At 45.9% G+C, this 144,179-nt stretch overlaps 2 protein-coding genes across 10 annotated transcripts; both read right to left on the bottom strand.

Moving 5' to 3' along the window:
• Window positions 1–67,031: 67,031 nt before the first annotated feature.
• LOC144726671 (cysteine protease ATG4D-like) lies at window positions 67,032–85,758 on the bottom strand. 9 transcript variants are annotated; one of them, XM_078605436.1, is made up of 14 exons: window positions 85,463–85,753; window positions 85,083–85,153; window positions 84,008–84,253; window positions 80,410–80,601; window positions 79,878–79,961; window positions 77,348–77,638; window positions 76,612–76,778; window positions 75,318–75,478; window positions 74,481–74,551; window positions 73,579–73,814; window positions 72,837–72,915; window positions 72,075–72,151; window positions 70,971–71,090; window positions 67,032–70,487 (listed from the first exon to the last, which is right to left on the bottom strand). In XM_078605436.1, exons 3-14 carry the CDS (start codon window positions 84,045–84,047, stop codon window positions 70,251–70,253), a joined length of 1,755 nt encoding a protein of 584 aa, XP_078461562.1. In that variant the 5' UTR covers window positions 84,048–84,253; window positions 85,083–85,153; window positions 85,463–85,753; the 3' UTR covers window positions 67,032–70,250. The 9 variants fall into 9 exon arrangements, with proteins under 9 accessions (XP_078461562.1, XP_078461565.1, XP_078461568.1 ...); XM_078605439.1 differs by having other exon boundaries at window positions 84,134–84,253; XM_078605442.1 differs by having other exon boundaries at window positions 80,410–80,565; window positions 84,134–84,253.
• Window positions 85,759–88,774: 3,016 nt separating this feature from the next.
• LOC144726669 (uncharacterized) lies at window positions 88,775–120,199 on the bottom strand. Its single transcript, XM_078605431.1, has 11 exons — window positions 119,872–120,199; window positions 112,490–112,858; window positions 110,745–111,107; window positions 109,439–109,651; window positions 108,063–108,134; window positions 107,100–107,201; window positions 102,025–102,111; window positions 99,437–99,577; window positions 94,194–94,274; window positions 92,600–92,643; window positions 88,775–90,750 (listed from the first exon to the last, which is right to left on the bottom strand). The coding sequence occupies exons 1-11, from the start codon at window positions 119,939–119,941 to the stop codon at window positions 90,610–90,612; spliced, it is 1,683 nt and encodes a 560-aa protein (XP_078461557.1). The 5' UTR covers window positions 119,942–120,199; the 3' UTR covers window positions 88,775–90,609.
• Between the last annotated feature and the right edge of the window lie 23,980 nt (window positions 120,200–144,179).

Genomic DNA, 144,179 nt, shown 5'->3' with positions numbered 1-144,179 from the left:
ATAAAATACAGAATTTAATATCTCGTCCAAAAGATGTATTACCGAAGCTATCAACAGAAGGTGTGTACTGGTTTAACTGCACGTGTGGTAAATGTTATTTTGGGCAAACAGGACGAATGACCAGCATGAGACTAAAAGAACATCAGAGAAATATTAAATTCTCTCAAATGCAACTGTCAGCAGTAGAACACGCGTGCCAACAAGGACACTCAATTGATTTTGATAATGTTGAAGTTTTGTGCAAAACTAGCTACTACTGGTCAAAACTAATTAGAGAATCTATCAAAATGTAAAGAAATCAAAATAACTTTAACCGTTCGGATAGCTACCGCCTTAGTGCTGCGTGGAAGCGAATCATCAAATAATACATTATTTAAATGCATGCCTACAAAGGGCAGCGTTCTTCAATAGGGATTACCGTTGGTAGGGCTATTTTAATACACACAATAGACAGGAAGGACAAGCTCAAAGGGCTCGCATAATGCACATGCATCATGTACGTTGCCTCAGTAATCCCCCCCCTCCCCCACATTGTTCAAGAGCGCATAAGTGTGGTCACCACATCTACGCCTCTATATAAGGAACGAAACGGGTGGACTTCTCCACAAATCTGGCTGTCGCCTGATGAAGCTGGTTGTAATTACTGGCGAAACGTCGTACTCAGATTGTAAATGTTGTGGCTTGGCTCTCTAAGACACCGGTGTGCTGTACTAGTATATTACACTATACACTACACTATACACTACACTATACACTACACTATACACTACTATACAATCCACTATACACTACACTACTATGCAATACACTATACAATACACTATACACCAGAGGTGTGGACTCGAGTCATGTGACTTGGACTCGAGTCAGACTCGAGTCATGAATTTGATGACTTGCGACTCGACTTGGACTTGCATAACAATGACTTTGTCCCACCTCTGCTATACACTACTATACAATACACTACACTACTATACACTACACTATACACTACACTATACACTACACTATACACTACTATACAATACACTACACTACTATACACTACAATATACACTACACTACACTATACACTACACCATACACTAGTGCTGTACTAGTGACGAATTGGCCACGTTCTGTTTACGTGACAACCCTTACTAATTGGCTGTGTCTGGTGGTGGCGGGTTTTAACGATACACTGATATATTTACACGATCTAAGCCAAAAACCTCTATTATTTATGCCAGCATTGTATTAATCCCAGCAAACGGTGGTGTGGGTTCAACATTCTGCGTCTCCTTAGCAGGCTCAGTGTTGCTTCAGCCAATGCTGGTGAACTGCGAGCTACTTGTAGGCAAGGACAGGTGGCTGATGGGATGTGTTAAACAAATATATGGGAAGGATATGTCCACTTATTTGGGGCCGTCCATAAATGACGTCACGCACCTAGGGGGGGGGGGGAGTCAGACATTTGTGACGATGTATGACTAGGGGGGATGGGTGAGAAATGTGACGTCACATCACAATGCGAAACTTTAAATAAATATAGACAGTACGTTCTACTTAATTAAATAGACGTTTTAATAAATGTTTTCTCCTACGACATCAGAGTGCAGCGCCACATTAAATGCGCACTACAATGACAATAGTTTAAAGCGATTTGAAGCATGTTTGATTTGGGGGGTGGGGGTGGCAGAGCTTTGTGGGGGGGATCTGATTTTTTGTGGCGCCGTGTGACGAAGGGGGGGGGTTAATAATTGTCCAAAATCGCGTAACGTCATTTATGGACGGCCCCTTTAATTGTGTTGCTTATATTCTCCACAATAACCCTAAAGATTATCTAGTATTTTGTTCTAATGAGCTCAATCTGGTGCAACAGAAATGCCTTTTAAAAGTAACCATGGCATATAAAACGCTTGACAATATTACATACGGCACAGCATACATTTCAGTAAGTGGTGGAGTGGTGGCACAGTGATTAAGCACCAATGAACGCGGCAACCCGAGTCCAATTCCCAGCCACGACTGAAAGTTGTGTTAGAAACCAGTTCCGCACCATACCGCCTTCACCATCGTGGTAAACTGTGGCCAAAGAACCCCCGTGAAGGGCTCAACATGGGGAGGCCTTCGTCGAGAAATTGATTGATAATCGGAGGTAAACTATGAAATTAATAATGGCCTAAATTATATAAAATAGTAAACATGGACAATATAGCTATAATGATTTTTAAAAATATATATTCTACAAATATTTACACTTTTCCATTGTTTGCGACTGCTAATACCGAGTGGAATTTTGCTTTGTGCAAAAACATCCACTATAACACATCACCTTCTGCATTTCAAGTTTTTGTGATAAAAATATCTTCATGAACAACCTTCTATTTCGTCCAATCCAAATATTTCCAAATCCTATTTATTGCGCGACCTTTTATTCACTAACCTTTTGGTGAAACGCATTACAATGTCACTTTTGGTAGCATGCGAATTATATTTAAGGGAGTTATTTTACTGTGCAGTGCATTGCATAGCTGTACGTATACTCTATTCTTGCTTGTGATGCCAGCAATAAGTTCAGGTGCTTAATGCCAAAGTCGAGGTTTGCTGCTGGCTACGACGAGAGGGTTCAGGAGAGAGAGATTTCATGTCGTGTCACTGTTCACCCTCCCCCGTTGCAGGAGCGCAGACCAACAGTGGGTTACTGTGTGGGCCATAGTTTGGGTTGAATTGTTACAATCGCACTGCTGTGGCTTGTGTCTTCAATTGTCCATTCATGACGGAGATGTGCACAGGGGCCTGTTGATGTTCTGATTCGGTTGATGGTGACACCAGTGTATTTGTGAAGGAAGAGGAATAACAAATCCAGGAGATGCGATGATGTTTGGGTCTCGAACGATGTGTTTATTCTGGACGTCCACGTTGTTCCACTCCATTCGCCAGCGTTCTTATAGATCTGGGTGAGGTTCTAGGATGGTGGCAGCAGCAGCACGATCGCAGAAAGTGGAGGAAAGATTAGGTTGATGGCTAGGTTGTTGTTGAGTAGGGTTTGGTTGATTGCTAGGTTGTTGTTGAGTAGGGTTTGGTTGATGGCTAGGTTGTTGTTGAGTAGGGTTTGGTTGATGGCTAGGTTGTTGTTGGGTGGGGTTTGGTTGATGGCTAGGTTGTTGTTGAGTAGGGTTTGGTTGATGGCTAGGTTATTGTTGAGTGGGGTTTGGTTGATGGCTAGGTTGTTGTTGGGTAGGGTTTGGTTGATGGCTAGGTTGTTGTTGAGTTGGGTTTGGTTGATGGCTAGGTTATTGTTGGGTAGGGTTTCGTTGATGGCTAGGTTGTTGTTGAGTGGGGTTTGGTTGATGGCTAGGTTATTGTTGGGTAGGGTTTGGTTGATGGCTAGGTTGTTGTTGAGTAGGGTTTGGTTGATGGCTAGGTTATTGTTGGGTAGGGTTTGGTTGATGGCTAGGTTATTGTTGAGTGGGGTTTGGTTGATGGCTAGGTTATTGTTGGGTAGGGTTTGGTTGATGGCTAGGTTATTGTTGAGTAGGGTTTGGTTGATGGCTAGGTTATTGTTGAGTAGGGTTTGGTTGATGGCTAGGTTGTTGTTGAGTAGGGTTTGGTTGATGGCTAGGTTATTGTTGGGTAGGGTTTCGTTGATGGCTAGGTTGTTGTTGAGTGGGGTTTGGTTGATGGCTAGGTTATTGTTGGGTAGGGTTTGGTTGATGGCTAGGTTATTGTTGAGTAGGGTTTGGTTGATGGCTAGGTTGTTGTTGAGTGGGGTTTGGTTGATGGCTAGGTTATTGTTGGGTAGGGTTTGGTTGATGGCTAGCTTGTTGTTGAGTGGGGTTTGGTTGATGGCTAGGTTATACTGGTAGGAACGAAGTGGACCAGACCACCAATAGATTAATGTGTCCGTCCGTCCGTCCGTCCGCGTTTGTCCGTCCGTCCGTCCGTCCGCGTTTGTCCGTCCGTCCGTCCGTCCGCGTTTGTCCGTCCGTCCGTCCGTCCGCGTTTGTCCGTCCGTCCGTCCGTGTATCAACATCGCCCCCTACTGCCAACAGTTGGCATGACCCTGTCCGACAAGATGGCCGCCCACTCCCCCTGCGATATGTGAATTAAACAAGATGGCCGTCGCTTCCGGCGCATCACGGCAAAACTTTAAACTTCGCTTCAAAATTACTTTGCTGAAACGCAGCACGTTTATTTAAAAAATTACGTTACTGAAACACTGCACGCTTTTTTAACACAGAGACAAGAAACATTTATTAACACAGAGACGAGATACATTTAATCGCCTTATTTGTGCACGAAAAGCACGGCACGAGGCCTAGTGCGGCAGGCTTCGTGAGGCCTAGTGCGGCAGGCTTATTAACACAGAGATGAAACGCAGCACGTTTATTTAAAAAAAATTACTTTACTGAAACGCAGCACGTTTTTTAACACAGAGACAAGAAACATTTATTAACACAGAGACGAGATACATTTAATCGCCTTATTTGTGCACGAAAAGCACGGCACGAGGCCTAGTGCGGCAGGCTTCGTGAGGCCTAGTGTGGGCAGGCTTATTAACACAGAGATGAAACGCAGCACGTTTATTTAAAAACAATTATTTTACTGAAACGCAGCACGTTTTTATAACACAGAGACAAGAAACATTTATTAACACAGAGACGAGATACATTTAATCGCCTTATTTGTGCACAAAAAGCACGGCACGAGGCCTAGTGCGGCAGGCTTCGCGAGGCCTAGTGCGGCAGGCTTATTAACACAGAGATGAAACGCAGCACGTTTATTTAAAAACAATTATTTTACTGAAACGCAGCACGTTTTTTTAACACAGAGACAAGAAACAATTATTAACACAGAGACGAGATACATTTAATCGCCTTATTTGTGCACGAAAAGCACGGCACGAGGCCTAGTGCGGCAGGCTTCGTGAGGCCTAGTGCGGCAGGCTTATTAACACAGAGATGAAACGCAGCACGTTTATTTAAAAACAATTATTTTACTGAAACGCAGCACGTTTTTATAACACAGAGACAAGAAACATTTATTAACACAGAGACGAGATACATTTAATCGCCTTATTTGTGCACGAAAAGCACGGCACGAGGCCTAGTGCGGCAGGCTTCGTGAGGCCTAGTGCGGCAGGCTTATTAACACAGAGATGAAACGCAGCACGTTTATTTAAAAACAATTATTTTACTGAAACGCAGCACGTTTTTATAACACAGAGACAAGAAACATTTATTAACACAGAGACGAGATACATTTAATCGCCTTATTTGTGCACGAAAAGCACGGCACGAGGCCTAGTGCGGCAGGCTTCGTGAGGCCTAGTGCAGCAGGCTTATTAACACAGAGATGAAACGCAGCACGTTTATTGTTGTTGTTGTGCATATTGGCAGTGGAACCTGACTCGGCTGAATCTGCAGCCCGGCAGCGGCAGAGCAGAGGCAGCGAGAGGCCTCGTCGCTACTGCTATTCACTCGCTTATAGTTCTACCGTGTTCACTACATCTGTCGTGTTCACTACATTTGCTGTGTTCACTACATCTCTGCCGTGTTCACTATCATCTCTACATCTCTGTCGTGTTCACTATCATCTCTACATCTCTGTCGTGTTCACTACATCTCTGTCGTGTTCAATATCATCTCTACATCTCTGTCGTGTTCACTATATCTCTGTCGTGTTCACTATCATCTCTACATCTCTGTCGTGTTCACTATATCTCTGTCGTGTTCACTATCATCTCTACATCTCTGTCGTGTTCACTACATCTCTGCCGTGTTCACCACATCTCTGCCGTGTTCACCACATCTCTGTCGTGTTCACCACATCTCTGCCGTGTTCACCACATCTCTGCCGTGTTCACCACATCTCTGCCGTGTTCACTACATCTGCTGTGTTCACTACATCTCTGCCGTGTTCACTATCATCTCTACATCTCTGTCGTGTTCACTATATCTCTGTCGTGTTCACTATTATCTCTACATTTCTGTCGTGTTCACTACATCTCTGCCGTGTTCACCACATCTCTGCCGTGTTCACCACATCTCTGCCGTGTTCACCACATCTCTGTCGTGTTCACTACATCGTATTCACACGCAAGTATTTCTACTTGTGCTGCAATCTTTGATTATTTAGCTGCTGGCTGCATGTTTGGTGGCGATGCTACCGTTATAGCAGCACCAACTGCGGTTGGTTCTGGGTCCATGGAAATGACGCTTTTCACTGCGAGTTTGTAAAGGGTTCCAGCAGCAAATGCGGTCTCTGTTTCAGCAAGCATCTTTTCAACGTGGGCGTCCAGACAACCATTGGGGTCTTCAAAGTCGTGGTTGTTTTCGGTATCCATGTCGTGCGCGCGAATAAAAACTCAAAGTGCCAAACAAACACTGCTCAATGTAGTACTGTTATATGAATATGCCAAACGCCCGTTTATTCAACTCTATGTAGACGACATAAAATGCACCAAGGTGCCGTTTATTCCCTCTATTTTATTTCACCTTTATACTAGTAAATGCATTCGAGTTTCCCCATCTAATGTCAATTAATCTCAGATGTGATCGTTTGGAAATGAAAGACTACGAGTCTTTAAATCTCACAGCGTTTCTTGTCAAAACAAACACTTTTAATTAACGTTACACTAGAATACAGTAATTTTTTCTTTAACTCCTCTATACCCGGTCGATATCCCTGTACCGGTACTAAGTATTATTCCTACCAGCCCACCCCGCAGGGTCCTGTTTGTTGAGTAGGGTTTGGTTGATGGCTAGGTTGTTGTTGAGTGGGGTTTGGTTGATGGCTAGGTTATTGTTGAGTAGGGTTTGGTTGATGGCTAGGTTGTTGTTGAGTGGGGTTTGGTTGATGGCTAGGTTATTGTTGGGTAGGGTTTGGTTGATGGCTAGGTTGTTGTTGAGTAGGGTTTGATTGATGGCTAGGTTGTTGTTGAGTGGGGTTTGGTTGATGGCTAGGTTATTGTTGGGTAGGGTTTGGTTGATGGCTAGGTTATTGTTGGGTAGGGTTTGGTTGATGGCTAGGTTGTTGTTGAGTAGGGTTTGGTTGATGGCTAGGTTGTTGTTGAGTAGGGTTTGGTTGATGGCTAGGTTGTTGTTGAGTAGGGTTTGGTTGATGGCTAGGTTGTTGTTGAGTAGGGTTTGGTTGATGGCTAGGTGATTGTTGGGTAGGGTTTGGTTGATGGCTAGGTTGTTGTTGAGAAGGGTTTGGTTGATAGCTAGGTTGTTGTTGAGTGGGGTTTGGTTGATGGCTAGGTGATTGTTGGGTAGGGTTTGGTTGATGGCTAGGTTGTTGTTGAGAAGGGTTTGGTTGATAGCTAGGTTGTTGTTGAGTGGGGTTTGGTTGATGGCTAGGTTATTGTTGGGTAGGGTTTGGTTGATGGCTAGGTTGTTGTTGAGTAGGGTTTGGTCGATGGCTAGGTTATTGTTGGGTAGGGTTTGGTTGATGGCTAGGTTGTTGTTGAGTAGGGTTTGGTTGATGGCTAGGTTATTGTTGGGTAGGGTTTGGTTGATGGCTAGGTTGTTGTTGAGTAGGGTTTGGTTGATGGCTAGGTTGTTGTTGAGTAGGGTTTGATTTATGGCTAGGTTGTTGTTGAGTAGGGTTTGGTTGATGGCTAGGTTATTGTTGGGTAGGGTTTGGTTGATGGCTAGGTTGTTGTTGAGTAGGGTTTGGTTGATGGCTAGGTTGTTGTTGATTAGGGTTTGGTTGATGGCTAGGTTGTTGTTGAGTAGGGTTTGGTTGATGGCTAGGTTGTTGTTGAGTAGGGTTTGGTTGATGGCTAGGTTGTTGTTGGGTAGGGTCTGGTTGATGGCTAGGTTATTGTTGAGTAGGGTTTGGTTGATGGCTAGGTTGTTGTTGAGTGGGGTTGGGTTGATGGCTAGGTTATTGTTGGGTAGGGTTCTGTTGATGGAAAGCTTGTCATTGGGGAGGGTTTGTTTGATAGATCGGTTGGGTATGCTGTATGTGTATCGTAAAAAACCTGATTGTAGACTATTCTGCCACAAAATATCCCTTTTTTGAAAATATTTACCGATTTTATCTTAGCTGTTATTTGTATTTTTTGCAGAAATCAGAGTACACACGCCTTTCACGAAAGCTACTGCATTTAACAAAAATGCGTATTTTTAAAATTCATTTTTATCAAGCTATTCATCCTGAAATAAAATAAAAATAGAGTTTTTGGTGTCTGACATAAAGGTGCAGTCCCGCATAGTCATTGCTCACTCCACTGCTGGCAGAAGGGCTACCACTGAAGGCACCTCTAGGGGAGATTCTCTGGATGATATTTGGCCTACTCTTCCACGCCGGCCAGATGTCTTTGGAGGATATGGGAATGCCCACAATTTACCATACTGCACGTGACCTGCCATACTGCACGTGACCTGCCAATCTCGACTAACCGTGGTGAACACATACTCCTGGGTAAACAGAGGCGGCGGGGAGGTCAAATCGATCCGGGCAAACCTCCGGATCTCAAGTCCAGCGCGATAACCATTGCACCGCAGTGGCAGCATCCGGTGTCTTTATAGAACCAAGCACGCAACTTAAGGGAAAACATATTTCGCTAAAAGTCGCGTGTATTTATCCGATGAACCATCTCTTATTTTACACGTCTCACGGGACAATGCGAGAAATGGAATAATTACATGCCAGAAAGTTGAGAATTCCCGTTGTTGTCGTAATGAACGCCTTCGCTGCAGATCGACGCGGTCGTCACTCTCATCTAAAATCTCACGGGTTAATCGCGGCGATCATCACGAGTTCAGCGAGCCGCCCGTCCGTCTCGCTGCGAACAACTACGAAGGCACTGCTCGTCTCACGGCGCTCCGACCCAGAGGCCTGCAAAGGTCCCGAAAATATTTTCCATCGAAACGCAACAGGTTATATAAAAATTATTTTTACGTCTGCACGGCGTACCATCGTAAATTTATTTCCTTGCGGCGGGGGGGGGGGGTGGGTGGGGGCAAGCCCCCCAGTACTTGGGTGGGAAACACTACCCCTGAGCCGTGCGCTCTGATTCGCGCTCGATACGTTGCGAAGTTCGCATTACGTGGATTTATTTTAGAGCGTCTTGCCTCCTGTGTCTCGTAATTAATCACCTTTTAATGTAACCATAGAGGGCCCCCGCGTGACGGGCCAGCTGAAGGGCAACGGACGGTTTTGGATGTTGTATTTGCGGAATTATTTCGAAGAGCCTCCCGGCTCGCGCCGGGCTCCGGTTCCCATAACTGGCGACACCGGCGATGAACAGCGTGTCACATCCACACGGCGATGAACAGCGTGTCACATCCACACATCGATGAACAGCGTGTCACATCCACACGGCGATGAACAGCGTGTCACTTACACACGGGGATGAACAGCGTGTCACTTACACACGGCGATGAACAGCGTGTCACTTACACACGGGGATGAACAGCGTGTCACTTACACACAGCAATGAACAGCGTGTCACATCCACACGGGGATGAACAGTGTGTCACTTACACACATTGATGAACAGCGTGTCACATCCACAGGGCGATGAACACCGTGTCACTTACACACATCGATGAACAGCGTGTCACATCCACACGGCGATGAACAGCGTGTCACTTACACACGGGGATGAACAGCGTGTCACATCCACACGGGGATGAACAGCGTGTCACTTACACACATCAATGAACAGCATGTCACATCCACAGGGCGATGAACACCGTGTCACTTACACACATCGATGAACAGCGTGTCACTTACACACATCGATGAACAGCGTGTCACATCCACACGGGGATGAACAGCGTGTCACTTCCACACGGCGATGAACACCGTGTCACTTACACACATCGATGAACAGCGTGTCACTTACACACATCGATGAACAACGTGTCACATCCACAGGGCGATGAACAGCGTGTCACATCCACACGGGGATGAACAGCGTGTCACTTACACACGGCGATGAACACCGTGTCAACATCCACACATCGATGAACAGCGTGTCACATCCACACGGCGATGAACAGCGTGTCACTTACACACGGCGATGAACAGCGTGTCACTTACACACGTGGATGAACAGCGTGTCACTTACACACAGCAATGAACAGCGTGTCACATCCACACGGGGATGAACAGCGTGTCACTTACACACATCGATGAACAGCGTGTCACATCCACACGGCGATGAACACCGTGTCACTTACACACATCGATGAACAGCGTGTCAACATCCACAGGGCGATGAACACCGTGTCAACATCCACACATCGATGAACAGCATGTCACTTACACACATCGATGAACAGCGTGTCAACATCCACACAGCGATGAACAGCGTGTCACTTACACACAGCGATGAACACCGTGTCACTTACACACAGCGATGAACACCATGTCACTTACACACATCGATGAACACCGTGTCACTTACACACATCGATGAACACCGTGTCACTTACACACGGCGATGAACACCGTGTCACTTACACACATCGATGAACACCGTGTCACTTACACACAGCGATGAACACCGTGTCACTTACACACATCAATGAACACCGTGTCACTTACACACATCGATGAACACCGAGTCACTTACACACGGCGATGAACACCGTGTCACTTACACACAGCGATGAACACCATGTCACTTACACACGGCGATGAACACCGTGTCACTTACACACAGCGATGAACACCATGTCACTTACACACATCGATGAACACCGTGTCACTTACACACATCGATGAACACCGTGTCACTTACACACAGCGATGAACACCGTGTCACTTACACACATCAATGAACACCGTGTCACTTACACACGGCGATGAACACCGTGTCACTTACACACAGCGATGAACACCATGTCACTTACACACGGCGATGAACACCGTGTCACTTACACACAGCGATGAACACCATGTCACTTACACACAGCGATGAACACCGTGTCACTTACACACGGCGATGAACACCGTGTCACTTACACACAGCGATGAACACCATGTCACTTACACACAGCGATGAACACCGTGTCACTTACACACGGCGATGAACACCGTGTCACTTACACACGGCGATGAACAGCGTGTCACTTACACACAGCGATGAACACTGTGTCACTTACACACGGCGATGAACACCGTGTCACTTACACACAGCGATGAACACTGTGTTACTTACACACAGCAATGAACACCGTGTCACTTACACACAGCGATGAACACCGTGTCACTTACACACAGCGATGAACACCGTGTCACTTACACACAGCGATGAACACCATGTCACTTACACACAGCGATGAACACCGTGTCACTTACACACAGCGATGAACACCGTGTCACTTACACACGGCGATGAACAGCGTGTCACTTACACACAGCGATGAACACTGTGTCACTTACACACGGCGATGAACACCGTGTCACTTACACACAGCGATGAACACCGTGTCACTTGCACACGGCGATGAACACCGTGTCACTTACACACAGCGATGAACAGCATGTCACTTACACACAGCGATGAACAGCGTGTCACTTACACACAGCGATGAACAGCATGTCACTTACACACAGCGATGAACACTGTGTCACTTACACACAGCGATGAACACCGTGTCAATTACACACAGCGATGAACACTGTGTCACTTACACACGGCGATGAACACCGTGTCACTTACACACGGCGATGAACACCGTGTCACTTACACACAGCGATGAACAGCGTGTCACTTACACACAGCGATGAACACTGTGTCACTTACACACAGCGATGAACACCGTGTCACTTACACACAGCGATGAACACTGTGTCACTTACACACAGCGATGAACACCGTGTCACTTACACACGGCGATGAACACCGTGTCACTTACACACAGCGATGAACAGCGTGTCACTTACACATGGGGATGAACAGCGTGTCACTTACACACGGGGATGAACAGCGTGTCACTTACACACAGCGATGAACAGCATGTCACTTACACACAGCGATGAACAGCATGTCACTTACACACGGGGATGAACAGCGTGTCACTTACACACGGTGATGAACAGCGTGTCACTTACATACGGGGATGAACAGCGTGTCACTTACACACAGCGATGAACACTGTGTCACTTACACACGGCGATGAACACCGTGTCACTTACACACAGCGATGAACACCATGTCACTTACACACAGCGATGAACACCGTGTCACTTACACACGGCGATGAACACCGTGTCACTTACACACGGCGATGAACAGCGTGTCACTTACACACAGCGATGAACACTGTGTCACTTACACACGGCGATGAACACCGTGTCACTTACACACGGCGATGAACACCGTGTCACTTACACACAGCGATGAACACTGTGTCACTTACACACGGCGATGAACACCGTGTCACTTACACACGGCGATGAACAGCGTGTCACTTACACACAGCGATGAACACTGTGTCACTTACACACAGCGATGAACACCGTGTCACTTACACACGGCGATGAACACCGTGTCACTTACACACGGCGATGAACAGCGTGTCACTTACACACAGCGATGAACACCGTGTCACTTACACACGGCGATAAACACCGTGTCACTTACACACAGCGATGAACACTGTGTCACTTACACACGGCGATGAACACCGTGTCACTTACACACGGCGATGAACACCGTGTCACTTACACACAGCGATGAACACCGTGTCACTTACACACGGCGATGAACACCGTGTCACTTACACACAGCGATGAACACCGTGTCACTTACACACAGCGATGAACACTGTGTCACTTACACACAGCAATGAACACCGTGTCACTTACACACAGCGATGAACACCGTGTCACTTACACACAGCGATGAACACCGTGTCACTTACACACAGCGATGAACACTGTGTCACTTACACACAGCGATGAACACTGTGTCACTTACACACGGCGATGAACACCGTGTCACTTACACACGGCGATGAACACCGTGTCACTTACACACAGCGATGAACACCGTGTCACTTACACACGGCGATGAACACCGTGTCACTTACACACAGCGATGAACACCGTGTCACTTACACACAGCGATGAACACTGTGTCACTTACACACAGCGATGAACACTGTGTCACTTACACACAGCGATGAACACTGTGTCACTTACACACGGCGATGAACACTGTGTCACTTACACACAGCGATAAACACCGTGTCACTTACACACGGCGATGAACACCGTGTCACTTACACACGGCGATGAACACCGTGTCACTTACACACGGCGATGAACACCGTGTCACTTACACACAGCGATGAACACCGTGTCACTTACACACGGCGATGAACACCGTGTCACTTACACACAGCGATGAACACCATGTCACTTACACACAGCGATGAACACTGTGTCACTTACACACAGCAATGAACACCGTGTCACTTACACACAGCGATGAACACCGTGTCACTTACACACAGCGATGAACACCATGTCACTTACACACAGCGATGAACACTGTGTCACTTACACACAGCAATGAACACCGTGTCACTTACACACAGCGATGAACACCGTGTCACTTACACACAGCGATGAACACTGTGTCACTTACACACGGCGATGAACACCGTGTCACTTACACACAGCGATGAACACCGTGTCACTTACACACGGCGATGAACACCGTGTCACTTACACACAGCGATGAACACTGTGTCACTTACACACGGCGATGAACACCGTGTCACTTACACACGGCGATGAACACCGTGTCACTTACACACAGCGATGAACACCGTGTCACTTACACACGGCGATGAACACCGTGTCACTTACACACAGCGATGAACACCGTGTCACTTACACACAGCGATGAACACTGTGTCACTTACACACAGCGATGAACACTGTGTCACTTACACACAGCGATGAACACTGTGTCACTTACACACGGCGATGAACACTGTGTCACTTACACACAGCGATAAACACCGTGTCACTTACACACGGCGATGAACACCGTGTCACTTACACACGGCGATGAACACCGTGTCACTTACACACGGCGATGAACACCGTGTCACTTACACACAGCGATGAACACCGTGTCACTTACACACGGCGATGAACACCGTGTCACTTACACACAGCGATGAACACCATGTCACTTACACACAGCGATGAACACTGTGTCACTTACACACAGCAATGAACACCGTGTCACTTACACACAGCGATGAACACCGTGTCACTTACACACAGCGATGAACACCATGTCACTTACACACAGCGATGAACACTGTGTCACTTACACACAGCAATGAACACCGTGTCACTTACACACAGCGATGAACACCGTGTCACTTACACACAGCGATGAACACTGTGTCACTTACACACGGCGATGAACACCGTGTCACTTACACACAGCGATGAACACCGTGTCACTTACACATGGCGATGAACACCGTGTCACTTACACACAGCGATGAACACCGTGTCACTTACACACAGCGATGAACACCATGTCACTTACACACAGCGATGAACACCGTGTCACTTACACACAGCGATGAACACCGTGTCACTTACACACAGCGATGAACACCGTGTCACTTACACACAGCGATGAACACCGTGTCACTTACACACAGCGATGAACACCATGTCACTTACACACAGCGATGAACACCGTGTCACTTACACACGGCGATGAACACCGTGTCACTTACACACGGCGATGAACACCGTGTCACTTACACACAGCGATGAACAGCGTGTCACTTACACACAGCGATGAACAGCGTGTCACTTACACACAGCGATGAACACTGTGTCACTTACACACGGCGATGAACACCGTGTCACTTACACACAGCGATGAACACCGTGTCACTTGCACACGGCGATGAACACCGTGTCACTTACACACAGCGATGAACACCATGTCACTTACACACAGCGATGAACAGCGTGTCACTTACACACAGCGATGAACACCGTGTCACTTGCACACGGCGATGAACACCGTGTCACTTACACACAGCGATGAACAGCGTGTCACTTACACACAGCGATGAACAGCATGTCACTTACAACACAGCGATGAACACTGTGTCACTTACACACAGCGATGAACACCGTGTCACTTACACACAGCGATGAACACCGTGTCACTTACACACAGCGATGAACAGCGTGTCACTTACACACGGCGATGAACACCGTGTCACTTACACACAGCGATGAACACTGTGTCACTTACACACGGCGATGAACACCGTGTCACTTACACACGGCGATGAACACCGTGTCACTTACACACAGCGATGAACAGCGTGTCACTTACACACAGCGATGAACACTGTGTCACTTACACACAGCGATGAACACCGTGTCACTTACACACAGCGATGAACACTGTGTCACTTACACACAGCGATGAACACCGTGTCACTTACACACGGCGATGAACACCGTGTCACTTACACACAGCGATGAACAGCGTGTCACTTACACACGGGGATGAACAGCGTGTCACTTACACACAGCGATGAACACCGTGTCACTTACACACAGCGATGAACAGCGTGTCACTTACACACAGCGATGAACAGCGTGTCACTTACACACGGGGATGAACAGCGTGTCACTTACACACAGCGATGAACAGCGTGTCACTTACACACAGCGATGAACAGCATGTCACTTACACACAGCGATGAACAGCATGTCACTTACACACGGGGATGAACAGCGTGTCACTTACACACGGTGATGAACAGCGTGTCACTTACACACGGGGATGAACAGCGTGTCACTTACACACAGCGATGAACAGCATGTCACTTACACACAGCGATGAACAGCATGTCACTTACACACGGGGATGAACAGCATGTCACTTACACACGGTGATGAACAGCGTGTCACTTACACACGGGGATGAACAGCGTGTCACTTACACACGGGGATGAACAGCGTGTCACTTACACACGGGGATGAACAGCGTGTCACATCCACACGGCGATGAACAGCGTGTCACTTCCACAGGGCGATGAACAGCGTGTCACTTACACACGGCGATGAACAGCGTGTCACATCCACACGGGGATGAACAGCGTGTCACTTACACACGGGGATGAACAGCGTGTCACTTACACACGGGGATGAACAGCGTGTCACTTACACACGGCGATGAACAGCGTGTCACATCCATACGGGGATGAACAGCGTGTCACTTACACACGGGGATGAACAGCGTGTCACATCCACACGGGGATGAACACCGTGTCACTTACACACGGCGATGAACAGCGTGTCACATCCACACGGGGATGAACAGCGTGTCACTTACACACGGGAATGAACAGCGTGTCACTTACACACGGCGATGAACAGCGTGTCACATACACACGGCGATGAACAGCGTGTCACATCCATACGGGGATGAACAGCGTGTCACTTACACACGGGGATGAACAGCGTGTCACTTACACACAGCAATGAACAGCGTGTCACATCCACACGGGGATGAACAGCGTGTCACTTACACACGGGGATGAACAGCGTGTCACATCCACACGGGGATGAACAGCGTGTCACTTACACACGGGGATGAACAGCGTGTCACATCCACACGGGGATGAACAGCGTGTCACTTACACACGGGGATGAACAGCGTGTCACATCCACACGGGGATGAACAGCGTGTCACTTACACACGGGGATGAACAGCGTGTCACATCCACACGGGGATGAACACCGTGTCACTTACACACGGCGATGAACAGCGTGTCACATCCACACGGGGATGAACAGCGTGTCACTTACACACGGGGATGAACAGCGTGTCACTTACACACGGCGATGAACAGCGTGTCACATACACACGGCGATGAACAGCGTGTCACATCCATACGGGGATGAACAGCGTGTCACTTACACACGGGGATGAACAGCGTGTCACTTACACACAGCAATGAACAGCGTGTCACATCCACACGGGGATGAACAGCGTGTCACTTACACACGGGGATGAACAGCGTGTCACATCCACACGGGGATGAACAGCGTGTCACTTACACACGGGGATGAACAGCGTGTCACATCCACACGGGGATGAACACCGTGTCACTTACACACGGGGATGAACAGCGTGTCACATCCACACGGGGATGAACAGCGTGTCACATACACACGGCGATGAACAGCGTGTCACATCCACACGGGGATGAACACCGTGTCACTTACACACGGGGATGAACAGCGTGTCACATCCACACGGGGATGAACAGCGTGTCACATACACACGGCGATGAACAGCGTGTCACATCCATACGGGGATGAACACCGTGTCACTTACACACGGCGATGAACAGCGTGTCACATACACACGGCGATGAACAGCGTGTCACATCCATACGGGGATGAACAGCGTGTCACTTACACACGGGGATGAACAGCGTGTCACTTACACACAGCAATGAACAGCGTGTCACATCCACACGGGGATGAACAGCGTGTCACTTACACACGGGGATGAACAGCGTGTCACATCCACACGGGGATGAACAGCGTGTCACTTACACACGGGGATGAACAGCGTGTCACATCCACACGGGGATGAACACCGTGTCACTTACACACGGGGATGAACAGCGTGTCACATCCACACGGGGATGAACAGCGTGTCACATACACACGGCGATGAACAGCGTGTCACATCCACACGGGGATGAACACCGTGTCACTTACACACGGGGATGAACAGCGTGTCACATCCACACGGGGATGAACAGCGTGTCACATACACACGGCGATGAACAGCGTGTCACATCCATACGGGGATGAACACCGTGTCACTTACACATGGCAGCACCAAGGTGGGCGGTAGTGGGGGTGGGGAGCGAGCTCTTGAACACGAATACCCGAGTTGAAAACAAAGACGCAAAATGATCAGAAACGAATAGCCCGCGACCGCCAGCGGGCAATTGTGCACGCCGATGTTTGACAACGTGACGGTGAATGTAGCGGCCACGTTGGTCACGCCACGGGTGGCAAGATGTTAACTGCCTCTCCTGGTATACAGGAGGTTGTGGGTTCGATCTCAACCTTGACGCCTGTTGTATATTTGGAGTTTGCATGTTCTCCCTGTTCTCGCGTGGATTTTTCTCCGGGTGCTCCAATTTTTTTCATTCCACATTTTTGAATCAACATACGTTTCGTGTATTTGGTTGCTATAAATTTCCACAGTGTCCGCCACTTTCATTGGGCTATCATTTGTGACCAGGTCGCTTCTGAAAACGATCTATGTAGTCACAGTGGGCCTTACCTGAAAAAATAAATGTTTAACAGTTTTCACCGCTGCTGCTGGGTGAGGGCCTCCTCTCCGTGTCGGTCACGGGGGGCTGTCGGACGACCCAGACCGCCACGAGCGCCTTTTTTTAGATATCGCTCGCCACCGATATTTAGCCTTGCCCAGGAATCGAACTCGACCAGCGCTGCCACTCAACACCCTTTTTAGTACATTCGCTGCATGCACACGGGCGTGTAAATAATTGCAAGATGTTTGTTTTTTTCGTTTCCTTGACGTGCGCACGCTGCCACCGCTAACGCAGGCGGCTTCAAAGTGTTAAGCTAATCCTATCGCATGGGTCACGGTGCGTTTGCGTGTCTTCGTGTCAGTTCGAATGTCACGATTATCATGGAATGAATATAGAGCGACACCTCGGAGAAACCCCCAAACCATGGTCATATCAAACGCAATTCTTTATTATGAAAATAAGACACGTGACATCAACACAAAACACCACGACAATCGCCGTTCATCACTAAGTGGCGGTGACGTCACCACGGTGCTTGTGCCAGGCTAGGTGCACTTTGAGGTCCTGTGAAGTGTCGAAGGCCCGCTGGCAGGAGGTCACGGAACAGACCCAGGTGCCGCGGGTTCACTGACTGAGATGACTGGCAGATGCACCACCTGTGCTCCCCAGTGTGCAAATCTTTCTAGATTTCACCCGGCGCTCCGCTCGTTGTTGTGAACGTCGCTCCTCTGCCCTCCGTTGTTGCTGGAGGGCGACTGCCTCCAATTGCCCAGCAGCGTCCTTCAAGAGCCTCCTCCACCCACAGAAGCCGATCTTGACACCGCTGCTACCAGTCGTCGGCCAGTCCAACATCAACGCGCACCATCAACACAGCGAAACGTGTACAACAAAGCACGCGGCATCGTCAGCGAGCGGCAGTCCAATAATCCACGTGATTTTGACGACATTTTTTTTTCGACATCTATCGCGGGGTGCGAGTCGCGTGGCTTTGTGGGCCGCCGCTTTCTCGCGCCACGACGCAATTTAAAAAAAAAAACACAAAAGGACGCCCGAGAAATAACCGACCAGTTGTTATTTACGGCGGTGGCGACGGCGGCGGATCGCGTGGCACAGTGGCAGGAAAAATATCGCACTCATCTTCCCCATCATCATCATCGCCGCCGTCGTCGTAATTGGGCGTCCCATTGTTGCGAGATGAGACCAAGCCTCCGCCGCTGCCCGCCGCCGCCGCCTCCGCCGCCGCGGTGTTCGGTTCTGCAAGTCACCGTTGCTATTTAAATGTCGTGGGAAACACGTGCGGTATATTAAACATTTAAACTGCGCTAAAATTATCGCGCAAGCGATCGCAGACGCTCTCCTCCCTCCCTCTCTCTCTCTCACTCTCTCCCGTTCGTCGCTGGCCGCAGGGGAACGCGTGCCACGGGGGACACGAGGTCTTGGTGGCTTTGGGGGTGGGGGGGGGAAGTTTGGCAGCACCCTTACCCCCTCCTCCCTCCCGACTTTCTTAATCCCCTCTGCTAAACCCAACCAAGTGCGATCATGTCCTCTCTCTCGCAGCTGTCCCCCCGATGGATGTTGCATGATGACGGCGATGGCAGTTGAGTTGAAAGAGGACTTAATTAGAAACTAAGCTGTCGCTACCGCTCAAGCCAGTCGTTATCGCGGGGTTGGCGATCTTCACGTGTGAAATGTTAAGGTGCAATCGGCGCTGTTGTTGTTGTGCTCTTCGTCACGCATGTCTATTTGCCCAGGGAAGCCTCAATGAGACCGCAGATTATTGTTTTCAGGGATGGCTCCGAATGAGATAATTGTTTTTTTACCCTTCTATCTGGCAACAAAACTGACACCTTTTTTAACAAGGAGTCATGTTTGCATAGAGCACAATACCTGCAGCCATAATGCAAACAAAAAACACAACTCTGATAATGTATGCACTGTCCTTGAAGTTGATTGGTCCACACCCGAGACAGCTTTCCTTAGAGCCTATTCTCACATGGGTTGGACCAGATGACGCCAAAAGGCGCACTTTTGGGCGCACAAGGACCGTGCATATATTATCTATATATTTTATATATTATCAGTTATGTTTTTTGTTTGCATTATGGCTGCAGGTATTGTGGTCTTTGCAAACATGACTCCTTGTAAAAAAAAAGGTGTCAGTTTTGTTGCCAGATAGAAGGGTAAAAAACCAATTATCATATTTTTTACTGGCAAATGAGGTTCCAATGATGCTCCGAATGAGTTTCGCGGTTACGACACGATGATTGTTGGGCCGCTATAAATGTGCACGTGATATGCCACGTGGTTGAGCTGTCAACTGTGACCAGGTCGCTTCTGCAAAAAATAAGCTGACAGCTGAGTGAGCTCTGATCTGGTGAAATAAAATATGTTAAATGTATTTGTATATTATGTTAGTGATGTGCGCGCACCTCTCCTATACTCTGCGCTCCTATCGTGTTTTTGCATTGTTTGTTGTTGCAACATTCTCGACTGGACGTCTGTGAAATAAAGAGCGTTTTAGCTCCTCGGATTCCTCCAGATAAATACAGATTCTGATTTCTGAGTGTTCACACTTGCGCGAGAGTTGCTATGTTGGTGGTTGACGGCATACATTCGCAGCAGTTGAAGAAACATGGTATTGGAATAAAAAAAACGATGGCTGAATTTCCCCTTTGAAGTCGAGTCTCGGTACTCGATCAAAATCATGTCTGGACAAATACGTGGCTCGCTGTGCTGTAGTTCGTCCAGGAGACATAACCGGTGCAGTGCCGTTAACGTTATAGTTTGTGTTTACATCTGCTTACATTCGACCATCGCGAGTTTAAAATGTACGTTCAACCCATTGCAAAATGTACCTCCTAATTTATTTCCACGATGTTGAACCTCCCAGTATTTTTTGTACAGTCTTGAGACGAAATTTCAATTTAGCCGCTCGGTAAATGCCAATAAAAATTAGAACGATTTAAAAAAAAAAAATTACAACCTTTGTCAATTCTACCGTTGGATGATGGCCTCCCTGCACGTGCCAAACAATCCGCACGCCGCGCCGGTCGCGTTCGACCATACCTCCCCCCGCGGGTTGGCGCAGAAACAATAAAAAATAAAACAAATTTGCGTTTCATAATATCAACAACAACAACAAAAATCTGACCGTTAACCGAGGGGGGGGGGGGCTCGCAAATTTAAATAACATCGCAGCACCCTCTCTTGTCCAGACACTGAAGATTCCTCGCGTGCACCAGAGCCCGTCGACATACAAAGGAATCCGCATGTGCGGAGAGGGCCCTGGCGCGAGTAACGTGATCGGGCCATACAGCTGTGAAATCGCAATGTTAACAACACAAGGGCATCACGAGTAACGGAATGAAGCACACCCTCCTTCCCTGTTGGCTCTGAGCCATATCCCCAGAATCCACGTTTTGCTTTTTTTTCTACTTGCCCTGGGCGCTGTTCACACGTGCTTTCAAATGTGCACATATGGTCAGCCAACTCTCCATTACCCCGGTGTAATGTGTGGGGGGTGGCGGCGAGAGGGGGGGCGGGCATAGCGTGGGCGAAGTGGGGTGGTTTGGATAAAATAAAAACACGGATAATGGAATCAATAAGCAGATTATGCTCTACAATCCGTTCGCACGTACAAGGTGAGGATGACGTAGTGCGGTGCCGTCTGTCGTCATTGCCTCTCGGTGTCATCGGTTTGCTCGCCCAGCCCTCGACGAGTGAGGAGCAGATTGGCAATCGAATCTACGCGTGTTAAAAAATGTTTTTACATATTCTTGGTTATTTCGGTAAAGTCACGTAGAAGGGAAATAACAAAAATAAAACATAATAAAAAAAAATTTTCACGACGTTTCGGCCACAATGCAAGCAGCCGTACTCAGGTGAAAAAACAGAGCTGTCGTAAAGACAGCGTCCTAATGACAGCTCTGTTTCTTCACCTGAGGGCGGCTGCTTGCGTTTGGGCCGAAACGTCGTGAGAATTGAATTTTATTATGTTTTATTTTTATTATTTTATTATGTCCCATCTACGTGACTTTACCGAAAGAACCAAGAATATGAATCCCTGCTGTCACGAAAGCTTTAAATCGAAATTTAATGTTTTTACACTTTACTTTATTTTTTCACAACCTGGATAACGAGGTTAGTGGCATATATCTTCAACAACAACAACCACATTCACGGTAATTCATATTTTCTTCCGTGACAAAAACGTTATTCTGGCTTGGGTAAACATGGTATATATTGTCGTTTTTCAACATCCGTTTGCGCAGCTTTAGTTTATGCTTGAGGTTTTAACTCGTTATGCACAATGCGTGTTATGCATGGGGCTTCGTTTCAACCGGATCTGTCTGTGTCAGCGACCTCGTGAAATATTTACACTGCCCCGGCACACCACATCCAGTAATTGCCTCTGGCGATAGCTTCTAGTAACGTGGCACCTTGCCGGCCTAACGAGCATCCCGGAAAATATTCAGTGGGAAAGTGAAACCCTGGTGATACCCGCAGCAAAGCTAGGAGCTTTTTTGTTTATTCTGATTATAACACTGGTCAACACACTTTTTCTGGCATAAGGTATTCCAACGGTTTTAAGGTAATTTTGGGGTGCTGATTCCAAATCTGGCATCAGTTTTTGACTATCACATCAGGTTTATATCAAATATTGCATTTTCAATAAAAACTGCAGAAGAAAAATATTAAATAAATGTGGATATCTACATAAAATGATATTATAAACACACTATCCTAAAAATACAGCACCATATTTTAACACTAAAGCAGTCACTGACTCGCAACAACTTGCAGTCATAAGTGACAGAGTTAATTTCGGGTAAAATCAATGAAAATGGGGTATGCCGATAGCATAAAAATGAGATGTGATAGAGCAAACCTGAGATCAGATTTGGAATCAGCACCCTGAAATTTGTCTAAAACAGCTGAAAAAGTCCAGGCCAGTTTTTTTTTTTTTACCAGTGTAATCAACACCATCCACTGACTCTCTCCATCTCTCTCCTTCCTTTGGAGTTCTCATAAAATAAACAACGAGGACGTCCACCAAGGAGATGGAACGGTGAAATCGGCTCGGTGCATTGTTGGTGACGGCTTGAGAGGGGGGGGGGGAGGAGGTTATCCAGCAGTGGATTGATCACGGCTGCTGCTGCTGATGATGATGATGACGGATCTCAGCACGAATCGCATGCAAGGTGCCTCTACTTGTAACACGGGGATTACAATCAGGGTCATCCCTGCTTGGCTCTGACTCACCGTGTCGCACGGGACTCGCTCGCCGCCTGTGTTTCCCGGTTGTTCCCCGCGCGTTTGTTCCGCTTGACGTCCTAAATTTCACTCCGCGTGCTGAAGAAGCTTCGAGCAATTTAGGGCAAAACGTCGGAACATCGTGACCGAACAAACCACGCGTGGTGCAACCCGACAGCACTCGGACAGCGGCGCAGCGCAACCAACAAAACCTACGCGGTGAATACCGATTGTTAGCCATGACCAGGGATCAAACTCGGGTGACTGTCTTCATAGCGCAGTGCACTCATCACCGCGCACACCGCTCCACTTAACATTTACGTACCACGTGGAATCGAAAAAAATTAAAGTAAAATCTGAAAATCTCAAAATACTGTATTTGTACCATCGGCCTTCTTGCCTGCTCTCACGCAACGTACACTGAATACGCTGTCGAATAGTTCAGCTTGAACTTCCCGCACCTTCAATGGACACGGTTGGCTACGTACGGTACGCAAGAAGTTCAACACACACACACACACACTGGGAGTCCGAGGCGCCGTTTAATTGCACAGGGGAGGCGCAAACCATTTCCCCAGCGGCTCTCTCTCTCTCTCGGTTGGTTCAAGCCACGTCCTTGGCTGTAGTAACACTTGCCCCGCGGATACCTGCAGCGAGTGTAAATCTTAAGTGAGAGCAAAGTGCACTCGCCTTGCCGGATAAGTCGGCTCTAATTTCCTGCACCCCCCCCCCACCCCCGAAACCGCCGGGGGGTCCCTCTCCCGAGCACGTGGTGACACAGACAGCGAGCAGCACGCGGTTCAGCTCCTCCGAACTTTCGCTGCCCTTCCCACGGCTGCTGACATCGGCTCCGCAGCAGCAGCATCAACTCGTGAGGTCAAAGAGTGATGAGGTCCTTGTGTGTTTCAGCCGCCCGTGATGAAACAGACGTCTCACACGCAGTTGGTTTCATGGTCTCAGCCCAGTGGCGTCGTCACCTGCATTGCCAGCTCGGTCTGGTGGGTAGTGGGGGAGGGCCCAATATTGTGATTTGTCTCGCACGGTCGCACCTAGAGGCAGATCCTCGTGCCTCATCACATCGTCGTTACGCTCACGGTATCGAGCATTTAACGCTGCAGGGGCCGCCTCCGTCGTCGCGAAATGCAGCCACGACAGCTCCGGGGTAGTGCCTCTTCGCAATATTACGTTGCTGCTCTAATTAAATTAAAATAAAAACTTGCCACGTAAATGAAAGCATTTTCATTAAATATATATATATATATAATTTAATCCGCCTTTTAAACTGTTTTGGTTCTTTGGCACAGTAAATATCTCACGGTGGTTTTCAAGGGGTCCCCGACTCGTAGCTTTGACCACCGGGGGGCAAAGGGGGAGAGGCGAGGGACCCCCTGCCCACACGCTTTGTCACGTGACTGTCTCAGCCCCGTCACCAATGAAAGCAGTCAGACGTGTCAGGCCCTACTCTGCGACATGGGCATGTGGCTAAATGTGCTGAGCCGGCACCACTGACATCTTTGGTTTGCCTGTACTTTAAACTGGGTTCTCAAGTGTCCTGAGTTGTAGGGCCCTCAGCCTGGTCATCAGTGGCTCGCCTAAAGATCCATAGACTCACAAAGAGACCCATGGACTCACACAGAAATCCAAAGACTCCCACAGAGACACATAGACTCACACAGACTGAGTTGTGAATAAACCAGTTTCTCAAGTGTATTGATGGTCTTAGCCTGGTCTCCAGAGATCCATATATTCACACAGAGTTCCATAAACTCGCATAGAGACCCATAGACCCACACCGAGACCCACAAACTCACAGAGATTGAATTTATGGCTTAACTTGATTCTCAAATGTAGATTGTTTGATGGTCTCAGCTCGGTCACCGATGCGTTCGCAAACGATTTATCTCACACGGAATGTTGCCAACATTTCAGACACTGCCCCCTGCTGTGTCGAAGTATTCCCGTGATGTTCTTTGGTTCTTTCGGTAACGTCACGTAGATAGAAAAAAAACAAAGAATGTGAATTCCTGCAGTCACGAAAGTTTTAAGTCAAAATTTAGTTCCGTGAAATCTACTTCGGCGGAGCCGACTCACGCTCTCTCGTGAACCCTACAACTTTGGCTGCAGTTGCAGTGTGCTGAGGGGCCGTCCATAAATGACGTCACGCACCTAGGGGGGGGGTCAGACATTTGTGACGATGTGTGACGAGGGGGGGGGGGTATTGAGAAATGTGACGTCACATCAAAATGCGCAACTTTAAATAAATATAGACAACACGTTCTACCTAATTAAATTGACTTTTTAATAAATGTTTTCTCCTACAACATCAGAGTGCAGCGCCAGATTAAATACGCAATACAATGACAATAGTTTAAAGCGATTTGAAGCATGTTTTATTTTTTGGGGGGGGGGCAGAGCTTTGTGACGTCATATTTGAGGGGGGGTTGATTTTTTGTGACGCCGTGTGACGAGGGAGGGGGGGGTAAAAAATCGTCCAAAATCGCGTGACGTCATTTATGGACGGCCCCTGACCACTTCACCACGGCAGAGGACACTGCCAATGTTATTTTGTCAGTTAAAGACATCGTCCTGAACAATGACCTCATTTTCTCGTGGAGTATTTGCCGGAGGCTGCAAAACCCATAACCTCTGGACCTCCCGAGCGGGGATCTATTTTCCGGAGCTCAGCCCCGTACAGCTGTGACCTCATCCCCGCACGAGCTCTGACCTCGTCGAAACTGGAAGCATAATATTTTTTTGCGACGTAGAATTGTAATGTATTACTTACTGTTAGTAGCTCAGCTTATTGGAGAGTATATTTAGTATACTGATGATACTATGTAGTTTAGACTTTAGTTTTTTACGTGGTTGTTTAGTTACTGCAGCTACATACTATTAACATTCCTTCCCTTTATTAAATGCTACTCCTATCCCCTCCCTTTGATGCTGCTAATCCTGCATAATGCACGGGCATAGTATGACTTTGAAACCCCCACGCCCACCTCCTACGCATTTCACAAGTAGTACTAATCACATATCTGCATTTCCCATAAATATGTTAAATTCCTCTTGATATGCAAATTATTTTGTCAAGGCGCCCTTGCCCCCTTCCAAACCAGCTTAAATATACGCTCCAAGCGTGGTGGTGTTTCATTCAGACGCTGTCTCCCCGACAGACCTGGTCTTCACCTGATGACGGCTGCTTGCGTTGTGGCCGAAACGTCGTGAGAATTATTTTATTATGTTTTATTTTTATTATTTTATTATTTCCCTTCTAAGTGACTTTACCGAAAGAACCAAGAAGATGAAACTGACATCGTTCATAATTGTCAATAAAAGTAAGTGGGCTTGGGCAGGACACGTGACGTGTAGGAAACGTGCAGCACTTATTAGAGCACCTCCGATTAGCGCGGTTGGCTACGTACGGTGCAAAAGAAGTTCAACATACATACTATATCCTTAGGTTTTTTCGGTAAAGTCACGTAGGTAAAAAATTAAAATTTATAAAAGTAAAATAAAAATACATAAATAAAAGTATCCTCTCACTTGATACAGCTATCGTGCTGTGACGGTTCCACCTGAAGACGGAAGCTCGTGTTGCCTCCGAAACGTCTTGATTTTTATTTTTATTTTACTTTAATTAATTTAAAATTTTTACCTACGTGACTTTACCGAAAAAACCTAAGAATATGAATCCTTGCAGTCACGAAAGCTTCAAATCTAGAATCATACTATATCATCGGACAGGCCTGACTAGGGGATTCTTGTAGAAAACCCGTAGTGGAGGTTTGGTTTCAAAGCCTCACCAACTTCGTCTGCTGTGAACTCGTCCAGTTCGCATTGTTTACAACTCCCCCCCCCCCCGCCCGCCATCTGTGCTGTCAACTCCCTGCCTGCTCCCTTTTCAAACCCAGGTTCAAGACTGTCCCTTTCTCCCCCTCTGCCTATGACCGACCGCCTCTGTCTCTCTATTGAGTTGCGATCGCATGTGTACGCTCTCTATATGTATGTTGATGCATGTTGAACCTCTTTCGACCCGTACGTAGCCAAGCGTGGTTAACGTGAGTTGCTGCGGAACACACGCATTGCATTGAATACATGGTATTGTGATGCATTTGGTGATTAGGGTTGATGATTATTTTTTGCTTGTGCGACGTTACTGACAACGTACCGTTGCAGCAAGCCCACAACATCGTGTTTTTGTGGGGTTTTTTTTTAACAATCACAAATCTGCTTAGCTTGCGAGATCTTAAATTATCGAGCGCATTCCAGGCGATTGGGTCGTTGACACGAGTCTAGTTGATAAAATATTATAAATGTAAAAATATATATAAATATATTACGATCAATATAATACAATAAACATTATAACATAATTAAATACAATAACTAAAATATGATGAATATAATAATATAATAAATAAATATAGTGAATAAAAATATTGACAAATGTGACAAATATTCCGAGGGGGCTTCGAGGGCGCAGCAGTCGGGGGGGAGGGGGGGGGCTCGTCGGCAGGCCCCCACCCAAAGGCTTCGTTCGTATAAAATCATGTTTAACGCCTGATAGAGACACATATAATTAAGGGTTTAATGAAAAGAATAATTAATTTGCCAGCATGACTGCAATACAGACAAGCCTTGGCCCGCAGCAATGTGGTAGAGAGGATATTATTCATCGGGCGAAAAAAAATTTGCATGGCAAAGGAATGCCTCCGGGGGTATGGCAGCTGTCATTCAGCTGTGACCTGGAACTCAACAATTTCTTGCTCGCTCTACGGCTGGAGTGACAACCTCCCCCTACCGTCGCTTGTTTCTGCAGGGATCGGTGGGTGGAGGGGAGTGGAGGGGGGAACCTCTGCTGCGCCGCGATGATCTACGCACCTGACAGGCGTCGAGACACATTTAGACGCATTTGAATTCCGCGTGCAGCGCCCCTGATGGAGCGGTCCAGATGTAAAAGTGCGTGGCGGGGATGCGCGGAGCGAAAATGCGCTGTAAATTCTCTCTCTCTCTCTCTCTCGTTCTCTCTCCTCTCCTCTCTCTCTCCAGCGCGTCCGCCCCGCCTGGATGCGACGGTTCAGCGACGCAGGCGTAAGCGGGCGCGGGGAGTTTTCGAGCTTCGGTTTTTGTTTTTGTTTTGGAGTTGTTTTGTGTGTGTACGCGCGCCACTTGAAAACACGCACGCGCGTGCACGTGCGTGTTTTCAAGTGGGGAGCGGTGGTGTAGCGGTTAGCGCGCTGCGCCGCCAGCCTCGCGAGCCGGCTTCCATTTCCGGTCACGGACAACACCACCAGTGGCGATTATTTGAAACCCGTCCTGGGTCTCCCCTAGGTGGACTCGGCCTCAAATGAGCACCTGGTGCGGTGTGTAAACATCGCCACTCGGGATACAAATGCGACCGGGCGGGTGCTGGCCACCCACCCCCTCGTGTGCCGTGCCGGCCTTAATAGGTGCTCGCTTACAGCACTTTCCCCAACAGTCTGTTAAGGCTATAGGCGGGATCTTTGCCTTATTTGTTTGTTCAAGTCAATGACCGAACTTTCCCATCCACGGCGTGTTTTTGTTGTTGTTGTTCTTGAGGTGTTTTCGAAAATTAAAGGCTGTTAGGCCGGCATCAATTTGTGGTGTTGATTTTGTGAACTACAATCATAATTAACAATAATCATTGCCGCTACTTTTTTAAAATCCACTGCTGGATAAAGGGGGACTCCCCTAAGCTGTGTAGAGGTCACGGCGGTGGTTTGACCATACTTCACCACGCTGGTCAGCTTGGGGGGTTGCAAAAAGCAGGGAAGGGACCCAGGGTCAATGCAGATCTCGCTCTCTGCTGGGGTGAGGAGGCATGGAACGGGGGTCACAGTGGGGGTCCGCCTACCTCCCCATGGCAAGTTGAATCTGGGTGGCGTCTTGTGTTCGCGTACGCCACACCGGCTCGCCATGCTTATGACTTTGGGTCATAGTCCGCCCCGGAACGTACATCTCCGTGGGCAGTGGCGCAAATCTTCACAAACGCGTTGTGTATTATTTGGGGGCACGTCGCTGGTGGTGACGACGATCGCGGGCACGAGGTAGTGAACATTGCGCCGCGGTGGCTAGGAGATGTTAACTGCCTCGCCTGGTCTACAGGAGGTCGTGGGTTCCATCTCGACCCTGACGCCTGCTGTATGTTTGGAGTTTGCGTGTCTCTCTCTCTCTCATCACGGTGGCTAGGAGATGTTAACTCCCTCACCTGGTACACAGGAGGTCGTGGGTTCCATCTCGACCCTGACGCCTGCTGTATATTTGTACTTTGCGTGTCTCTCTCTCTAATCACGGTGGCGAGATGTTAACTCCCTCGCCTGGTCTGCAGGAGGTCGTGGCTTCCATCTCGACCCTGACACCTGCTGTATATTTGGAGTTTGCGTGTCTCTCTCTCTCTCCCCGTGGTCGCGTGCATTTTTCTCCGGGTCCTCGGGTTTTTCCCCTCCACATTTAGAAACACGTCTCTAGATCATTCGGCTGCTGTAGAATGTCCACGTGATAAGCCACTTCCTTGGGGTTTCACTTGTGGCCAGGTCGCTCATGAAAAAGAGCTACACATCTCAGTGGGCGTTACCTGCTAAAATATTAAAAACAAATGTTCATAGTTTTAGAGTTCATAGAGAGACGGTCGGCAGAGTGCCACTGCGGCACGATGGAATCGGCTTGCGCGCGGCAAGCTGACCGCAACGTTTCGTCGCCGGCCAATGAGCGATGGCGACGGCTTAGCCAGAGGTCTTTCATCCAGCGGTGGATGATGATGATGTGTTGATAAACAACGATGAGCCGATGACCTCGTTCACATCGATATTCACTCCAGTGAGCACGACGTTCATCACGGAGATGGAGCGAGGATTATCGGATCGCGTGCAGGTGGGAGGTGGGATCGCGGGGGAAGGCCTTTGTTGAACAGTGGGTCGATCATGGCTCATCATGATGATGATGATGAAACCACATTAACATCGTGTCAAACGAGCGCGCATTTAACGTCGCTTAATTTCCAAACCGAGGGCCGTCGAACGGTGAACACGTGAACAAAAAAAATCAACCTCTGGCCGAACAATCCGGCTACGATTTAATAACAACAAAACCGCTTTAAGCAGAAATAAATTAAAGCATTAATACAACATTTTTGCACGCAATTAATGATACATCCCCATCATCACCACCACCACCATCATCACCATCATCACCATCGCCGTGACTTTTATTTATTGTCGTAATTATAAACACAACAGCTTGCTGGGGTTGGCTGGCTGGCTGCCGTTCCGTCTCCTCTCTCCGTGCGAGCCGCTCGCTCGCTGTGGCGATAATGTCCTAACAGCGAGGAGCAGACTGCCCATTCACCCTCATCGCCACGCGAGCATTGAGCGTGCTAAATGAACCTGAAAGCAACGCGGCTCTTTGGCAAAGTGGCTGCATTCATCAGCCCGTAAGTGGCCAGCCCAGATGTAATTATACGTGTTCATTACCTGACAATGACATCCTGGTCTCTAACTAATAGGCGACAGTGCGTAATTGAATGCTAACAGATGCATAGTCCCCTGGGTAATGTTTTTTAACATGAGCCCCTCTCTCCTCTCTCTCTCTCTCTTGCCGTCTCCCCCGTGGCCTGCTACACGGACACAACTTAATGGAAAGCCATTTGCTCCTGATTGATTTATTATGAGCTTGAGCCGATGCTGCCTCCTTCACGATGTCACTCACAAAGTGATATGAATTTTTTAAAACGTGCCCAGTCTAACGCTCAGGGCTACGGGGACGCGTTTTTGGGCTGATGGGAGAGAGAGAAAAAAAATGTTGTGTGGTTAGATCGTAGACGTCCCGTTTTGTAAAGTCTATTCGTCGGTGACCCCCCCCCCACCCCCTTTTGTTTTGATCACGTTTCGTGGCGGGAGTGCGGTTAAACGAACCGCGTGTCCGCGTAGAGGGGCATTCTCAATCCACTGCTGGGTGAGGTCTTCCCCATGCATAGGGAGCGGGGGGAGGGGGTCATTTCACCATACTTCACCACACCGGTCGATGCGGGTTTGGTGAAGACGTGGGCGCGTACAAGTACGGTACAACGGTGGATTTTGCAGCACGGGCCCCTCTGATCTACTGCACACAACGTAGCCCCCCCCCCCCACCGTAGAAGCCTATAACACTTGTTATTCGTGATAGTCACCCATCCAAACACCTTGCAGGTTACGCCAAGCTTGAGAAATCTGACAGCGATCGGGCAAATGAATGGGTGATTTAATAATAGACAAAACAAGTATATGGATACATTTAATACGCGTATACGGGTTTAATTAAAAAACAAATATTGGCAATATCTCTTTCTCATTGCACAGGGTGTATGTTGTTAGCGAGTGCCTATTAGGGCCAGTATTTCACAGGAGGAGGCGGTGGTGGTGGTGGCGGTAGTGGTGGTGGTGGTGGTGGCGGTGGTGGTGACGGTGGTGGTGGCGGTAGTGGTGGTGGTGGTGGCGGTGGTGGTGGCGGTGGTGGTGGTGGTGGCGGTGGTGGTGGTGGTAGTGGTGGTGGTGGCGGTGGTGGTGGCGGTGGCGGTGGTGGTGGCGGTAGTGGTGGTGGTAGTGGCGGTGGTGGTGGTGGTGGCGGTGGTGGTGGTGGTAGTGGTGGTGGTGGCGGTGGTGGTGGCGGTGGTGGTGGCGGTGGTGGTGGCGGTGGTGGTGGTGGTGGCGTTAGTGTGGTTGCCAGCACCACACGGGGCCCTCCGCCGTCTCCGTGTTAACTGAACCTCCCTTGTTTCACCGCCACGCACTCGGATACCCATTTTAGGCTAAGCCGACCTTAGGGAGGGTGCCCAGGCCGAGATTCCACACAACAACTTTCTTGACGGCATTTTGCGTTGTGGGGGAAAAAATCACAACAGCAGCAGCAGCAAATCATATCAAACCGGGCTCGGTGGGTTGGTAGCTGAGAGGGATGGTAGTTGAGAGGGATGGTAGCTGAGAGGGATGGTAGCTGGGTGGGTTGGTAGCTGAGAGGGATGGTAGCTGAGAGGGATGGTAGCTGGGTGGGTTAGTAGCTGAGAGGGATGGTAGCTGAGAGGGATGGTAGCTGAGAGGGGTGGTAGCTGAGAGGGGTGGTAGTTGGGTGGGTTGGTAGCTGAGAGAGATGGTAGCTGAGAGGGGTGGTAGCTGAGAGGGATGGTAGCTGAGTGGGATGGTAGCTGAGAGGGATGGTAGCTGAGAGGGGTGGTAGCTGAGAGGGATGGTAGCTGAGAGGGGTGGTAGCTGAGAGGGGTGGTAGCTGAGAGGGGTGGTAGTTGGGTGGGTTGGTAGCTGAGAGAGATGGTAGCTGAAAGGGGTGGTAGCTGAGAGGGATGGTAGCTGAGAGGGGTGGAAGCTGAGAGGGGTCGTAGCTGGGTGAGATGGTAGCTGAGAGGGATGGTAGCTGAGAGGGGTCGTAGCTGAGAGGGATGGTAGCTGAGAGGGGTGGAAGCTGAGAGGGGTCGTAGCTGGGTGAGATGGTAGCTGAGAGGGATGGTAGCTGAGAGGGATGGTAGCTGAGAGGGGTGGTAGCTGAGAGGGGTGGTAGCTGAGAGGGATGGTAGCTGAGAGGGGTGGAAGCTGAGAGGGGTCGTAGCTGGGTGAGATGGTAGCTGAGAGGGATGGTAGCTGAGAGGGGTCGTAGCTGAGAGGGATGGTAGCTGAGAGGGGTGGAAGCTGAGAGGGGTCGTAGCTGGGTGAGATGGTAGCTGAGAGGGATGGTAGCTGAGAGGGATGGTAGCTGAGAGGGGTGGTAGCTGAGAGGGGTGGTAGCTGAGAGGGATGGTAGCTGAGAGGGGTGGTAGCTGAGAGGGGTCGTAGCTGAGAAGGGTCGTAGCTGAGAGGGGTGGTAGCTGAGAGGGGTGGTAGCTGTGTGGAATGATAGTTGGGTGGGATGGTAGCTGAGAGGGGTGGTAGCTGAGAGGGATGGTAGCTGGGTGGGATGGTAGCTGAGAGGGATGGTAGCTGAGTGGGATGGTAGCTGAGAGGGGTGGTAAGTGAGAGGGGTCGTAGCTGGGTGAGATGGTAGCTGAGAAGGATGGTAGCTGAGAGGGGTGGTAGCTGAGTGGGATGGTAGCTGAGAGGGATGGTAGCTGAGTGGGATGGTAGCTGAGAGGGATGGTAGCTGAGAGGGCGGTAGCTGAGAAGGGTGGTAGCTGAGAGGGGTGGTAGCTGAGAGGGGTGGCCGCTGAGAGGGATGGTAGCTGAGAGGGGTGGTAGCTGAGAGGGATGGTAGCTGAGAGGGATGGTAGCTGAGAGGGGTGGTAGCTGAGAGGGATGGTAGCTGAGAGGGGTGGTAGCTGAGAGGGATGGTAGCTGAGAGGGATGGTAGCTGAGTGAGATGGTAGCTGGGTGGGATGGTAGCTGAGAGGGATGGTAGCTGGGTGGGGTGGTAGCTGAGAGGGGTGGTAGCTGGGTGGAATGATAGCTGGGTGGGATGGTAGCTGAGAGGGATGGTAGCTGGGTGGGATGGTAGCTGAGAGGGGTGGTAGCTGAGAGGGATGGTAGCTGAGAGGGGTGGTAGCTGAGAGGGATGGTAGCTGAGAGGGATGGTAGCTGAGTGAGATGGTAGCTGGGTGAGATGGTAGCTGAGAGGGATGGTAGCTGGGTGGGATGGTAGCTGGGTGGGGTGGTAGCTGAGAGGGGTGGTAGCTGAGTAGGCTGGTAGCTGAGAGGGATGTTAGCTGAGTGGGATGGTAGCTGAGAGGGGTAGTAGCTGAGAGGGATGGTAGCTGGGTGGTGACGGTAGCTGAGAGAGATGGTAGCTGGGTGGGATGGTAGCTGAGAGGGGTAGTAGCTGAGAGGGATGGTAGCTGGGTGGGATGGTAGCTGAGAGGGATGGTAGCTGGGTGGGTTGGTAGCTGAGAGGGATGGTAGCTGAGAGGGATGGTAGCTGAGTGAGATGGTAGCTGGGTGGGATGGTAGCTGAGAGGGATGGTAGCTGGGTGGGATGGTAGCTGGGTGGGGTGGTAGCTGAGAGGGGTGGTAGCTGGGTGGAATGATAGCTGGGTGGGATGGTAGCTGAGAGGGATGGTAGCTGGGTGGGATGGTAGCTGAGAGGGGTGGTAGCTGAGAGGGATGGTAGCTGAGAGGGGTGGTAGCTGAGAGGGATGGTAGCTGGGTGGTATGGTAGCTGAGAGGGATGGTAGCTGAGTGGGATGGTAGCTGAGAGGGGTAGTAGCTGAGAGGGATGGTAGCTGGGTGGTGACGGTAGCTGAGAGAGATGGTAGCTGGGTGGGATGGTATCTGAGAGGTGTAGTAGCTGAGAGGGATGGTAGCTGGGTGGGATGGTAGCTGAGAGGGATGGTAGCTGGGTGGGTTGGTAGCTGAGAGGGATGGTAGCTGAGAGGCGTGGTAGCTGTGCGCGCTACATCAATCTGTGTTCTCTGCTTGGTGAAAGATCCGTCTGCTGAGCGCGTTTCTCTGCCACTCTCGTGGAAGGCGCCCGTACGATCGCGGCAGCATTGAGAACAACAACAAAAACTTTGATTTATCGGACACTCTGTCGGAGACATTTGACCTCCGACCTGACCGCGAATGAACCATCGTTCGTACGTGCAGTAAGCAGCAGCAGCAGCAGCGGTAGCAGTGGGAGCATTGGTGAAAAGGGGCAGGGGTTGGTGGGGGAAGCGCATGAAGGGGTCGAATCTCCTTACCCCCCTCCCTCCCCCCCAGCTGGGAAACAACGCCCCACCGTCACACAAACCCAAAAATCAATACCGCCCGCCTCTCAATACCTTACATCATCCCCCTGAGCTCTGTCAACAATAAGCGATTGTTTTAGGAGCGGAGGAGGCGGGCGAAGGAACAGGAGCGCTCTCTGTGTGCGCGCCGCGCGTACACGGGGGGCGGGTTGAACGGAAGATGAGACAACTTTGCCCGCAGCAGGGCTTTAGCGTTCGAAAATTGAGCGTAGAGAAAGGACAATGAAAGGGGGGGGGGGGCAAAACACAGAGAGATCCACTTCTGTGAATGAGGGACCCGATAAACGGCTCGCTTGTTGCGACCGAACGAGCCCGGCACAAAGGCACCCTTTTCTCGACAATTTTCGAGAAGATCTGCGCTGTAGAGAATGTATCCCTCCCCCCAAAACCCCACCAAGCCCCCCCCCCATCGCTACCCCTCGGGGTCGGCTGCAGTAGACACAGGCGGTTGTGTGTTATAAAATTCCAAACTATGAAAACTTTGGAAGCGGTAGTGTGGGAAAGCCGTGAGCTTTAATTTTTTATGATCGGTTTTTTTTTAGCGGACGAACATTTCAGGGCGTAATGTCAAGGAAACGTGCAACCTTCGCGTGGAAATGTAGAGCGGTGAGGTAATGCCCGACACCAAAAATTATGCATCCCGTTTCTCCGACTGCCTCTAAATCAAATGTTTCAATTGTGTTTCCAGTTTTTATGTATTTCGAGCCAATGTGCCCTCTAAACTGACAAGCCACACAATTCAGAGAGACGCGCATTGTAGCAGCTGACCGATGTCTGAAGCAGGATTTTATTGGCCGCTTCCTTTATTACTTTTATTATTTTGGACCGCTTGAAAAATAGACGCGAGGTCAATGTTGCTATTATGGTCTTGTCATGGTGGAAATATTTTTTTTTAATGGCGCAATCAAAGGCATCGTGGGGTCACTAATGACCCACCGAGTCGGATTTTTATTTTATTTTCAAACCGCTGTTGAGGGAGTGTTGACCTTTTAATTCTTCCTCTGCTTTTCCAGACAGCCATTCATTTCGCGAGCACCACGGCTGGGGTAAGACAATACGGCCAAACATCGCCGGCTACTTATTTGACGCAAATAACAAAAATGTCTATTTGAGTCTGGAACACGTCATCAGTTTATTTCGTTTGTTGCACACAGATCGAGATTTTGACTTAACATTTTTTTTTACACAGCGGCAAATATAAATACGAAACGCCTTAACGCCGCGTCTTCATATCAAAATGAAATTAGGTTTAAGTTTTCACCACGATCGCATTTATATCGACAAGCGTGATGCGGGGGGGAGGGGGTGCTGAGAAAACATTTAGTCCGCAGAACGAAGAAAAGCGATGCCACTCACGCACTTCTAATGCCCCCCCCCCCCGCGCCCCTACCACCGTTAAACGCTTTGTACTCGCATGAAGAAACGAAAAAAAAACCCCGGTCGTTTGATAAATCAAATTTGCTTGTTTGCTTCTGCCGCGGAATGACAACGTTCTTTCAAAATATAAACAAGAGAGACGCGACCCCTGGCAGACAACGCCGCGGCCTATGGCTAACGATGGGCACATCAATGGCACGTCTGTCTTCAGATGTCTTAATGCCGGCGGATTAACTTGTTGTCAACAATGTGCCGATTGTTGCACGACAAGCCCCACGGTTTATCCCCGCGTCCCCTTCATACTTCACCAGCCGTAGCGGGAGACGAGACAACTTTGCCCGCAGCAAGTGCCTCTCACGGCTTTTCCAGCTTTCTCCCCGTTGATGGTTTACGAGTCTGTGCGCACAATGCAGCCGTTGAGAGACAGAGACCCGAGCAGAATTGGCCAAAAATTATGAGTAAATTCTTATGATTCGTATAAAACGATTGTAAGCTTTGATGGGTTAAGACGTCTTTTTTTTTTGCCGGTTAAAGCTATGGACAGCGTGCCAAGATGCGTGCGTGACGATAGTGGTGGTAGTCGCACAACTGGGTGTAAGCACTTGCTCGGGGGTAGATATATGACGGTCTGGACGGCCACGCTGCCTAGCGCTACGCCGTGCTACCGCGCCGTTCGGCACGGTGTCCGATGTTTCGATCCACGTGCCGGGAGCTGTTTCAGGCAACTCCGTTGAGCCGCTTAGAGATCCGTGGCGATAAATTGCTCGATACATTTAATTGATGTTGAAAATGTTATAAATGTTACTCGGCTTTTTAAGCAAGTCAGGCAGTGGCTATGCATAAGGGCTGTATATAACAATGGTACTATTATAACTATTATAATTAATATAACCAGTTTGTGATGCAATTTTAACACAATGAGAGTACTGTAGAGTCCTTAATCATTTCACTGTTCGATTAACTCTCCCCACACCATGTTAGACATGGGGATGCTTGACCATACTTCACCACGCTGGTCAATGAGGATTGATGAAGAGGATGGTCGAGTGGGCAAAGACCCGTTGGGGCATCACTCACCACTGATCTTAGCCGTGGCTGGGGATTGAACTCCGGCTACGCAGTGCGCTAACCACTGAGGCACCACTCCACCCCCCACTCGTAGAATGTGGGTAAAGTTTTGGTTAAAATTATGAATACATAGTTCATATCTCTCAACATAATTGTCTATCGCTCTTTGATATATTGATTTGACAAATATTTCATTGCGATTGAATACCGTAATTACATAAGTAAATTTTTGTATAGCCGTAAAAAAAAGTCTCGTGGAGTGGTGGCACAGTGGTGAGCAATGAACCCGGTGACCCGATTTCATGTTTTCAGCCGTGACCAGCATCGGTAGTTAGTGATAACTTATCCAATGTTTCACCCCACCCCCCCCCCCCCCCCCCAATTAACAAACCATCTACCAGCAGCAGATACACTATCAAAACATCCTATTTATCTTTAATAGCACATATTTACACTGAATATCATATTTTCGACTCGGAAACATTGTAGAATACGTAAAGCCAGGGAAGGATGGCACGTAAAATTATTGGAGCAATTTGAACTCTCGCATGCGGCTGGGAGGAGTATGTAAATACAAAGTCGTTGAGCAAATATCACGGACACAGCTAAAAGGGGAATAAATTGCCATGATAGCCAACATCTTTGAGAAGAGGCACGCCATGCAAAGGGAGACAGAGGAAATGCTTTCTAATGCGATGGGGTTTAAACGTGCATATGCCATTGAGACGATATAAATAGTCGGGATTTAAACATTGGGCTCTTTTAGAAATGCAATTAGGAATGGCAAAGCTTTTCGGGGCAGTAGGAGCAGCAGAAGAGAAGGGGCGAGAACCCGCGCAGTGAGACGGATCGGCCGTTGAGCGATGAGGCAGTGGGTGTTGGAGCAGAGAGAGTTAATTCATTGCTGTGTGTTGAGGTCAGGGTTAGGTCAAAAGGTTAATTTAAGGGCTGTATCGTAGAAGATGCACTTTTACCCTCCGCCCCCCCCCCCCCCTCTTGTGTTTAAACGAAAAAGTTTGGGGTGGTGCGTCTAACTTTCCACACTTTTCACAAGGGAATAATAATGGATTTATATTTAACTTCGTTGGCACACCGTGGTATACAATTATGCTACTCGGAGGTGCTGAACTTCTTTCGCGCACCGTACCCTCCCTAACCGTGTTGATCGCAGGTGCGGTCCCTTGTTGCCGGTGACAGATTAATAATTATACTTGCAAGTTTGTCCATCGTGAGTAATTAGAGAGCTGTTCACGAGTCATTACAACGTCTGCACTGCTACGTTAAGCCCGGGGCTGTGGAGTGGTGACGCAGTGCGTTGGCGCAAGGCCATACGAAACCTGGCCACCTGAGTTTCATTCCCGTTTCAGTTTCAGTTTCATTTATTTCGTAGAGGCCCTGTGAGCCATTCGGCTCTTCAATCACGCCTAACGTCAGTGATGAACAATTACCGAACTGGTCGAGAATTAACAATACATTTACCAAAACTCGGACACTGGTTGGAGCAGAAATGATGAGTATTTTAAAGGGGTATTTTATTCTACAATTTCCTACGTAGGCATTCACGACCGATGTTGTGATTCATAGCGGATGTCTTTCGCACGAGGTCGCGTGGATAAACTGTCAGTCGAACACGGCCAGACACAAAAGAGTTAGAAAACCAAACACATTTTTTGACAATTTTTTGCGCAAAGTTTCGCTGGAGAGCACTTGGAGCATGGCCAGGCGTTAGCAAGGGCTCAGGTCTGCAGTGATTGCGCTTCCAGATATGGGTCCTTAAGTAGCCTTTCTCATCATCTGTATTAAATACCAAAAAAAAAATTATTAAGGCACTTTTTTTCTGAGAGCTTAGATGACCGTGCCAATTCGCGCCGAGCGAAATTACTTTTCACAGAATGTATTCATCCAGCAGTGGATTGAACAATACCACCACTGCTTATGATGCCTTTTTACATTTAAATACAAGCGACGTATTTATAATAAATGGCACACATTGAATTGATGATGGATCGTAACTGCGGTTTTGATTCAATCGGAATGTCTTATTTGTCGACTAAAGACCTTAAAGATGAAATATGATTGACTTGGAAATCTTAGATTGGCAAAGTCGTTTGTGGCGGTGATATGGCCGAACTGTGTAGCGAAATAATACATTTTTTGGCCGTACAATATTTCCATAAACCGTCACCATCGTCACCATCGTCACCCACTGACAATAGCAACATGGTCATTCTCTTCAGCTCGGGCTCTGTTTTCTGAACGTCCATGTGATAGGGGATGAAACGAAACAAAAAATCCACACAAACAGGTTGGCAACCTGCTTGCTGTGCTGCCACCTAGTGGCCGCTTTGGCCGCACAGCAAGCTGGGTGTGCAAAACAACAACAACAATAATCATTTCAACTTCATCTTCTTGGTTCTTTCGGTAAAGTCACGTAGAAGGGAAGTAATAAAAAAATAAAACATAATAAAATAATTCTCACGACGTTTCGGCCACAACGCAAGCAGCCGTCCTCAGGTGAAGAACAGGTCTGTCGGGAAGACAGCGTCTGAATGTTCTTCACCTGAGGACGGCTGCTTGCGTTGTGGCCGAAACGTCGTGAGAATTATTTTATTATGTTTTATTTGTATTATTTTATTATTTCCCTTCTACGTGACTTTACCGAAAGAACCATGAAGATGAATCCCTGCAGTCACGAAAGCTTTAAATCTAAATTTAATTTCAACTTGTGAATGCGCCCCTGTTGGAACGGCGTCCTCTCGCTCTCGAGGAGCGAGGACGTCTTTGGAGGCGCGGGGAACCACAGAAGGGGCGATGTGGTGAGCCGGCACCAGATTCTCTCCTGAGCTCTGCAATCCTCTATGGAGAGGGTGTGCGTCTTTAAAGAGGACAACCAAGTAACGGAAGGTTTTTTTTTCGTCAACATACACCAGTGTCTTCTTCAAAGCCACTTCAAAGAGACACCGGTGGTGTATAACCATCAACGACACCGAGAACATCGACAGGCTAATGCGCAAATCTCCTTCGCACATCGCAAGTGAAAGACATGGGCCACCGTGGAGCGACTGTGTGTCAATGTATGTTGAACTTCTTTCGCACCGTACGCAGCCAACTGTGGCCATGCAACCCAAATAGTTATTTCAGTGCAGGAAGAGGAAAACTACATCTGCAAGCCCTCTCTTGGCCAGCAAACATTGGACATTGGTATTTAGCTTCTGAACATATTGCCACCAAGCGTAGGAATCGACAAACATACTTGGGTACACTTTTTAAAAGACACAGCCTGTATTAATGTGTTGTTTGGATTCTTTTTAGGAGCGGTTACATAATCGACAAACTACAAAGGCTTTGTACTGCACATGTGTGCCCCTCTCTCACTTGTGTTGTGTGTTCTAGAAATATTACTGGTATGAACCCCATGGTTCCACCAGCCCACTAGGGATAATTGTGTCCGTCCGTCGTGCAGGGAGGGGCTGGGTGGGGAGGGAAGGGCTGGGTGGGGAGGGGAGGGTGTGGAGAGGCTGGGTGGGGAGGGTGGGGAAGGGAGGGTGGGGAGGGGCTGGGTGGGGAGGGGCTGGGTGGGGAGGGTGGGGCTGGGTGGGGAGGGTGGGCAGGGGCTGGGTGGGGAGGGGCTGGGTGGGGAGGGTGGGGCTGGGTGGGGAGGGGGGTTAGGCTGGGTGGGGAGGGTGGAGAGGGGCTGCGTGGGCTGGGTGTGGAGGGTGGGGCTGGGTGGGGAGGGGCTGGTCACCCTGTGGTGCCCATATAAAACTCAACGTTTAACCTACTCACGCCGGCTTGTGCCCGCCCTCACAGTCGGCCATATTTGCGGAATGCACCACGCCGCCGTTGACCCTGGCCATTGACCGAGCAACCCAACGTTCCTACCAGCTCCCTCCGCAGGAATGTGTTATATGTATGTTGTGAATGTATGTTGAACTTCTTTCGCACCGTATGTATCCAACCGCGCTAATCGGAGGTGCGGGGGGAGGACAATAAATTAAACGCAAACATCTAGACGATTTAAAAGTGCAAAGCTCCAGTGGCTTCCTAATATCGGAGGGAAGAGCGTTCCAGACGGCCGCAGAAGCGCATCTGAAAGCGCCGCGCGATGCGCTCACCGTCTTTGTTCCGTGGCCAGCTAAAAAGGCCTCTGCGTGCAGCTCAACACAAGCGCATGTGCGTCGGACTTCTTCTGCACCCTACATAGCCGACCGTGGCTAATCGAGATGCACGTTCGCCCGCCATCGTTGCGTTCTGCCATTGACGTTGTTCCGAGTCGGGCGCGCGCTAACCGCCTGCGCCGCGCGGCAGCATCTCCGCGACCGGACGGGGCAGCCGGCATCGTCAACGCGGCCCCGGGGGACCAGCCAGCCAGCCAACCCAACCAACCAACCAACAAACGAACGAAACCTCAAAAACAAAAAACAACCCCCGAAACAAACGCACGCTCGCCGCGTGTATGGCGACGGTGAAATTGCGCGAGCCGGGCGCTAAGGCGTGGGTGGTTGGGGGGAGTAAACTTTACACAGGGCTGCTTGAGTCGCCACATGGCGTGCACAGCGGTTTTCATGGGATTTGTTTTGAGGTAAATCAGCCTGATGAATAGGAGACGTCCCGGTTAGCCGGCCACCGTAATCCACTCAAGCAGAAAGGGGTTATAATGGCCGTGCGTTGTGCCGTAATTGAATTTCTGACAGCTATTCTTACAAGCTCAAGGCTGTGGTGCAAGTCGATGGTTTGTCGGCCGCCCGGTGATTAATATTTTATGTCACATTATCTGCTGTCTCTTCCAGCCTCAAATTACGCTGTAAATTCTACTGACTTAATCTATTGTTTTACTGCCAGGTATTGACGTTTTATGAGGTCTAGAGAGGGCTGTTGAATTCCGCTGTCCCCGACGAATACTTTACACTCCTTGTGGCTGAATAATGCTTTGGAGGAACGGCACAGGGTATAAAAATGTCCTACGTTTTATTTTTCATATCCACGTGTTGTAAGTTTGGTTCCCCCGAAATGAAATTCTGTGGGCTGTGCGTTTGCGGCGGATATTTGCCGGTGATGTTGTGCGCGAGCGTTTACGATTTTGTCGAAATAATGTAACGGGTTCCCTGAAAATGTGAATGAAATTATATTGGACAAATTATTTGATGATCCCTCTGCAATCGGTAGGCGGTGCACGAGCACAATTAACACAACAATTGAACACATTCGTCTATAACAATGTGGCCTTGAAAGGAAAATATATTATAGGTGACGTTTCAGGCAATGACCCTTCATATGAATTACATATTTATACCGCGAATACTTAGATATAGCTACGTATATTTCCGAATGAATACGAATTTCTAAGGCTGTGTTTTTGACGAATGTGAGGTTTTTTTTCGAAGTCATATTCAGTTGCAGAGGAAATCCACTTGTCTTAAAATAACAGTTATAACAGCAATAATCATATTCTCTGGAGTATAAGATGCTCTGGAAAATAAGATGCACCCCAAATCTGGACTCACACACACACACACACCGTCTTACAGTCTAAGACGCATCCCCCAAACTCTGAAAACACATTGCTGCAAAAAGTGCATCTTGTAATCCGTAGAGAGTACAACAACGCAAGAGTGTTATTATTGTAATTATTATTATCATTCAACGGACAAAATCGTACATTTGTGTAGACCGCAGCCCAAAAAAATGTCATTTTGCTGCGGAAAACGTGAGCCGAAAATAATTCTAAGGATTTAAAACATCATTTCAGCGGCCGAGGCTGTGCAGACAATAAAACAAAGTCATTTGCAGAGGGGTTAGAATGGCCTCGCATCCCTCGACTGTCATCTGTTCGTGATTTAATCCCGCGCCCGTTAACACTTCCCACCGATACATTTTCCCTATCACCCCCCCCCCCCCCCGTCTCGCGTTCAATCAATTTTCAGGCCGCGCCGCGTTATGGAAATCAGCAATGTGTTCAGGTCCAGTGAGAAAACATTTAGTTTTTGAAATTAGCAATCGATTGCACGAGGACACGGAAATGTTTCTCTCCGGCATGCCCGCGATGTTCGCTCTCCCAGGGTGATCCTGACGAATTGCCAAAAGCGTGCAGCCCTGGTTAGTCATTACCGCTAATTTTAATGAATGTTCTTTTTTCTGCGGTAATTGCCGCTGCCTTTCGTATAATTGCGCGCTATTCACTTGCGTCTGGCTGCGGCACTAATATCAGCACAAAGTGACCCGGTGTCGCGTTTAAATCCACCACCCACCCACCACCATATCGGCGAATTTGCCCGGTGCCCCCCTGATATTTCTCCGCACCCCCCCCCCCTCCAACACCGTCCGCTTTTGCAAGGGGGGAGTGAACGGCAAAGTGACGCTGTTTCGTGTTCGTGTGTGAGATTGTCTTTGTTAGTTTGGTGTTGTGACGGTACCCGGACGGTGGTGGTCCCGTTCCAGCCACTTGCCCGCGGCTAATTTACGAGGGGAGATCCGGGGTGTGACGTCTGCGAGAAAAAAAGGGGCTTTGTTAGCTAATCGGATTCCTCCGGTCTAAAAAAAAATATATTCTGGTTTTCTGAACGGCGGCAACAACAACAGCGGCAGCAACAAAACAGAGACTTAGACATCAACGTTGCAGTGAGCAGGACCCTTCATGAACATTTAAAACAAATCAGTGCGCGTGATAATATGAAAACAAGAGGCGCCAGAAAAAAAACAAAGTTAGGTGCATTTGCGAGTAAGCTGTTTATTTTATCTCGATTCAAAGCTTTCGTGACTGCAGGGATTCATCTTCTTGGTTCTTTCGGTAAAGTCACGTAAAAGGGAAATAATAAAATAAAAAAAAATTAAACAGACGCTGTCTTTCCGACAGACCTGTTCTTCGCCTGAGGACGGCTGCTTGCGTTGTGGCCGAAACGTCGTGAGAATAATATTTTTTTATTATTTTATTATTTCCCTTCTACGTGACTTTACCGCAAGAACCAAGAAGACTGTTTATTTTAGTCTAACAGTGACCTAAACAATGTTTGGCCCGTGGGGGAGAGGGCTTGAATACAACAACAACAGCAACAACAGCAACAACAACAACAACACCGCTCTCCATCAGCGAAAATACGCAGCAAATACTCGGTGGTGTAAGCCACGCCCGGGCATTAGCGATAATTCCTGGATTAGGTACAAGCTCGCGAACAAAGTAAAGTGGATTTCCTCAAGATTTACGGACGAGGACACTCAATTGATTAACAAAGACTAAAGAGTAAGAGATTGTTGTCGCTAACACTTGGGCCCTCTCTCTCTCTCTCTGTGGGGTGGGGCGGTTAAATGGTATCGCTGTGTTCACTGATGCACTCTCACCGTCTCACGGCAAGCAAAGTCCATGCGTTTGGCTTTTGGTGGGTAGCCGGAGGGGGGGGCGGGGCGGCATCTGGGAGATCGAGCCCCCCCCCCCCCCCTGGCCACGATTGTTTCGAATGAGTTCCCGTTTCGGATGAAGGTGCGTAAGGCTCACCCTGAGAATCAATCTCGGGAATGAACTGTGAGTCGAGGGGTTTTTTTTGGCGATTTAGGTTTTTGGGTTATTGATTTCCGCCTACAACGGAGACGATGTTTACTCTTGACAAACGACAACATTGTACGGAGTAACAATCGCATCACACGGTTTAACAACAAACAAAAAAACCTGATCATTATAATTATCGCAAGTGAAGCTTATGCTAAGTTGCGATGCCGCCTGGATGTTTCACGGCGAGGTATGGCAAGGTGGCGTGATTGTTGTTGTTGTTGAATGCGCGTGTGCGTCAAGGTACTGCGTGAATGTGCAATCAAAACGTGGACGTGGTGAAAACTGGGGTGAGACCACTCGCGCGCAAATTTCTCACGTTGCGAGAGAAATGACAACAGGTTCGTCACATTCAACACATTAGTTCACAGATGTGCCATGGACAAGGGCAAGTGGTCTGAAACGTCGCCTATTATATACGCTTCTTTTAAGGGTAACACGGGGTTCATGACGAATTTGTGTCGCGTTCATTGGTATCCTTACAAAATGACAACCACATTTTGAGATTGATAATGATGATGATGATAATGGGGCTGGGTTGACCCTCGCTAGTAGACGAACTTACAAACTTTGTTTGCATTTCTGTGCTCAGTGCTTGGCCAAGTGAGCCACACCGACTAACTTACAGGACATGCAAGCCTTTAGCAGTCAGATTGATTAATGACCCAGCACTCATTGAGTCACCCAGTCACCCACCGGCGGCCAGTCGCCTCCTTTTCACTCTTTTGGTGCTACTACCCCATGGTTACTGTTCCCATGAACTTTACTTGTTGATTTCTCCACACGTGTTGAGGACTCGGGCTTCCAGACTGGTTCGTTCCACGCACACCGTGCACAATCGCCGCAGTGCAGGTCACAACAATTGGCCCACTCAACCCACCCACTCACTCGACACGCTTCAGGTGAGAACACTTCCTCGCACTTTGGAATCCCCTCCCATTGTCCACTTTCCCAAGTTTACACAACTTTGTCCAATAGAAAGAAGAAGATAAAAACGCCACGTGAACCCGTCACCTGCAGTCGTGCTGTTTGTTGCTGGCCGTTTTGGCGTTTAGTGCCTTTGGGCCTGTTATCGGCAGCCGTGATGTACATGTACAATCCACTGCTGGATGAGGGCCCACCCACACCACGCGGGTCACTGGCTGGTCATTTAAGCTGTCGAGCAAAGCGCGGACTCCACCTGTTCCGTCTGAACGAGATGGATTTCCCACTCCCCCACCCCTTCTCGCACCCGTGGGTGTTCTCCTCGTTCATTGGCTCGACAACTCTTGAACATGTCGAGGAACGCAGACCTCGGGCAATCGTTGGCGCCGGCCCACCGTGTGGCCGTATACCCCGCTCGTCTCACGTCTCTCCTCGCGCCTCTTGAGTCGTTCGCCGTCTACGAGAGTGAGGGTGCCGTGTTGTGACAGGTAAAGTAACACAGAATAATGCAGCATCATCATCATCATGATTATTATCATCATTAATTGACTCGTGCGAGCTTCAGTGGCGCGTGAATGATACTTCGCCGACACTGGCAGAAATAAGCAGGTTAACATTTAGCATTTTTTTTGTTTGGCATCTTTTACGAAAAAGGGTGGGGGGGGGGTTGGGGGGGGAAGCAAACGAACATAACACATGCGCACACTCCTGGTTGTAACAAAAAAAAAAAGGAGCGAGAGAATAAACATGAAAATGCAATTATTTTGTTAATTACTTCCTAATTAGATTAGGCAGTAAATTACATGGCAGATGCTCTGCCTGACAAAATGATTCCCCACTGTCCCTTTAATGCACATCAAATCAACACTACTTTCCCCCGAAAACACCTTCCACAACGAGCAGGCGCTCTTCCATAAGCGCGGGTCTCTGCTGTGCGACGCCGAATATGATTCGCGATAGGCCCAGCAAAGCCACTAAACAAGAAGTGCCTTTCATGTGCTTGTCCATTGTCACGTGATCTCAATGTGGCTTGTTCACATTTCACGAGGTGGTTTTTACAGGTTGCCCTTCGCTCTACGCAATCGTAGTAGTAGATGTAGTAGTAGATGTAGTAGTAGATGTAGTAGATGTAGTAGTAGTAGATGTAGTAGATGTAGTAGTAGTAGATGTAGTAGTAGATGTAGTAGCAGATGTAGTAGTAGTAGATGTAGTAGTAGATGTAGTAGATGTAGTAGATGTAGTAGTAGTAGATGTAGTAGTAGATGTAGTAGTAGTAGATGTAGTAGTAGTAGATGTAGTAGTAGATGTAGTAGTAGATGTAGTAGTAGTAGATGTAGTAGCAGATGTAGTAGTAGTAGATGTAGTAGTAGTAGATGTAGTAGTAGTAGATGTAGTAGTAGATGTAGTAGTAGTAGATGTAGTAGTAGTAGATGTAGTAGTAGATGTAGTAGTAGTAGATGTAGTAGCAGATGTAGTAGTAGTAGATGTAGTAGTAGATGTAGTAGTAGATGTAGTAGTAGTAGATGTAGTAGTAGATGTAGTAGTAGATGTAGTAGTAGTAGATGTAGTAGTAGATGTAGTAGTAGTAGATGTAGTAGTAGTAGATGTAGTAGTAGATGTAGTAGTAGATGTAGTAGTAGTAGATGTAGTAGTAGATGTAGTAGTAGTAGATGTAGTAGTAGTAGATGTAGTAGCAGATGTAGTAGTAGTAGATGTAGTAGTAGATGTAGTAGTAGATGTAGTAGTAGTAGATGTAGTAGTAGTAGATGTAGTAGCAGATGTAGTAGTAGTAGATGTAGATGTAGTAGTAGATGTAGTAGTAGATGTAGTAGTAGTAGATGTAGTAGTAGTAGATGTAGTAGTAGATGTAGTAGTAGATGTAGTAGTAGTAGATGTAGTAGTAGATGTAGTAGTAGATGTAGTAGTAGTAGATGTAGTAGTAGATGTAGTAGTAGATGTAGTAGCAGATGTAGTAGTAGTAGATGTAGTAGTAGATGTAGTAGTAGATGTAGTAGTAGTAGATGTAGTAGTAGATGTAGTAGCAGATGTAGTAGTAGTAGTAGTAGATGTAGTAGTAGATGTAGTAGTAGATGTAGTAGTAGTAGATGTAGTAGTAGATGTAGTAGTAGTAGATGTAGTAGCAGATGTAGTAGTAGTAGATGTAGTAGTAGATGTAGTAGTAGTAGATGTAGTAGTAGATGTAGTAGTAGTAGATGTAGTAGTAGTAGTAGATGTAGTAGTAGATGTAGTAGTAGATGTAGTAGTAGTAGATGTAGTAGCAGATGTAGTAGTAGTAGATGTAGTAGTAGATGTAGTAGTAGATGTAGTAGTAGTAGATGTAGTAGCAGATGTAGTAGTAGTAGATGTAGTAGTAGTAGATGTAGTAGTAGATGTAGTAGTAGTAGATGTAGTAGTAGATGTTGTAGTAGTAGATGTAGTAGTAGTAGATGTAGTAGTAGATGTAGTAGTAGTAGATGTAGTAGTAGTAGATGCAGTAGTAGATGTAGTAGTAGTAGATGTAGTAGTAGATGTAGTAGTAGATGTAGTAGTAGTAGATGTAGTAGATGTAGTAGATGTAGTAGTAGATGTAGTAGATGTAGTAGATGTAGTAGTAGTAGATGTAGTAGTAGTAGATGTAGTAGTAGTAGTAGATGTAGTAGTAGATGTAGTAGTAGTAGATGTAGTAGTAGATGTAGTAGTAGTAGATGTGGTAGTAGTAGATGTAGTAGATGTAGTAGATGTAGTAGATGTAGTAGTAGATGTAGTAGTAGATGTAGTAGATGCAGTAGTAGATGTAGTAGTAGTAGATGTAGTAGTAGATGTAGTAGATGTAGTAGATGTAGTAGTAGTAGATGTAGTAGTAGTAGATGTAGTAGTAGATGTAGTAGTAGTAGATGTAGTAGTAGATGTTGTAGTAGTAGATGTAGTAGTAGTAGATGTAGTAGTAGATGTAGTAGTAGTAGATGTAGTAGTAGATGTAGTAGTAGTAGATGTAGTAGTAGATGTAGTAGTAGTAGATGTAGTAGTAGATGTTGTAGTAGTAGATGTAGTAGTAGATGTTGTAGTAGTAGATGTAGTAGTAGTAGATGTAGTAGTAGATGTAGTAGTAGTAGATGTAGTAGTAGTAGATGTAGTAGTAGTAGATGTAGTAGTAGTAGTAGATGTAGTAGTAGTAGATGTAGTAGTAGTAGATGTAGTAGTAGATGTAGTAGTAGTTGTAGTAGTAGATGTAGTAGTAGATGTAGTAGTAGATGTAGTAGTAGTAGATGTAGTAGTAGTAGATGTAGTAGTAGTAGATGTAGTAGATGTAGTAGTAGATGCAGTAGTAGATGTAGTAGTAGATGTAGTAGTAGTAGATGTAGTAGTAGTAGATGTAGTAGTAGTAGTAGATGTAGTAGTAGTAGATGTAGTAGTAGATGTAGTAGTAGTTGTAGTAGTAGATGTAGTAGTAGATGTAGTAGTAGTAGATGTAGTAGTAGTAGATGTAGTAGTAGTAGTAGATGTAGTAGTAGATGTAGTAGTAGATGCAGTAGTAGATGTAGTAGTAGATGTAGTAGTAGATGCAGTAGTAGATGTAGTAGTAGTAGATGTAGTAGTAGATGTAGTAGTAGTAGATGTAGTAGTAGTAGATGTAGTAGTAGATGTAGTAGTAGTAGATGTAGTAGTAGATGTAGTAGTAGTTGTAGTAGTAGTAGATGTAGTAGTAGATGTAGTAGTAGTAGATGTAGTAGTAGATGCAGTAGTAGATGTAGTAGTAGTAGATGTAGTAGTAGATGTAGTAGTAGTAGATGCAGTAGTAGATGTAGTAGTAGATGTAGTAGTAGTAGATGTAGTAGTAGATGTAGTAGTAGTAGATGTAGTAGTAGTAGATGTAGTAGTAGATGTAGTAGTAGTAGATGTAGTAGTAGATGTAGTAGTAGTTGTAGTAGTAGTAGTAGATGTAGTAGTAGTAGATGCAGTAGTAGTAGATGTAGTAGTAGATGTAGTAGTAGTTGTAGTAGTAGATGTAGTAGTAGTAGATGTAGTAGTAGATGCAGTAGTAGATGTAGTAGTAGATGTAGTAGTGGATGCAGTAGTAGATGTAGTAGTAGTAGATGCAGTAGTAGTAGATGTAGTAGTAGATGTAGTAGTAGATGTAGTAGCAGATGTAGTAGTAGATGTAGTAGTAGTAGATGCAGTAGTAGTAGATGTAGTAGTAGATGTAGTAGTAGTTGTAGTAGTAGATGTAGTAGTAGATGTAGTAGTGGATGCAGTAGTAGATGTAGTAGTAGTAGATGCAGTAGTAGTAGATGTAGTAGTAGATGTAGTAGTAGTTGTAGTAGTAGATGTAGTAGTAGTAGATGTAGTAGTAGATGCAGTAGTAGATGTAGTAGTAGATGTAGTAGTGGATGCAGTAGTAGATGTAGTAGTAGTAGATGCAGTAGTAGTAGATGTAGTAGTAGATGTAGTAGTAGTTGTAGTAGTAGTAGTAGATGTAGTAGTAGTAGATGTAGTAGTAGTAGATGTAGTAGTAGATGTAGTAGTAGTTGTAGTAGTAGATGTAGTAGTAGTAGATGCAGTAGTAGATGTAGTAGTAGTAGTTGTAGTAGTAGTAGTTGTAGTAGTAGATGTAGTAGTAGTAGATGTAGTAGTAGATGTAGTAGTAGATGTAGTAGTAGTAGTTGTAGTAGTAGTAGATGTAGTAGTAGATGTAGTAGTAGTAGATGTAGTAGTAGTAGATGCAGTAGTAGTAGATGTAGTAGTAGATGTAGTAGTAGTAGTAGATGTAGTAGTAGTAGATGTAGTAGTAGTAGATGTAGTAGTAGTAGATGTAGTAGTAGTAGATGTAGTAGTAGTAGATGTAGTAGTAGTAGATGCAGTAGTAGTAGATGTAGTAGTAGATGTAGTAGTAGTAGATGTAGTAGTAGTAGTAGATGTAGTAGTAGATGTAGTAGTAGATGTAGTAGTAGATGTAGTAGATGTAGTAGTAGATGTAGTAGATGTAGTAGTAGATGTAGTAGATGTAGTAGTAGATGTAGTAGTAGATGTAGTAGTAGTAGATGTAGTAGTAGTAGATGTAGATGTAGTAGTAGATGTAGTAGTAGATGTAGTAGTAGATGTAGTAGTAGATGTAGTAGTAGATGTAGTAGATGTAGTAGTAGATGTAGTAGATGTAGTAGTAGATGTAGTAGTAGATGTAGTAGTAGTAGATGTAGTAGTAGTAGATGTAGTAGTAGATGTAGTAGTAGATGTAGTAGATGTAGTAGTATATGTAGTATATGTAGTAGACGTAGTAGTAGATGTAGTAGTAGTAGATGTAGTAGTAGATGTAGTAGATGTAGTAGTAGATGTAGTAGTAATAGTAGATCTAGTACACCCACAGTACACACAGCACACACCAGTACACACGCATCACACACCCAGCACACGCACATCACATACATAGCACACACACAGCACACACAACACAGCACACACACAGTACACACACAGCATACACACAGTACACACACAGCACACACACAGTACACACACAGCACACACAACACGGCACACAGCCAGTCCATACACCCAGCACACACAGAGTACACAAAGTACACACACAATGTGGTCTGCCCCACGTACAACCGTATATCCGCCGTGTATAAGTGAATTCAAACCACATATAGCATAAGTTGGGGGAAACCTATATTTTTCTAATTGTTATAAACAAAACAAAAAAACTAGACGATATATTTTTATTTTATTTTACCAGGCAAGGCCCATCGACTCAAATGGTTGCGCCGACGGTAGAGACATCTTTCTAAACCTTGCTCGCTGCTGCGTTTCGCTGCCCTCTTTATCTGACTCAAAGGAACCGGATTCCGCTTGGATCCGAATGATGTTTCACGTCTACCGGTAACTGAAATCCGTGAGCTTTTCCCAGAATCTGAATTTGATCGAGTGTACATGGTGGATGGTAGAGAAACCTTTCCCAAACCCTGCTTGCTCACGTGGTAGGTGGGGCCCTAATTATTTTAATTATTATTATGATTTTTACCAGTGACCCTTACGAACACAGTAATGTATTAGGGCCTCATACACGTGCGTTGTTCTCGTGTCATTTGTAGGGTTCCTTTTCATAAAATATATATATATCTACAGTACATGTGCAGCCCTTTGTCAATCCACTGCTGGACAAGGGCACTCACCACGCCGGTGAGCGCGGGTTACCGCAGGCAGGGAGCATGAAAGTAGGCCGACAGTCCTGGTCATCATCGTTATCAGCCATGTTCAATGCACTGCTGGATGAAGACCTCCTCTATTCTGCCACCATCTCTCGCAATCCTCTTCCGCACCCTACGCAGACAACCGCGCTAATCGGAGGTGCGGGGGGAAGGACAACAAACTGAACACACACAAAAATCATTCTAAAGAAATTCGTTTCCAATCTAGATTATTTGAAAGTGCATAGCTCCAGCGGCTTCCTAATATCGGAAGGAAGAGCGTTCCAGACGGCCACAAGAGCGCATCTGAACGCGCGAGATGCAGTCACCGTGTTTATTATCTGGCCTCCTGCACAGCAATGTATTTTGCTGCCCTGCCCTCTGCTGCCTGCAACACAGCCCTTGCACCACCTGATTCATGCACGGTGGACGCCCATCCAAACAATTTCACAGGGCCCAAAAATCCTGACGATCTTCCGAGATAAGACGAAACCGGGGGCACATTGCGGGTGGTTTGTGTACGCGGTTAGCGAGCACCGATTGAGGCCAACTTTGTGGTGGGTGAGTGTTCGTGGATCATGCAGATTTGTCAACACTGCGAGGTGGCCAGGAGATGAGAGTACAGCGATGTGGCTGGAATCTATCTGCGCAGAGATTTGAGTTTTATCTCCACACGTGCGCGGGTTGCCTCCGCGTACTCCGGTTTCCTCCCACACGTGGCCAAGCTCTCGTCAATGGATTTGGGGAAACTTCACCATAGCAGGACCCTCTTGAAATAAAAATAAAAAAGCCCCGAGACTCCACAAATATTTCCTGGATTCAGCTCCCAATGTCATGTCAGTTGATGGGGGAGGTCACGTGGGTTGTTTGACCTTACCTCACTGCTCTGGTCATTGTGGGCATGGTGACAAGGAGGGGGGCCCATGACCGCTGCAAATATCACCCGTGAACGATGGTAATCACGATTGGGAATCTAATTTAGGTTGCCAGGTCCACAGCGCGGATCACGAACCGCTTGCACAACCACTCACTCTCTTTGCTCCCCAAATATCATCATCATCATCCTCATCATTCTCAACTGTCCCTTCCATTAGCTCATTAGCAACAATGAGGGCGAGCACATTTTTGCCATAAGTCCATGGTAAACTGAACTCCCGTGGTCAAAACTGGACTCCCATGGTCCGGAGTTGGCAACCAAAACAACAAGAACAGACATTTTTTTCGAATTCAGTATAAAACTCACTATTTCAAAATCCGAAATGCATACGAATACAAGACGGTGGTCGTTGATAAATAACGGGCACGAAGCAGTCCTCAAAGAGCCCGCACGCGACTGAATGTAACGCTTTGCCATCTCACTCTGCTCTGAGAGAGAGAGAGAAAGCAAATGACCTCTTTGTAGAGGTGACAGAGTATGGGAGGTGAGAGAAATCGTATCGGATGGAGCTGGAAATCATTCTTTGTCGGGCGCACGACGGCAGGAGCCAGAAACAAACTATTTACCGGGGCGGCGTAATTGAGCGGGGAAGAGGGAGGAGATGGGCGACACGTGCCAGCGATGACGAGAGGCAGGCGCCTCCACTCGCGCACAGCGAGATCGAGGGGAAGGCGACGGGGGAGGGGGAGGCAGGGCGGTGGGGGGGGAGGGAGAGGGGGGGGATGAGATGGTGAGAGATAGGGATGGAGGGAGGGAGTTAGGGAGGGAGAGAGGGAAGGAGGGAAGAGTGGAGAGTGGAGAGTGACAGGACAAAGGAGAGGTGGTGGGGTGGAGAAAGAGGGAGGTAGGAAAGGAGTGAGAGAGATCAAGAAAGGGCTCTATAGGGAGAGAGGGAGTGAGAGATGAATGGAGGGAGGGAGGGAAAGAGGAAGGGATTGGGTGATTGAGGGAGAGAGAGATTGAATTAGAGATGAATAGATGGAGTGATAAGAGGGTGAGAAAAAAATTGGAAGGGAAGGAAAGAGGGGAAAGAGGGAGGGGTGGAAAAATCAAGGAATGGATGAACAGAGTGAAGGACATGGAGGGGAAGGGAAGGAGGGAGGAAGAGATGCAATGAGGCAATGAGAGGCAGGGAGGGAGGAGAGGTGGATAGAGAGGTAGGTAAGTAGAGGTAGAGGTGGAGAGAGAGAGAGAGAGAGCGGAGGAGGAGGAGGGGGTGGAGGGTCTCGCTCTCCCTGCCCCGCGAGCCGCACTCCCGGCTGCCGCGAGCGAGCGAGGCTGCGCCGGGCGCTGGAGCGGAGTCAGTGATGAGACGCTGCGGCTCAGTGATTAATATTTTACATCGCATTATCCGCTGTCCGTCCCTGGCCCAGAATTACGCTGTAAATCTCTCTCTGGGCGTCCGCGGCGCGTAATAAATTGCGCTTTTTCTCTGAAGCTGCGGAGGCATCCTTGACGTTTCTCATTGCCGGTGATAGATGATACAATAGCAAACGCAGGACTGTGAGCAAACTGCTTAAATGGGAATTCAATAGCGGCTCTGTCTGTCTTTTGGGACGAGTCAAAATGTTTCACTCTGTGAAGTGTCATAAAGCAACCCTCGCCTCGCTGACAATGAGTTAATGATCCGGCGATGCTGTGCTCCTTAAAAAACAGAAGTTTAACTCCTTCCGTTTGGGATTTTGCGCCAACCGACATCAGGGTCGAGCCCGTTTAAGAGCGGAGCCAGAATTGTGTCATCGACCACAACTCACCCTGTTGGTTTACCCAAAGCCCAAAGTCCCAAACACAGGTGCCCATTAAACATCAGACTCCTGGCCACGAGTCTGGTCCTGTGCAACACCACTGCTGTAAAATACCACGATTGTATCCATACTAAATGAAGATAATTTTCAGTTCTTTTTGTTAAACCACCCGCTGGGTTTTCAGTTTCAGTTTCATTTATTAGGTATAGCCCTGTGAGCCATGCGGCTCTTGACTCGGGTGCAACCGCCACAAAACAAAAACATGAACAAGAAACATCTTAAAGTGACTCCACGCAACAGAAAAATCCAGGAAAAAACAGTAAAGTTTTCCAGAAAAAGCACCGTATTTCAACGCTGTGTGCAAAAATCCCAGTGGGATGCAAGTCAAACAATAACAACCACAAGACAATTTAGATTAAAGTTATAAGGCTAACCCTGTACTACAACAAACAAAATGGCTAAACCAAAACGTTTCAAAATCACCAAAATAGATTGTAAATGTTGCAAATGCGCAACATTTACAATCTCTGGATTTGCTCTCCAACACACCGGTGTGCTGTACTCGTAACGAATTGGCAAGTTCTGTTTACGTGACAAACCTTACTTATTGGCTGTGTCGGGTGGCGGCGGGTTTAACGACACATTTATATTTACGCGATCTAACCTAAAAAAAAACTATATTACGGATTATATTAATCGCGAAAGCCTACTACGTGTCAAAGAAAAATATTGTTGCGAGATAATAAACAATTAACCTTCACACAACATTTGTGTCCCTGTAATTCTCAGAAACACCGTTTCGATGTTCAGTTTGTATTTACCGCAGTAACGATCTGGCGCGCAGGGCATAATGAGAGGTACTTTGTCAATTAATTAGAAGGCGGCGTTGGCGGAGGCGATGGCTTGTGAAGGGCTAAGGGTAATTAGCAAGCTTCGCGACAAACACACAAGACCGCGATCACACACACTCAACTATTAATGACCGTAATGTATTGCTCCGCACAAATAATGTTGTTCGGAGGGAGTGCTGGCAGTTAGGTTAATGACGGATTCATCACGCGGCTCGCGTTTATTCTTCGGGTAAATATATCGCAAATTATTTAAGACAAAATTCCCATAAAGCTCTGCCCGCTTAATTTGTTGTTGCTGCTGCTGCTGCTCGAGACTTATTTTGTTCCCCAGAAGGCACCGGGCGTTTGACATCAAATCTATTTCCTTTTCGCCTGTGTTTGGTGCACCATTAACCCTCGCTTACATGGCAACGAACCGCGCGGCAGACGTGAGCTCGCGGGCACCCCTTGCATTCGCGCGGTTGTCTACGTACGGTGCGAAAGAAGTTCGACATCCGTGCATAACATCGATGGGACCTTGTTGCCAGTATCGAAATGGTGAAAACTAAAAAAAGAAGAATAGGCTTCACCCTTTCTGGCAATAAAACACAGGTGTTATGATGTCCAAACACCAAATAGATCGCTCTCGCAAGGCATCAAGTCGGCATTAACCACAAATACTTGTGGGAAAACATGCAAACGAAACATGTTCTGAGGATACATGCATTGTCTTTTAAACGGAGTGGCCTACACTAAAGGCCTCTTCGTGGCCATGTCTCGCCAGTGTTAGACCAGAGATACTTTAGTGCCGGCGACTCGTTGGTATAGTTGTGGTTGAGTCGTGCTTGCAGATTCCGCATGAAATCTTGCCACTGAAAATATCCCTTGTGGAGTTTCTCTGATCTGAAAGAAAGCTTATTAGGTTTTACGTATGCATGTTGAACTTCTTTCGCACCGTACATCGCCAACTTTCGTACCGTACATAGCCAACCGTGATACTCGACAGTGCGGGAAGAGAAGACTTATTCAAACACCAAAGCAAAACGAACAACACAAATACATAACATCTTTAACTTCCCAAGCAGTATTCTTTTATGAGTCTTGAGACTCATACTGAAATTGATCGTGGATTACTGTTTCGAGTTCGCGTCAACGAATCAACCGGCATGCACCCGGCCTCATCATATCTTGGAAGCCAAGCAGAGTCGAGCCTCCACTGAGCTTTAATAGGTTACCATCCTCGCGTAACGGGTGTTATAGGCTGCGGCAAGGCAACGTTGTCAGCAGTGTGCAGCCCAGACATTGACTAAATCCAGTTTGCGCAAATGTCAATTCTTTATTGCGCTTGAATGCGTGTCAATTTCCAAAACAGAGGTGGTGGTTTCCTAACAAACCTCCACTAATCGGCTGTGTCGGGTGGTGGCGGGGTTAACGCACACATTAATACTTACGCGATCGAACTCAAAAAACCTCTGTTATGGATACTATTGGCCGCGAAAGTCTACGTGTCAATCTCCCGCTGAATGCGGGCCTAGCAACCACACCGTGGCAGGTCGCTGGGGTTATGTGACCATACTTCACCGAGACTGTCGGTGTACACGTTATGAATCGTGGGAGGGGGGGGGCACACACACACTACAGTACAACCAACATAATGTAAAAGTTTCCCATAACACTTTGTTGTGCGTGGCGGTCACGTGTCAAGTTGTGCTCAAGTTGTGTTCTGTGTGGCCAGGTGAGCACTCGGGTGGGTAGCCAGGATAGGAGGTTTCAATGACAAGAGTGTGACCTGGAGGTCACGACAAAAACACCAAACACAATACAGCACAGCCAATGAAGCAAAGAGAAAGCGGTGCAAAAACAACTGCGCGCAATCTAAAATAAACATATTGCGCGAGCATACATCGATGTTGAACAACAAATTGCCCGCAGTGTAAGTCAACTCGGGCAGAATTATTTTTAGACAGCGCCCCATGCAAAGCACCATCCACGGGGCTTTCTCGCTCCTTTTTATCATGCCGTGGTCCGACCACATCGGGTGCATTCCGGGTGAATTTGATCATGGGCTCCTCTCAAAGCAAATGGTTTACTAACCTTCTCACTCGTCGCCACACACACACACGAACGCACGCGTGCATTTATCCCCCACCCCCCTCCGCCCCGCCGCTCATTCCTCCCACTTCAGAAATGTTCGCGTGACATTTGTCCGAATTCTCCGCGGATGCGGCGACGATGGAAGATGACTCGTAATTAACGTGGCGTATTGACGTCGCCGTTCGAGAGTGTCCGACAAACAATCGTTACACTTCTCCAAATGTTGCTTCCCATTATTGACCGGACCCTTTATCACCGAAGCCCAGCGGCGGCGGGGGGGGGGCAAGGGGGGGGATCTGTGAAATGCAAAATGAGCCAAACGTACACGTGGGCACGTCCCCCTGGAGGGGTGCGGGGGGGAGGTGGTTCAGGGCCGAGAGGTGGAATGAGGCGATGATGATTGAGGTCAGATGTCGAGCCGTGGGTGGTGGACACCCTCTCTCGGCTTGACAGCCGTGGCGGCGTCATCGTGGGGGTCGACAACGACGTCGGTTCGCGTTTAGGCTCGGCTTCTGTTCGTTCGTCGCTTTCAATTCATTTCCGGCGAAATGTTTCTGGAAAAACAAAAACCAAAAATTAACCCGTAAAAACAAAGTTTTTCACTATAAATCCTTTATATGCGTGGCATCGGTTTTATTTTATTATTCATTTCTGTTTTTCTTGAGTAAGAATTTCATTTTTATCACATTGGTATTTTAAATAAAATATGACATTTTTTTTCCTAAAAAGTGGAAAATTATGGGAAACATTTTTTCACGAAATTTAGTCTGTGTGCAAAATGTCAGCTCGATTGGATCACGGGAAGTGGGTTAAAAAACGACCGAAAGATTTGCACGGTCGTAAGCGCGCAAGCAAGCAAGCAAGTGAACTTAATATAGAGGATTTAAAAAAGATGCCACGTGGTGTTATTCTTGCGCGTGGTGATGGCAGCAGCAGCAGCAGCAGCAATATGTTCAGCGGCTAAATTACATTGGCGATGTCTGCTTGCCAAGGCGAGAGAGCTTCGGGAGAGAGTATTAATTATAGGTTTGAAGCTTTCGTGACTGCAAGGATTCATACTCTTAGGTTGTTTTTCGGTAAAGTCACGTAGGTAAAAAATAATAAAATTAATAAAAGTAATAATAGAAATAAAATAATAAATCACGACGTTCCGGAGGCAACAACAAGTCTCCGTCATCAGGTGGGACCGTCGTAATAATAGAAATAAAATAATATTATTCTATTATAAAATATTATTTTATTTCTATTATTACTTCTATTAATTTTAATTTTATTATTTTTTACCTACGTGACTTTACCCAAAAAATCCTAAGAGTATACTTCGGGAGAGAGTTTGCGCGGATTTGCTGTTGCTTCTCCTCCGTTGACGGAGCATCGACCAAACACTGTTTCACTGTGGTTCATCGTGCGGTGTTGCATGGCCATAATCGCACTAATGTGGTCTGTCTTTAATTGTCCATTCAGGATGAAGATGTGCACATCGGCCTATTTGTTGTTCTCATGCGGCTGATGGTGACCACACAGGTGTCTTCGAGGAAAGCCTCGTGCTGCGAACAACGTGGCGTGATATTTCATCCCTTTGCCGGGCGCCTGAAATGGGCACTCATCATTATCAGCATCCGTGATGAATCCAATTCGGGGTGACCGCTGGGGTTGTTTGATCATACACCACCGTGATAATCAGTGTAAGGCGCAATGTGTATCATCTTCTTGGTTCTTTCGGTAAAGTCACGTAGAAGGGAAATAATAAAATAATAAAACATAATAAATTACAATTCTCACTGTGAGAATTGTATTTTATTATAAATAAAACATAATAAAATACAATTCTCACAGTGAGAATTGTATTTTTTTTATTATAAATGAAACATAATAACATAAATTCTCACAATGAGAATTGTATTTTATTATGTTTTATTTTTTTTATTTTATTATCTCCCTTCCACGTGACTTTACCGAAAGAACCAAGAAGATGAATCCCTGCAGTCACGAAAGCTTTAAATCGAAATTTAAGGTGTATCATGTATGTTGAACTTCTTTCGCACCGTACGTAGCCAACCGCGCTAATCGGAGGTACGCAGGAAGAACAACAATCCGAACACAAAAATCAGCTCTGGTGCACAGCGGGTCCAGCGATCGGTCAAGGTACAACCCACCACCAATGGTAGCAGTGGTTCCGGGAATCGAACCCAGGTGGCCGGTTTACACAGTATAGTGACGTTGATATGAACTTGTGACGCGACACGAAGCATTCGCTCACTATAGTAGTAGGTTTTTACCCTTTAAACTGGTACAAAAACTGACACCTTTATACCAGGCATCATGTTTGCAATAACCACAACACAAGCAGTCAAAATACAAACAAAAAGAAACAACTCTGATAATAATAATAATTATATTCACTGTCCTTGAAGTTGATTGGTCCACACCCGAGACAGACAATCTTTTGACTGCTTGTGTTGTGGTTATTGCAAACATGATGCCTTGTATAAAGGTGTCAGTTTTTGTACCAGTTTAAAGGGTAAAAACCTACTACTATATTTTGCCACTGGTAAAGGAAATGTCTCATAGTGTAAACATTCGCTCACTCCCAAACCACGGGCGACGGGAGAGACAAGAGCCAAGCAGTGACCCGGCGCCAGATTCTTCCCCGAGCTCTGCGATTTTCTATTTATTTATACCGGAGGAATTCTGTGAGCTGTGAAGCTCTTTTTCACACATGTCCAGTATGGGCGGGTAAGAACGTCAGAACGACAAACAATCCAAAGGCAATTCAAGGTGTTATCCGTCAATTCATGTTTACATGTGGGAGGAAACTGGAGCGCCCGGAGGAATCCCATTCGTGCGAGGGTGACAAACGCTATCCTGTACAGATGGCACAGATGGGGTTGGCATTTGCTCCACCGCCTTCTCCTGGCAAGCCAGGCTACGGGCACCTCCTCGACGCCCAGGAGAAGGGAATTCAATGACATTTGCATACCGACCACCAACCCACGCTGCCTTCACAGCAGAGGTCGCAAACGGGTTTTGATTCTTTACCCGTACCCGCCCGCACCAGAGTCGCAAACGGCAACCCGTACCCGTTCCCTACCCGTACCCTACCCGAAATGAATGACAAACGGCTACTCACCAGTGACTCACGGCCTACCCGTACCCGGTCGGGTACGGGTAGCTGGGTATCGGGCAGGGTACGGGTATCGGGTACCCGGTTGCGACCTCTGCTCCACAGTGCTGGATTACAGGCGTGGGTAGCCACCACGGTCCGGCTGAGTGCGCTAACCATTGCACCACCGCTCCCATCCCTTTTTGATTTGTTGTCAAAGCCTAAATACATGGGCGGGAGGGGTTGGGGCTGGGCAAAGCGGGGGGGGGGGAGAGGCAGAGCGGTGCTGGGGGGGAGGGAGCTCAGGACATTGGCTTAGCGACCAGGATGACCCTAATCCCAGTTTGATCAAAGCGTGGCCCAAACGCAATCTACGAGGACAGCGTCGGGGCAAATTTGCGAAGCGCGCAAAGCTCACGTCGCATAGAATTGCGCCACCGCACTCGTGGCAATGCGAGTTAGTCGTAGAAGGGAGGCAATGCGCTCGGCACACATGAAATGAGTAATATTTAAAAAAGACTTTTTAAAAAACACGCTTTAATTAAATGTACCGTACTCGTAATGGAAGAACTCCACGACCTCAGGAAGTGGCCCCGAAGCTTGCCATAACGTAAGGGGCCGTGGTGATTTACAGCCAACGTCAGTTGACCGTGGATAATTAGACCCAAGCCGAAACATAACATGTAAAGAAGATTGTTTAAAAATATTTTTATTTTATTTTTTATCATAGAATATAGTATTGTCATCAGTATGACATAAGTATACCAAGTTTGCAGTCGATACCACATTGGGAAGTGGGTTCAAATTGAGTTACAAGATTTGAGGATACAACAACAACCACAACATCAACAGACAGAGTGAGTTAAATAAAAGCGTGTAAAAAATGGAAGAAAACAAGTATAACCCGTAAAAACAACGTTTTTCACTATAAATCCTTTATATGCGTGGCGGCTAGAGTCCTCTCGTCCTCTGGCTTGAGATGGCTGCCACCTATGGGTCAGATGATTGCATTGCACCATTAAGCAATTGGTAATTAAATATAATATTTTTGGCCTAAAAAGTGTAAAATTTAGGAACAATTTTTTCACGAACATTAATTGTCACGCACAACGAGTCTGTGTGGAAAATGTCAGCTCGATTGGATCACGGGAAGTGGGTTAAAAAACGACCAAAAGATTTGCACGGTCGTAAGCAAGCAAGCGAACTTAATATAAAGGATTTAAAAACCTACCTCGCTGCGCTTGAAATGTTGGCGTCATATTATTTGTCGTTGTTGACGTCATCTGCGTTTTTTAAGAATGCGTGCCACGAATATGGAGAGGCCCCCTTGAATGAGGAGCACGTTGCTGGAATAATCATTAAAAAAACAATGCACGTGCACAGCCCTTTTGTCAATCCACTGCTGGATGAGGGCCCATCAAACCTTGCGGTTCACCGGGGGTTATTTGACCATACTTCACCCACGCAGGTTGCTGCGGAGTGATGAAGGTGGGGAGCATAGATATCCACGTCGAGTACAGTACAACAACGGATTTGGCTGCTCTGCCCCCTCTGCTGGCAATGTTTGCCGGGCAGCATCCAAGCACTGACCAGTCTCAGGCCTGCTTAGTCTCTGAGATTCGGACGCGTTTAGGTTGCTTCCATCGTGGTCGTCGTTTGATCTATGAACGTTGGCTCCAGGATGATATCAATAATCGCAATCGTTGTTTTCCAGTGGACAATGCACATTGAACGTGTCAAAACGAATGCTTTCTGTGAAACGGAGCGTTCTTTTGGTCTAGCACTGATGGTGAGACAAGGCCATGAAGGAGTTGTAGGCCAATCAATTTCAAGGACAATGTATAATCGGCACCGGTGATGGGTTGGTTGATTTGCATAATTTACAACAAGTATGTGTGGTCGATGCAGACTTTTGGTGGCTTGTATTATAATCGGTGCCTATTCGGTGTTTGCACATCTTAAACACCTCCATCATCTTGATGCTCGCAAAAAGGGTCCCGTAGATATTTATTTATACATTCTACAGTACAGCGATGCAACATTTATTTGGTCTCTTTCCCCCAGTTTGATCGCGATTATGCAATCGGCGTCGTGTCATCAGATGAAGTGTCCGATCGGATGTCCCGCACCAGCAGTGTTCGAGATTGGCCCAAGTGCAGCGGGTATTACAGAGCTACTTCTGAGATCCCTTCGAGTCACCTCTGGTCCCACACAGTAGAGAGCAGCACTTTCCCCCAACCCGCTCTGCAATACGAGAGTCACCGTTCATCGCGTGACGGTCAAACCGGTGTGTTTAATTCTCAGAGCAGGAATTAGCCATATTAAGTGCGGAAGCTGAGTTAATGTGATGCTCGTGTTTGTGCAGTCTGTGGTGACGGAGCTGAGGCTATCAACACTCGACACTTGGGAACCCGGTCTAATCGCAATATAGTCTGCGAGTCAATGGTTATCTCATGTGATTCAATCTTAATTTTGGAGCTTTCGTGACTGCAGGAATTATTCTTTGGTTCTTTCGGTAAAGTCACGTATAAAGATAAAATAATAAATTAAATAATAGCATACGACGTTTCGATTGCAACACTAGCAATCATCATCATGATGAACGTCGTATGCTATTATTTAATTTATTATTTTATCTTTATACGTGACTTTACCGAAAGAACCAAAGAATAATATCTCATGTGAGTCTGTGGCTCTCTATGTGAGCCGTCGTTTCCGAGGCTCAGACCATCAACTCACTACACTCGAGAGCCCGATGTTACCACGGCACATTTTACTTGAGTCGACGAGTCCTCTGTGTGAACCTATGGGTCTCTGTTTGAGCCATTTGGTGACCAGGCTTGACACCATCAAACTCGCCGCACATTGCGGGTCGCAACGTGGATTCGAACCCAGAATCTCAACGTTACCTGCTCAGTGCTCTGAGCTCTGAGCCACCCATACTTCTCGTAGCGCGCTGTTTTTTTGTCTTGTCGGCGTGCGTGCGAGCGAAAATGCTTTGGCCGGCGAGCGCCCTGACACTCATTGAAATGCAAAGTGCGCCGTTCAGTTAATTATTGTCTGATGGGACACGAAGACACGGTCGGTAAATCAGGGCCCCGCGGACACGGAACGAGTCTCCCGACGTTTGAGAGAGTCTCGGTATAAAAAAAAATCGCAACTCTGGCCCCGGCGCCGACGCAATTTATGTTGGTGCACAGGTGCAGGCGCTCTTCGACGTTGTCACCTCCGCAGAATGATGCCACTCGTCGTGACAGAACGAGCATCGGCGCCGGTGATGGGTTGGTTAAAAACAAGAGGAGGGAATCGGGGGTGGGGGGCGAGTGGCTGTTCCTTTGGCATGCGCTCATCGCTCTCAGCCGCGTCTGTTTTGACTCGCAAGCGTCTTCATTTAATATTCCATTATTTACGCCATGATTCTAGTCAATAAAAGCGCCATTACGGAGCATTAGGATGCTGCTCAATTTGAAGATAAATCATTTGTTGGGATATTAAGTATTAATGACATAGACACAAAGAAATTAACAGCCGCTGTCCCAGCTGATCACGGTTCACAATGTTGGTTTGTGTTCTTTAAATTCTACCCAGAGGTGGAAGCCAATCATTTGGTCGGATGGGGAGCGGGCCTTCAGTTTTTTTGTGCGTCTGTGTCTATGTGTGTGTGACAAGTTTCCAGTCCCTGTGATGGCCTTGGGTTCCCGAGCAGAGGAAATGTTGTTAGGAGGGCGCCATCTGCTGGTCGCGCAATTTAATCGCAACAATTTACACGACCGGTACTGGCACCGCAATTGCAGAATCCAAATATTTACGTATTCATACTGGAGGAATACAATGAGCTATAAAGATATTTTTTTACAGATGTCCAGTCGAAAAAAAACATTGCAGTGCAAAGTATAGGGAAGGAAAACAAATGACTTAAAAATGTACAAATAAAACTTAACTTTTTTTTTTATCTTACCAGCGCATCTGTAAACGTCTCATCCAGTATTCAGAATTTACGTTCGACAGCAGTTTTGTTTAAAACACTGTTTTACTACGTAATCTTTTGATGCTTAAGTTTGTTAAAGCGCCAAGCTTGAATGAGCTTCAACAGAACAGAAAATTCAACACATGTGCCAATAACATTGTAACTTTATATAATAGGCAACGTTTCAGGTAATGTGCCTTCTTCATAGCACATGGAAGGGCCACTTCCTTTCACGGCAGTGTTATCGCCACGGTGGCGAGATGTTAACGACCTCGCCTGGTATACAGGAGGTCGTAGGTTCGATCTCTACCCTGACGCCTGCTGCTGTATATTTTGAGTTTTCATTTTTCCTCTTGGTCGTGTGGATTTTTCTCCGGGGCCTCTGTTTTTTTCCCCTCCGCATTTATTAAGATACGTTCAGAATATTTGGCTGCTATACAATTTCCACGTGAAAAGTCACTCCGCTGAGCTATCTTTGTGGCCAGGTCGTTTAAGAAAAAAGAGCTAAATAGCTCAGTAGGCCTTACCTGGTAAAAGAAAAAGTTTAGTTAATTGACGAATCTGTTCAGTTGTGTGTGTACCAAGACCGTAATTATAATTATAATATGTATTGGGGGGACACATTCCCCCCAATATCAAATATGCCCAAAATGCCCCCACAATATATTGCTATAAAATTGATTCTGTTTATATGATTGTGGTTGTGGTTATGGTTATACTTTATTAATCCCTAATATCTGCCATTACATACAATGAAACAAGAAAAGGTAAAAAAGAAAAAACAGAGCAATGTAACACAAAACAATATTAGACATTGTAAAAAATAAAAGAAAAAGTCCACCCTGTGTTAGTGCATTTTTTTTATATTTTAGGCAGGAAATTCGTTTTCAAATTTAGATATTTTGTCTGGGGGGGGGGGGGCTCCCAGATCCCCTGGAAGATTTGCCCCCCCCCCCCCCAATGTTGACTCCATGGCTACGGCCTCGGTGTGTACACCATTGCCAACGCAGAAGAATCGCCAAATAACTTGCTCAACTGAACAGAAACATTTGAAGCTCAGCTGAGACGTTGGCAGACACGTGGGACTCTCTTGCGATGTGCGCGTGTGTGGCCACCACATCGGCAGACACGTGGATGGTGAGAGGGATGAGACTCGCACGGTACAATCTCGTGTCACGGTTAGCGCGCCGCACCCCGAACCGGGCCAACACCAGACACGCTTATTTGAACCGGTTGTGGGCCTCCCCTAGGTTGGCTCAGCCTCAAATTAGTACCTGGTGCGGTGTGTAAACATCGCCACTGGGGAGACGAAGGCGGCCGGGCGTGGTGCTGGCCATTCTCGTGTGCAGTGTTGGCCTTCGTAGGTGCTCGCTGACAGCACTTGCCCCAACTGTCTGTTGAGGCTATACAGGGGATCTTTGTCTTTGGGTTCGTCCATAAATGGCGTCACGCACCTAGGGGGGGTCAGACATTTGTGACAATGTGACGAGGGCGGGGGGGTCAAAAATAGTCCAAAATCGCGTGACGTCATTTATGGACGGCCCCTTTGTAGTGTAATAGACCCAGATGAAACAGCAACATGAATGATTTAATAACGGGTGATACCTAGATGGACACCCTGTATAATACCATGCACGAACTGCTGCTACGATCGGTCTGCATGGTAACAATCACTCTGTGGTATGCAAGGGCGGTAACATTGACAAGGGTGGACTGATAATTGTTTTTTTACCCTTCTATGTGGCAACAAAACTGACCTTTTTTACTATGCAAACATGACTCCTTGTAAAAAAGGTGTAAGTTTTGTTGCAGATAGAAGGGTAAAAAAACAATTATATTTTATAGTGGCAAATGAGGTTCCAATGGTGTAAGGGTGGACTGTGTTCAAACAGGCGATCGAGGACACCATGTGGAGTTGAACTTCTCACCCGAACACTAAGGTGTGTGTGTGCGCGCATGTGACACCGACAAGACGGAATGAAATGTTCCCCACGATTTATTTGTAAATTGCAAAAAACACTAACAAGAGATGAACAAAAACCAGCACGATAAAACACCATGACCTGGAAAGGCATCGTCAAGGCCTCGGAGTCACACAACCTAAACCCACAATAATTAGACGTGCTGCCGTTGTAGGCTTCAAATAGTTATTATTGATAAGAGAAATACACATTATAAAATGACCACAACCGATCCAATGCTATAATGGCAATCCCCATAAATTTTAGCAAAAAATTATATATTACCACTTCAATGCAACCCAACGTGTCAACCAAACCTGGTACAGACCAAGTCCTCGATATTAATTTCACCTTTATTTAACCAGGTAAAAAAAACTTGAGGTTTAAAAAACCTCTTTTGCGAGGAGGCCCTGGCAAGAAATCAGCAAAAAGAAATCACGACACACACAACGATCCCCCGTATAGCCTTAGCAGACTGTAGGGGCAAGTGCTGTCAGCGAGCACCTATGAAGGCCAGAACGGTACGAGTGGGTGGCCAACACCACGCCCGACCGCCTTTGTCTCCCCAGTGCGATGTTTACACACTGCACCAGGTACTCATTTGAGGCTGATTCGACCTAGGGGAGGCCCAGGACCGGTTCAGATAATCGTCACTGGTGCTGGCCGTGAGCGGGAATCGAACTCGGGTCGCCGGGTTCATAGCGCTAATCGCTACACTACCGCTCCCACACACACCCACATACTCCCCCACACACACAATACGCGTACATGTGGCAGACGAACACTGCGGACAGGCGGGGAAGGCAGCAACGCGGTGAGCCAGTGCCAAGTTGAAGCCATGCGGTCCTCTTAACTATGCAGGCGTTATCGGCCAACGAATGAGCCTTTTTGCGGGAGGAAACCGGAGAACCTCGAAATAACCACCGCGTGCGAGGTGGAAACACACCGTCCCATACGGACGGAACACGTGGGCTCCACTTGTGTCATACCGTCTTCTCCTGGCGAGTGAGGGTTATGGCACCTTCCCATGGGAAAGGAAGTTGTGTAAAACATGTTGTGATACACCAACGATCTTCTTGGTTCTTTCGGTAAAGTCACGTAGAAGGGAAGTAATAAAATAATAAAAATAAAGCATAATAAAACGTTAATATATTTTATTATGTTTTATTTTTATTATTTTATTACTTCCCTTCATAATAAAATAATATATTAATATTTTATTATGTTTTATTTTTATTATTTTATTACTTCCCTTCTACGTGACTTTACCGAAAGAACCAAGATGAATCCCTGCAGTCACGAAAGCTTTAAATCGAAAAATACACCAACGAGTTCGCCTCCAGTGCTGGGTAACAGGCGCTAGTAGCTGCCACCGCCGCCACCACCGCCCAGCTAATAATATATCACAAAAAATGTACTACATTCACACAGCGCAACTTGGAATTTATTTATCATCAAGCCAGGGCGGATTGGTGGCACAGCGGTTTTGGCATGAACCCGGAAAGTTCCGTATCCTGGCCTCTGCCCACGTCAATATTGATGAGTACTTGAACAGGTCCTCGCAAAGACCTTCCCCATCTCACCTCGCGTAAATAAACCCACACTGACCAGCATGGTGAAGTATGGTCAAACAACCCATGGAATGGCGTTCTTGCAGCAGTAAAACAAAGGGCTGTTATCAGTTATCAATATTAAATGTTCCCTACAATTGGAATGTGGTGTGTACTAGGGTTCAATTGATAGTACATTATATCATTATAAGTTGTCTAAACTGCTAAAAGTGCTTTAAAAGTGGAACTACTAGAAATAATGTGACATCAAAGCAACGTAATGACATTACAACTAAAACGTTCCTTAACCTATGGCAATTCATTGGGCATAACACCGAGAACATTCATCAGCCAATCTCCCCAATATATACTCTAAATGCAGTGCAAAACAATGTCATATTGAACGTGGAAGTCGTATAGGAAGTTGTGGATCAGTACACTTTATACATTACTCGAATATTTTAACACATCAGCAAGTAAATGTCGGCTTACATTTCTGCATAGTTGGCAACGTTTCGTTTGTACAGTAGATTGCGTCACTATTGCCCCAAAAGTTCACAGTAAAACTTTACACGTCATCAAACAAAGGCGCTTTGAGTGAGTATGCATACCAAACGTTGAACCTAGGTACGCACTTAATATATACACACACACACACTTGCCGTGTAGTGAATTGTTAACACCACATCTTGAAAAAACAAATGAGGAACTGGTCTCGACAATAAAAAAAATACCTCACAATCGAGGGCGTCATTTCGTTCTGTTTGCTGTACAACAAAGCCCACTAACAATGTCACGCGTAGGTAGGTTTTGCAGCCTCTCTTCCCTTGAATCGAAATGCGGTCTTCCAGGGGTTGGGGGCCACGTGTTGATGGATTCGTCTCCGGAATTGAACTCCGTGAAACAACACGTGACCGCAGTAGCTTGAGAGAAGACATTCTCTCAATGCGTGGCCTGACTCGGAATGCCCACGGTTTTGTAATCCATTCATCGCGGAAACATCACCGCCCGCGATGGCTCGCACAAACAATTAATCAGCTGCGATAATTCATTGGGAGAGGGGAAGTTCCTTAACTCCATCCGTGGTCGTTGACCGGTTGGAGGCATTAACAGATTAAAAAATAAAAACTTCGACAACTCTTTGACACAAGCTCGTTTTGCCGAATCCGTATCAATATAATTTTGAAGAAAGCGTCGCAATGCAGTACATAGTTTCCCTGCAGTGCAAACACCAAGCGAGTTTCTGAGATGTTATTAGTGCACCCGTATGAAATACGCACTTGGTAAAAACACTTAAACGAAAAACCGGGGCTATAAAAACAGGGACTGCTTGGGAAGCGACACGAAACAAACGGATGGGTGTTGATGACGCTCGGAGTGAAGATGGAACCTGTCACCAATGATAAAGACACAAACTATGATTTCACGACAACATCCACAAACCTGGAGGTTGTCTAATCAAGGCCATAAGGATGTATACCTGGTCAGAGATCGCAAGGTAGACAACGGACAGATGACATTAGCAAACAGACGGAAATGCAGATCAAACAACTCAGCGAGACCAACGTCGGCACAGAGCGAAGTGGAGGTAAGTGCTACACAGTCCGCTCGACCTCTTGGGCAGAGGACGACGACGCTTGGGGCGGCGACGCTTGCGATGACCCCAATTGCAAACGCCACCATGGGTCACAGCAGAACAAAGTCCTCGGAGGAGCTGTGCTTGACGAAACTCCCGCTCTTGGACGAAATGTGGAGCAGTCTGACGCGCTGCTCGGGGCGTGGCTCATCCTCTACGTAGTCCCTGCTGTGGCCCTCGACGAAGCTGAACACCGGGTAGCTCTCCTGCTGCGGCGTCCTGCCGGAGTGCGCGCCGCTTGTCCTGCTGGAATGCGCGTCGCTCGTTTGCGACGGCGTTGCGAGCACCTTCACGGGATTTCATCAACCAAGATCAGAACGAAAAGCGTCAACTTCGCATGGGACGCTGAGTCTATTCATAGATTGCACATTGTAATGGACTCTTTGTTGTGGTCGATTGCATTTTTTTTTTAACAATGGTGACCGGCCCCCCTACACTTTCCAACGCAAAGGTGCGAAAACATCCAACCGGCTGCAAATGGGGAGCATATACGTTTGAGTAAAGTACAATACAACAATAGATTTGGCTGCACTGCCCTCTGCTGGTGACATTACCCTGCAGCAGCAGCAGCCTACAAAAACCTGTTTTGTGCAAGGTTGGTCAACCATCATAGCTATTTCCAGACTCAAGCCCGCTTAACTTCCGAGGGCTGATAAGATCAGGTGCATTCCCAGTCATTCAGTAAATTGCCACATCAGGAACATTGCAAGACTTAGAAACAGTTGTTACACGTCACCCGAGTTGGTCGAGATTGCCAGCTTTGAATTCACCTGCGTTACGGTGCAACAGAATGCACTGAAGTCTTCTTTGGTCCGACAGTAAAATCCCAGAGTGCAGCTTGGGTCCATTTTGGTGAATGCTGTTTTTCGCGGTGGACAGCAGTGATATGACTGACAAGGGAAATAACCAAAACATGTAAATGTTAATATGAACATCTATTTCAAACCAAACCTTATATTTGACCAGGTAAGGCCCACTGAGCTCTATAGCTCTTTTTCAGAAACGACCAGCCCACAAATGATAGCTCAACTAAGTGGCTTATCACGTGGACATTTATAGCAACGAAATACTCTCAATACATGTTTATTAATGTGGAGGGAAAAACCGGAGGACCCGCAGAAGAATCCACGCGACCACAGGGAGAACATGCAAACTCCAATATACAGCAGCAGGCGTCAGGGTCGGGATCGAACCCATGACCTCCTGCATACCAGGTGAGGTAGTTAACATCTTGCCACCGTGGCACCCCGTCTGGGGTGGAACCGTGGTACAGTGGTTCAGATAATGCACAATGAACTCAGCAAATCCAAGTTTTATTCGTGGCTGCGGCTTAATAATATGCGGCTTAAAAGTATGTAGACTAGAGGCGTGATGCCTTTTGGCGTCCTCTGGTCTAACACCTTTTGAGACGAGGCTCCAAAGAAAGCTGTCTCTGGTGTGGACCATTCGGTTTCAAAGACAATGCATATATTATCAGAGTATGTTTTTTGTTTGCATTCTGACCACAAATTTTGTGGTTAATGCATGATTCCTTGTAAAAGGTGTTTTAACATCTTAACACCTGTTTTGTTGCCAGAAAAAAGGGGAAAACCTCTTCTCATATTTTGGTACTGGCAAAGGAGGTCCCATGAAGTATGTAGACGTTTTCTTTGCACCGTGCGCAGACAACCGTGCCGATGTCAGTGGTTGTGATATCTGAAACGGCCTTGGGACAGCAGCCCAAACCAGAGTGGTGAAGTATGGTCAAACAACCCACCCTGACCGAAACTGTGGACTGACTTTATAAATTATTCTCATGTGTCTAAACATTTGGTAAAAACTGTTTTGCAATTTTTTTGTATGGAAATTTACTCAAATAAAAAAAAATGTCATACATCAACTGGAAAATCTGGCTGTGTGAGGTCCACCATTGGCTGGCAATAATGTGGATCCAAGTAAATGAGGTCATCATCTGTGGAAACATAAAAAAAAAGTTAATGACGACTTAAAATATAATTAAATCAGCCATTCAGTGAACACAAGTGTAGAGATCAAGCTTGTATAAACTTTGAGCACATTTTTTATGATGTTATTGCACTTGTTTACCAAGAAAAGCATCGCCGAGTCTCATGACTCTCTTTCAGGAGGCTCCTGCCAAGTTTTTCGCAGTGGCGCGCGATGATTGCTATGGATAGTAATTTGCGGGCAATTGTTAAAATTTGAGAAATGTGGGCCATGATGCCGGCACACAATGGCCTATTCTTGCCAAACGACGTCACGGGATCTTGAACATCCAGTGTTAAGCCGCCAAAATAAATATCGCAGCAGTGACCAATAAACTAACATCTTACACTTGGGCTGAGCGGCTCGCGATCGGAATGTTGGAGGTTCAAATCATGGCTGGGGTTTTGACTCAATTCATCGTGCCTCCGGAGAATTCAACAGTGGTTGGATCCTTGTGGAATTTTTGCCACTAGTTCAGGGCTGTAAACAGGAGCGCGCTGCCTCGATACTAAATTCAGCAGGAAATCAATAACTTTTTTTTGTACAATATAAAAAAGAACCAATACTTCAATCAAACCATCACTTTGAATCATGCCAATCCATCAAATGGCAAGGGGCCGAATCATTACGAGGTGGTGTTATACGGTATTAACCTTGGTAGCCAACAAAGTAGAGGGAGTGCTTTGGTTTGCCTCCGATGATTCCAATGCAGCTGTCCATCTCCAGCATGCCCTGCCAAAGTACAGCGCGAGAATCATTCACAGCTCATTCACATCAATCGTGAAAACAGTTGTTCAGAATTTTCCATCTTATATCGTATTCATACATTGTCCCAAAACACTGAGTGTTAAACGCTTTTCATCCATCGGATGATTTCCGCTGCCTTTGTCCTAAGTCTCAGATCCGTGGGGTCCCACCCAGCGACCACACAGAGCACCTGAGGAATCAAAGTCACGTGATCACGTTCAGCCTTCAGTGGGCCAGAAGTTTGTACTGGCTGCTCTTTTGTTTTTTGCATTTCACAATATAATCAGGAGTTAGATGCCACTGTCGAGGTCTGCTGACCACGGCAGAACTTCTCTTGTACCGTACGTAACGGAGGTGCGAAAGACTTCAGGAGAGAGTTCATGTCGGATTTTCCCTTCCTCCATTGCAGGAACGCAGACCTACAGTAGTTTACTACAAGTTCCATAGTTTTGATTGCAAGGCCACAGTCACGTTGTGGCTTGCCTTTCATTTTCCATTCATGAAGGAGATGGTTGCGCAGCGGCCTGTTTGTGATCCAATGTGGTTGACGGTCACACCGGTGTCTTCGGGGAATGGCTTGGTGACTTAAAAGGAAGATGTTGCGGGCGTACCGTGAAATGAAGACGAAAACTCAAGATCGGGCCTCACCTTCACGCAAGCGATGTACACCGGGTTGAAGTGTTCTCCGCCGAGACGCACAGGGATGAGGATGAACACGGACCTCCAACCGCTGCCTAGCTCCGAGTTGCTGGCCGGGCTGGGATTTCCCCCCACGATTAGTTCACCGTCCCATCCGGGCCCCGTCGGGTGGGTGGCGTGGCTCTGGCCGACTGCTCCGTCACTGGCTTCCGCCCGACACAGGTCCATAATATCGCCCTTGTACACTGAAACAGCAACAGCTCAATTCTCAACGTGGCAAACTCGAGTAAGCGAGGTGTGATACACTGTTAATACTGTGTGCGTGTGTGTATATATTAAGCCCTTTGTTAGAGCACAGCTTGATGAAGGCCTCTCCACACCACGTCATTCAAGGGAGTTGTTTAACCATACTTCACCATGCTGGTGAATACGAGTTTAAAAGGGGGGGGGGGCAAGGAACTGGCTTCTGAATTCACTCGCCACTGATGTTAGTTGCGGCTCGGAATCGAACTCAAAGTTAGCCGGGTTCGCAGCGCTTGATCCATTGTGTCACCACTTCACCCATTGTACCGTTTACTTTGCCTCGTAAAGACGCAACAAGACCGTGTTCCTGAATGACTTCAAAGCTTCGTTAACACAAAAAAAAGACTTGAAATTTACTTTCAGCATGCAATTATACTGCAATAATGCCACTGCAATGATGACATCACTCTAATGATCACTGCAGTGAAGTTATTAGAGTCCTGTGGCAGCCTCACTCCACAGTAACACCGCTCCTGCTGCACAGACTGATTGACAAAGCTTCAATTTTATTTCATACAGCCCAGGGCGGCACACCTTAGCTAATATATCTACGGGGATCAATTTGCAGCTGGGCAAGTGATTAGTGACATAGTGTGCAAGACGCCCACCTGTGCAGTCCTGCGCCACGTACATTACTGTATTGTGCAGAAGCTTATCTTCAACTTCTGCAATAGCCTTTCTGCAAAAGATAGTAAAGTAATCAGATACATGTGAACCTCAAGTCAAGATCGTAATTAATTTACTTATACTTGGAGACTCCGTCACACCGCGCACAAACGCCGTGACCCACCAGAAATCAATCCTCTCGTTCTTCACCAAGCACCCGTCGTTGCCAAAATTGCCGTAGTTATAAACAAAACTTTGAAACTTTGATTAGCGCATCGTGTAGAGCTCGTCGAGAGGAATAGATCGCCGTATCGTTTGCCTTCAAAAGACATAAAATTACGTCGCAACGCAGTTCATGCGAGAGCCGGGGGCTTATGGGACCCCGGGGTCCCGCCATAAGGTTCATGTGATCATTACAAAACGGATTCATGAAATGACAAATTAACTAAAACCAAAGTCTGTGCATAAATCCGATGAAGAAAAACATCAGTTCACAGTGTGAGGAGTGGTAGTGTAGCGGTTATGGCGCCATGCTACGAACCCGACGACCTAAGTTCGATTCCAACGCATGGCCAACACCAGTGGCAATTATCTGAACCGGTCTTGGACCTCTCCTAGGTCTACTCAGCCTCAAATGAGTACCTAGTGCGGTGTGTAAGCATCGCTACTGGGGAGACAAAAGTGGCCACGGGTGGTGCTGGCCACCCACCCCATTGTGTCCGGTTCCGGCCTTCGTAGATGCTCGCTAACAGCACTTGCCCCACAAGTCCATTCAAGGCTACACGGGGGATCTTTGTTGTTGTTTGGTGCTGGGAGGTGCGAGTTCTGTGGTTTCTCACTTGAGGATGTGGGCCGTGACGGCCGGTCCATACCAGTCGCCCGCTCGCTTCCTCGAACTCCTGCTGAGACGCACGAGGTTGTGGATGCCGAACGGAGCGTCTGGCGTGTCTGCAAACCAGCGGATGATATTCCGGTGGACAGCAACCTCTGCCAAGATGGCCTGGTTGGTGATCACAGAGGGAGATAGAAAAAAAATTTTGAAAAAAGATCCCACGTGCAACCTACGTGTGACTGTTGGGGCACGTGTTGATGTGACAGCACTGCGCACAAAGAATGTGGTGAGGTCAGCACCACGCTCCACCGCCTTTGTCTCCCGAGTGCTTCCGTTTACACACCGCAGCAGGTACTGCTGCGGTGTGTAAGGCAGTCAAGGAAGAGGCCAGTAGCAGTTCGGATATCATTCGCCACCCTTGCTAGACGTGGCAGAGAAACGAATTCGGGTAGTAAGGTTCAAGGGGGCTGTGCACCGACCACTACATCACTCTTCATGGTTCTTTCGGTAAAGTCACGTAGAAGGGAAATAATAAAATAATAAAAATAAAACATAATAAAATATTATGTTTTAAAACATAATAAAATATTATGTTTTATTTTTATTCTTTTTTATTCTTTTATTATTTCCCTTCTACGTGACTTTACCGAAAGAACCAAGAAGATGAATCCCTGCAGTCACGAAAGCTTTAAATCGAAATTTACACTACATCACTGTTATTCATTCTCACAGAGTTCAATACTACATACTCATTGTGCATGTCATGTAGTTTTCAGAAGTGGGTGGAACAAGTTAAGCCATAAATGGTACTTTATGATGGATTGTAAGTGCTGCGACTTGTGACAGGACAGAGAACATCAACTCGCTGTTTTTGAAAAATTTCAAAAACCTATCATGGACACGAAACATTGAAAACCTCCGCCCTCAATGGCACAGTACTGGCCGTACAATTTGTCCATTTTCTTGGTTCTTTCGGTAAAGTCACGTAGATTGGAAATAATAAAATAATAAAAAATAAAACATAATAAAATAATTCTCACGACGTTTCGGCCACAACGCAAGCAGCCTTCCTCAGGTGAAGAACAGGTCTGTCAAGGAGACAGCGTCTGACAGACCTGTTCTTCACCTGAGGACGGCTGCTTGCGTTGTGGCCGAAACGTCGTGGGAATTATTTTATTGTTTCATTTTTTATTATTTTACTATTTCCAATCTACGTGACTTTACCGAAAGAACCAAGAAGATGAATCCCTGCAGTCACGAAAGCTTTAAATCGAAATATAATTTGTCCACTGTGCACGCACCTTTTGGTCATCGGACGAAAGGAGAACACTCGCAGGCTGCGAGTAGACGTGACTGCCCGCGTGCTCCGTTGCCACCACCAAAAAGTCAGAATCTCCTGGAGACTGCGTCTTTTTCTGCGACTCGTTCTCCGACTCCAAGAGACGTACGGCCTCGCTGCACTGCCAGTCTGAAAACACGGGCGCAATAGCCAGCTACCTGAAAAAATTACCGCCGTAATTTTCCTACTCGCCGTCAACATTCACCTCTTCTTCTTGGCTCTTTCGGTAAAGTCACGTAGAAGGGAAATATAAAATAATAAAAATAAAACATAATAAAATAATTCTCATTATTTTCATAAAATAATTCTAATAATAAAATAATTCTCATTATTTTATTATGTTTGATTTTTTTTATTTCATTATTTCCCTTCTACGTGACTTTACCGAAAGAACAAAGAAGATGAATCCCTGCAGTCACGAAAGCTTTAAATCGAAATTCAACATTCACCTGTTTGCCATCGTGGCTACACATTTTCGTTATCCTTTTTGTCATTTTAAAGACATTCCTGTTGCACACCGCAATGGCTAATGCTCATTTAAGATCAAGCCGACGCTGGGGAGGCCCAGGACCGGTCCAGATAACCATCGCCGATGATGGCCGTGAGCAGGAACTAAACCCGGCGAGTTCTTCGCGCAGTGCGCTAACCACGACACGTCGGCAATACGCGGAGACAAACGTGACATCTAAAAAGTTCACCTCGGCCAAGCAGGTGCTGCATGAGCCCCTGCGCCAACAGCATCTGCCCGCTGCGCAGCATGCAGCCCCAGCCCGTGTCCGTGGTCAGGCTGGAGCCCTCCAGCGGGGCAAACTCTCGCCGGTACGTGACCCAGACGCGTGTCGCAAAGTCCCGCCTGAACGCTGTGAAGTCGGCGCACGCCACGGGGGGCGTTGTCCCACAGCGTCTCTCGCCGTCGCCGTCGACGTTCAAACTCGGTGTCACCGAGGCCTGCTCCGGCAGCGCGCCTCCCGCCGGCTTCCTGGTGCCATCTGCGACAGTTCGGATATTCGTGCGCCCGATTGTCGTTCACTTCAGGGCATGTAAATCATTCACTCGGCACCAGAGCGGACAGGAATGACATGGAAAAAAAGCACTAGCAACATAAATGTGATATGATGATCGTCAACAGTGGAGGACTTGCTGCTTTAAGTTTGTGGGCCCAGCGGTCTCCATAAAATATGTAAGCTGGGCATCTCCAATGAATTACCGATTCCGACATATATGTCCGATTCGTATGTATGTTTGCATGTTGAACTTCTTTTGCACCGTACATAGCCAAACATACTAATCGGAGGTACGGGGGAAGAGAGAGGCGAGGAATCCTACTCCTCCATGATTACTGTCACCTGTCCCACTATGATAGAAAAGACTGCCAGTCTTCTTAAGTACGGAGTTCTCACCATGGTGGAGGCCTTCATCCAGCAGTGGATTGACCACGGCTGATGATGAACGAATCACCTAATTAAATTAAGTGTTACAATTCGGCATCACAGGATTCAAGAATCGATTATTGTTTCGTGTGCCCAATCTCGATTGTATCGTCTGTGTGTACTCTCCCGGTTGTACTGTACGTCCAGGCATACTCCGGTTTACGCCCAGGATATGTTCCTAAAAACCAGAACGGAAATCAGAAATTACTTCAGTTGAAGCATTTTCGGTGGATCGTAAGGTGCTGTAAGGTGATACAGTACCTAAACAGAGGATGCTCAGTAACCCATTGCGCATTTATACTGTATGACCATCGGTGCAATAAGTGTATATTATTATTATTTTATCGTGTAGAAATTGTTGACACTTTTAGAAAAATAGTCGCCATGAATATGGTATGTGGGAAAACAAATATTAATGGCATACACCTGAAAGAGACTGTAGCCAGTCCCGGCCTGAATGTTCGCCGTGGAACATTAAAACATGTGGGGCTTAATATGGTTAAGCTCGGAAACCTCGAGTATGTTATGGCGAGGCACACAGTGCTTAAAATTGGATTGGATATCAATGAGTTGAGTACATTATCGCGAAAGTACATAAAGCGGGAGGGCGTAAATCAAGGTGTTACTGTACATATCGTTTCATTTGTTCGCTATCGATGGCGAGATGTTATCTACCTCGCCTGGTATGCAGGAGGTCGGGGATTAGATCCAGACCCTGACACTTGTGTATATTTGGAGTTTGCGTGTTCTCTCTCCCCGTGGTCATGTGGATATTCTCTCCGGGTCCTCCGTTTGGTTCTCCCTCCACATTTAGAAACGTACGTTTACATTCGATTATGTCTGCATGATAAGCCACTTCGTTGAGCTATCATTTGTGGCCAGGTTACTTCTGAAAAAGAAGCTGATAAAATACAAAATTTGTGATTTGCTTACCTTTTCTATGCATTGCACTCCTATAGTGTGTCAAAGCCAAGCTTTGATCAAACTGGGATTAGAGTCATCCTGGTCGCTAAGCTAATATCCTGAGCCCTCTCTTCCCCTGCACCCCCCCCCCCCCGCCCATGTATTTAGGCTTTGCCAACAAATCACAAAGGGATGGGAGCGGTGGCACAATAGTTAGCGCCTCCAGGCGGGCGGTGGTGGCTATACATGCCTGTAATCCAGCACTGTGAAGGCAGCAAGGGTTGGTGGACAGTTTGCAAATGTCATTGAATTCCCTCCGCCTGGAAGTCGAGGAGGTGCCCGTAGCCTGGCTTGCCAGGAGAAGGCGGTGGAGCACATGTCAACCCCATCTGTGCCATCTGTACAGGATAGCGTTTGTCACCCTGATAACACCTTGATATGTTTTCGTATTGTTTGTTGTTGTTACGTTTTGACCCACCCCTATTGGACATCCGTGATAAAGACGTTGATAGCTCACCAGATTCCTCCAGTCTAAAGATTCTGATATTAGGCTATGTGTTGTAAATTATAAACAGATGATTCTTGAAGACGCGCGATTCCATGCATGTATTGTGAGCGTAAGAATTAATATAAATTAAGCTATCAAAAGATGCCTATTGCATTTCCAGATTATCTGGGCCAATGATGCGCTCTGTCTCGCATCCAATCTGGTAAGATAACATGAGTATGGTCTTCTTATGGAGATGCTCACCGCCAGGGGAATATGAAAAGATGACCCCAACATCTTTGCTGGATTGAGCAGAAACACACTTCACTTGGACTTGTGAACATTGACATGAAGCTTCATGAGGAGACACCTAAGAAGCACCCATGAAAAATGTTAAGATCAACTCGCCTTTTGAGATGCAGTTATACTTCTTGCTAAGCAGACAGATGGGGGAATGTCGATTGAAGCTGGTCTTCGTTTTTACAACCCATCCTGTGAACACACACATGCATGGTTACTCAACAGATTTTTTAAAAAATGCATTCGATGGGAGAGATCATGATGTCAATGCCCGTGCTTAACGTCGTTCCATGTGGAAATCAACTTGGCCTTAAACTTGTGATAAATTAAAAGTATTTTATACTCATCGTCAACACTCATCTATTCCCATTGAGGCTTCACATTTTGTGTATCGGTAACCCCTTTGTTATTTTACTGAGATACCTGTTACCGAACAAGGTTCTCATTCAAGGCTGAGTCAATGTTGGGGAAGCCGAGGACCGGTTCAGATATGCACCGATGTTGGCCGTGAGTGGGAATCAATCGGTTTGTCGGGCTCGTAGCACAGCGCAGCGCAAACCATTGCGCGACACTGGGCCATACGTTCACACGCACACACTGCACAAACAGTAGTCAGGAGAAATTGCGATTCGTCAATTACCGTGTTTCACATTGTTCCACACGGAGATCAACTTGGCCTTCAGCTTGTCCACCTCGTCCACCTCCACATCTTCGGTGGACTGAGTGTGGCCGTTGCAGTCGGCCGACCCCGGCATCTTGCCTCCATGCTCTCGCTCAAGCTCCTTTGTCATTGGGGCTGGCCGAGATGAAGGGCAGATAGTAAAAATCTCACCTACAGCAAAGGGTCAAATGAGATTTAGGAGGACTTACATTTATGAAAAACTCAAAACATGAATACTTTGCCTTACAGAGGCAAACATATAATAGGTGACAATTTGGGCAATGGTCCCATGTCTTAGCAGATGTTTGATATTTTTTTCCCTCTGTAAAGCAGTTGTATTTACGAATGTGTTGAATATAATTTGTACACCACTACCTAATGCAGTGTCAATATTTTTTGCTTACATTTAGGGTCATATTCCTATCTTAACAAAACACCTTTGTTATCTGATATTTAACAAATCAATAGGATTTTAGCTCAATACTCAAATAGTTATTTTCAACCAATACATGTTTTAAAATAGATTTTCCATCCAAAGACGAAAAGAATCACGACACTTTTTTTTTACTCTAATGGAATGTGATGCATCTGCATTTCATGTAAAACATTAAGTGTACCACCCTTGGATGCAACGACAAGCGATGTAGCAACAAGGGCAATGAACAAAGGCAAGTCTATTGCTGCAGTGTAACTCGTGGGAGTTGAGGGAGCTATAAATGTGTCAAGTGCAATGCCACATTTTTTTTCAACCTATTAAACACGGCAGAAAGATAAAAATAAAAATCACTGATGCAAAGAGGTGCTCTTAAAAGAGTCGGTGTGCATTATGTCAAGATGTCCATTATGAACTTATTCTCTCCAGTGCCCTTGACCCGGCTTCATCTTCCCATCAATCCAATATGAAGTAAAAACCATACTTTAATTCATCCATATTGTATTCCGTTCTCCATTTCTTTGGAAATGGTCATTGAATTTCAAACCCTCTATTAAAAGTCAAAGCAATCGGTTGGCAGATCTCCACTGGTGGTCCTGAGTCAGTGCTGGAAATTGCACATTTCAATGGCAGGAACTAATTTTTCCACGTTCACGGATGACATCATCGTCAGCCACCGTCTATCCACTGCTGAATGAAGACCTGTCCGAGCTGTCACCGTCTTTCATGGTCCTGCAATGTAACAAGCCATGTACTGCCTGCACACAAGCTAATAACGCATTCCTGCGGAGGGAGCTGGTAGGAACCTTGGATTGCTCGGTCAATGGCCAGGGTCAATGGCGGCCCGCAAATATGGCCGACTGTGAGGGTGGGCACAAGCCAGCGTGAGTAGGTTAAACGTTGAGTTTTATAAGGGCACCACGGAGTGACCAGCCCCTCCCCACCCAGCCCCTCCCCACCCAGCCCCTCCCCACCCAGCCCCTCCCCACCCAGCCCCTCCCCACCCAGCCCCTCCCCACCCTCCTAACCCAGCCCCTCCTAACCCAGCCCCTCCCCACCCTCCCCTCTCCACCCAGCCCCACCCCTCCCATTTTTGGATGCACGACTGACGGACACAATAATCCCCTGTGGGCTGGTATAACCAGGAGGTTCCTATCAGTATGATCCCTCTATCTCTGCGGTGGAAATTCTCTTAGACATGTTCCCTCCTTTGGCTGTCACTCCATTGATATTCTTGACCGGTGGCCATCATCCCTTCCAGTGGCATCTAATCATCATTTCAACCGGCAACACACTCAGCATTCAAACAACTCTGAAAGACAGAGAGTGCCGCAGAGGCACGAGTCACAGACAAGTTGGAAGGCTTGCCAGTTTGGTGAGCTGGCTCCAACATGCCCAAGCTCTGCAGTGCTCTATATATTAGGATGTTTTCAGGCCATTGGTGTGTGTGTGCATGTGGTAAGAAACTGGATTACCTGGAGAAACCCGACGCATACAAGGGGGCAACAATATATAGTTCACATTTTCTGTCCTGCCTTCTCCTGCAAGCCATGGTAAGGCATCTTAATGCCCACGGGAAGGGAGTTGCATATCCCTCACCTCCACAGTGCTGGATTACAGGCATGCACCACCAACCTAAACCCACTTACCTTTCAAAACTCAATATATCAAACTTGCAAATGTTCTCCTAATCCACACCTTCCTCTTTCTCTTCACGCAATTTCAAACACGAATCTGTTTTTATCACACACCCCCCCTTCATATTATATGTATATATATTCGACAGCGTTTTCCAAGTATAACTGACAAATATCCTCAATAGTTTAGTAAATTACACACGTGTATATACTAAGGAATGACGTGGAAATATATTTCACTCTCGATATATTTCAGATAAAATATAAATTGACTATAAGGGCACCCCCTTGGAGTAAGGTCAGGTGTGTTCACATCATGTTTCCCCTTGCCTTCCAACAGTGAAAAGCAGAGTTGTTGCTTATAACGGAACTGTGCTTTTAAGGTGTCAATTACAGATTATACTGCATACGTATTTTAATATATTTTAAGGGCTATTAAGATAGTATTCAGTAATGTAGTTTAAATCAAAAGGGGTGCGTTCAGGTCATGCTTTGCAAGAGACATCAAAATCATGAATTTGTGTAACATTGAAGTGTTGAAGACACTCAATATGTGCGTTCAATTGTAACAATTCACACCAGGCCCGTTACTGTGCATCATTCACATTCAAGATCGTTCCAACAACTTGTACATTTGCGTAAGGGGAAAGAAACACACCTGGATTACCCCTATTATTGTACAAGTAAATTGAGTTTTCAGGTCCATAAGGTGCAAACAAAGTCTATTTGTTTGTAGTTCTCCCTTGTGATAGGACTTTGTATGATGGACGTTAAAATGTTATAAGGGCACAGGTGACCAATACGGTTTGAATTGGTCTGCAATATGGTAGGCACTGATAAGGGGTTGACAGGTAATTAATGATCTTTGTTTTTTTCGGTAAAGTCAAGTAGGTAAAAAATAAAATTAAAATAAATTAAATCACGTTTCGGAGGCAACACAAGCTTCCGTCTTCAGGTGGTACCGTCACAGCAAAATTACTGTATCATTGATTACCGTATCAATTGATTACTGTATCATTGATTACTGTATCAATTGATTACTGTATCAATGATACAGTAATTTTACTGTGACGGTGCCACCTTAAGACGTAAGCTTGTGTTGCCTCCGAAACGTCGTGATTTAATTTATTTTTATTTTATTTTTTACCTACGTGACTTAACCGAAAAAACCAAAGAGTATGGACCCTTGCAGTCACGAAAACTTCAAATCTAGGTAATTAATGGTGAGTGTACTAGTGGTGAGTGTAGTGGTGAGTGTACTAGTGGTGAGTGTAGTGGTGAGTGTAGTAGAGTGGTGAGATTAGTGGTGAATCGTGGTGAGTAGTAGTGGTGATTGTCTACTTGTTGGTGTGTATCCCTTGTGATGGGAATTTGTAGGATGGGCTTTGAGTTCTATAAGGCCACGGGGTGACCAATAAGGTCTGAATTGGTCTGTAATAAGGTAGGCACTGATAGGGGGTTGACAGGTATGATATAACAAGCAAGTCTTGGATAACATTTTGCGTACACAAACTATGCCGTTCTGCAGAGGTGTGGACTCGAGTCATGTGACTTGGACTCGAGTCAGACTCGAGTCATGAATTTGATGACTTGCGACTCGACTTGGACTTGCATAACAATGACTTTGTCCCACCTCTGAGATGTGGACTCGAGTCATGTGACTTGGACTCGAGTCAGACTCGAGTCATGAATTTGATGACTTGCGACTCGACTTGGCCTTGCATAACAATGACTTTGTCCCACCTCTGCCGTTCTGTAGCAAACCGAGATGGGTCATTGGAAAAAAGCATTTCCTCGTTCTTAAAGGAGCACGTTTTTATCCCCGTCAAAAATATCTCTGAGCACCATACTTCACCAAACACTGCGATAAGAGTAGACGTTCTTAGGAGTAAGATTATTTTAATTCGCATCGTGTAAACTCGATGGGTCTACTACGGGAGACCGTGGTCAACACGAGTAGCGATTGATTTCTGAACAGCTTCTGGGGCATTCTTCACCAACTTGAACTGGAGGAAGCAGTGAAACACAGTCAAACTATCCCACTACTTGGGACCGACACGGCGGCGAGATTCTATGGATGGTAACTACCGAGGTTGGCAATATGTAAGCAACTTACACCTTACAACTTCTTGGTTCTTTCGGTAAAGTCACGTAGAAGGGAAGTAATAAAATAATAAAAATAAAACATAATAAAACAATTCTCACGACGTTTCGGCTACAACGCAAGCAGCCGTCTTCAGGTGAAGAATGTTGTTTTATTATGTTTTATTTGTATTATTTTATTACTTCCCTTCTACGTGACTTTACCGAAAGAACCAAGAAGATGAATCCCTGCAGTCACGAAAGCTTTAAATCGAAATACACCTTACAAATCAACGATGCCTAAATGGTTTGTGTACATATGGACTGTCAATAAAGGCTGATGAAATGCCAAACTTAGGGCTTCGAAACTAAATGCAGTACTATTTAGCAATCACGGTCATACTACTCACGTGGTTATGTAATACAAACATACATGTACGTTTCTATTCTATACATGTCTGTATGTACACTGCACTATGTACATTCGTTTGTCAACCCACTTTTGATTGAAGGCCTCCCGAATCCGTGTTGGTCATGGGGGTTGTTTGGCCATACTTCACCACGCTGGTCACTGCGGGTTGGTAAAGGGGAGGGGATGACCAAGGCTGCTCCAGACTCAACTCGCCACGGTTATCCATGGCCAGGAATATAACTCGGATGGGCCAGTCACCTTAAGCACTGTGGTGCAACCACTCCACGTGTGCATACCCCTTACATTACACACACACACGTTACGTTTGTGATCGAACAATAACAATCCTCGAAGAGTCTGCGCGCACGTTTCATCAGTGAGTGTCACAGCAACAGCTAAAACAGACATCTCCAAAGACCTTACACACCCCCCTCCCCTACCACCCCACCAAGTGTGGATCACGCCTACCGGAACAGGCGGCCCCTCTTCGGCAGGGCTTTTTATGATAGGCCGATAGAAGCCCGAGTCGGTAGGCCACAGTCGCCTGCACTCATCTTGTTTCCAACCGCCCAGCTCTCACTTCCGAGGCATGTTTGTTTAGAAGGGGATGTATGTTTATTCATAAAACATTGAAACCGATAATCTTCCCAAAACCAGCACGGCCTTCTCGCACGCTCAGATAGCGGGCCCTGTGAGCTTGTTTTATCTCGAGGAACCATATGCCTTTCCGGAATCGAATCGAGTCAAGCTTCGCGAGAACGATTTGTGAACTGCGATTCCGACGGGTGATTTACCGCGAGCCCAATGGGCACCTCTTATGAATCGAATCGAAAGACTGCAGTTTCATGCGGGTCCGATTCTAATACAATCGGATGCAGCATCTTTTCGCTACCGTATTCTCCAGATTATAAGACGCCTCTGCAAATAAGAGGCACTCCAAAATCTTGTTCCCAGTGTCAATACGGTTGTACAGATCTGGCTATAACAACACATTCCTGCGGAGGGAGCTGGTAGGAACGTTGGTTTGCTCGGTCAATGGCCAGGGTCAACGGCGGCGTGGTGTATTCCGCAAATATGCCCGACTGTGAGTGTGGGCACAAGCCGGCGTGAGTAGGTTAAACGTTGAGTTTTATAAGGGCACCACGGGGTGACCAGCCCCTCCCCACCCAGCCACACCCAGCCCCACCCTCCCCACCCAGCCCGTCCTCACCCTCCCTACCCAGCCCCTCCCCACCCTCCCCTCCCCACCCAGCCCCTCCCCACCCTCCCCTCCCCACCCAGCCCCTCCCCACCCAGCCCCTTCCTGCACAACGGACACAATAATCCCCTGTGGGCTGGTGTAACCAGGAGGTTCCTACCAGTATAACAACACTTAAATTTCGATTTAAAGCGTTCGTGACTGCAGGGATTCATATTCTTGGTTCTTACGGTAAAGTCACGTAAAAGGGAAATAAAATAAAAAAAGCAATCAAATTCTCACGACGTTTCGATTGCAACACAAGCAATCATCATCAGGTGTGAAACCCACAGCAAGAAAAATGAAGAATTTTTATTTATTTTATTATTTCCCTTCTACGTGACTTTACCAAAAGAACCAAGAATATTTAACAACACTTACCATTTTTTCGTGAAAAATTGGGTTTCTAGCCCGTGTTCAGGAACGTAACCGTCCTGCTTTTGGTCACCGCCAACAAGAGCCAAGGGCACACACCAGAGACTATTGAACTCTTCCTCCCCTCTGGCATGTTTCGTCCCGGTCAATATTATACGTGGCAAACTCGTGCGTTCGATCCAGCAAAGCCATCAAGATTCTGGCCGAGAAGGCTTCATATCGGGACAAAAATGGAAAATAAACGAATAATGTGGTCTTTAAAGAGATGTAGTAAAACTATGACGTTATTTTGGAAATAGCAAAACTACTCCTGAATTATATCATGGGACCTCGTTTGCCAATACCAAAATATGAGAATAGGTTTTCTCCTTTTTTCTGGCAACAAAAAAGCTGTGTTAAGATGTTAAAACACCAAACTGAAACCTTTTACAAGGAATCATGTCTTTATTCTGACCGCAAGTAGTGTAGAAAGAAAGCTGTCTCTGGTGTAGACCAATCAGTTCCAAAGACAATGCATATATTACCAGAGTATGTTTTTGGTTTTCATTCTGACCACAAGCATTGTAGTTAATGCAGACATGATTCCTTGTAAAAGGTTTCAGTTTGGTGCTTTAACATCTTAACACCTGTTTTGATGCCAGAAAAAAATGGAAAAACCTATTGTCATATTCCTAAATTATTTTGTCTATTATGTCTTCCTTTGAGTAGTTTAGATTTTACTCTTGCATAAACGTACTGTACCTTAGCTTCGGCTCCATAGGTTAGAGTTGAAGCCCAAATTTCTCCAAAGCCCTCTGCAGGACACGAGGAGATGAGAGGCCACAGGGTCACAAATAGTAATACCGTGGACAGTTCTTATTTCCCTCTTGTTTCTCTTTAAAGAAGGCTGTAAGTGTAAGACATGTGGGAAGATGGGTATACAAGGTAAGTAAGAAGCTAGGCCACAGCTCGGTATGCGGCTCGTCAAGGACTTATTTACTGTGGACCACCATCTCGTATTCAAATGCATTGTGGCTCTTGAAATATTGAGTGTTTTTTTTTATACCGAATTCCCCTAAGCTGGGTAGTTAGGCAGTTAAAGTAGGTCGGTGTAGGTAGGTTTTTACGTGGGTGAGCAGACAGTTAAGTGGTAGGGTTGTTAGTTTGCATATTAGTGTAGGTAAGCATCATGTAGGTGTGCTGTAAGTTTCATACTCTGCGGTACTCCAAATGCAGCGCCAAATTCATGTCGTTAATGACTCGTGTTTAGCATGGAATGGGATGTTTATTGAGAAATATATCTTGCTTCATATATCATCAAACGGTTGTCCTTACAGCAGACAATTAATTTACAACCTCCACATAAATGTCAGCTATTTTATTAGACTGTATTAAAATACAAAATGTGCATAGAAATTATGGGTGAATTGTATTTGTATTTTATTCGGCCTTTTTAAAAATACCAAACCTGAATACAAACCTCAGGGAATGTCAGTAAACAATGTATACGCAACGAATTGTTAAATTTAGCTAAAAGTACATTCAATAATGTAATTCCTATTACTGTATGACTTCTAAGACATGAGCTATTTCGTAAAAATAAAAAAGAATGATGACATCTAAAGGAATGATCTTTGCATTCCCAACGTCTATACATTGAACACACCACCCATCCCTCAGTTAGAATACTTACACTGTAATGAAACTTCGTTGCCCAAATTCATATTTATGAGCCCGATCTTTATAAATAATTTCATTGCAGTGGTTATACGTGGCGGTTTGCTATAATATCACATTAGTCACAAGCTATAAGAAATATGCACGAGCCCTCTTTATCACTCCACTGTTGGATGAGGGCCAGCTCCCTACACCATGCGGGTCTTGGCAGTTACATTGTTTGACCATACTTCACCACGCTGGCCAGTTAGGGTTGGTAAAGCCAGGAAGAATAGAGACGTTGGGTGCAGTAGAGTACAACAATGGATTGTTCTGCACTGTCCTCTGCTGACAACATCGCTGCCTTTGCCATCTGTTACCATCCAACTACTAAAGCACACATAATGCGCTTGATAAACGTAATAAAATATAAACTGCATAAATGTGAAATTCAAGATTGTGTATAATGCACTCAGCTATATTTCATATGAATATTGTCAATTTATAGGCTACAGCAAAAATCAATACAACACTTTAAAGTGTAAAGACAGTTTTATAATAACGACGAACTGTTGACAAAATACACAAATGTACATATCGGAAATGCATTCAAGTCGCGGATAAGCATTTTATCAATAAAATTTACAAAATGAATATAGAATAAATTAACAAACTGTCGAATGCATATCATGATGATCTATGACAACGGCTCCCAACGTTTCTGCACCCGCGTGCCACTTTCAACCCTCAATAATTTTTCGTGGACCACCGTTCACGAAAAGATGTTGGTCTCTTGCGAAACAAAAACAAATATTCACTGCAAGAGTTTATCTGGCCACTTCCCAGGGATTTGTGAAGCACGAGTGGTCCCAAATTGTCCGCAGATCAGTGGTTAGCCACCACTCATCTCGATGACGAATATATCTGTTATGTTACTGTCGGTTGAATTTCAGGGTGATTAAAAAAAAAGTATCAACGTCCAACACTCGAAGTAATATAAATTGAGGAACTATAATCAAAAATAGTTTTCTCTCATGCAGCTTGCCTAGTTTAGAAACAATATTCAGCATATTCCTGGTTATTTAAGACGGAAAGACAGCGTCTCATTAAGACTCTGTCTTATTTCTAAAGTAGGCAAACTGCACGACAACTTTGTTTCTTCACCTGAGGACGGCTGCTTGTGTTGTGGCCGAAACGTCGTGAGAATTTTATTATATTATGTTTTATTTTTATTATTTTATGATTTCTCTTCTACGTGACTTCACCGCAAGAACCAAGAATATAATCGTTATATATTCATGTTGGATTTGACGCAAAGGGCGTAACCATAGGATGCACAATCGCTTCACGCACCACGACCTATTGAAATCACATACATCTCTGTAAGCTGTGGTTTAGAATGCGGTTGGGAAGCTGAGAAGTTAACAATGTTTTCCTAAAAGAGCGGTTATGCAGTTGGGAAGTGAGATAATAAATATAATGTAATGTATTCTTATGTTTTATCGGTAAAGTCACGTAGGTAAAAAATTAATAAAAGTAAAATAAAAAATAAAATAAAAACCACGACGTTTCAAGTGATACAGCTATCGTGCTGTGACGGTTCCACCTGAAGACGGAAGTTTGTGTTGCCTCCGAAACGTCGTGATTTTTATTTTATTTTTATTTTACTTTTATTAATTTAAATTTTTTACCTACGTGACTTTACCGAAAAAACCTAAGAATATGAATCCTTGCAGTCACGAAAGCTTCAAATCTAGAAATAATGTAATGTATTTTTAAAAGTATTTAAGCACATTCATTTTACAGCGATCTGTCAATCCACCATCGAACGAAGGCTTCTCTACGCTATGACGCTAATGCGGATCGTTTGACCATACTCCCCAGTACTGGTCAGTGCGGGTTGATGGATATGTGGCGAGGTCGTTAGATCAGTCGTGAGGAAGTGGATGGACAGGTCCCTTAACTCTGACCACCGCTCCCAGTGTGCCCAGGGGGTGTGTGATGCTTCCGAACACCGATGGTTGGGCGTACGACTACCCGGCAGCGCCCTGTGTGAATTCGCGGTGCGGTAGTCCGTGGCGCGCATCATCGCCGGCTGTGAAGTCCGTCAGGGGGTGTCGGACGGACCAGTGTCCCTGCACCTGCTGAAGGAGCAGGCTGTCAACTGGCTCTGTGGCCACGTGGGCTGACATCCACTCACAACATACCATCGACATACATGCATAAGCAATAATTTCATCATTATTCATGTATCTCGCGTAATCAGCTGCTCCAACTGTGTAAAAGTCAGAGGCCGGGGTGGTGGTGGCGGGGTTGGGGGCGGGGGAGGGCAGTCTCTGTCTCTTTGTGACCACGGACGCGACAGCGCTTAGGGCACCGCTCCGTACAGCTCGTTGTCTTCCAGGGCGAGCCCCACGTGGCCGTCGACGCCGTCGTCGGACGCAGCGCGGTTCGTGGTCGCCACGTCGTGGTCCAGCTCCGAGTAGAGCAGCTCCCCTCCTGCCGGTCCCTGTCGACGTCGCATGGACGACCGGAGGCGCCGAATGGTTGAGAACGAAAAGACGGTGCACGTACGCGGACTACGCGGTCAACTCTCCAACTTACGCCTGTCTCGAGGTAGTGCCGTGTTGTTTGACAGTATGGAGGTCAATGGTTAGCTGTGAAAAATGTCACCTTCGTGTTTTGCAAATACAGGACAATCAAATTTCGATTTAAAGCTTTCGTGACTGCAGGGATTCATTCTTAACCTGAGGACGGCTGCTTGCGTTGTGGCCGAAACGTCGTGAGAATTATTTTATTATGTTTTATTTTTTTATTTTATTATTTCCCTTCTACGTGACTTTACCGAAAGAACCAAGAAGATACAGGACAGTCGTTTCCTTTTCTCTGGGTTGTGTCTCCCAAGATTTGGTTAACCATCTGGTCAATTTGGCTACATTCGAAAAGGGTAAGTACATAATAGCAACACAACTTAACACTAAAGTTTTGACCCGCCCCAACTGAACATTTGTGAAAACATATCTTTATAGCACATCGGATTCCTCGAGTTTAAATACGTATTATATTTATGACCTTATGAACATTATCCTGCCCCATGTAACAGACGGGTGGACAGAGCTGATGCAAATCAAAGAGTATCCCTGTAAAACGAGCACATCAGACTTGCTCATTTGCATCGATCGCCCTGAGCCAGGGGTGAACATTTCATGTGCCTGTGGCAAAGGCCAGTTCATCCATAAGACAAACCTCCACTCTTGACTTTGCACAAGTGAATGCGGACATGTACTTTGCAAACTTCACGAGTTATACTTGACCAGGGAAGCCTGACTTAGTGTAAAGATTAATTTATAGGGTTAGGTTCTGCTCGGGATGGTTTTAGCATCATCGGTAGCCATGATCTCTCATGGTCTTTTAATTAGTTTGAAAATATTTCTCAAAGTATTTTTGCTTGCAGAATAATTTTGCAATTACCGGAGAAAATACTCAAACAGTGACATGGCGGCATCCAGTGACAACGGTAGAGAATGCTAATTTACACCAAATACAAGCATGCTTCGATTTAAAGCTTTCGTGACTGCAGGGATTCATCTTCTTGGTTCTTTCGGTAAAGTCACGTAGAATGGAAATAATAAAATAATAAAAATACAACATAGTAAAATAATCATGTTTAGTTTTTATTATTTTATTATTTCTATTCTACGTAAAGTCACGTAGAATGGAAATAATAAAATAATCAAATATAACCATAATAAAATAACAACGTTTGATTTATATTATTCTATTATTTCCACGTAAAATGGAAATAATAAAAAAAAACATTATAAAATAATAATGTTTCATTTTTATTATTTTATTATTTCCATTCTACGTGACTTTACCGAAAGAACCAAGAAGATGAATCCCTGCAGTCACGAAAGCTTTAAAACATAATAAAATAATGATGTTTTATTTTTATTATTTTATCATTTCCATTCTATGTGACTTTACCGAAAGAACCAAGAAGATGAATCCCTGCAGTCACGAAAGCTTTAAAACATAATAAAATAATGATGTTTAATTTTTATTATTTTATTATTTCCATTCTACGTGACTTTACCGAAAGAACCAAGAAGATGAATCCCTGCAGTCACGAAAGCTTTAAAACATAATAAAATAATGATGTTTAATTTTTATTATTTTATTATTTCCATTCTACGTGACTTTACCGAAAGAACCAAGAAGATGAATCCCTGCAGTCACGAAAGCTTTAAAACATAATAAAATAATGATGTTTAATTTTTATTATTTTATTATTTCCATTCTACGTGACTTTACCGAAAGAACCAAGAAGATACAAGCATGCTCTCACTCGAACGTACCAGTCTCTCCTCTTCTTCGTTCGCCGAGTTTCCACAGCTCTCGCCTTCAAAACAAAGACCACAGGTCGCGTGCCACTGCCACTTAATCTTTGGATCAACGCAAGGTATGGAAATTCTACGTATGGATATCGTACGTGAATGTAACCAAATAAAAAATCTGACAAGGCCATTTGCGGTGTGACTGTAGAGAAGTGTGAGCCAAATCAAATTGGAATAGAGAAATTAATTATTAATGAGGTGACCTGATGGCTGGGTGGTCAGAGCACTGAGCTGACACCACTGAGATGCCGCATTCAGTTCAGTTCCCGATTATGTTCAATTACCCTGTGAGCCAAGGAGCTCTGAAATCGGGTTTCATAAACAAAGAACAACACCACCGCTTCTCCTACAAACGTAACAAGTTACAGTGAAATAAATGAACAATACGTAGCAAATCATAATCGCAATATTATAGCAATATAAAAAATATTTTATTTTTTAAGAAAAAAATTGTTAAATAAAAATTATTATCAATTAGCGTGCTTTATCTCTAAAATAAATACTCATTTAAATCTGCTATATTAATTGTAATGCAGATATGGCCTAAAACATGATGGCGTTATATTGTGTAATAAAAAACACAGCATCCATAAAAAAAAATAGAAGTCTAAACAATGCACAAAAGTTGTCTCTTATAGGCAATAAACATTTGTACCTCGACTAACTCTTAATTTTTTATTTAAAGCTTTCGTGACTGCAGGGATTTATATTATTGTTTAGGAAAAACCGCCACTTTTTTCAAATTTTCTTGCTGTGGATTTCACACCTGATGATGATTGCTTGTGTTGCAGTCGAAACGTCGTGAGAAATGTTATTGTTTTATATTTATATTATTTTATTATTTCCCTTCTACGTGACTTTACCGAAAGAACCAAGAATATAACTCTTTATTCATTGGCGGATGGGCAGGAATTCACATCAAAGTAGTGATTTAAAGTCAGCGATCGACGACAATGACTGCAAGTATGGCTTTCAACTGCCCATGATGAATGTTGAACTTCTTTAGCACCATACAACAAGTGTTGCGAGTTGATAGTCTAATCCTGATCACCAATGACTGCCCAAAAAAACCACCATAAATCATTATCATTATTGTAACTTGATATTCAACTTAATTGGCTAAACTCCAGCATGTACTGAGAAATTAAATATCGCACGAATCTCACAGAGTGCGTGGGTAAATGCTTCCTCTATTGTGTAAAGATAAAAGGGCCAGTCGAAAGGTTGTTCAGAATCGGTTGCGTAAAATCTCTTGTGCAACCATTCTCTGAAACTGCCCCGCAACATTTCTGAATGCATTATTCGTCTTATGATGCCAATAGCACATGGGAAATGCAGTAGAATGTAGATCTTCATAGCATCTAAATGCGACCGCATTTCTCAAGGCACTGTAGAGAATTAGTGGGCATATTGATTTTTTAGCGGCAGCCATAGGCAAACGTATCAAAAAACGTTCCTGATCAAGGCTCGATTTCAATGGGCAGGGAGTCGAGAGCAAAGAGGGCCAGAGGGAAGGGAGTTCCATGGTCACCAACACGCGTTGTCGCCGATTTACCTGGCCATGTTCTCGAAGGAGCGTTGATGCAGGAATACACGGTGTTCTCCTGGTATCCGTATTGTAAGTCGGAGTACAACGCTGCGCAGAGAGAGTTAACATCGGCATGTAATCATGAGAAGACTTAACACAATTATGCCCGCGTACCAAGTTAACCCCTGCCCTTGGAGATGCCAGTCTACCATGTGGCCTGCCCCTTTCGCTTAATAAATTGTGGAAAATAAAAATACCAAAAAGTACACGTGTTATTTAATAATACATTTAAGAAAATCAACCGAAGTATATTTTGACCCTGACACGTAGGTTTTCGCTACCAATATTATGCATAATAGCGGTGTTTTGGGTTAAATCGCGAAATTACAAATTCCTTAACTCGCCACCACCCGACACAGCCAATTAGTAAGGTTTGTCACGTAAAAAAAGAATGTAAAAATCGCCCGATGATGCTGGATGTAATAACAGGCGAAACGTCACAGTACTCAAGTTGTAAATGTTGTGGATTTACTCTAAAGCACACCAGTGGGCTGAAGTAGTAACTCATTTTGATTTAAAGCTTTCGTGACTGCAGGGATTCATATTCTTGGTTCTGTCGGTAAAGTCACGTAGAAGGGAAATAATAAAATAATAAAAATAATAAATAATACAATTCTCACGAATAGTAACTAATTGCCACGTTTTGTGTACGTGACAAACCTTACTAATTGGCTGCGTCGGTTGGTGGCGGGTTAACGACACATTTATATATTTACGCGATCTAACTAAAAACAACTGTTTTCGTGAGTAGATGTTCATCCACCGCCTTTTCGCATTTGCTGTGCATAGAGCAGATTGCTTGGCAACGGATTCAAATGTCGAGGGCCTTGAGACCTTGGGGGGCCATGCTGGGTAATCAAGGGAGCCCATTAATGTCAGAGCTCATAGTTTGTGTCCCTGGTCCGAGAAATGGGTGAGAAGGTAACTTAAATCTTGACTTAAAGCTTTCGTGACTGCAGGAATTCATATGCTTTGGGTCTTTCGGTAAAGTCACGTAGATAGGTTCAAAGAAAAGAACAAAACATTATAATAAAAAAAACTACGACGTTTCTATCGCAACACAAGCGTTCGTCATCAGGAATAAAAAAGAGGGGGAGAGCTGTTGAGGTTTAAAGGTTTAAAACAGTCTGCCTCGGCAGCTTTCCCCCTCTTTCCTCTTCCTGATGATGCTCGAAACGTCGTCGTTTTTAAAAATTATTTGATTTTCTTTTAACCTATCTACGTGACTTTACCGAAAGACCCAAAGAATGAGAAGGTAACTTCATTCGTTTTCTGCCCTGAATGACCCTATTGCCCAAGACACTGTGAAGTAGCAGGTAATGTTTGGCATTGCGTTAATGATGAATAAAATACCAATTTAGAGAACAATTGACATTACTACCACTTCGCTCGTTAGATGTGGGGATTGTTTAATCATACTTCACCAGCCTGGTCCGCATAGGTTGGTGAAGGTCAGGGCGTTGGTCTGGACTGGTTTAGATATAACTCGTGTTATCTTATCTCATATTTTATAGAGTCATATAGCGCCTTAGTCCAAAGCGCTTTACAATAATTATAAAATTGTACGTGAGATGATTGTGGTTAAAATAAAGAGTGAGGTTATTATAAGTGGCGGTGTAGTTATGGTAACTGGAGGACAAGCGGGAGTGGTTGGGGAGGGGTTGTGGTAGTGTTTGGGTTAGGGGTAGTGATAGGGGTTAGGGAGTGTTTGGGTTAGGGGTAGTGATAGGGGTTGGGGAGTGTTTGGGTTAGGGGTAGTGATAGGGGTTGGGGAGTGTTTGGGTTAGGGGTAGTGATAGGGGTTGGGGAGTGTTTGGGTTAGGGGTAGTGATAGGGGTTGGGGAGTGTTTGGGTTAGGGGTAGTGATAGGGGTTGGGGAGTGTTTGGGTTAGGGGTAGTGATAGGGGTTGGGGGAGTGTTCGGGTTAGGGGTAGTGATAGGGGTTGGGGCAGTGTTTGGGTTAGGGGTAGTGATAGGGGTTGGGGTGGTGTTTGGGTTAGGGGTAGTGATAGGGGTTGGGGTAGTGTTTGGGTTAGGGGTAGTGATAGGGGTTGGGGTGGTGTTTAGGTTAGGGGTAGTAATAGGGGTTGGGGTAGTGTTTAGGTTAGGGGTAGTGATAGGGGTTGGGGTGGTGTTTGCGTTAGGGGTAGTGATAGGGGTTGGGGTAGTGTTTGGGTTAGGGGTAGTGATAGGGGTTGGGCAGTGTTTGGGTTAGGGGTAGTGATAGGGGTTGGGGTAGTGTTTGCGTTAGGGGTAGTGATAGGGGTTGGGGCAGTGTTTGGGTTAGGGGTAGTGATAGGGGTTGGGCAGTGTTTGGGTTAGGGGAAGTGATAGGGGTTGGGGGAGTGTTCGGGTTAGGGGAAGTGATAGGGGTTTGGGGAGTGTTTGGGTTAGGGGTAGTGATAGGGGTTTAGACATTTTGTATCTGTTGTTGGAGAGGAGGCGTAGGCAGGAAGGCCGAGAAGAAGCGAGTTGCAATAATCAAGGTGAGTGAGCATATGGAAGTAAACCAGGAGTTTGGCAGCAAATATTAAGATGAGGGGATGGAATTTGCGAACATTTAAGAGGTGTAAGCGGCAAGTGCGGGTTGTGGCAGTATGCACGTATGTCGAACTTCTTTCGCATCGTACGTAGTCAACCATAATAATCAGAGGTGCGGCACGGATGCGGTTGGAGAAGGAGAGGGAGGAATTGAAGGTAACCCTCTGAGGTTGCGAGCAGAGGAGGCAGGAGGAGTGAGGGAGAAGGGAGGGAATAAGATGGAAGGACAGAGCGGAGGGGAGTGGGCAGAAGGCAAAGGTCGCAACCGGGTACCCGATACCCGTACCCTACCCGATACCCGGTACGGGTAGCCGTTTGCGACCCTGGTGCGGCCGGGTACGGGTACGGGTAGGCCGTGAGTCACTGGTGAGTCACCGTTTGTCACTCATTTCCCAACGTCTTGTCTCTTCTCACAATTCAAGTTCCTAGAATCAACCCACCCGTGACTGCAACATGGCTTCATCCCAGAGGTCGCAATCGGGTACCCGTACCCGTACCCGTACCCTACCCGATACCCGGCCGGGTACGGGTAGGCGGGTATCGGGTAGGGTACGGGTGCTGGTACCCATTTTCGACCCTGGTGCGGCCGGGTACGGGTACGGGTAAGGAATCAAAACCCGTTTGCGACCTCTGGCAGAAGGATACGAACATTATTTCAGTTTGAGAAGGATTGATGGAGTGAGGCCGTGGCGTGCCGACCAGGATTGGACAGTCGTTAAAGCTGTCGGAAATGTGGGAGGAAAGGTCAGAGGGTAGAGGAGGAGAATGGGAAAGAACATCTGGGTGTCGCCTGCGAAGAATCGATGGGGAAAGTCAAGTGAAGAAACGTCAGCTTTCAAGAGGTGCGATACGGTGGGAGAATATCAAGGGCCCTAAGACAGACCCTTGTTGGGGGTGGGGGGGGAACACCGACAGAGACGTAGAAGGGAGGGGAGGTGGAGTGGTCGAAAGAGACAGAGGGAGGGCGTGAAGAGAACTGAGACTGGAGCCGGGGAGAGGAATGTGCTGGAGGTGCCGAGGTCGGAGATGGTGGAAATGTGTGCGGAGTGATCTTCCGTGTCGAGGGCCGTGACCTGTGATCGAACTCGAGCCACGGAGTTCCGAGTGCACCGCACTTAATTCTACCGCATCACCACTCAGTTCTTTCATTGTATCGCTCCGTCATTATCATCGTCATCATAACGCATTTGTGATTTTTTTGAAAAATATTAATTCCGTTTGTATTTTAACTGACTGTTTAACTCATGTCTCCCTTGCATAAGAGGAAATGTGTCATGTGTTTAAATGTGCGTATTTAATCTCCCGGTTAAATATAGGATGCTGCTACTTGTACACAAGGTGGAAAATATGCACGTCTGTTCGTGATGTGCCCATTGGGTTTGTTCCGCATAGAAAACCATTGGTCTCGATTAGTTCTTTCCGTGCGCACTTTTTGTTCACGTTACAATCTATTGGCCACAATTGACGTGGACGATTTGAAAAAAACCCAGGCTGACTCAACAGTTTAACTTTTACGCAGGCAGCTGATCTGTCGTGAATAAGCCGGTGGCCGCATGTCTTTAACAACCCGATTAGCCTTGCGGCCTGAAGATAGAATTTGCATCGCACATTGATGGTTCTGAGTTAACGAACAACAGCGTGAAATGTGCACGCATTACCAAACTCGTCCCTAATCATTGTGGACCGTAGGATTTTGTGAAATAAAAAATAAAGATCGCCGTTTTGTCCTCGACCGAATCACCCACAATGCATACAATCTCATCAAATTTCAGAAGGTAAGCAGGACTGAGCCTGGATAGCACCTCCGATTGGCACGGTTGGCTACGTATGGTGCGAAAAAAGTTCAACATACATACATAGCACATGGAAGGGTGACTGTCACGTATATAACAGGTGTTCTAGGCTACATTGTGGGCAGCAGAGGACACTTGATATGCACATAGACTCACTCTCATTGACAATTATGTAGTTCATATTTTTGGTTCTTTCGGTAAAGTCACGTAGAAATAATAAAAAATAAAAATCGTGCTGTGATTTTCACACCTGATGATGATTGCTTGTGTTGCAATCGAAACGTCGTGAGAATTGTATTTTTTATTTGTATTATTTTATAATTTCCCTTCTACGTGACTTTACCGAAAGAACCAAGAATATGAATCCCTGCAGTCACGAAAGCTTTAAATCGAAAAATATAAATTATGTCGTTATAGAATTATCAGTGAGCCTCGATAAGCAAACTGCGTGGCATATATTAAAGGCTGGGTTACCATTGAATAGGGATTCTTAGCTCAATGGGCCTTACCGGTAATAAACTGACTGACCGAAATTAATTGATATGATGCATAGATTGTAAGCGTGGATATTGACAAAGAAAATATAACAAATGCTGAAACGTGCGCAAAGACGCAGGGAGGGGTGCACGCTTGGAATTACGCCCAGGAACACATAGAGAAACACATGCATCTAAGAACATGCGCACGTTAGACACACAATATTGGCTGTTTCGAATGGTACATGGGTGCGGAAGGGCAGGTCGCTCGTGTGACGGCTGGCAGTTGAGAACTAACAACTAAGAGGCATCCAACCAAGAGGTTCCATCCTTCACGGAGATGGAGCATCGAAATCGTCTCTCGTGCAGCCAGCTCGGAGGATTGTTTCATGACACTTACATTGATGAGGTCTTCTCTTGGATTGGTGTCGAATAGGTACAGGTGGCGCAGTCGTAGTGTCAGAAGAAGAAGCAGCTGCAGCAGCAGCTGGTGCAGGAGGCTTGTTCTTGTTTTTGCATCGCCTGGCCTGCCTGGGTCGCTCTGCACCAGACAAGTTTCGAGTTTTCAAGTTTAATTTATTAGGTTTTGCCCTGTGAGCCATTCGGTTCTTGAATCGGGTGCAACCGCAACAAAAAACATGAACAAGAAAACATCTTAAAGTGACTATGTGCAAACAGAAAATCCAAAAAAAGACAGCAAAATATTGCAGAAAAAGCACCGTACACCAACACTGTGTGCAAAAAATCCCAGTGGGATGCAAGTCAAACAACAACAACAACCACAAAACAACTTAGATTAAGGCCATCAGTCTAACTCTGTACTACAACAAACAAACATGGCCAAACCGAAAAACTTTTCAAAAATCACCAAAATAAAGCCATGAAAGCAATGAAACAGACACAAGCGCTCATTAACGAGGGTCTTCGTCTCAAGTGCTGTTAAATGACGCGTGGCAGTGGAGGGCTATTAACTGGGCCAGACACACAGAGCCAGTGTCACTGAATATATTTCCCCACCCGAATATTTGCACTCCCACGGGAACACATATTTGCCCCCATCAATGATCAGTAGTTTCCCCCGATGTATTGTAACCCCAGGTGAGGGTTAGGGCTAAGGATTATGGGTTAGAGGAAGACCTTCCACAATTGAGATCTTGAGTTTTAATGCGGGTATCAGCCGCCCATGTTAAAACTGGAATCTCAAGTGGAACGAATTTATGGTTTGAGCCCGCTAAGTGATAACTTCACTTGCAACTGAATTTGACCTATATCCTTGTCTGTTTATATATTATCTTCTTGCAGTCACGAAAGCTTTAAATCGAAATGTTTATATATTAGTACAATAGCCACCATAAGTATACCCGTTTAATGTGCCTGAAGCTTAATTGTATTCGTACCGTGATCAATATGAAAATAATCTGCCCAAACCGACCTACGCTACAGGGGATGTATTCAACTTTATTTGAAGCTTTCGTGACTGTAGGAATTACTCTTTGGGTCTATCGTTAAAGTCACGTGACTTTACCGAAAGAACCAAAGAGTATGGAATGTATGATTTAAGATTGATTTCTGTTTGTTCAGCATTTCCTCTGCGTCTTTTTACGCTGCCCACTGGTTACGTGTTTAATCTTCATAATGATCAATTCCCGTTGTGCCCACGCAACGTGATGCAGGCAGAGTCGCTAATTGTTAAGAAAAAACCGAATGACCGGCGAACCGTGGCTCGGACCAGACAAACAAGGTTTTTTTTTTCGTTTGACCAAGGTACAGAATCTTACGTTACATTTCTCACGTGCGAATATTGTTTTTTTGCTCCAATTAATATTTGCTTCGCTTGCTGTAGTTCATTTGATTTGTTTTTCTTTCCTAATTTAGGTGGCCCATGTCCCCCTTGCAAATGAGACTCATCCTCGTCTCTTGAGTTCATAGTTAATATTTTTCATTTAACTTGGCTTCTTTCCAGCTCTGAGAACTCAAACAATCGCTGTCATACTGGTAGGAACCTCCTGGTTACACCAGCCCACAGGGGATTATTGTGTCCGTCGTGCAGGGAGGGGCTGGGTGGGGAGGGTGGAGCTGGGTGGGGAGGGGAGGGCGGGGAGGGGCTGAGTGGGGAGGGTGGGGAGGGGCTGGGTGGGGGGTGGGAGGGGTGGGGTTGGGTGGGGAGGGTGTGGAGGGGTTGGGTGGGGAGGGTGGGGCTGGGTGGGGAGGGGAGGGTGGAAAGGGGCTGGGTGGGGAGGGTGGGGAGGGGCTGGGTGGGGAGGGTGGGGAGGGGCTGGGTGGGGGGTGGGAGGGGTGGGGCTGGTTGGGGAGGGGCTGGTCACCCCGTGGTGCCCTTATAAAACTCAACGTTTAACCTACTCACGCCGGCTTGTGCCCGCCCTCACAGTCGGGCATATTTGCGTAATACACCACGCCGCCGTTGATCCTGGCCATTGACCGAGCAACCCAACGTTCCTACCAGCTCCCTCCGCAGGAGGAATGTGTTTGTCGTGTGTCACACAGTCTTTACGGGTCGCATAAGAGGTGTGCCCCCTAATGTAGCTGAAGTGAACTGCTGTACGAGCAATTTGTGCAATTCTTCTCCGACACAAGGTGTTCGCACTGCTCGCCGTCATCATTCAAGTGGGAATGGCTGGTTTTTGTGACTTTCTAGGAAGGCCAACTTGGAATATCATTGGGAATCAGGAAAATAATTCGATCAATGTTTAATTTTGTAAGGCAACCAAATGATTTGAAAGCTTAGCAAGATTTGAGCCTGGCGAGTACTTGGATGAGAGACTACCTGAGCATGCCAGGTGTTATAGGCTTGGGCTGAGGGATAGTCAGACCATGGCAGTCTTGCACAGCAAAGGACCCTTGACTTTATCTGTATTGAGCTGTGAGTGTTATCGCCTCGTATGCGCGGTGGGTTTTGTCAGGAACCTCCAGTTTGCTCTCACACCGAGTACAAGACACACGATGGAACAAGTCCAGTTTCACGCTTACTCGCTCTGCTGTGCTTCGTCTTTGCCAGGTCACTCGTGTTGCTGCTGTACGCTGCCATCCTCTGCATGTTTTCGTACGTAGCAGGCCCTGCAGAGAAACGCAAACTCTTGATTTGAAGTTTTCGTGACTGCAAAAATCCATACGCTTTGGTTTTTTCGGTAAAGTCACGTCGGTAAAAAATAAAATAAATTAAAAACGAAAACAACTAAATTCAATTGCTTCCGAAACGTCGTGATTTAATTTATTTGTTTTCATGTTTAATTTATTTTATTTTTTACCTACGTGACTTTACCGAAAACACCAAAAGAGTATAAACGCAAACTCGTTGTGATTCCGAAAAATAAGAGCAGGTTTCACGCGACGCCACGTAACAGCACTTTTTGCGAGAAAAGCGTAGATGTAATGTCACGGAAGGGACATCATACTTCATGCTCAATCCGAAACAATCCTTCCCCCCCCCCCCAGATTATCTGACATTTCACACCTCGGTCGAATTTTTGGATTAATACAAATATCTGGAACACGTCGCTAAAGTAAAAAAAACAACATATCACGTGTGCAATGTACAGAAGACAAAGATTCTCCCTGTAGCCTAAACCGATTGCTGAGGCAAATGCTGTTAGCGAGCACCTATGAAGGCCGACACGGCACGCTAGGGGGTGGGTGGCCAGCACAACGCCAGGCCGCCTTTGTCTCCCTAGTGGCGATGGCATGAACACCGCACCAGGTACTCATTTGAGGCTGAGTCGACCTAGGGGAGGCCCAGGACCGGTTCTGATCATCGTCACTGGTGTTGGCCGTGAGCGGGAGTCGAACTCGGGCCACCGTGTTTGTGTCAACACGGCAGAACGTTATATTCTCCGATCTTTCCACAGAGAGGAAGTGTCAGTGAAGGTGGGCTGTAGCATGAATAGGTTTCACACCACGCCTTGTACATTTCAATTTCGAACACTGCACACGCAGCATGCGGGAAGCCTTCATCGAACAGTCAATTGACAAAGGGCTGTAAATGTTCCCTCATACACGCCTGCAAGTAATGTTACAATGTTTCGATTTAAAGCTTTCGTGACTGCAGGGATTCATCTTCTTGGTTCCTTCGGTAAAGTCACGTAGAAGGGAAATAATAAAATAATAGAAATAAAACATAATAAAATAATCTCCCCGACAGACCTGCTATTCACCTGAGGACGGCTGCTTGCGTTGTGGCCGAAACGTCGTGAGAATTATTTTATTATGTTTTATATTTTTATTATTTTATTACTTCCCTTCTACGTGACTTTACCGAAAGAACCAAGAAGATAATGTTACAATGTTTCCACGCGCACGAGTAGTGGTGGCGCATGAATGTCCCAGCGCTATCGCCAAGCCCCAGACCTGGCTTTCGATAAGTTCCAAATCTGTTGTTCCATGACGGCGCGCAGGACGCGGCGTTAATTGTCAACACGGCAGAAAGTTCAACGCGCCGCCTTCGCAATCGCGCGCGCGGATTGCGAGGCGAGGCGGTACACGCGGGCGCCACTTACCGATGGAAACATTTTGATGGGTGAAAAAAATTGTAGAATAGGTGTTTTACCCTTCGTGGCAGTAAAACACGTGTCAATATGTTTGAACGCCAAATAGACGCTCGGACAGTGCATTGTCTTTTGTACTGTTCGTCTTTTGGCGTTGTTTAGTCTGACGTTGCTGAGACTAGGCCACAAAGAAGGCTGTCTCCGGTGCAGGCCAATCAGTTTCAAAGGCAATTGCATATATTATATTCTCGGTTCTTTCGGTAAAGTCACGTAGAAGGGAAATACTAGAATAATAAAAATAAAACAATACAATTCTCACGACGTTTCGATTGCAACACAAGCAATAATCATCAAGTGTGAAAACCACAGCACAATTTTTTAATAATTTCCCTTCTACGTGACTTTACCGAAAGAACCAAGAATATGAACTACATAATTGTCAATGAGAGTGAGTCTATGTGCATATCAAGTGTCCTCTGCTTCCCACAATGTAGCCTAGAACACCTGTTATATACATGACAGTCACCCTTCCATATGCTATGTTTGTTGAACTTTTTTCGCCCCATACGTAGCCAACCGTGCCAATCAGAGGTGCTATCCAGGTCAGTTCTGCTTTCCGACAGCTCTGTTTCTTCACCTGAGGATGGTTGCTTGCGTTGTGGCCGAAACGTCGTGAGAATTTTATTTTATTATGTTTTATTTTTATTATTTTATAATTTCCCTTCTACGTGACTTTACCGAAAGAACCAAGAATATGAATCCCTGCAGTCACGAAAGCTTTAAATCGAAATTGCATATATTATCAGAGCATGTTTGTTTGCATGTTCAACACAAGTAATATGTGGTTAATGCAGACTTGATTCCTTGCAAAAGGCATCTCTTTGATATTTGAACATCTTAACACGTGTTTTCTTGCCTAAAAGGTAAAGCCTCTTCTTAATGTTCATACTTTAAAATTGGCCAAAACGTCCCATGACATTCTGCTGCCTAGCAAGGCACACGGTGACCCCCGCCAGGCAGAGCATTGGGGGCTCCTTGAACGCCGTCCTGGTTAAAGCTAGCGCTTGTTTGTATTCGGCACCTCCGATTACCACGGTTGGCGATGTACAGTGCGAAAGAAGTTCAACATACGCGCATACAGGCAGCAGGAGTCCCAGAAAGTTGTCTCACAAATCGTTTAGGCAAACCAGAACCATCTTAACTTTAGATTTAAAGCTTTCGTGACTGCAGGGATTCATCTTCTTGGTTATTTCGGTGAAGTCACGTAGAATGGAAATAATAAAATGATAAAAATACAAATAAAACATTACTTTATTATTTCCATTCTACGTGACTTTACCGAAAGAACCAAGAAAACACAACCATCTTGTCATCGTCGTCCTCGTGGTACTTATGTTTTTGTCCCCATACGTTTAGAAGAATGCAGGTTACAATAATATGGGCGTTTTTTTTTTTCTTCCTATGGAATCGCTGTACATTGTACTCGAGTGATCGTGCCTCATGCCGATGATGCCTGCCCCAAGCCGGCCTGGCGACGTTCGGTGGAAATCTCGAGTGAGAAATGAGGCCCCGGATACAACCCCGTCTCTTGTTGTCTGTCAATCGACTCATGTCACCGTCGCTCATGAATATTTTCACTTCGTGTCGCGTCCACGACGTTGGATAGAAATTGTTCTGTATTTGCGCATTTTCGTCTGAATGATGGCCGGATGGTCATCACGATTTCCCACCCCCCGCTTAGGGGCCGTCCATAAATGACGTCACGCGATTTTGAACAATTTTTGACCCCCCCCCCCCTCGTCACACCGCGCCACAAAAAGTCAGACCCCCCCCCCTCAAATATGACGTCACAAAGCTCTGCCCCCCCAAAACCATATTTCCATTTTGAAAATAAAACGTGCTTCAAATCGCTTTAAACTATTGTCACTGTAGTGCGTATTTAATGTGGCGCTGCACTCTGATGTTGTAGGAGTGTTGTTATAACAATTAGTGTTGTTATAACAGTTCTATTTTTTTAAAGTTTCGCATTTTGATGTGACGTCACATTTCTCAAACCCCCCTCCCTCGTCACACATCGTCACAAATGTCTGACCCCCCCCCCCCTAGGTGCGTGACGTCATTTATGGACGGCCCCTTATGAGGCCGAGCCTGGCGTGTGGCACTGCTGAAACTTTTCATCAGACCTCAACTTAAACTGAACTCTTTTTTTTATTTTACGAGGTAGCGACCTAGCTATCACAAATGATAGCTCAACGAAGTGGCTCGTCATTGTGTGGACATTTATTCGCAGCCAAATACTCTGAGCGCACGCTTACATGGACGTATATTGAACCTCTTTCGCACAGGAACGTAGCCAACCGTGCGAATCGGAGGTGCTGGAACCGTCAATAAATTGTACGCAGTGAAAAACGACATGTCGTGCATTCACTATCGGGATTTCGATTTTTTTTCCCAACAAAATAATATAATTTAGAAGTTTAAACAGTTTAAACAACTTAACAAGGGAGACGTGAACACAAATAAATGTTAATTTATGACGAACGTGATAACGAATCATCTTAAATCGAATTAACGTACACATGGGGGGTAGACCTGTAACCCTGTTCTAAATCGTATGTACTTACGTGTCGCAAATTCACGCAATAAATAACAGATATTTAAAATTAATACGCTCTGGTCTTTTTCCAAATCGTATTCCTGGTGGATTATTGGTTTGCCGACTATTAAACATCCACAGGCTTCCGGGCCACGACCTCTAAACCTGAGCCACACACACCACGGCAGACCAGCCGCTCGATGATGCACGAATGTAAAATGTAAAACTCTCTGGCAGTGCGTGACTGTGGCCACGCAGGCCAGAACCCTGGAGCGTTGTCGTGTCACTCGATCCACAAACACGAAGCGGGAGGCATCGTCCCAGCGATACACTCCGACACTCCTGATGCAATGATCCGGCTCGAACACCTCAACGTCAGTTTAACACGTGGGAGGCTTTCGCGACCAATATTATTCATAATCAACGTTTTTGGGTTTAGATCGCGTTATTTATAAATGTGTCGTAACCCTCCACCAGCCGACACGGCCAATCAGTAAGAAAGTGTCACGTTGACAAAAGACAAATAGTTCACTGCTTTAGCCCATCGGTGTGTTGAAGCGTGAAACCACAACATTTACAATTTGAGTAGCACGACGTTTCGCTGGTAATTGCATCCAGCATCATCGGGCCGTGTCGGGTGGTGGAGGGTTACGACACATTTATAAATAACGCGATCTAAACCCAAAAACGTTGATTATGAACCTCAACGTTAGTTCACAATCGTTGCTCTTTAAACCTACATCAACCATGCGAATGAAGAAGAAGACTGTGCGTGCAGAGACGGGTTTGTAAACACACAAATAAAACTGACGGTTATGCCGATATGCACCGAATACTGCCACTGGGTGTGGCCCAGTCACTTCGTCGGGGCAGATAAGCGACGTTCGGATTTGCAACGCTGCGCTGCGTGCAGTGTACGAGTCACTCGCTCACCAAGGTAGTTCAGACACACCGTCGTTTGAACTTACGGTTGACAGGACTTGACATGGGCATATAGGTGGGTTGGTTGTTGTTCGGTTTGTTGGATATCTCCGTGAAATCATTCTCTTGACTTTCTTGGAGCAATACACCTGAAAACGTTGACACAAACCCATATTTACGTTCCAGCATCATCATCATCATCACCATTCAGCCACGGTCATTCCACTGCTGGATGAATGCTTCCTCAAGCCACCACCATCTCTCGCAGTCCTGCGATGCGAAGACGCCTCCAGCGGCCTGTGGACAATCCTCTCGGATGTGTTCCATCCTTTGGCTGACATTCCGTCCTCAGTCTCGACCACCGTCCGTGACTGCAGCCATTTGCTGTACTGCCTTCTCTCTCTGCTGCCAACCACATAGCCCCCCCCCACCCTCTCCAAATTGCCACCCCCACCCACCCCTCTACTCGCGAACTGTGTGACAGTCTGTGGGCAGCGTGGTCACCCATCCAAGCTGCATGATTCAGGCTCAAGAAACAGTTGTACGCTCCATGCGAGTTGGTCGCGATTTGCCAGCATTGAATTCGGCTGTGTTCACGAAGACGTTCACCAGATTGCAAAGTTACCCGTGGAATTACTCTTTGGTTCTTTTCGGTAAAGTCACGTAGAAAGAAAAATAAGAATTAAATAATAGAATACGACGTTTCGATTGCAACACAAGTAATCGCCATCAGGCAAGAATGAATGAGAAAACAAACCTAGTAAACTTCGAAATAATAATGCAATACAACACAGAGAGTCGGCTAACACAACAGTCAACGCCCTACCTGGTTGATTACGTTGTTCCCAAAGATTGCTAAATTCGTTCTTACCTAATGACGATTGCTTGTGTTGCAATCGAAACGTTGTATTCTATTAATTAACTAATTCATTTTCTTTCTACGTGACTTTACCGAAAGAACCAAAGAGTAGTTCCTGCAGTCACGAAAGCTTCAAATGAAGTTTTTTTACCTGTGACACTTTGAGGTACGTGCATTTCCACTTTCTCTGGGTCGCACATTTTCTTCTTTGCTTTGCAATAATCTGCGAAACGAATGCAAAGAGAACACGTTAATAACGGACAGGTAACGGCAATGAACGTAGTCGTGGCACTGCCCTGACTCAATTGAGAGTCAGAATATTGTATTCGTACCGGAGGAATCCGATTAGCTATAAAGCTCTTTTTCAAAGATGTCCAGTAGGGGCACTGGGTCAGAACACACATTCTGTCGAGTTAATCTTGGCTCATGTTCAATCAATGATTTTGCCGATGTCGCCTACGTGCCTTCAACAACCACTTTTTTTTGTCGCTCTGCTTCTCGCTCCGAGCAATGCGGAATTTTGGAATTAACTAAAATCGTAATTTTTCGCAATACCCCACAACCTCGCTGAATTCATGAAACGTGTTAACTATCATGTGGATACGTTTTACATTTTGAGCCTTTAGGGCCCGTGCTAGGCAACCATCGGAAAAAAAACCTCCCTCTGGGAATGAACTTGATATTGACAGCAGCGCTGGAAAGCCAAGCAAACTCAGCCTGGATAGAGATTGAATGAAGTAACCTCTTTGCGTAACAGGTGGTAAAGGCTTTTGGACTGTGCTACGTGGTAGCCAGCAGTAAGATCGTGTAAATATATAAATGTGTCGTTAAGCCCGCCACCACCCGACACAGCCAACTAGTAAGGGTTGTCACGTAAACAGAACGTAGTCAATTCGTCACTAGTACAGCACGCCGGTGTGTTGGAGAGCAAAGCTTACAATCTGAGTACGACGTTTCGCGAGTAATGTGGCTTCGCTCTCCAACAAACCGGTGTGTGTTGTAATCGTAACGAATTGGCACGTTCTGTTTACGTGACAACCCTTTGAACCATTCCCACCCGGCCGTCCTCCCCCACTTCACCAACCAGCGTTGCCCAAATTGGAGACGTATGGTCAAACAACCACCACCCCATGCACAGCATGGGCTAGGCCATTATCCAACAGTAAGTGTACAAGCGGATATACACGTGTGTCCTGTACAATGTCAGTAACTGGCCAGTTGGCTCAGTGGAAGACCAAGAATTTTGCAAACGGAAGGTCTGGGGAGTTCAAATCCTGCTTGGGGGTTGACTCAATGCCCCATCCTCCCTCTCGGTCGATCGATACACTGAGCATCACTTTGTGGGAAAGTCAACAGTGGTTGTGCTTTTGGATGGACTTGCCACCGCGAGAAGGGGATGTGGAATTTCCACCATTGTCTCAGGGCTTAGCACCCGCCCTCGAAGCTCGTTCCAGCGGGGGCGTGGGGACATTGCTCTTTGAATTTTGGCAAAAATGTTGGTGGGAGGGGCAATGAAGCACATCTTGCCTTTGCACATCCATCTGTGCGTGTAGACGGTGATGATGATGCACAGGGTAATGGCGACCAATACAGCCGCCATAATGGAAGGCACTAAGCATTGCAAGAGGGGGCACCGGACTTGTTTAGTCGGAGTGGTCAGATGTGGCGAAGACGACGACGACGACGACGTGATATAAGATCCATCGAAATTTAAAATGTCTTCATTGGTTGGCATTGGTTCTGCAAGGATGAAACAGGAAACGTTATGATCCGGAATTGTTTATAATGCGTGCGTGTATAATTATATTGCTTGTTTAATGTGGAGTCCCGTGTAAGACCGGAACAGGAGGCGACAACCGGAGTCGTGGAGGATGTCTCAAAAACTCTGGCTGCCGCGTGACGAGGCTGTTATTGCCAGTGTGCTCGACTTGTAACGAGTTGGCATGTTTTGTTTACGCGACAAACCTTACTAATTGGCCATGTCGGGTGGTGGCGGTTTGAACGACACATTCATACGGACGCGATCTAACCCAAAAACCTCCGTTATGGATGTATATTGTTTCAATGTACTATGCTTCGATATCAATGCGTCTCACATTCATCAACCTGCATTGACGTGTGTGGTGAAGTATGGTGAAATTACCCCCCCCCCCCACGATCCACACAGCAGGGAGAGGCCCTCGTCCAACAGTGAATTGACAATGGTTCAATATGATAATTGGTTTTTTACCCTTCTATCTGGCAACAAAACTGACACCTTTTTTTACAAGGAGTCATGTTTGCATAGACCACAATACCTGCAGTCATAATGCAAACAAAAAACATAACTCTGATAATGTATGCACTGTCCTTGAAGTTGATTGGTCCACACCCGAGACAGCTTTCCTTAGAGCCTAGTCTCACATGGGTTGGACCAGATGACGCCAAAAGGCGCACAACTCAAAGACAATGCACCATCAGAGTATGAGAGCTCGGGGTAAGCATTTACCCCATTGGAACCTCATTTGCGGTCTATGCAAACATGACTCCTTGTAAAAAAGGTGTCAGTTTTGTTGCCAGATAGAAGGGTAAAAAAACAATTATTATATTTTTACTGGCAAATGAGGTTCCAATAATGGTTCAATACATATATTGTACGATAAAAAATATATATAAATATTTAAACATGTGTAGATCAATATTTAAATATATTTAAACATATCTTAGATTTCAACAGCTTTCAAAGTACCGAGTACTGAAAACCCATTATTTTTATTTTGACCGCTGCTCTCACTCCTTGCTCTGGTTACGGATACAATTATGCAGAGGAGTGAAGAGGTGTTTTTGCTTTTACCTTGGTCGGAGTATAATCTCACTGAGCGCTCGTAAATCTGGCCGCCGTCGTACACGAAGCACGTGTACACTCCAAAGTCGTCCTTGTTGATGTTGTCTATTTGCAGCGAGAACACGTTGTTTTCAAATTCTTTCAGCGGCACTTCGATTCTCTCGCTGTGCCTGTGCGCTTTGTAGAGGCTACTGTTGTACATGAATCGCTCAAAGTACAACTTGGATATTTGTCTTTTGTCGCCATGCAAAAACCAAGAAACCCCTCGATTCTGATGGGGTTTAATGTTGGACAAATCGCAAGGCAGTGAAGCATTTTTGTTTTCGCTGGCTCTCACAAAGATGTTATTTGAAGCCGTCCTTGTAGCGAATTCTGATCGCAGCAGACAAGACATTTTCCATATTAGTGACGTATTTAAAAGCATTAAAATATGTCATCTTGCAATTGACACCTTTGCCGTAAACAACCAACTTGAAGCTGTTTGCATCTCAACAGTCGTAGGGGTGCCGCGGTGGCGAGGTGTTAACGACCTCGCCGAGTATACAGGAGGTCGTGGGTTCGATCCCGACTTTGACGCCTGCTGCTGCTGTATATTTGGAGTTTGCATGTTCTCCCCATGGCCACGTGGATTTGTCTCCGGGTCCTCCAGTTTTTCCCTCCAAATTTAGAAACATGCGTGTAGACTGTTTGGCTGCTATACATTTCCACACATCGTTGAGCTATCATTTGTGGCCAAATCGCTTCTGAACAAGAGTTACATTTTCTCAGTGGGCCTTACCTGGTAAACTAAAACGCGACTTGGTTGCAAATGATGCCCCGACGAAGTGGCTTATCACGTGGAAATGTATAGCAGCCAAATACTCTTAAACGCACGTTGATTGTAAATTTGGAGGGAAAATCGGAGGACCCGGTGAAAAATCCACGCGACCATGGGGAGAACATGCAAACTACAAATTTACAGGGTGTTAGGGTCAGGATCGAACCCACGATCTCTTGTATATCAGGCGAGGTAGTTAACATCTCGCCACCGTTGCGCCCAACCTCCGAATTGAAAGTCCAGTGTGTTGCTCACAATCACACCACAGCGCATCGTGCTGTAGATGAATACATGTCGACAGTCTCTGGAGGTAATGGTTGTGTCATGATTCACACACTGCACTGTGAACCCGGAGACCTGAGTTCCATTCCTCGTCAGCTCCCAGGACGGGGAGTGAAACGTTGGACACCGTGGCTTACAGCACGTGGCACAGCCCGAACACACATCAGAGATTTGAAGCTTTCGTGACTGCAAGGATTCATATTCTTAGGTTTTTTCGGTAAAGTCATGTAGGTAAAAAATTTAAATTAATAAAAGTAAAATTAAAATTAAATAAAAATCAAGACGTTTCGGAGGCAACACAAGCTTCCGTCTTCAGGTGGAACCGTCACAGCACAATAGCTGTATCACTTGATACAGCTATCACTTGATACAGCTATCGTGCTGTGACGGTTCCACCTGAAGACGGAAGCTTGTGTTGCCTCCGAAACGTCGTGATTTTTATTTTATTTTTATTTTACTTTTATTAATTTTAATTTTTTACCTACGTGACTTTACCGTAAAAACCTAAGAATACACATCAGAGAGCCATAGGATACAGCTCCAAAAAAAAACCCCAGGCAGAAACTATAAACTATATTGCAGTTTGTCCCACAATAATGTTCCTTTGTGGAAAGGTTGACAGCGATAGTGGGTTCCACTCGTTGACGTGTCTCACCTTCGTCTGTGTAAAGATGCGTCACGTAACTCCGCGTCGCTGAGTTTTCCTTCACGTGACAGGTATAGATGCCAGAATCGTCCTGCCTTACTTTGGAGATATTCAGAGAGAAGTCGCCAAATTTGTAGCCTTCCTTCGATACTCTCGTTAGCCTGTCCTTGAAATCTTGTTGCACTTGTAATTCAGATTTGCTTTGCTGCCATATTTGCACGTGTTTCTTTCGGACAGAATTCCTCGGAGCCCATTTCCAGGTGACTTGAAACGCTTCGTTGCTGTTCCAGCTCATGTCGGCGATTTGGCAGCCCAGGGTGGTACTGGCGCCCACGTTTGCCAGCGTAACGCCAATGTAGCGTTGTCCCGTAGCGAGGCCTGGGAACAAAATGGAAGAACTTCTTGTCAACAATGTGAAATTCCTCGCCCACGCTCTTTTTGTCAAAGACAGTTCAAGACTTGCAATGTATCACTTTATTTGTTGTTATTGGGCTTTTCCGTGTGTGTGAAGTACGCGACTTACACAATAACAGGGAGTCAACGATGCATCTGTGTAATGAAGGTAAACACATTAATTGGCCAATAACATCTTAATATATATTGAGGACCGCAGAGCTTTGGTAATTGCTGGCGCTAGCTCATCGCATAGTTGATTATATGGATTTTATTTTGGGTATAGTTGCATTCCTGATTCTCTCCGGTTCTCTACGAGAGAATGAGGTTACAAGTTAAAATTAGCGTTATCGTTTTTTGGTAATAATTCGCTGGTCAACAAAAAAAAATTCTGGCCTGGACTTTTGCAGCTGTTTTAGACTAATTTCAGGGTGCTGATTCCAAATCTGTTCTCAGATTTGCTCTATCACATCTCATTTTTATGCTATCGGCTTACCCCATTTTCATTGATTTTTCCCGAAATTAACTCTGTCACTTATGATTGCAAGTTGTTGCGAGTCAGAGACTGCTTTAGTGTTAAAATATGGTGCTGTATTTTTAGGATAGTGTGTTTATAATATCATTTTATGTAGATATCCACATTTATTTAATATTTTTCTTCATGCAGTTTTTATTGAAATTTCAATATTTGATATCTCAAAAACCTGATGTGATAGACAAAAACTGATGCCAGATTTGGAATCAGCACCCCAAAATTACCTTACAACCGTTGGAATACCTTATGCCAGAAAAAGTGTGTTGACCAGTGTAATTGATGTATTATATTCATGTATATATATTTTAAGGGCAATAGCTCAGCGCTGCCATTGCTCGCTCATTCCACTGCTGCCGGAAAAGCCTCCGCAAGTAGAAAGCCCCAGAGAGGCCCCTCTAGAGGGTATGAGGGTCGTCGTCCCTTCCACGCTGGCCGCTCCGGCTTGGAAGAGTTGTGAGTGCCCACACTTTACCCCAGCACATGCTAGCTGTCGACCGACGACTGCTGGATGGGCAGAAGCAGTTGGGGGCAGGCGGTGGTGGTGGTGGTGGGTGGGGTGGTTAAGAGATGTTCCATGTTCATCTTCTTGGTTCTTTCGGTAAAGTCACGTAGAATGGAAATAATAAAATAATAAACATAAAACATATTATATTATTTTATTATGTTTTATTTTTATTTTTATTATTTTATTATTTTAATTCTACGTGACTTTACCGAAAGAACCAAGAAGATGAATCCCTGCAGTCACGAAAGCTTTAAATCGAAGAAAAATGTTCCATGTTGTTTCAACTGTCTTGATGGGAGTTTGAACCAGCAAGCTCCGTCTCTACGGGACCTTTTTTTGGCAGTATAAAAATTCATAATAAACTTTTTGGGTTAGATCGCGTTATTTATAAATGTGTCGTAGCACTTCCACCACCCGACACGGCCAATCAACATAAACGTGTCACGTTGACACGAGACAAATAGTTCACTACTTTAGCCCACCGGTGTGTTGAAGAGTGAAACCACAACATTTACATTCTTGTGGCAAAACATGCAAACAAAAATGCTCTGATAGGGGCAGCCTTCTTTATGGCCGTGTCTCACCAGTGATAGGCCAGAGAACGCCAAAAGGCGAACAGTAGAAAGAGAATGCAAGTATCACAGCATGAATAGCTCGAGTTAAGCAGTTATACCTCGGGGACCCTTTTTGACAGTATCAGCGGCATCTGGATCGCAAGTCCAGTGAGCGAACCATTCATTGTCAAAACGTATTACCAGAGTGTTTAAAAATAAAGACACTTGCTGGATAAAAATTCTGGCACTGTGATTTTGTGTTTTTTTTGTAAATTATGCAATTTACATAATAGCAGAGAATCAATTGTGTAAGTATTTGGTATGTAGTATACAATATAATTGTTATTATGGCGATTGTGTTATTGTTTATGATGTAGGAATGTATAATGGAGAACGCAAGCACGCACGTACACACAATGTAATAAAGGGTGTTCGTAAACATACCATCGACAATTATTTGTTCTTTTCTTTGAACCTACCTACGGGACTTTACCGAAAGACCCAAAGAATATGACAATTAAAGACTTTGTAATTATCGCGAAGGTTGAGCAAGGTGGACAAAACTACACACGCGCACGTGTGGATAGTGACGATTCAAGTCTGCAAAGAATAGATGTTGATATTTTTTAAATTTTCTTCGGCGTCATCACGTGTTTGCCCTGCATTAGTTAACTCACACCCTTGGACCCCCTTGCAAACAAGATGTTCCATAGCTTAATCGTAATGTAGTCTTTTTTGCACATTTTTTAAAAATGGGTTTTGGGAGTGGGACTGTAAGCTGATACAAAATACTCTTTCGTTCTTTCGGTAAAGTCACGTAGGTAGAAAAAATAATAGATCACGACGTTTCGATCGCAACAACAAGCGACCGTCTTCAGGTGAAAGAATCAGACTGCTGTGGACGATGCATTATATTGACACACGAGAGGGTCCGAGAGGGTCAATATCATCCCACATCCACAGCAGTCTGATTATTTCACCTGATGACGGTCGCTTGTTGTTGCGATCGAAACGTCGTGATCTATTATTTTTTCTACCTACGTGACTTTACCGAAAGAACTAAATAGTATGGATTCCTGCAGTAACGAAAGCTTGAAATCAAGATTGATGCAAAATACTTAAAATCTTAACAGCGCCTTTGCTTGGTGTTGATTCATGTTGTTCTTTTGCTATGCATGCTTTATTGTAAATACAAATACATTTAGGGAACATTTCAATGTGTGTTTTCAATTATTCCCATGCGTGCATTTTAATGTTCGGAGTGTTTTAATTGCTCAAAGGAATGTTCTTATGGCCTATCTTTAATGCTCAGTCAGGCTTGCCTAAGTGTCGAAACACAGCGTACAAATGGATAGCAAATAATTCGTTTCTTCCCTGTAGCATCCAGAACTTAATTTCTCACTCAATATTTTTCCGAAACGCAGCTATAGCGGCTGGCTTGAAGTAGACCAATCTAGGCACAAAACACTACCATTGGAATAACATCGATAGTATTGAATCATAGACCCCCCCCCCCCCCCCATTATCTTATGAACAGGCTTTGAAGGAAAAAATAAGGCACGGTTGGATGTGGCGCGGACAAAGTAATTCTCCGAACAGTCTTCGCGAACTGTTCTAGCTGAATATAAACACTGCGGTATAGAGCTTAATCATACCAGCAGCGTATAGAGTTAGCGAATGGTTATATTCCATCATTATATGTATCCCTGTGTGTGAGCTCGGTCTGTAAAACCACTCACACTTGCTCGAGTGGGATGGTGCCGTGCAAGTCACATTCCGTTGAGCGACAATCGTTGCACGGTTGGCTACGTACGGTGCGAAAGAAGTTTAACATACATACGTGTCGAGATTTGAGAGAGACCCAAGCATCGCTAACACGTCGGCTGTGTTGTTTTTTAATGCTTCTGTTGTGTGACGTCGAAAATAGCTCAAGATGTTTAAGTTGACACATTTCTTAAATACTTTAGATGAGGAATGTGTTGCCCATATTTTAACAGCGCAGTTCAAACTGCTGTCAAATTATGATTCGTTAATAATGTATGATATCTGTTTTGACACCGTGTGTAATATTTTTTTAAGTGGGTTCTCAGATGGAAGTTGTAAATTAAACATATGCATGTTTTGGTTAACTTTATAAGTGGGAAGTGAGTTTGAGAAATAGTAGGAAATAAAATGTATGCATTTTGTCCGTTTGTTATATTAAGCAAATCATAAAAATAATCTCTCTCTATATATACACTTAAAATGTACACATCTAATTTAGCGATGTACATTGTTTCATATTTTGATGCAAAACTAAAACGTGCATTTCAGTTTAACATACTTCAAAATTGGTTTGTAACTACAGCCACCGTTTCCCCTTGTTTTCCGCAGTACATGCCACCGCCAACACTTCCGCGCGTGCGCTCGCGTATATAACTAAAAAAACAAGTTGTACAGATCAGAGGTGGGACAAAGTCATTGTTATGCAAGTCCAAGTCGAGTCGCAAGTCATCAAATTCATGACTCGAGTCTGACTCGAGTCCAAGTCACATGACTCGAGTCCACATCTCATAGGTGGGACAAAGTCATTGTTATGCAAGTCCAAGTCGAGTCGCAAGTCATCAAATTCATGACTCGAGTCTGACTCGAGTCCAAGTCACATGACTCGAGTCCACATCTCATAGGTGGGACAAAGTCATTGTTATGCAAGTCCAAGTCGAGTCGCAAGTCATCAAATTCATGACTCGAGTCTGACTCGAGTCCAAGTCACATGACTCGAGTCCACACCTCTGGTACAGATGCTTCCCTGCATGCACTGCCCGAGCCGGAGCTGATTAGTAACGCGTCTAAAAATGCGCGTGACACACTCGCGCCACGGTGGAGATACGAGCGCGTCACTTGTGTCACAAAGTGTGTCACGAGCGTGGCACGTGACACACTTGTGCCACACTTGTGCCACGGTGGTGATACGGGACCGAGGAAAACTTTGCTTGTCACCAACAACGACAAGGACAGAAGCTTTGCTCCACATATCATGCTCGGCATGACGACGTTTCGCTGAACGTGCCACGCGGTTCAGCGGCGCTAATACTCCGAGCGACTATTTCCTTTTTTTAAGTTTTCATGAATGTATTTTCCGCCTCCTCTAGTTTTCGTTACACGTTGTTCCCTCCCTCCACTGTATTCTGTGCGAGTTTTTTTGAAAGAAAATGCTAAAATTATCGCAAAATGTTTTTCTTAATTGTGATATTTAACAACACCACGGGACAGCACCTGGAATACGCATTCTAAAAGTGACTGACGCACACGGGCAACATTTGCATTCTTCTCCAACTGCATGCTGGGGAAACACGAGCAAAATGTTAAGCTGATAGTTTTGTATTTATAATCGGTAAAGATAGAAACAAGAAATGTTACGGGCAAGGCAAATACAGTCTACTCTTGGTCTTAAGCCTCACCTTACCATATTAATAAAAAAGTGTGCCGTTTCTGGCTCTTCCCCCCTCAACCATTATATATACGGGGTAGTATTTCTTGTGATCTCTCATTTACTTGATACAGCTGTCGTGGCTGTGACGGTTCCACCTGAGGTCTTGTGTTGCTTCCGAAACGTCGTGAATTTTTTATTTTTTTTTACTTTTATTAATTAAAAATTTTTTTACCTACGTGACTTTACCGAAAAAACCTAAGAGTATGAATCCTTGCAGTCACGAAAGCTTCAAATCTAGAACAAGCAGAACTCCCTCTGTTTCCACTTATAATAATAATTATTAATATTATTCCATTAACTTTATTGGCTTTATAGACCACTGTTATCCAACAACAAATGTCTAGGCGAGCAAATTATGGAGCGCTTTGAAACCTCTTATCAGCAGTCAGGCTTGTTGAAACAAATGTAAACAAGATAGGGATATAATAATAGGGTTGTTCCCTATATATTATCATAGTATGTGTTTTGTTTTGCATTTTGACTGCAAGTATTGTGGTTAATGCAGACGTGAATCCTCGTAAAAAGTTTTCAGTTTTGTTGCCAGAAAAAAGGTGGAACCCCCTATTATTATATTTTAGTACTGGCAAAGGAGGTCTAATGATGAAGAGAGGGATGTGAAAATGCATTCATATTGAAGACAACAGCTCGCAAATACACGAAAGCGCTGAACCGAGATAGACACGCCGCTTTCAGATGACACGTGCTTGCGTGACAATAGGAGACCCTGGTTGTCATCTTAGAGACAGGGGGAGGGAAAGGTAAGAGAGGTCGAAACAAAACCATGTTTGGCAGCTGGCTGAGACCTGTCCCAACCGGCGTCGCGTTCCAAACAACGATAACGTTATATCAACTGTACCGTGTATGTTTAGGCGACGGGAATTCGTTGACTGGGGGGGGGGGGATTGTTTGTGCGGAGTTGAGGTGAGGGGTGCAGGAAATGGCCTCACGTTGATAAAGACCCCTCGATAACTTTAGTGCGGCTATATTTGCACTTGGCCGCGACACACACAAAAAAAGCTTTTTTGAATCGTTTCCATGATAAGTGGCCAATTCTTGGAAAGCTGGTTACTTTTTATCATCGTCACCATCATCAATTCTTTTTTCATGCCGTGCCTCCCATCTCGATGTGCGAGAACAACGGGGAGGGGGGGTATTTGCCACAATTACGATTTCAGAACAAAGACAACGTTCAAACAGCACGGAGACGAAAGATTCCTCCAAACAGACTGTTTGGGGCAAGCGCTCTTAGCGAGGAACCCTATGAAGGTCGGCACGGCACACGAGGTGGTGGTTAGCCAACAGCAAGCCCCACACACACACACGGCAGATGGGAATCAACTAAAATCGAAAATCTAAGGAGACCCCTTCTCTCTTTATTTTGTCCGCTTTCTTTCAGTTGTAACTTAAACCTTATAATTCCTTGAATGGGCGGTAATTGGTCATTGTTTAATGGTGACGTCTTACATTCGCGAGTTTGACAGGATTAACCTGCGGGAAAAGTTAAGGCCACTCAAGTAAGTACATTTATAAACACGCAACTCTTATAGCCTAGGCTATTACCGGTGCGTGCAATAATGCGTAGGCAGTGAAAGTCACTCGAAACAAACCTTGATTGGTGGTCATTCATGTAATGTTAGCTTTAAGATCCAATTGCTAGGTTTTTTTGTATTACAAATTTAAGTCGCCAATTAGAAGGGACAAGTACGGACTCAGCACGGTGACGTACGGTCAAACATAATCTCCATATCAAACACGAAACGTGGAAGCCTGAATCGTGTAGTGGAGAATCAAAACGGACAGTACAATGCGTATTGTGTCACATTCTAACAGCAGCGCAACATTCATTCCGCGGTGCACCCGATTTATTTTTCGTCAACAATATCTGTCAAGAGGAGACGTTTGGCTGAGTAAATGCCATTAGAAACAACTTACCCGTTAGAAGTGTTGCTTGCAATATGAAGGCGATTGTGAAGTCCATAACAGATCGAGAGCACGTGTGCATGTAACAGCGTTGAACTTCTTTCGCGCCGTACGTGACCAACCGTTTTGAAGAACCTTTCGCTTTAGACTCGGCACCACAGTCCCGAGGCTGTGTGCTGTCCGAACGACTGCCCGACAATAAAGTCCTGAACCCCGTAGCCTCGGCTTGCTCAGGCTAGTCACAAAATCCCCGAGAGATGCCTTGGTTGTGATACAGCACCACAAGCAACGCATGGAAAATACTGTTTATATATATATATTTTTCTACTTCTTCTTCTGTGTAATCAGGACTTTAAAAAAAAACCTGACGTAATCACCAGACCGCTGCGTTGGACCGCGAACAGAAGTCAGCTTCTCCAGTGTGGGTATTTTTATGCCAATGGCTGTTTTTTTTATATAATGCTCTCCGTAAGATAGCATTACGTGTTGGACTAACCAAGATTACTAATGACGTTAAGCGCAGTTCGATATGGGCCTTGAGTGATACTGCCCTACGGAATAATACTTCTTTTTTTTTGCTGAAACAATGACTAGTGCATATTTCCTTCGCTCGGCTAATTTTAACATTTTTGTACAGTGACTCTTTAAATTAATTTTAAAAATCACCAATGTCATCATCAGCCATGGTCGTTCAGCTGCTGGATGAATACCTTCCCAGGCTACCGCCACCTCTCATGATCCTGTGATGTAACTATCCACAGCATTTACACTAATTAATTTAATTGTTCCATCTCCTCAATTCACGTCCTCTCTCCGACACGGCCCACGTGATAAAATAAAAGCAATTTAGAACGTGCGCATATTTCCTAAATTGGATGCAATATTCGATTGGGAATTTAGAAACGCAGAGCCAAGATTTAAAGTTCTAGATTTGAAGCTTTCGTGACTGCAAGGATTCATATTCTTAGGTTTTTTTCGGTAAAGTACCTACGTGACTTTACCGAAAAAACCTAAGAATATGAATAAGATTTAAAGTCCTTCGCATGCTAGCCTGAACAGGTAAGAGTCTGAAGGGGTGAGAGTCTGAACAGGTGAGAGTCTGAACAAATGAGTGGCTTGACAGGTGAGAGCCTGAATAGGTGAGAGTCTGAACAGGTGAGAGTCTGAACAAGTGAGTGGCTTGACAGGTGAGAGCCTGAACAGGTAAGAGTCTGAAGGGGTGAGAGTCTGAACAGGTGAGAGTCTGAACAAGTGAGTGGCTTGACAGGTGAGAGCCTGAATAGGTGAGAGTCTGAACAGGTGAGAGTCTGAACAAGTGAGTGGCTTGACAGGTGAGAGCCTGAACAGGTAAGAGTCTGAAGGGGTGAGAGTCTGAACAGGTGAGAGTCTGAACAAGTGAGTGGCTTGACAGGTGAGAGCCTGAATAGGTGAGAGTCTGAACAGGTGAGAGTCTGAACAAGTGAGTGGCTTGACAGGTGAGAGCCTGAATAGGTGAGAGTCTGAACAGGTGAGAGTCTGAACAAGTCAGTGGCTTGACAGGTGAGAGCCTGAATAGGTGAGAGCCTGAACAGGTAAGAGTCTGAAGGGGTGAGAGTCTGAACAGGTGAGGATCTGAACAAGTCGGTGGCTTGACAGGTGAGAGCCTGAACAGGTAAGAGTCTTGAACTGCTACTTGAAGGTGGATGGTGATCGGATGATGTTGCGTGTGTGCAGTGGGAGAGAAGAGTTGCAGATGAACGGTGCAGCTACGGAAAAAAAATGTCGCTGTGTCAAGACAGTCCTGGTTCTGGGTGCGATGGGGAGATTCATAGATTAACTCCATAGGGCACGGTGGTTATCATCGTCATCAAATTCATCAGTCACTTGTATGTATGTTGAACCAGGACCTCAGTGTCTCTGACCCTCTGTGCCACCCTGCCACCTGTATGTATGTTGAGCTTCTTTCGCACCGTACGTAGCCAACCGCGCTAATCGGAGGTGTGGGGGGGGGACAACAAACTAAACACAAAACCCAGTTCTACAGAAATGAGTTTTCCAATCTCGCGTTGCCCAGGCCCTGGCGATCCTATCCCGATCGGGGCGCTGTGACCCTGAACACATTCCTGGACCACGGCGTTTGATATCGGCCACCACGGTGCACGTGCCGCGTCAACTGTGGAATCCACCCCGAGGTCGACTCTAGTCCCGCGGTGGCACCACCAACCACCAACCAACCAACCACTACCAACCACCACCAACAACCACCACCACCAACAACCACCACCACCAACCACCACCACCACCAACCACTACCACCACCACCAACCACCACCACCACCAACCACCACCACCAACAACCACCACCACCACCAACCACCACCACCAACCACCATCAACCACCACTACCACCAACACCAACCACCACCACCACCAACCACCACCACCAACCACCAACCACCACCACCAACCACCACCACCAACTACTACCACCAACACCAACCACCACCACCAACCACCACCACCAACCACTAATACCACCACCAACCACTAATACCACCACCACCAACCACCACCACCAACCAACCACCAACCACCACCAACCACCGCTGCCGTGGGTGATGGTGGAGCGCCGGGCTTCTCCGGTGCGGTCGGTCGAGGCGTCTTGCCCCGGGTTTGGAGGGGGGCAGTGCCGGATTAAGCTCGAGCGAGCCCTGTAGCACATGTTATAAAGGGGCCCTACATATAAAAAAAAACACGTAAATATTGAAACATTTTTTTGAACTTGCTCAGTAAAGTTATTGTATTTTCTCATTTGTTATACAGCCAGATAATACGACACATCGCTCACCTTAAACACCCAGTCGTTCGTAAAAGCTGAAGGCGGTATAGTACTATAGTAATAGAGCAAGTGCAGAATCACTGAACCGGAATTGATAGCTTGAACGCATTTAGCGCCGGGCCCTTGAAAGTGCGGGGTCCGTAGCTACGATATATGTAGTAGCAGTAGCTGTAGAAGCAGCTACTACTACTACTACATATGTAGTAGCTACTACATATGTAGCTACTTTTGCAACTAGGATCATCCGGCAGTGAGGAGGGTAACGCGTGAGTCCGAAGAGTTGAAAGTCTCCCCTGACCCCGGGCCATGACCGTGTCGGTTCACCGCCCGGAGGCGCCGTTCCACCACGGACCTCGGCGTCGGCCACGCGCCCGCCGACCGTGGCACGCGGAGTGTCCGTGTCGGACATCGTCCACGGGTTTTTTGTTTTTCCCCCTCGCGACGAGACACACCGCCATTGACCCGCGACTCGGGAGCTGCGCGGCAGACAGCGGCAGGACGAGGAAGAACGCGCGCGTGTCGCAGAGGCGGGATCTTTGTTGGCGTCCTCGTAGCAACGTATGCAACTAATCGTCGTCATGGCAACGTGCTCGACTAATCGTTGTCATGGTAACGTGCTCGACTAATCGTTGTCATGGTAAAGTTCTCGACTAATCGTCGTCATGGCAACGTGCTCGACTAATCGTCGTCATAGCAACGTCCTCGACTAATGGTCGTCCTAGCAACGTGCTCGACTAATCGTCGTCATGGCAACGTGCTCGACTAATCGTCGTCATAGTAACGTGCTCGACTAATCTTCGTCATGGTAACGTTCTCGACTAATTGTCGTCATGGTAACGTGCTCGACTAATCGTCGTCATGGCAACGTGCTCGACTAATCGTCGTCATAGTAACGTGCTCGACTAATCGTCGTCATGGCAACGTACTCGACTAATCGTCGTCATAGTAACGTGCTCGACTAATCGTCGTCATGGAAACGTGCTCGACTAATCGTCGTCATAGCAACGTTCTCGACTAATCGTCGTCATAGCAAGTGGGAAGTGAGTTTGAGAAATAGTAGGAAATAATATTAATGCATTTTGTACGTTTGTTATATAAAGCAAATCATAAAAATAATCTCTCTCTATATACAATTACACTGAAAATCTACACATCTAATTTAGAGATGTACATTGTTTAAAATTTTGGTTAATCGTCGTCATAGCAACGTTCTCGACTAATCGTCGTCATAGCAAGTGGGAAGTGAGTTTGAGAAATAGTAGGAAATAAAATTAATGCATTTTGTACGTTTGTTATATAAAGCAAATCATAAAAATAATCTCTCTCTATATACAATTACACTGAAAATCTACACATCTAATTTAGAGATGTACATTGTTTAACATTTTGGCTAATCGTCGTCATAGCAACGTTCTCGACTAATCGTCGTCATAGCAAGTGGGAAGTGAGTTTGAGAAATAGTAGGAAATAAAATTAATGCATTTTGTACGTTTGTTATATAAAGCAAATCATAAAAATAATCTCTCTCTATATACAATTTCACTGAAAATCTACACATCTAATTTAGAGATGTACATTGTTTAAAATGTTGGCTAATCATCGTCATAGCAACGTTCTCGAATAATCGTCACGGACAGGGGCTACATGGGAGCAAGGCCACGCCTAGAAAGGCCGCGGTGCATGGAGGGAGGAGCGCGCGGGACGTTTCTCACGGATCCAAGGAGTGGTGAGACTCGACTAGACAATCTCCCCGGGATGTCCCTGGTCTACACTCTTAGTTCTTTCGGTAAAGTCACGTAGGTAAAAAATGAAATTAAAATTAATAAAAATAAAATAATTGTGATTTTATTATTATTATATTATTATTTTATTTTTATTAATTTTAATTTCATTTTTTACCTACGTGACTTTACCGAAAGAACTAAGAATATGAATCCTTGCAGTCACGAAAGCTTCAAATCTAGAGTCCCTGGTATCACCCGGACAGACGGACCTGCGCTCTGGTCCTCAGACTCAGTGTTTATCCCGGAGGAATCCTATGAGCTATAAAGCTCTTTGTCACAGATGTCCAGCAGGGGCGGGTGAACACGCTTTAGGGGTCTGTATGTCTGGTCCTACGACAGACATACAGGATTCATACTCTTAGTTCTTTCGGCAAAGTCACGTAGGTAAAAAAAATGAAATAAAAATAAATAAAAATAAAATATTGTTTTATTTTTATTCATTTTAATTTCATTTTTGTTGTTTTTGTTGTTTTATTTTTATTAATTTTTATTTCATTCATTTTTTTTTACCTACGTGACTTTACCGAAAGAACTAAGAGTATGAATCCTTGCAGTCACGAAAGCTTCAAATCTAGAAGACATACAGGATGTTCTCTTTGCAACAACGAAATGTACCACGAACAGAATTCACCGCACTTCTCTCACGACTCAACCCCAACTGTAGACACTCCGTTGCTCGGCATGAAACCAACAGCTATCTCTCAGTAGCGGAATACCTTGCAGCAAGATCTTCTATATTACGGCAAGGAAAACGATCTGTGTACGTGTAAGGTGCACGAACCCTCCCCCATCGATAACACACGGAGCCAACTCCGCATACCAACTCACCTCTTTGGAACACCCCGGCACAAACGAAGAGGGAAAGACGCGGATTTTCTGGAGGATTTGAAGCCCTTTCGTCGCTCATCCCGTCAGGACCACTCCCCCCAGCAGGGTGCGCAATAAACTGGAGCCCCCAGACCCCCCCCCCAAGCCATCCCAGACCCCCCACCCCACCCCCAGCCCCCCCCAAACCATCCCAGACCCCCCACCCCACCCCCAGCCCCCCCCCCCGAGCCATCCCAGACCCCCCACCCCCAGCCCCCCCCCAAACCATCCCAGACCCCCACCCCACCCCCAGCCCCCCCCCCCCCCCCGAGCCATCCCAGACCCCCCACCCCCAGCCCCCCCCCAAACCATCCCAGACCCCCCACCTCACCCCCAGACCCCCCCCCCCACACACATTCCTAAACACATAGCCCCAAGCTCTCCCATACATGTTTGAACCCGAGCGAGCTCAATCACTTTTTTAGTTACATCTGAACTCTGAACTATTCGTAGAGTATAACAATACATTCATTGTGGTATTATAAGATTAACAAAAACAAGTGTAGAACGTTCTCCCAATGTTAACCCACTTGTTATATCGCCATCCTCCAATGGGACTAAATATCCACTTGGACTCTCGCACCGCAGTGCATCAACATGATCATGGGATGATTTTATCAAATAAATACTTCTGAAATATCTTCCAGTAACCTCCCATCCAAACACTACCTTGCTGCAAGGAGATAAATATTTACCGCATGACAGTTAAAGGGACATTCATGATTTAAATAAAAAAAAACACTGGGATTCAGCCGAACGAATTGCAAAACCAAATTTATCCCAATGTTTTTTTTGTGTGTGTGTAGTCATCGGTGACTGGGCTGAGACCATCAACCCAACCACAGGCGGCTTGACTCGATTCGAACCCAGCTTCTCAGCAGTGGCAGCTCTGTGACCTTTGAGCCGCTCTGCCACCTCGCTGCAGTGAACACGTGTCTCGGCACGTGTTCACTGCATTTCAAGCACGCTCCACCTCGAGGCGGTCGCGAGAGCTCAGAAATCAAAGAGCTGAGCCTGCAACGCCGAGAACCTGGGTTTGTATCCAGGCAGTGGCTTGTGATTTAAAACGAACCTATTGTATTTTACCTACCCGCCGAGCTATTAGCTTTTTCAATATTTGTATTAGATGTTTGCTGTACACATGAAAGAAGCCCGCAGCAGAACGTTTGGTGACAAAAAAAACTGCACGTGAACATCCCCCAGGTCCATGTACACGACGCGTCCTGCGAGATTGAAGGGGGAGACAGACAATCCGGGAGAGGGGGGAGCATTAGCTTTTTTTAAAGAGCTAATATTTAAGAGACGACATGGGCACACATGACAGCTCTTCTGTGTGGCTCGTATCATCATATGTGCACATGCATAGTCATCAGCCACAGAATATAAGCGCGTGTTTCTAGACGTCGATGGCTAAACCAAAGGAACACAAGAGAAAGTTCCACACGAGAGAAAGATCCCGCGAACCCCAAATATCGTCAGGATACGAGATCGAACCCTCGCGCTCCTACACATCAGGCGTGGGGGATAACATCTCCTCGCCACCGCAAAATTTTGGCATTTTGAGTCTCTGGGCTCAGTAACCGTAATAAACAAAACAAAAACATCCGCTATTCATCTTCTTGGTTCTTTCGGTAAAGTCACGTACAAGGGAAATAATAAAATAATAAAATAATAAAAAATAAAACATAATAAAATAATTCTCACGACGTTTCGGCCACAACGCAAGCAGCCGTCCTCACGTGACTTTCCCGAAAGAACCAAGAAGATGAATCCCTGCAGTCACGAAAGCTTTAAATAGAAACATCCGCTATTGTCACTGATGGATGACGGCTTCCTCAAGCTGCCGCCGTCTCTCACGACCCTTCGATGCAAGAATCCATGGAGCACCTCGCACGGGAGCCGATGTCACCGTCGCTGAGTTGCTCAGTCGCTCAGCTGGACTCCGCTCCCGGGATCTTAACTTAGGGCAATTTCGGGGGCCGGTGATTTGCTCCCTTCCTTTTCCGTGCTCGTTGTTTAAGGCTGCGACATGACCACGGTGCAAAACTAGCTTGGTCTCGTTGGTCTCTCCGTCACGTGGTTACCTCCCTGGCAGTCGTGTGAAACGCAGGCAATGAAAAGTGCAGTTTTATTAATGGGCAGGCGAGGGAGCTAGCGGTCTACAAGAATCAACACCCGCCTCGACTTGAAAATGCATTCACGTGCTCCCACATTGTGAGACAAACGAGTTGCACATTCGTCTCCAAATGTACAAAAGTGCTGTACATTCATTTTTGTCTCGATGGGGTTTCACCTGCTTTAAATAAGGAATGCCTTCTCCCTGCCTGCCCACCTACCCACCTACCATCCCACACAATTACCTAAATACCCACTCCAGCAACCCACCAATACACCCATCTAGAGTCCCAACCTATTTACCAAACCATCCAACTGAGTAGCTACCTACCCACCCCACTACCTGCCTCTCTACCAATCCAAGTATCTACCGACCTACCTACCCACCCGCCCCTCTACCTACCTACAAATATACCCAACTACCTACATAGCTATCCACTCACCAACCCCACCAAATACCTCATTACCCACGCACCCAACCATTAAATTCACCAAACTACCTAGCTACGCACTCAACGAAATAATTACCTACCCACCAACCTACCTCCCTACCAATGCGCTGACAAAACTGCAAATCAATACAATCAACGACCCCACTCACCCACCCATCGGTCCACCTACCCACCCATGCGCAAAAGTGCCTACTTTCTTACCCACCATTCTACCCAACTACCTAGTTATCCACCCACCTACCTACAGCGTGTAAATATGCGACACCGAATAGTGTTATAGTCATTGTACATTTTGCACGACGCCAATAGTTGTAGAGTGAACGCCACTCATCCTCTACCAAGCGTGATCTCATTGAAATATTGGGGCAACTTTCCACCAAATGCCGAAAACTCATTACACTTTACCCTCGACGCTCAATGTTACGTAACGGCACTGTGTCAAGATTCATGAGCTTTTGAAAGTCTCCGGAGTACAGCTGTTATTCCAATTTTTTTTTTACATTTGGGAGTCATTCATCACACTCTTTGGTTCTTTCGGTAAAGTCACGTAGGTAATAAAAATTATAATAGATTACGACGTTTCGATCGCCACACAAGCAATCCTCTCAACCCACCTGAAGACGATTGCTTGCGTGGCGATAGCAACGTCGTGATCTATTTTTATTGTTTCTACCAAGGAGACTTTTACCGAAATAACCAAAGAGTATGGATTCCTGCGGTCACGAAAGCTTCAAATCAAGATCGAGTCATGCATCGTCAACGCTTTGAGCATTTTCATTTTGAGACGTACCCAAAAATTATGTTACCCTTAAACGGATTTATAAAACACTCGGGAAAATGTCAGCGATCGAGGGAAACAAGCGGGATATATATATTTTAATTAAGCCAGCGTGATCACGTCTTCAAGATAAGTTTAGAAACACACCGCAAAAGAATAACAGGAAAACATGCGCTGATGTCATACAATTCGTAACTTTGTAATTGCTTGTCTGTCAGCATTAGGACAGAGAACACGTGTTTTTTTCCAGTGCAACCGCTGCGGCCAGCATCACGCTTGCTTTTCCGAAAAACTTTCAGATGCTCCCAAACACAAACTTTGTCCGGCTGAAAGAGGCTGTAAAGTTAAAAAAAAAAACTTGTTGTTAAATCCTGTGGGATGCGCAATTTGGTTTTTGGCCGCTAGAATGTTTCCATGCAGCGTGACTCTTACTGCACATTTCCCAGATGTTTGGAAGAAACGCGCTCTCTCCGCGTGGCTCCGAGCTGTCCTTCGATCACGATTCTTGTCGACAGCTTTTCCGATGAGTAAATCTCTCAGCATGCGTTCCTGTCGCTGCGCGCTTGCTGCCCCCCCCCCACCAACCGCGCGTTAAACCCCCCGCCGTTTTAATCTTCGCCCGCTTGAAATGAAATCGAGTCGCTTAACGCCGGCGTCCATGCGGCGACAACAACAGCAGCAGCAGAAATGTGGCACTTTTGTTTCGTGAAGAGTTCCCGTTCCGCGGTGACGGTTCAATCGGTACGGGCGTGCTGCCACGCTCCACAATATAATCTTGCTTTACAATGGATTAGTAATTATGAGGGACGCGTTGTTGTTGTTGTTGTTGTTGCAGCGTGTGTCGGTATGCCACGCTACCGAAGCCAAGATCGCTCAGAAAACTTGAACACCGTTAAATTGACGAAGAGTACCTCAGGCGCTTGCAACGAGCGGAATTCATTACCGGGACATTTCGACTCTTGCGTTGAATCAACGTTGGTTGTTAAATGCCACAGCGTCCGTTGGCTGCTTTAGTCGAAGCTCCCGCATTATCATCATCAATCATCGATGATGATCGATCCACTGCTGGATAAGGGCCTTACCCTCCCCCCCCCCATCGTCCCTTCAATCCGCGACGTGCCCTGCCCGGAGCCAACTCACTTTGCTTAACAGTCAACGAGATGTCAAACATTCTGGATGGTTTTCTTTAAAAATCAACGTTTTTGGGTGAGATCGCGTTATTTATAAATGTGTCGTAACCCTCCACCACCCGACACGGCCAATCAGCAAAAAAGTGTCACGTTGACAAAAGACAAATAGTTCACTGCTTTAGCCCACCGGTGTGTTGAAGCGTGAAAACACAACATTTACAAATTGTAAATGCGTGAAACCACAACATTGATTATTAATAATATTGGTCGCGAAAGCCTACGTGTTAAATGGTTTCTTTTTCTGTTACGTTGAAGTGGTGGCTCGAGAGGGGGAGGGTGGGTGGGGATATCTCGTCTTATCTTAACGTAATTTAATATAGCACCTTAACCGGGGCGCTTTATGAAAGAACCAACAACGGTACATCGTCTGTGAATGTACATCGTGGGAGATGACGTGAATGGAATTGATGAAAGAGGAAGCAATAGGGGCAAATATGTGATGATGCGTGAATTCGGTGAAAGCGAAATTGATGACGGTATATGATGATGATGATGAAGACGCTGTCTCCCCGACAGACCTGGTCTTCACCTGAGAACGGCTGCTTGCGTTGTGGCCGAAACGTCGTGAGAATTATTTTATTTTATTATGTTTTATTTTTATTATTTTATTACTTCCCTTCTACGTGACTTTACCGAAAGAACGAAGAAGATGAAGAATGTATTGAATGAATGGGGAATGCGTGATAGCCGTATAATGAGAATATTAAGAGGGAACGGTGGTGGTTTATGAGAGGGAGATTAAAGGGGTCGCGGGGTGAGCTCGGGAAAATGAGTGGGTTTTGAGTGCGGAGCGGAAACTTGCGACAAAGAGCGAAAGCGTGGATCGAGCGCAAGGATGAGGAGCAGAGAGAGCCAGCACAGATTGAGAACGAATATCGCAGGAGAATGACACGTGACAGGGTCACAGGTGCTCGTTCCAGATCCTTCTGCGATGGTTTTAAGGCTGCAGAGTCTGACGTGAATCAGCAGCAGGACGAGTGTGAAAAATACAAAATGTAAAAATCAAACTTTGCAACAACGAGAATAAGCGAGTGCCCGATCGCCCCGTACATCGTTGACAGTGATTCGTGCAGAGTCACACTCACGACGCTGCGACGGAGAATACGACGTGGGGTTTGGCAGGCACACAATAGGATCTCCGCTCAACAAGTTTGTATTGCATTAAAATACCGATGAAATGCGGTGTGTATGTTGAACCTCTTTGGAACCGTACGTAACCAAACGTGCTCTGTGTGTATGTTGAACCTCTTTGGCACCGTATGTAACCAAACGTGCTCTGTGTGTATGTTGAACTTCTTTGGCACCATACGTAACCAAACGTGCTCTGTGTGTATGTTGAACTTCTTTGGCACCGTATGTAACCAAACGTGCTCTGTGTGTATGTTGAATCTCTTTGGCACCGTACATAATCAACCGTGCTAATCGCAGCTGCGGGGGAAAGGGCAGCAAACTAAACGCAATAAGCAGTTCTAAAGAAATTAGTTTTGAATTTAGATGTAAAAGTGCTTAGCTCCAGTGGCTTCCTAATAAAGGGTGCAGCCTTGCAATGTATTGCTCACGCTACTGCTGGCAGAAGGGCCTCCAGCAAAGGGAGCTCTATAGAGTCCTTCTCGACGGTAATTGGTCTACTCTTCCACTTTGGTCATATATCTCAGAAAATATGTGAGCACCCACACTTTACCCAACCACACGTATCTGCGAGGTACCAGTTTATACTATTAACTATTTTTTCCTAAATTTCGATTTAAAGCTTTCGTGACTGCAGGGATTCATCTTATTGGTTCTTTCGGTAAAGTGACGTAGAAGGGAAATAATAAAATAATAAAAATTAAACATAATAAAATACAATTCTCACCACGTTTCGGCCACAACGCAAGCAGCCGTATTTTTTCCTTTTTTTTTAGCGGGTAAGGCACACTGCGCTATGCAGCCCTTTGTCATGAGCGACCTTGCCACAGGTGATAACCCAACGAAGTGGCTTCTCATTTGGAAATGTAGAGCAGCCAAAAACTCGAAACGCACGTTTCTAAATACGGAGGGAAAAACCCGAAGGAGCCAGAGAAAAATCCACGCGACCACGGGGAGAGAGACATGCAAACTCCAAATATCCAGCAGGCGTCGAACCCACGACCTCCTGTATACCAGGCGAGGTAGTTAACATCTCCTGGCCACCGCTGCGCTGGGTGGACAGAGGTGGGGGCAGCGGGGGTGGTTTCAGGCGGGGGTCTGCAACCAAAAATAAGAAGAGACATTTTTTTGTAGAATTCGCTAAATAAACCCGCAATATTTCAAGAGCTGCACTGCGCGTGAATCAGAGACGGCTGTTCTCAGCGAGTAACGCCACGAAGCAGTCGCTGGTTGCCGACTCTCTGGTTTAAGGAAGTTGCCCAATCTTGATTTGAAGCTTTCGTGACTGCAGGGAATCCATACTCTTTGGTTCTTTCGGTAAAGTCACGTAGGTAGAAAAATAAATTAAAACAAATCACGACGTTTCGATTGCAACACAAACAATCATCATCAGGTGTGACAACCACAGCCCATGACCAATCAGTTGCAAAGACAATGCATAATTATCAGAGTATTGTTTTTTGTTTGCATTTGACTGCAAGTATTGTGGTTAATGTAAGCATGATTCCTTGCAAAAGGTGTCAGTTTTGTTGCCACAAAAAAGGGGAAAAACCCTATTAGTAACCACAGCCCACTTCAGCAATTTGTTTTCTTGCTGTGGTTGTCACACCCGATGAAGATTGCTTGTCTTGCAATCGAAACGTCGTGATTTGTTGAATTTTATTTCTAACCACGTGACTTTACCGACAGAACCAAAGAGTAAGTTGCCCAATGTCTCACCGACTGCTGGGAGATCGAACCAACTGGAAGGGGTACGCCAGGGACCGGCTCAGACATCACTCGACGCCGGTGTTAGCCTGGGCCGGGAATTGAACTCCCGGTGGCCAGGTTAAGAGCATAATATGCAGAGGTGTGGACTCGAGTCATGTGACTTGGACTCGAGTCAGACTCGAGTCATGAATTTGATGACTTGCGACTCGACTTGGACTTGCATAACAATGACTTTGTCCCACCTCTGAGATGTGGACTCGAGTCATGTGACTTGGACTCGAGTCAGACTCGAGTCATGAATTTGATGACTTGCGACTCGACTTGGACTTGCATAACAATGACTTTGTCCCACCTCTGAGATGTGGACTCGAGTCATGTGACTTGGACTCGAGTCAGACTCGAGTCATGAATTTGATGACTTGCGACTCGACTTGGACTTGCATAACAATGACTTTGTCCCACCTCTGAGATGTGGACTCGAGTCATGTGACTTGGACTCGAGTCAGACTCGAGTCATGAATTTGATGACTTGCGACTCGACTTGGACTTGCATAACAATGACTTTGTCCCACCTCTGAGATGTGGACTCGAGTCATGTGACTTGGACTCGAGTCAGACTCGAGTCATGAATTTGATGACTTGCGACTCGACTTGGACTTGCATAACAATGACTTTGTCCCACCTCTGAGATGTGGACTCGAGTCATGTGACTTGGACTCGAGTCAGACTCGAGTCATGAATTTGATGACTTGCGACTCGACTTGGACTTGCATAACAATGACTTTGTCCCACCTATGAGATGTGGACTCGAGTCATGTGACTTGGACTCGAGTCAGACTCGAGTCATGAATTTGATGACTTGCGACTCGACTTGGACTTGCATAACAATGACTTTGTCCCACCTCTGAGATGTGGACTCGAGTCATGTGACTTGGACTCGAGTCAGACTCGAGTCATGAATTTGATGACTTGCGACTCGACTTGGACTTGCATAACAATGACTTTGTCCCACCTATGAGATGTGGACTCGAGTCATGTGACTTGGACTCGAGTCAGACTCGAGTCATGAATTTGATGACTTGCGACTCGACTTGGACTTGCATAACAATGACTTTGTCCCACCTCTGAGATGTGGACTCGAGTCATGTGACTTGGACTCGAGTCAGACTCGAGTCATGAATTTGATGACTTGCGACTCGACTTGGACTTGCATAACAATGACTTTGTCCCACCTATGATAATATGACTTTGAGACCCCCCCCCACACCACCTACACATTATACAAGTAGTGAGTAATCCCATATCTGCATTTTCCATAATATGCTAAATTCCTCTGTTGATATGTAAATTCATTTGTCAAGGCGCTCTCCTCCTCTAACCCAGCTTAAAAATACGCTGCCAAGCTTGGTGGTGTTCATTCAGACGCTGTATTTCCGACAGCCCTGTTCTTCACCTGAGGACGGCTGCTTGCGTTGTGGCCGAAACGTCGTGAGAATTTTATTTTATTGTGTTTTATTTTTATTATTTTATCATTTCCCTTCTACGTGACTTTACCGAAATAACCAAGAAGACAGGTTAAGAGCGTTAGGGGCCGTCCATAAATGACGTCACGCACCTGGGGGGGGGGGTCAGACATTTGTGACGATGTGTGACGAGGAGGGGGGGCGGAGTGAGAAATGTGACGTCACATCAAAATGCGCAACTTTAAATAAATATAGACAACACGTTCTACTTAATTAAATATACTTTCTAATAAATGTTTTTCCTATAACATCAGAGTGCAGCGCCACATTAAATACGCACTACAATGACAATAGTTGAAAGCGATTTGAAGCATGGTTTATTTTGGTGGGGGGGAGGCAGAGCTTTGTGACGTCATATTTGAGGGGGGATTTGACTTTTTGTGACGCCGTGTGACCAAGAGAGGGGGGGGGTAAAAAATTGTCCAAAATCGCGTGACGTCATTTATGTACGGCCCCTTAAGTGCATGAATCACTACACCACTCCGCGATCCGAACCGGTGTTATTCGTCATTATTTAATGATTGATTGCTTACTTGAAATACAGTAATGTTCTCATCCACAGCCAAGGTTTAATTCATGCATCAATGACTGGATGCATTTATCTTCTTGGTTCTTTCGCTAAAGTCACGTAGAAGGGAAATAATAAAATAATTATGTGTCATGTTTTTTTACTTTATTATTTCCCTTCTACGTGACTTTACCGAAAGAACCAAGAAGATGAATCCCTGCAGTCACGAACGCCTTAAATCGAAATTTGAAACGACTCAGAGTCGTGTTAAGAATACCTTTTGCAGCCTTGAAATTGTAACACAAAGTATCGGTGTGCGTTAGTTGTACACCAAATGAAACAAAAATTTGGGATTGCGTCATCTAATCCGGTAGTGTGTGTGTGTATGCATGAGACGAATGTACAACCTCGGTTAGTGTGGATGTTGGGGGAGCAGTCGTGTAGTGGTTAGCACCGTCCCCGACAAATTTGGCGACGCCGAGTTCGATTGCTGCTCACGGCCAACACCGGTGACAATTATCTGAACTGGTCCTGGGCATCCTCTAGGTTTACTCAGCCTCAAACGAGTACCTGGTGTGGAACATATCGCCACTGGGGAGACAAAAGGGCGGTCCGGCGTGATGCTCGTCACCAACTTCCGCGTGTGCCGTGCCCGTCTTCATCAGCGCTCGCTCACAGCACTTGGCCCAACAGTCTGTTAAGGCTACGAGGGGGATCTTTGTCTCTGTGCGTGAGGCCGGGTTAGCGGTGGCCAACATCCGTGACGAAAAATTGAACCGGTCCTCGGACTCCCCTGGGTTGGCATCAGCCTTAAATGGGTACCCGGTGCAGCATGTAAGCATCAGTTAACACGCAGGCTTTCGCGACCAATATTATTCATAATAAAAGTTTTTGGGTTAGATCGCGTTATTTATACATGTGTCGTAACCCTCCACCACCCGACACGGCCAAACAGTAAAAAATGTGTCTAACCCAAAAACCTTTATTATGAATGTAATCATCAGCTCTGGGGATACAAAGGCGGCCGGGCATGGTGCCGTGACGACCTTAATGCGTGCTCGCTAACAGCACTTGCCCCAAAAGTCTGTTAAAAGCTATATGGGGGATCTTTGTCTTTGCTAATAACAACCGACTTTTGGAGTGCATGTCACCTTCTGGAACGTCATCCAATCCAGAGAATATCATAGGAGCACGAACTTCATGGTCGCGTACGTGGGCTAAGGTCATTTGTAATGTTTCATTATTTGTGGGTGGAATGAATGCAAATGTTGAAACAATGAAGCGTTTATACAATGCGGGTGGGGAGGTGGGGGGGAGTTCACATTATTTTTCGTTTGAAGCAAATATTTTACGGCATAATACCGCACTCGTGAAAGCCACAGAATCCGCTTTATTGCAGTGTTCTACGGATGTTATGAACATTAATAACACAAAAATGAGACCATATTACATGGAAGTGAATACACAGAAGCACGTCGTACAATTTTCCCAAGCTTTACTGTGTGCCCTTACCATGCCCGAGCAATGCACGCGTGGCCTACGAACCAGCCGCTAAATTCGCCAGATCTTGTCCGACATTGGAAGCTAAAAGACACGCTCAGGGTCAAGCCTTCTGAGAATTCTCGTGGCTTTCCAGGTGGTTGTGTCAGCGTGGTGTGGCTGCAATTGTGACCAGAAGTTGACAGTGTTGACCGACACCCTCTGGAACGCAACGCCTGGGCTGGACAGCTGTATGGCGTATGTACGTTGAACCTCTATCGCACCGTACGTAGCCAACTGTGCTAATCGGAGGCGCGGAGGAAGGACACTAAACTAACACACACAAAAGCAGTTCTAAAGGAACGAGTTTTCAACCGAGATGATTTAACACATTCCTGCGGAGGGAGCTAGTAGGAACGTTGGGTTGCTCGGTCAATGGCCAGGATCAACGGCGGCGTGGTGTATTCCGCAAATATGCCCGACTGTGAGGGCGGGCAAAAGCCGGCGTGCGTAGGTTAAACGTTGAGTTTTATAAGGGCGCCACGGGGTGAATCCCTGCAGTCACGAAAGCTTTAAATCAAAAATTGCCACTGTCTTTGTCGTCCAGTTTTATTATCCTTCTGAGTGGTGTCAGCATTCCCTCTTCACCGAGCTGTGGGTGGTTAATTATCGCTGGCCATGGCATAAGTCAGAGAATTATTTTCTCTTAAGTCACTTTGGTATTTTAATTGCCGTAATACCCTGAAACAAATCACAGCATAATTTGTACGTCAGAGTTAGTTCGGGTGATTTTGCAGTTAATTGACGTGAAATAGGCTGGAAGTAACAGTGCAGTACTAAATAAATAATGCAGCACGCTTACACGTAACTTCTCGGAACAACAACATCAACAAAAATGTGCTCGCAGATGTTGTCGTCAAAAAAGTCGAAGTCATTTCCTTATCGCACGGGCATCGAGGCGATGTTTATCTCCCCGTATGCAACCCTGAGCCAGTGGTGGAAACTCCACGTTCTCATGGTTGGGGGCGAGTCTCTCCAATCGGCCAACCGCTTGTTGAATTCATCACAAGGCGGTGCTCTCATTTTGGCTTTTAGCTACTGGCCATCGAACAAAGACGGTCACTGCATTGCGCGCTTTCAGTTGTGCTTCTGCGGACGTCTGGAACGTTCTCCCTTGCGATATTAGGAAGCCACTGCAGCTGTGCACTTTCAAATCTAGACTGCAAACGAATTTATTCAGAACAGTTGTTTTGGCTTAGTTTGTTGTCCTTCCCCCGCACCTCCGAAGAGCAAGGTTGGCTACGTACGGTGCGAACGAAGTTCAACGCACATATATTTCAACACACGTGCATTTCACACGCCAGTTTTCCGCAACCACTTTGCAATCCCAGTGACGTGTTACGGGTTGAGCCGCGTGATGAACATCGCTACGCACAAGCCTTGCCATCCATCGCTCTGCTGTGGGCAGCTGCAAGTCAACTCCCTGTCGATGCCCGCAGCAGCAGCAGTCGTAGTAGTCGTAGTGCGTGGCGAAAGCACACTTGGGTACTCATTTTAGCGGCCGCAGCAGCGACGATGGGACCGAGTGAATCGCCAAGCAGGATTTCAACTCGCGACCTTCCGCTTGCGAGCCGCTTGCTCTTGCACTGTGCCACGTGGCCGGCAGATGTTGTTGTTGTTATACATTTTAAAACATTGAGCTTCTTTGAGAAGACTCGCAGAAAGTGTCAGGCTTCATGTCCTTACGGATGCTGCGGTAGCGAGATGTGAACTACCTCGCCTGGTATGCAGGAGGTCGTGGGTTCGATCCCGACCCTGACGCCTGCTGCTGTATATTTGGAGTGTGCGTGTCTCTCTCTCTCTCCCCGTGGTCGCGTGGATTTTTTTGCAGGTCCTCTAGTTTTTCCCTACGCGTTTAGAAACATGCGTTGAGAGCATTTGGCTGCGATACATTTCCATATGATAAGCCACTACGTTGAGTTATCGTTTGTGGCCAGGTCGCTTCTGAAATAACAGCTATATCGCTCAGTGGGCCTTACCTGGCAAAATTAAAAATACATCTTGATTTGAAGCTTTCGTGACTGCAGGAACCCATACTCTTTGGTTCTATCGGTAAAGTCACGTGGGTAGAAAATGAGTAGATCAAGTTCAAGTTCATTGATTAGGTATAGCCCTGTGAGCCATTCGGCTCTTGAATCGGGTGCAACCGCAACAACACAACGTTTCGATCGCAACACACCTGATGACGGTTGCTTTCGTTGCGATCGAAACGTCGTAATCTATTAATTGAAAATACATGTTTAGTTTTAGTTTGCATCACGTGGCACGGGAATTGTGTTACCGGCGGATTTGAGAGTTCAAAAACCTAAGCCGGACGCCCGCGTTGCTTCTCCGCATATAAAATACAAATACGCCTTGATGCATCAGCCTCTCGGCTTTTCAGACCAATATTATTTCGCAACATTTATGTAAGCAAGAAAACTCGAGACCGGTTTCAACCCTTTGGAGTCTCATCAGCAGTCAGGTTTGTTAGACAAATACTGCTGGATTACAAGATGTTCTATTGGCAAACAACACTCCATGTAAAATATTGGACCCTGTTAAACTGCAAAAGGCGGTACTGTACACAACATTTTGTGACGTTAGAATCTTGTGTTTTGACTTTTCATAGCGTACAATTTACCAGTTGCCAGTGTTTCACCAGTCCGGGTGGAGTGGTGGCGCAGTGGTTAGCACATTGTGTGATGAATCCGGTTACCTGCGTTCCGTTGCCCGCCATGACAAATATCGTGGTCAGCGATAACAAAATGTGCGAGTGTTTTTTGTTGTTGTCAGGAAGGTAACTAAGACATTTAACCACAAGCTGAGCAAGGTTGAGCTTGGATCCTTCTTGTAGAGGTGACCACCAAACACAAAAGGTGTTATAGGCTGCTTGGGGGCTATGTTTTGGACAGCCATGAGCGGTGGCGCAAAACAAATTGTTGTATTATACTATGCTTCGAAGTCTACGTTCCCTGCCTTTACCGAACGACACCGACCTGCGTGGAGAAGTGCAGTCAAATTACCCCCAACGGCCGATACGGCATGGGGAGTCACTCACTCAGCAGTGGATTGACGGAGGGCGATGCTTCTACATGAATTATTATTATTATAATTCTCCCTCGTCTAGCGTTGCTTATCTTCGTGTTTCTCTACCATATCTCCCAGCGTAATTCTGAGCGTGCATCAACTCCACCGCGTCTTGGAACAATGTTTGTTTTTGTATGCAGCAATAATTTGTTTTACTACTGACTGTGTTACTGAACCATGACGTAGCTGTGTCGTACGCGCTGATAAATAAAAACAAAACGTTCTTCCTGAAGCCCCGTGAACCATTATTCGTGATCGTCGTCTTCAGATTAACCAAAACAAATCTCAAACCCGCAGGTGGTGATTAATGTTGCTGCTATAAATGTCCACGTGATAAGCCACTTCGCTGAGCGATCACTTGTGGCCAGGTCGCTTCCGAAAGGGAAACTAATATCTCAGTGGGCATCACCTGGTAAGATAAAACAAATATATATAGTTTAGTTAAAGTCACGTAGGTCGAAACAATTCTACCTACGTGACTTTACCGAAAGAACCAAAGAGTATGGATTCCTGCGGTCACGAAAGCTTCAAAACAAGACATCTAGTTGTGTTTACCTTTACTATACTTTGCACTCCGATCGCGTCTTTCTATTGTTTGTTGTTGTCACGTGCTGACCCCGTGCCCCTACTGGACATCTGTGCAAAAAGAGCTTTATGGCTCATCGGATTCCGCCAGCATGAATAAACATTCGGATTCTGATAGCGCTCGGGGTGGATGATTAACATCTCAGAATCACGAGAGATTTCTTAGGGCGTGGGGGTGAGATCATCCAGCAGTGGATTGACTCGGCGCTGTGCATTTGATGCATCATCGTTTTCGCGAACCGCTCGGTGGGGTTAACGAGCATTCGCCGGAGCCAAGCCTGCCTTATTACGCACTTGGCACGGCTTCGCATTGGTAAGGCAAAGGAAATGTGTTATGACAATATATAATTATAGGTATCATCAGCGTGCACGGGGAATATCCACCAGGGGCTGGGTGGTTTAAATCGTGTCTAATTATGAACAATGTTGTTTTATTTCTATCGGGCTTGTGAGCGAGGCGATTAAGATGCGGCCCTCCCGAGATCCAAACATTTCAACTTCACGTTAATCATTAGCAATGTAATTATCCACAACAATAGCACGCAAGAATCCCGCTATACTGCAGTGAACAATTATGTTTTATTATTTGGTAGTGGTGCTGCTGCTGCTGCCGCTGCGTTCACAGTGGTGCACACGCACACATAACACATTTGTCAACAACAATGTGGCCTGCAAAGGAATATATATAACAGGCGACGTTTCGGGAAACGGCCCTTTATCACATTAAAACCATAATGGCGAATGTGTTGAGTATTTAGTTTTGTTTTCAATGTGCGTGTGCGCGCGTTTGATCTGTCTACGTGCTTTCCACCCTTCACGTGGCCTCAAAGTGCACCTAGCCTGGCACAAGCGCTGTGGTGACGCCACCGCCACTGTGGTGACGCCAACGCCACAACGAATGACAGCAGCTGCTGCTGTTGTTGTGTATGAAACATTTCTTTATTCTTGTTTCGGCTGAACGTTGTTAAGTGTAAAATAATCTTGAATGCTTTCGGGCTGCCCAACTCATTGATTAGAACCAGACCAGAATTGAACAAATACGCATGGAGATGACGTGTGCTTGGAATTGGAGAAACAAAGCGAGCAACACGTGGTTCAGAGAACATGCGCAGGCATGTTAGAGCCATCATATTGGCTCGGGCCGAGCATGTCGCTCACATGTACGTACGTTAAACTTCTTTCACGCCGTACGTAGCCAAGCGTGTCTAATCGAAGGTGTGGAGGGAAGGACGTTGTATCTAGAGACGATTGACAGAGTGGTAAGTGTAGGTGGTGCATCTGTAAGTCATATTAGTCAACCCATGGTAGGTCTGGCGTGGAGATGGAGGAAGGTGGGATTAGATCGTCTGCAGGAGGTGGATGGATTGTTGCATTGCGAGACTGTGAGATATGACGTTAGTTCGGTTGAAGCCTTCATGCAGCAGTGGGTAGACCACGGCTGGTGATGATGATGATGATCATGGTGATTGTTTATTATGAGATAATGGTGTATGGGAAACTCGGGGTAAAATACTGAACGCATATGAAAGCAATATTCGTAAAGCACAAAGCAAAACCAATCTCATATCCAATGTACAGATTATATTCGATTTTTTTTAAAAAGGAACCATGAATACAAATTGACACAACGTAAACATTGCAAAAAAGTTTAAATTTTCTTGACTTTAATGATGAAAAAAGGTGGCAAGCGCTTTGTTAATCACCACACCTGAACTGGGTCAAGTGTTATGTTTAAAATCAAACGTAACGATAATACATACTAGACCGCCCTTCGTCAATCCACTGCTGGACGAAGGACTCCCCTTATTTAACCATACTTCACCAGACTGGTCAGTTTGAGTTGGGAAAAAGAATGGGGGGTGGGGGGGGGCTCAGGACAGGTTGAGACATCGCTCCCCACTGATGTGAGCTATGGCTGGGGATCGAACTCACGTGGCCTGTATCACAGCGGGGTGCGCTATCCTCGGCGCTGCACATCCCTCTGCATACTATTAGCATCATCATCATCGTTATCATTGTCATCATCGGCCGCAATATTTAATTGACTAAATAAAACTACAATAAGTGGGTCTAATCACTCATTCTAAATCAATTTAACTGCCATTGCTCTTAATCGCTCATCATAAATTATTCAGCACATACGCGGAGAGCATTGCAGCTGGTATCAATGATCTGCTCACTGGGACTTGCAATCCAGAGGTCTTTGGTTCGTTCTCCCGGTACGGCGGTGGAAACAATGGGGAATATTTCCGAAATTCCACCACCCTCCCCTCCGCCCTCCACCATCTGTCCACCCAGCAGTGCCAATGGCCGCGTCGCAGCTCGTCCATGGGCAAGTTCGCGTGCGGTGCGAACGTGGGTATCTCCTGCCTCGTGCAAGACATCTGGACAGAGTGGAAGAGTAGACTAAAGGACCCTCCGAGAAGTGGCAAAATGCAAGGGGGCTGCACATTTACCATTTACGCTGGGGGTTTTATTTTATTGTCTAAAGTATGACGGGGGGGGGGGGGTTGGCATTGCATGCCATCAAACATTTCTCCCTCGATAATCAGAGCGCAATTTTGGAAAATCCGCCGCAATCTTTCGCCGATTCAAACGGGCGGAGAGAGCGGTGTCATTGCAGCTGTCCGCAAGCGACTTGCCGCGACTCTGCGCAAGTGGCCCACTCGAGACGCGCGGCGGGCCCATCTCGCGCCGCTCTCGTGCATTCGACGTCCGTCCAAACGTGCCCGACCGCCCGCGCGCGCGCGTGTGTGTATGTGCCAGTGGCCACGTGGTGCCGTTTCATGCTTAAGATTGTGACGTGAAAAAATAAAGGGGGACAGGATGGAATTGAAAGCGCGTTTCTTTTTTTTTGCGTGTGTTCGGTCCCAGGTGGCCTACGTTGGTGCTGCTTACCGGTGTGGCAGAGAGAGACCGAGCCGACAGCAGTGACGACAACAGCAGCAGAAGCCGACGCTGCCGCCATCCGCCACGAAGCGGCGGTGAGGTCACCGCGGCGCCTGTGCCAGGCTAGGTGCACTTTGAGGCTACGCGAAGTGTCGAAATCCTCTCTCCCGGTAGGGGATCACGGGACAGACCCAGGTGCCATGGGTTGACTGATATGACTTACAGATGCACCACCTGTGCTCCCTGCTGTGCCAACACCACCACCACTGCCACCAATGTTTCGGGCGACAGCAAATCTGGAAGAATAACAAACGCAGCAATAGTTCATCAGTGTAAAACTATGATTAATAACTGAAATTAAGTGGACAAAACTTTGTTTTTTTTCGTTATACATGCGTGTTGCCAATCTTGCAGTGTTTTTAATATTTATATATTTTTTATTTTCCCACCATCTCCGCAGGGCCACTCAGCGGTGCTCTGACCTCTGATCTCTAAGCTACCCCCAGCCTCAAGTTTTTAGTGACGACTCGGAAACCCGTAGCTCTGCAACAGAACAACTTTCATACTCTTCTCAAAATCCTTTACTCGAGCCGCGAAAAATAATCTGCTCTTTTATGTCGTAATAAAATGCCCAGATAATATGTAAGGTCCCATTTGATTTTAAAGACTATTGTGGCAATAAGAATTGGAGGAATCCGATGAGCTATGAAGCTCTTTTTCACAGATGTCCAGTCACTGTTGGTAAGAACGTTACAACAACAAACAACACAAACACGTGACAGGAGTGCAAAGTACAAGAAAGTTAAACAAATCACCAAAACACAAACAAATACAAATACAACGAAACCATCCCCATCCTAGCAGATAAAGCCCACTGAGATATTAACTTATTTTTCAAAAGCAACCTGGCCACAAATGATAGCTCAACAAATCTGCTCATCATTTGGACCTTTGTAGCAGCGAGATAATCTAAATAATACCGCTATATATATTAAACGTAATTCCAACTCGTTTCTCTTTTAGCCCCGCTCCCGAGGACCATCAGACCATACCCCTGGCTATCACATTCAAACAAGCCCCCCCCTCCTTAACTTGTATTTAAGGGCTTGTCTCTTGGATTTTCTCCTCGCTTAATACAATAAATTTAGCTGTGACGGTCCCACCTGCTGACGGAGATTTGTGTTGCCTCCGAAACGTCGTGATTTTTTTATTTTATTTCTATTATTATTTCTATTACTTTTTATTTTTATTATTTATTTTTACCTACGTGACTTTACCGAAAAAACCTAAGAGTATGAATTCTTGCAGTCACGAAAGCTTCAAATCTAGAATTAAAACGTAATTCCGTTTAATATATATATAGCG

The sequence above is a fragment of the Lampetra planeri genome, chromosome 24, assembly GCF_965212315.1.
Source record: "Lampetra planeri chromosome 24, kcLamPlan1.2.h2, whole genome shotgun sequence".
Classification (NCBI taxonomy): domain Eukaryota; kingdom Metazoa; phylum Chordata; class Hyperoartia; order Petromyzontiformes; family Petromyzontidae; genus Lampetra; species Lampetra planeri.
Note: the sequence above shows the minus strand (reverse complement) of the source record. Positions and strands in the feature narration are given on the sequence as shown.

Bases quoted from the DNA above. Each gene is read 5' to 3' on its own strand.
- LOC144726671 (XM_078605436.1), bottom strand. From the start codon at position 84,047: ATGACTCGAGTCCACACCTCTGCAGAACGGCATAGTTTGT. The intron at 74,552-75,317 runs GTGAGAAACCAC...TATCTTTTGCAG, and splicing joins GTCACGGCCCACATCCTCAA to AAAGGCTATTGCAGAAGTTG. The intron at 70,488-70,970 runs GTGAATTCAAAG...AATCCCGTGAAG, and splicing joins TCTGTTGCACCGTAACGCAG to GTGCTCGCAACGCCGTCGCA.
- LOC144726669 (XM_078605431.1), bottom strand. From the start codon at position 119,941: ATGCACACGTGCTCTCGATCTGTTATGGACTTCACAATCGCCTTCATA. The intron at 94,275-99,436 runs GTAAGTGTCATG...CTCTCTGCGCAG, and splicing joins CAAGAGAAGACCTCATCAAT to CGTTGTACTCCGACTTACAA. The intron at 92,644-94,193 runs GTAAATCGGCGA...TTTGTTTTGAAG, and splicing joins TCCTTCGAGAACATGGCCAG to GCGAGAGCTGTGGAAACTCG.